This window comes from Poecilia mexicana, unplaced genomic scaffold (assembly GCF_051168715.1).
Source record: "Poecilia mexicana isolate PSO_F unplaced genomic scaffold, ASM5116871v1 scaffold_12, whole genome shotgun sequence".
Taxonomy (NCBI): Eukaryota; Metazoa; Chordata; class Actinopteri; order Cyprinodontiformes; family Poeciliidae; genus Poecilia; species Poecilia mexicana.
Window position 1 is genome coordinate 15,578,224 of NW_028263381.1, and position 125,000 is coordinate 15,703,223.

At 38.9% G+C, this 125,000-nt stretch overlaps 1 protein-coding gene across 4 annotated transcripts; it reads right to left on the reverse strand.

Annotated features, from left to right (window-relative positions):
* Window positions 1-642: 642 nt before the first annotated feature.
* Window positions 643-87,634, reverse strand: strbp (spermatid perinuclear RNA binding protein). 4 transcript variants are annotated; one of them, XM_088011002.1, is made up of 19 exons: window positions 87,538-87,634; window positions 62,846-62,946; window positions 43,466-43,638; window positions 33,540-33,805; window positions 32,195-32,366; window positions 30,135-30,411; window positions 16,948-17,057; window positions 16,161-16,256; window positions 14,759-14,870; window positions 13,274-13,371; window positions 11,742-11,847; window positions 9,885-9,968; window positions 9,185-9,393; window positions 7,327-7,479; window positions 6,909-7,043; window positions 6,235-6,375; window positions 5,512-5,641; window positions 3,546-3,599; window positions 643-1,149 (listed from the first exon to the last, which is right to left on the reverse strand). In XM_088011002.1, exons 3-19 carry the CDS (start codon window positions 43,466-43,468, stop codon window positions 1,073-1,075), a joined length of 2,223 nt encoding a protein of 740 aa, XP_087867128.1. In that variant the 5' UTR covers window positions 43,469-43,638; window positions 62,846-62,946; window positions 87,538-87,634; the 3' UTR covers window positions 643-1,072. The 4 variants fall into 4 exon arrangements, with proteins under 4 accessions (XP_087867128.1, XP_014849371.2, XP_087867130.1 ...); XM_014993885.2 differs by lacking the exon at window positions 87,538-87,634 and adding an exon at window positions 85,215-85,381; XM_088011004.1 differs by lacking the exon at window positions 87,538-87,634 and adding an exon at window positions 85,215-85,380 and having other exon boundaries at window positions 32,195-32,363.
* Window positions 87,635-125,000: the final 37,366 nt, after the last annotated feature.

Sequence of the window (125,000 nt, forward strand, 5' to 3'; positions counted from 1 at the left end):
CTTCTTGTTGAAGATGACTTGATATCAGTCCAGTGATAAACATTTACAGAAAGGAGACACCAATAATCAGAAACAAATCAGAAAATTGACTGTGAAGCGTGGCTCCTTTTCCTGCATTTGGTTTGTGATTAAGTTCAGATGTCTTCATGTCGAAAATGCAAAAAAAATATCTAAGCAGAATAAACATATTTCTGATTCTGTGCAGAAAATTCAACATAAACAGTGTAAATAACTTTAAAAAAACAACACAAAACAGCAAAAAAAGTATTTTTTTTTTCGTTCCATCAAGTAAAAGCTTGCAGATGAGGGCAAGACAGAAGATCTCCCAAGAGCACTGCGAATTCATCAACTGTCTTCTGTCCTTTTTCTCCCAAAATTTATGAGCTGCAGGTCGAAAGGATGTATTGAGCAGAGCTGATTTACATGAAAAGACTGACATTGCATCTGAGTAAAAGAAGAATGGGATTCATAGGTGCTTATTCAAATGCTTGAGGTGCAAAACTTGCAAAATAAAAAATAAATAAAATTCGTGAATCCTCTCTTATTCCGAAGTAAAACTGCTGTAAGGAACATGAATCAAATGCGTTGAGCCTCCATCAGCTGAAAACCTCCAGATCAGATACAGAACAGGAACTGTTCAGCTTAATTTAAGCTTAACTTTTATTACATTTTCAGCATCTTAGATACATTCTTATACAGCTCACATTCTTACTTCCTTTATACACAGAAAATGTGACTTAATGTGTTGTGAAAGGATGCCCTCTCCTTAACAAAGAATTAACAAAATAATAAAAAGCTCATACAGGCATTTACATATAATTTAGACTCAAAGACTGAGGTAACAATTCACAGTACAAATCCTTCAAGTTTTTTTTGTTTTTAACATTTAAGAACCTGCAGATTTTAAGTTTAAAAAGTTTTTTTTAAACAGTAAGAAAACAAAAAAAAAATCTCTTATACAAATCTTCAGCTCATTTTTATCCAGATCCCATAATACAAAAAGCCAAACAGACTGAGTTTCCCTTCTAAAAAAAAAAAAAGCTTGCTGTATTTGGTATGTGTGTCTCCTGTACTAAAAGAAGTGGTAGTGAGGGACGGGGTAGGCGGGCACTTTCATGACAGGCAACAGAAGCATTCTCTTGGGCAAACCTAGAGGGGAGACATGAGAAGAGCATAGCTCTGCATGAGTGCTGGGCAACAAAAATAAAATAAAAAAATAAAAAAACCAAGAGTGTCTATGCTCACTGTAGCACACACTATGCTGTGAGTATGTTCAACAAACACCTGGCAGCTCACAGGCAGTCCTCCCAGATGGAAGGGGTGTTAGGGTGTGAAAGCAGGCAGGAATGTTTGTGCACGAGGTGACAGAGCTCATTAGTGGTTAAATGAGCCAGGAACGAGGAAGAAGAAGAGGGGGGATAAGTGGAAGAAAAAGAACACAGCTGACTTCTAGATGTACGTGAAAAAATATTATTTTACAGCTTCTATTGTTGAGATCTGAAACATGGTGACTTACAAAAAAAAATCACAAAGAGAGATGTAAACAATTTTTAAAAAAAAGACAGCCTTGTTTAATGTAGTGCAGAGTTTTGATTCCTGTTCCCCCACTTGTTGCTGTGTTCTGTCACACAGCTGTGTTTAGAAGTAAGGGTTGACAATATTAAACTCCAAAAGGATATTTAATGTTCAATTGCTATGAAACTGAGCTAGTTCTGGTATTTCTTCAAGACAAAAATCTTCCGAGGAAAAAATAAATATTTCACAGAGTGTTTTCATTTCATCAGTCCAATCCTAGTTTAGATAGATTTCAGTTCTTTATTGAGATCATTTACCAGTTAAAACAGAGGCTGGGCTTAAAATCCTGCACTGTGGGGGGAAGCTATAGGAATACGGTTTGAAGTGGTATTGTTAGCCCTGGCTATTTGCAAGACAAACCCACGTCTACAGATCTCAACAACATTGTAATGAGCAAACAAAACACTTTGTAAAAAGTAAGAAAAATGGCAGAAAAAGATAAAAAAAGAGCGAAAGACTAATGTGAAGGAGAGCTGAAGAGTTTGCACTGTCATGTAGTGAAAACCAGCACTAATGGGAGACACTTCACATTCTGTGTTCAGAGTTAGTTTGATCTAAAATCTCCAAAGCTGCAAAGCAAAGGCTAAAATCAGTGAAAACAAAAGAAGAGTTTTCATTCTAATTTCTGATAAAAAAAAATCTTTGTGACTAACGCTCATTATTAACTTCTTAATTTATGTCTGTAAGGGTTTTTGTTGGTCGATTTCTTTATGTAGTAAAAAAAATAATAAAGAGGAGTATAAAACAAAAACATAAACACACCAACCAGTAATGTGAAAAAACCCCGCATTATACCCAAATAGAAACATTTCATCACACACTTCTTTCTGTTTATAGTAGTAGCTCCCAAACACATAAACTTTATTTGTTTACATGATTTTACACCTTATAACGGCTTCCTGGAGCTTTACAGTCTGTGTCCATGAAATGCACACAGACTTCAGAGAAGATGATCCAATACTATATTTGTATTTATTCCCCTGTTTATTATCTTTGCATTTAATTTTTTGGTTGTTGACAAAAGCAAAAACACTGAACAGCATTTAGGCAGCACGTGCCACACGAGTACGCCAATAAATACAGACTCAGCTGTCGCAATAACCCGCACAAACTGCAAATTCCAGGGAATTGATACACTTGCCACACGAGCCCTCGCTCCACCTAGTACAAACACAAAAACAACTGAGCACTGCTTCATGTTCAGGGCTGCTGGATTTCTCAAGAGCGTGTACTAAATGCCTGCCGGAGGCCTCGGTCCGGCTCCTCTGAGCACACAGAGCCCTTTGACACGCCCGGCTGTGAACGCTATACGAGTGTATACGACCTGAACAAGGCCGAGTCTGTTGAGGTAAATACGACCGTGTGAATCAAGGGCACAGATGGAGAGAACTAATGACGGTGAAGGTCAATGTGGAATAAAAAAACAAACAAAAAAAAAACACACTAGTCTCTAAATGTTTGAATTTGTAAAGATCCAAGTGCCCAGCAGTGAGGAAAAGAAAAGAGACAGCGGCTAACTTCCTGTGATCTGCTAATCTTAGTAAGAAAGAGGAGGATAGTGCAGACTGTGGATCCAGTTATTGTGTTAGATGTGGCAGGTGTGCAAAACTGCTGTCTGCCATTTTCTGTTTCCATTAAAGAAACATGTGAGTGCAAAGGAGAGTAGATAAAGTTTTAGACAATAGAAACGTGGAGCGGGAGAGCCATTAACAGCACAAACGGGTCCATGGCAAGAAAAGCCAAGAAGTTGAGCTCTGCATGTCAGTGAAGGGGAAGCTTAAAAACCCACATCGATTTACAGTAGAACTACATTTGAGAAATGGAAATAATCTGACGCAACAAGAGTTGAAGTGTTGGCAGATGCAGCATCCAGCGCTGCTCTCATTACTCTACCCAGATGTGGTTAGGCAGGGATGGAGGTTACACATGGGGGAAGAGAGAGGAGAAAAGAGGCAAGATGAAGCACGTACCATATGCAGGAGCAGCTGCTGCAGCCGGGCTGTAGCCGTACGGTGTGCCGAAGCCTGTTGAGGAGAGGTTACAGGGTCTAATTCAATCCTGTGCTGGTTTGAGTCCAAGCTAAGCCTCCTACCAAGCTCAGTTATGAACTTCACAGACGTGGCCAAAAGTTGTAGGACTGGCAGATGTTTTTTTTACAAAGTTCACTGCTGCAGAGTTAGATTTGTTTGTTTCAACGGTATGCTCAACTCTAATTAACTTTTAGAGGCTTTCATTGAAAAATACATTGATGTATTTTTAAGGTAGCTACTTCAATGTATTTACCTTATAAATACTTTATTATACCTGAAAGAAATTAATTGTGGTGAAACTACAAGGTGACATGAATACAAGAAAAAAAGAAAAAGTAAGAATATGCCATGCAGTTCAGCTTGTTCAAGTCATAACAGTTAAAACCACCAATGTCATCCATGACATCTAGATAGGGCAACAATTTACTACTTTAAAAAGAAAAATCAAAGTGAGTTGTATGATTTAGTAAAACAGAAGCTGGAAGAATAGATTGTTTAAAATGATTGCTTGTGCAGGGGACAGGACTGTAACGTCTCCCTGAGGGTTCATAGTCTCCAAACAGGATACGGGACGAGTCCTCAGTATCTATGTTTTTTTTTAATTTTTTATAGCTATGACCTTCCTTTTCCTAGACTTCTGCAACTCACCTTGGCATCCTGTGCATCAGCTTCGACCCTACATGTCGGATTGAGATCCCTGACCAACTTCACGATCACTTTAGCTCAGACATTCATTCATCACTAAATTGCCCCTGGAAATTTCAGGTCTTTATAAATTTCAGATTTTTTGGGGCAACGTAATATGTGAAGAGCAGCAGCCCCACATTTGAATGGTACCAGGATGCTTCACTGTCTGCATGACACCGGGTTCTACAGATTGCCCAAAACCCTGACGGGGGGCTTCCTTAGAGAAAATAATTACCCCAGGCCTCGACGCTGCAATACAGCAGAATGCAAGTTTCAGTGAGCATTCAGAAACTATTGCACTTCCCTGCTGCCTTTCTGAGCAAGCTCTGCCCTGGTGGAAACCTGATCGTTAAAGGTCCTGGCACTTCCTGGAGTTTTGTTGGGCTCAGCCAGTGATCTCATGATGATTCAATAAATAACTGGTTGGGATGCGTCTTAATAGCAACAATGTGCTTTGCTCTGATATTCCTGAAATGAACCATAGAAGAATGTCACTTTTAACATCAATTCTGTCCTTCTAATTAAGTCAGCTATTTAGTCCTCAATACACACTTCATCAGCATGACACTAGAAGGTAATTTTGCAGTGAGTTAAGACATAAACTGTTTTTCATCTGACATATAAACCTAAAAAAAATTGGAGCAGTGAGGTTAGCTGAGAGAAACCAAGATTTTTCAGTCTCAAATATTTTGGCCATTTCTGCACCCGAGTGAATTTTGTTAAGTCTTAATAAACAACATAAACATGACAAACAATACAAGATCATGAAGAGGTTCAGAGGCAGGATAAAAACAGAAAAATAACTGATTATAACCAAATAAATGGGCAGGAAAATGTCACGTAGCTACTCAACATGGTGATTATCCCCCTGCTTCAGATTACAGAGGGAAATGAGGAAATGCCTGTGATTTTTCTATTATAACTAATGGAATCAAGGTTCGCTTTGTTCTGTGTGTGTGTTTTTTTTTAGAGAGGAATAAGTAAGCAGCCTGAAAGCCAGAGCAAATATAAAAAAAAAAGTAAAAAAAAAACTAAAACTAACTCCCATATCTAAACAAACTTGTGCACCAAATGTAAGAAACAATATGAGATCAAATAGTAAAAAAAAAAAAGTAAATTATTATTCAGTGACAACTAACTGAGGCAGAAAACATCCAGAAACTACAAAGCAACATCCTGAACCTGCTTGCGTCGCCGTTTTCTCCCGTTCCTCTCTTACCCGGTGTGACGTATCCAGGTGCAGCTGCACTGACGAAGGCTCCTCTTGCCAGCGCCGCTCTTCCTCTTCCTCTTGCTACCTGCGCTGCTACTGCCGAGGCCGCTGCCGCCGCTGCCAGCGCTCCTTTAGTCTAAACGTCAACATGCACGAGTGTGAGCGTGACACCAGATTCACCTTGTTAAAACCTCGTGCTTCTGTTCACATTGAAAAACGTTGAAACCCCTTGAACTTTTTCACAGTTGCCTCATTATACGCTGTCTATATTACTTTATTATGACTTTATATGATATATCAACATAATGCAGTGAATAATTTTGGAGTGGAAAAAATGGACACAGAGATCACAAAAATCTTTAACAAATAAAACACGATTCAACATGTTTTATTGTGTTTGTCCATCATATGAAACCCCAAGGAAATACCTTGAAGTTTGTGGTTTTGTTCCGAAAGGGCACTTTATGAAATAAAGCAGCGCACAAGTTTAAAGAGATGTGAAAACAAGGCAGTTATTGATTGGCTCAACTTGTGAAAACACATCAAACCGTTTTATCGATTCCAGCTGGCTGAACAGCATGGACAAATTGTCTCGTCTTGTTTACATCTCGCCATTTCTGACTTTCAAAGCTCACGCAGAAAGAATGGCCTGGCTGTTTTGTTGTTGTTGTTTCAGATTGAACAGGCTGCCCTCAGTGTCTGCCATGCGGCGAATGCGTGTCTCATTACCGGAGGCAGGATCTTTTTCTTCTTGTTTGCAGCTGCGTTGGGACCAGAGAAGAGTTTTTCCAGGGCTGCCAGAGCAGCGCTGGCCTTTGCTACTTTTTTGTTGGGGCCAGCCCCACGAAACTTCTGCCCGTCGACCTCCACCTAACGTAGAAAAACACACAGACACACACACACACACACACACACACCGAGAGGATCCTCAGAATCTCAGGTGAAGAGATGTTTAACGATTACTTTCCACATAAAAGAAGCACGTGGATTCTAGTTTTTGAGAGCGTCTTACTCTGTTGAAATCATTCGGGGTTTTTTTGTTTTTTTGTTAAATCCATTAAAAATGGCTAAATAAAAGTGACTAAACTGTGCGTGTGTTTACTCGTCACCAGTGACTCAGCCGGTGAGATTCGCTGAGCGGACAGCTTGTTTCGTGATGCCCCGCTGTCAAGTAGACCTGCTAATCAATCAGCAGAGCGATGGAGCAGCCAGGCATGTTGGAAAACAACCCGCCCCACAGAGAACGGGCCCGCCTCAGGAACCACACCGACTGATTGGGTGTGCCGGCTGATCAGGCTGCGTCTGATTGTGTGTTTCTGCCCTTTTTGCGAGTCTTCCTTCCCCGTGGGAGCACATGCATGACAAAAGCACTCCCGCGGATGTTTTCGTCCGCGCGTTCTCACCTCCATGACAAAGCGTTTGTCGTGGCTGCCTCCGCTCTCGGAGATCAGCTCGTATTTGAGGCCTCGTCGCTTCTCGTTCAGCTCCATCACCGGATTCTTCCCACTCGCCGTTAGGATGGGACCCTGAGTTCGCACCTTGGTGGTGAAGAGAATGAATTGACGTGAGCTGACTTTACGGCTTCGTTCGAAAACACCGCTAACGGTAAACCTGGGAGATGGAGTGTACCGTGCGAAGGAAGTCGCTAAGAAGAGAGCGGAGCACGACAGAGAAGGTCTAACAACAGTACAGAAACCTCAATGTTGTTTTTTTGATTTTTCTGCATTTGCAACGCTGTATTTCAGTCAATGTTTTTAACTTTTTAATCTTAGAAAAAATTGGATTTGAACTGGGTGGGCAGACCATTTTCAAACTCCTCACCTCCAGCGTGTTGGAACCGTCTGAGGAGTGTGTTGGGTTATTGCTAGAGTGTGAGGATGTCTCACTCTTCCCCTCGCTGTCAGACTTCTCATCCGAGCTCATGGGGTCCAGATCCGAGTCGAAACCTGTCGGGTAGCCCATCGCCTGGAGAACCTTAGGTGGGGAAGAAAACAAAAATGAAGACAATGAAAAAATAAAAATGAAAATCTGTAGCAAATTTATTTTATCAAACGCAGAAAGGAAATAAGATTTGCATAATGCCAATTTTATCCTTGCAACAGAGGGAAAAACACTCCAGTGTAGCAGCAGATTACAATAAAAACAATGCAAAAGCTGCATGGAGTCGTATAAGCTTCCTGCTTTTAGCGGCCAAAAGAAGAACCAAGTATAGAAGAGAGAGAAGATAGAAGAAGGAGAAAAGGAGTTTCTGTTTGCAGTTGGCGATTGTGTCACACCTGCTGGGCCAGTCACTTTTGTCTGGGTGGCAGTGACACGGAATAACAGATGAAAAAGACGAAGCCCCAAAAAGAAAAGCAGCGAGTGAGAAGGAGAATAGAAAAAAAGGTGAAAAGACGGAGAGAAAGAGCCTTATGGGAAGTGAGTGGATGGCGGATTATCCCAGCTCTGTGGACTGGAGAGCCTTTTTGTTCACAAGCACTTTAGGATTACGAGGATTTGCCCACAGCCATTATTTCTCACACAAACATTAACACTAACATCTTTGTTAATAAATAAAGGTGTTACAGCTGCTAATGCCATTTAATACACATTTGTATTCAATTGCCATAGGCCGATATGTACACGTTTCATATCATCCTAAATTTTCTACGTTTAAGAGTAAAGATTTTTCTCCTTCCCGATCAGCCTTCCTAAAAAATAATTACAGCTAAAAGTCATGGGAAAAGAAGAGGAAACTGGAGCATTAATAATGCATCACTGGCTTCGGAGTGAAAAGTGCATCGTAATAAACATACTGGAAATGAAACGATTTTGATCCGACGGTTAAAACTTCTAATCACATGTGATAATTAAACTGAAAATCAGACGCCATCTCTTTCTAAACAGCCTCAAAAATCAATCAGGCAGTCGTGGATTTTGACTTCTGTCTGAGAAAAGAGCTGGTGGACGGATTCAAACAAAACCAAGTATTGGGTATCTTGAGATTCCCAGATTGTGACAACTTGTAGTAAAAACACATGGTATCAGTATTATTTAAAAAGTTTAAAGAAATTTTACTAAAAATGGCTGCAAACTTGCTTCTGGGTGGGTTTAAACTAACCAATTAGGAATAAAAATCCAGAGGAAAGCCTCTGCTGGGTGGCAAGCGGTTCAGGTAAAATATTTTTTACCGAGTACAGAGTGAAAAAAGTGCTACTGCGACCCAAACGTAAAACATTCAGCCTTTAAAATGAACCCCTCTCCTGCACTTTTGAAGCAATCGACAAAACTATATGACTGTGTAAAGGATTCAATTAATCTCCATCAGTGAATTTCTGTCCAGTTCAGGACCGATCAGACAAAAATATGTTAGATTTTGAACAAACGCAGTAGAGATTTATTACAAACTGAAGTAGCCCTTTAATTTAACAGAAGCTAGTAATTACTTAGATAATAACTTCAGTGCCTTTAGCTATTAAAGCCACATCTTCTTTCAGTGGTGACATCACTCACAGCTGCTTATCATTTACTGGTGATGCAAACAAACAGAAAACTTGTTTTTTTTTTTTTTCACCCTCCTCGAGTGATCCAATCAACATCAGGCAATGATTATTTTACGTCTCCATCAGTGTGCATCTGTCAGACAGCTCAGCTGCCCGTTATCCTGGCCTCACATCGTTTCCTGCGTTTTCCACCTCACCTTGACAGCAACATGGAGCTTGGCCGTCTTCTTGGAGGAGCCGGACGCTTCGTAGACGGTTCCGTCCACATCCACGGACATGGTGAAGACCGGGGCGTGGACTGGCCCCGACTGGGACAGCAGGCGGTACTGCAGCCCGGGTCGGATCTGGTTCAAGCGCATCAGGGCGTTCATTGGCTGGTTGGAGTCTATGGCTTTACTGTCGAGGACTGCGGCAATTACAGACGGAAGAGTTCCACATTAAAAAGGAGATTTAATAGTGGTTTGTCAAGCTGCAGCAATTAGACCAACTTCAAATATTCAGATAATGTACTCATAAATCATATTCTTTAATGCATTTCACTCTAGCCGGCAGTTTGTATTATTATTACAGATGACTTCATTTCTCTACTCCTCATTAGATCACTGTATCCTCTCAGTGTTGCAAGAAAGAGTGAAGGATGGCTGGGAGTCGAGCTAAAATGTTAGCAATCAATACTATTGATTTGCCTCCAGGGAGGGGAGAGGAGAACAAAAAGGTGGAAGGAAATAAAGATGCTCCAAAGAGAAGTGAGACTTTTCTGTGAAGCAAAACGGTTCTTAATTTTAAAACATTTCATTGTGCATTAAAAATGTTTGTTAAACAGATCTGACCATTTCAAATATTCCTAAATATAATTGACTAAAAGAACTGATCATAGCACAGTGTTCAATGGCTCACCTTTTCTAAGGTTCCTCTTCATCTTCTTAATGAGGTCCTTGTCGTCCATCGTTCCATCTTCATATGGCCTCTTTAGCCCTAAACCTAAAAGGTGGAGAGGCAGCGCAAGCTAAAAATCGATCACAAACACTTATTTCGAGAATATACAGGTGCAAAGGCGTGACAGCGAGACAGGGAGGCAATGTCACAGAAAAAAATAAACAGCCAGCCAAGAACGAGAAGGATAAACTCACAGATAAGATAAACAGAACCGACAGGCGGCCCAGAAAACAGTCAAACAACGAGGAAGACATGCAACACAAGCCCTTCTGCCACTTGCACCTTAATCTGTAAATGCCTCGGCAATTTTCCATGTCAGCGACATGAGATATCAAAAGCCCCACAGTCGATTTTCCATTAGAATCGTTTTGGAAATGGGCCAGTTCAACATCTTCTCAGATTCCTGTGAGTTTTCCTCTCTGGTAAGAGCAGGAGCAGAAGACGCATTCCTGCACAGCTACTGCAATTCCAGCATACAAATATTTATAACGTCAAACTGTGAGTTATTACAAAACATTACCTTCAACAAAGTAGAAGGTAAATATGAAGTGAAAGGCAAACAGCACATTGCATTACCAATCATAGGAACATCTACCAGACTGAATTTTCGGCTCGTTCTCTTTTGCTGAATAACTCCGGCTCAGTCCAATTCCATGGCAAGAACATCCATGTTTGTCTTATTTAGAGACAACATATCACTTTGAGAGCTGATGACCTTACCATAAACAAATTGCTTTAAATTTAGTTTGTCTGCCGGTTGGGATATTTTCTCTGGTCATTTATCCGCTGCGTTTATGTGCCGTTAAGACGCATTTCATTCACCAACGGCGATTTGGTAGAATAACTTATTTTACCACGCTGAGTTAAACAGTCATAGTGCGCCGACAGCATGTTGGCTAATGCTAAAGCAGCAAGATGAATGCTGCTTTAGCATTCGTCTTGCTGCTAAAGCAAGACGATCTAAACTGGTTTAAAGAGTTTAGATCAGATCTAAACTGGTTTAAAGAGTTTAGATCAGATCTAAACTGGTTTAAAGAGTTTAGATCAGATCTAAACTGGTTTAAAGAGTTTAGATCAGATCTAAACTGGTTTAAAGAGTTTAGATCAGATCTAAAATGGTTTAAAGAGTTTAGATCAGATCTAAACTGGTTTAAAGAGTTTAGATCAGATCTAAACTCTTTAAACCATCAAGAGTTTAAAGGCCAACTGGTAAAGTGAAGGGGACTTAGTACAAATTCAGGCAATACTTTTTTTTATTTGGAAAGGAAATTGAAAAAAATATTTGTTCTTTTCTTTTCTTTAGACAAGGATGTGCTGATTTATTAATACACTAAAGCTTGTCGAACTGAATTAGCAAAAAAAAAAGAAAAAAAAGAAGAGATTTTAATACTTTTCCAAGATATTGAGAAGCAACTTCATCAGCTCAGGTCAGGAGAAGGTGGAGGTCACACAGCAGAAAGTTCAGCAGTTTTATGTTGCTTCATTTATCAGCTTTACTGATACTGTGCCAGTGGCTGTGCTTACAAACCCATCCAGTATGAGTAAAAGACTCGTGTCTAAGTTGAAAACATTTGACACAACACAGGTTGACCCAATATACTGGATCACAGTCCAGTAAGACGTCTAAATAATAAAAAAGTCAAACCAATAAACACTGAAGGATATACTAAGGAAGGGAGAGAGAGAAAAAAAATATCTACGTGATCTGGGAAAAACTTTAAAGACAGGATGTGTGGATGGAAGCCAGAGACACACAGGATGAGAGAAGGAGAAAAAGCAGAGCAGGGAGGTAGGCAGGCATGGGAGATGGGTACACACCTTCTTTATCAGACCAAGGATATTTCTGTGATGGTTTATGTGAGGGAAGAGGCTCCATCTCTAACACCTTGTAGATCTGTCCGAATGCCATGAGTCTGAGAGCATGCTGTCGAATGCAAAACACAGCAGACATAAGGGCTGGGTGGGAGGAGCTGTGAAAGTGGATCAGATCTAATTAAAACACATTTCACTGCAAAACATAGTTTAGGGTTCTTAAACTGCACAATTAGGTAAGCAATCGAGCGGTTTAGTGTGTGTGTGTGTCCTAGTTATTTGTTGTAAAATTTCTGCTCCAAGTGCTTCTTTCTGTCAGAAAATGATGTTTAAAACCCAAATCAAGGAAAATTATACCAAATATCTATCTATCAATCAATCAATCAATCAATCAATCAATCAATCAATCAATCAATCAATCAATCAATCAATCAATCAATCTTCTGTCCATTCCTTTAAACATCTACCCATCCCTCCTTCCTTGAAGCCCATTTCAGCCACTTTGTTCACAATACCTGCGTTTATAAAGATAAGATATTCGATTGCTGTAATTACAAAAACAAAGCCTCTTCCATTGATTTTTTTGGAGGTTATAAATGTTCCACTTTTTTAGTTAAAATATAAATAAAACTTTTTTTTTAAAAAATATGCAACTTTTCCATCGTTTTATTGCCTCTCTGGAGACCTGAGCCGAACTAGTTGGTTGAAAAAAAAAAAGAAAAAAAAAGAGAGATATGAATAATTTTGAGCTTTACTCCATTGTGTGCCAGGAAAACAGCTCTCTGTCATTTATTCTGCTTTTATTTAGACATCAAACACCATAAATATAAGAGTCGGAAATGACTCGGTCACTAAGTCGGCAGTTATGATTAACTATCCTTTTCGAAAATGATTGAAATTGGCAGACGTGGATTCCTGCAAATAATTATCCACCTTTTAACATATGTAGCAAAAGATGATCAAACTGCACGCAGCGGATCGGCTAAATTAAATCCATCAAGGAGGCAGGACGTGTCAGATATTCGTGGAGCCTGGTGTGGCTCATTGACAGAACAGCTCCCTTACTCCTATCTGCTCTTGTATCTGCCTCCACACAATTATCCCCATTGACATTCCAGCCTCGTTCTGGCTGCCTTCAAAGGAAATGGACGGCAGGATTCACTAAGCCATGCGGCTCAGAGGCTGCCCTGCTCAGTCGAGCGCGTGTGTGAAGAAAGCCGTGCCCCCACACACACACACACACACACACACACACACACACGCACACACAGCCACTGTCCTCGGGGTGTCGGAGATGGATTTATGGCTCGCAACGCCAACAGTTTCCCACACCAATCTTTAAAATGCAACACCACACAGGCCCAGTTAAATTTTGTGTGTGTGTGTGTGCATCCACAGCGTGGTCTTGGGGTGATACTGAGGTCTGCCTGTCTGGTAATTGTCGCGTTGCTTTCTTATTCCCAGAGTATAAGAACTTAGGGCCAGTATGGCTAAAGGATAACAACGCTGTCAGTAAGCTGTGGTTTGTTTGAGCGTACCTGCGCGCCGTAGGTGACGGCCTCGGCCTCCTGGTCTGTCATGTTGGCAAGAGTGTCTGTAGGCTCTTTCTCACATGGGTCGTGTAAGCCTGGACCACCTAAAGGAAAGGGAAGAAGATACACAGATCTAGATTAAAAAGAAACAATATTTTTAATCATTTGATAGCATACCACAAGCTGCTCTGATTATATCTGCTGCAGTTCTTTCTACTGCAAACTTTAACCAGGATTCATTCAAATTGTTCTACTTTTCAGAATCAGTTCTCCAGGTTTTTAGTCACTCTTTCACTTCTTTTTTCTGGAGATACGACAGTCCGGTTTGGAAGCGTGATAAAGAGCCATCACTGTTTTTCAGGGGATAAATTTAGATCCGTTAAAATCTGTAATGCTTCATTACAGATCAGTCGTGAACAGTAATACCTTAATTCACAAAATTAAAAAAAGGGAATTGCAATCTTTTTCTTGTTTTCTAAACTAAGTCCAGGTAGGAAATGGGGTGTCAGGTGTCTAGAGGCCATAAGAGTGATACTATTTCCTCATTTGATTTTTGAATGAGTTTTTGTTGATCTAGTTGGACAAACACTCTGGTTGTAATGTGAAAAATTGAATATAAATATTATCCCTCATTCTAAAAAGGCCTTCTATTTTTCTCAGCATCCTTTACAGAACCGAATGAATAAAGTCCAAGAACTCAAACCTTTTTTTCAGACTTATTGAGACTTGGTCAAAGAAAGTCAATTTTCTTACTTCCAGACTTTACCCCGTATAACATATCTGTCACCAAGAAAGAAGAAGATAAGATAGTAATGGATAAAAATAAAAAATATTTCAATTATGCTGCTATGGTGTTTGCAAGTACATCCCAGAAAAGCCTCTAAAAATCATTCAAGATGCACCAGAAAACATCAGAGATTGGATCAGAACCGAGCTTGGCTGATTCTTAATTAACAAGAAATGAAGGGAAAGAAAAGATGCTGCCAACCTGACAAACATGGGCAGAGCCAATAAAGAGCAAATAGTAAATTGCACATTTCTCTTTACTGACTGACAATAAAACATGTTACATTTTATTGTTTGATACTATGTATCCGTCTCACAGAATGAATCAGAAAACACAGCTGGAATCAGGTATAGTTCTCACAGCAGATGTTCTTACACCTTAATTTACCTTTCAAGGTCCATAAATTTTTGTCAAATTAAATAAAAACAAGCTTAGGTTTATGAAAGGCAACTCCTGCAAGGACAAATAACATCTTGAAAAGCTGTGCCTAATTAGAATGCTCTCCTCATGACAACCTTCTCAGACAGCTGTGCTCGGCAAGGTCGCTGGCAATGGTTCGACCTTTGCGGCTTTGAAATGAGCCAAAGTATCTGCTCTTCTATCCAAACTGAGGACATCCGTTTGCTCTGTTCAGCGGCAATGCCAGGTATTAGCAAGTGCAGAAGCAGGCTCATAGGTCGACTCTTCAAACTTTGGTTTCATACCTGGGAGCAGTATGCCTGACGCCAGACACTCCATGACTCGACGCAGCGCTTCTCCTGCTCCAAGGGGTCTGTTGCAAGTGGCGATGGCCTTCTCGCATATGAGCTCTAATGGCTGCAAGGAGGAATGGATGCAAATGAAAATATGTAAAAAAAAAAAAAAACAAACAAAACAGGAAGACGTCCAGGGTGAGCTAAATTAATCTTCTATAAAACATGCCAAAATGTTCCAGTTGATTTAGATTTTTTTTTTTTGCTCTGACTTTAGATATAAACAAGCTTAGTTCCCACCTCTCCTTTTGGATATGGTGTGTTCTGTTGCCCAATAAGAAAAAAAAGATTCCATATTTATTTAAAAACAGGGTTTTCTGGCACTAGTTGCCTTCATTTGCAGTAGATCAAACAGGGAAAAAAAGTAGAAACAGAAGGAGGAAAGACATGCAGCAAAATAAAGATATTAACTTGGGACTTTTTTCTCTGTTTGAACAAATTAAATTCAACATTAAGCAAATATTTTTCTAAATGTTTCTGTATGCAGTTATTTTTCTGGAAAATAAAAATACACTTTAATGTATCTTTTACCAGACTGAAAGTGAAACTTTTGATTTCTCAGCATCATTTAATTAAGTATCTAAGATTTCTATCATGTAGGGAAATTAAAGAGCTACTTGTTTTATCGAGGCTATAAGAATAAAGAAAAAATACAACTGGCAAATATACCATGCTAAAAAAAAAAAGCAAATTACAAAAGGTCCAGTTATGCTGAATAAATATGTAATAATTTTGAGTTCTTGACCTAAGTTATCATTGCAAACTGTAATGTAATTTACTCATGTTCTTGGCTTTCAAGCAACACTTTTACAATAACACTCCCAAAAATTTGTAATAATTTCAAGGCTAAAAAAATTTCCATCATAGTGTTTCATCTGCATTTTTTGATTTGCACATAAAAGATGAAAACTAAATACAATCTCATCCAGAAAGACAAAAACTTTGGGTTAATGGATTGACAATAAAGTCAAGGCACAGAAATTCTTCAAAAATGTCAGAGGAGGTTCAAAATGAATCATATCAATCTTTATCAATCTTTATCTTTCGGAAAAGTTGGACAAGTTTGACAAATAGCCAATAAAACACAATGTTCTCGAGTCTTAGTGAAAGATGGAACAATTAGATTAGTTTACTTTTTTTTAAGTAATTTTCTTTCTCAAATTAACTTAGGATAAAGTTATCCAACTAAAACTAAACTCCATTTTAGTTAAACCTGCGACTTATTGAAAATGCGGAGTACAAATAAATAGTGCTTCACATTTAGAAAGAAAATATTCCTCTGTTCAACAAAGCAGAACACCGTCTCCTCATTTCATGCAACTAACACTCGAAGATGAAGAGTAAAAAGACTCACCCATCCTTTGAGAGGTTCCCAAATGGGGTGTCTATTGCACATGTCTCTTAGTATCCTGAGAACGATAACGCAGGACTTAAGTCCGTTCACTCGAGCCTGAGAATTTGTAGGAAGAAGAGGGAAAAATGGAGGAAGGTATGACAGCGGGAAACAAAAATAAAAATAAAATCAGAGTGGGGGAAAAAGGGAACAAATTTTGCATAAGGGTAGAAATAATTTTGCAGACAAACATCTTTAGATACAAATAACTATAACTGTTTGTGCAATTCTGCATATACTCAGCTAAAAATCGCTCTCTTTTTATGATGGCTCGATCCATGTCATTATGCCAACGTTTTTGCTTTTAGTGTCAGTAAGGTGAGTTGGAGGACAGATGGGGAACGGTATGGGAGAAAAATATAAAAGGAAGCTCTGACATACTGTACAAACCAGGCAGGTTCACACAATAGCAAAAAAAAGAAAAAGAAAAAAAGAAACAAAAACAAGTATAAAGTATTGCTTTTGTAGCCTTACGATTTTTCTTTACAAACACCCTTTTTCGGCTAACGTGTGTCCGGAAGTATTTGACAACAAATACAAGACAAACAGACTTCAACTTAAATGTAAATCTTAATTTGTTATAACAAAGATTTAAATTTGTGCTAAAAAAAAAAAAAAGTGTAGATGCCTCCTTCTGTTAAACCGAGTGACAATAATAAGCACAGAAAAGTGAGCATGTCCTCCCTGGGTGAATCGTCAGGCTACAATAAGCATCGGGCACGAAGACAGGAAGTGAGTGGGTGCCGACCTGAAACCATTTGGCGTGTCGCAGCGCTGCCAGGGCCAACAGACATCTGTGTCTATCCAGCACCTCCCCCTCCTCCTCAGCCTCCACTGTGTGCGCAGCAGCGCCCAACACTGCCACGAAACAACAACAACCCGATATAGAGAACGTAAAACACACACACATCATGGCTGAGTGTGTGTGTTTGAAGGTTGCATGTGTGTGAATGTACCCAGACATGCTTGAAAGAGTGCATGAAAGTGCATACACACACACGTGCATGGACATTTTTTTTTCTTTTTGTACATACAGGGTGCCTTTCATGCCATAAAGTTGAACTCTCCTTGTAGAAAGTGCTCCTTCTCTGGACAGTTCTTGGATCTGTGTGAAAGATCTTCAAGGGATCAACTTGGGATTTTTGAAGTGGGGTTATAGTCAGTGAGTGTTTTACCTGTAGAGGTCAACTACAGGTAAAATATTTCAGTATAAATTCAGAAAGGATGATCCTGGAGGCCGAAAGTAACGGCTAGTCTGAGCAGGGCTGTTCTGGCCATTTATGTTGAAGTTTTGTAAATCAGAAGTTCTGTCAATTTAGTTTTTTCTTCAGGCAGTCACTTAAGTTAGTCGGAAACCAAAATCTGTAATTTTTGTGTTTAGAATTATGATTACTTTTAGATCCTCTAATTAATCTAATAGATTGAAAACACTCTGAGAGCCGTGGTGGAGATGTTTTTTGTTTGTCAAATGCCCGGTGTGACGAAGGGAGTTTTTTTTTTTTTACAATAACTTTTTGGTCGCTTTCTGAACCTGTAAATAATTTGGATGGAAACTTTTCTTTACATCCAAGTTGTAAGAAATGTTTACTTAATATTATGTCTATAATTTTGCTTGAAATAACATATTTTTCAAACATATTGGAAGTGCGTTTGAAATCAAAATATTCCCAGAAAAGGCTGCGTTTTCTGGGAATATTTTGGTTTTGGAGATTAGAAGGCAAAGGCCTTTTTCGAAAGTGACCAATTACCACCTAATAAAGGTACAAACACAAAAACGTAAAACTATGCACAAATGCTATTTTATTTTTTTATTGTTTTCTATTGTTACTTTTGTATTATTGGAGGAGAAGCCCATTATTATTTGAGGATCTACATCCTGATCCTGGTCTTGCTCAGAGTAGCTGTTAGCTTCTAGCTCACTAACCAGAACATACTTCATAAAGCTACGAAAGGTAAGGTGAGATAATTTAATACTTCAATTCTTTTCACAGAGAAAGATCCAGAACTATCCCGTTAAAGGGCATTTCTTTCAAATAATTTAGAGAACTGTTTTTTAATTTAGTTCTACCAAATGATGTGGATGTTTGAGCATGAAAATGTTCATTATTTTATGCTCGTAATGTTTATAATAAATCATTAAAAAGGAGCTCAATCATTGTCACAGAAAAAGAAGCAACTTTATGGGAGGGAGAGCTCCCTACAGACATACACCAAAACAAATACCCAAGGAGAGTTGATTTACCCTGTAGTGGGCGCTGTAGAGGCTTAGTCGCCTCATTGTTCCCAGCAAGGTTAATCAATGTCTCCTTTATGTATTTACAAGGAATTTTGATCCAGTCTGCATCAGGCAGGAGTCAAAATAAGAGCTTGTGACTGTTTTCATTGTTACATTACTTAAGGTGCACTTGATTTTGCAGATTTGGACATAAAAAATAAATATGGCCAAACAAAGACCCCTCCAGCCAAACAGAAAATCAAGCGCTCCTAAAGTAGAGCTGAAAAAAAAAAGAAAAAAAAAAAAGAGAAATTAATCTAAGGTTGTTTGAACTGATTTGAGACGAGCACAATACAGGAGGGATCAAGGCAGGGTTTGGTCAGAGCAGCGTGGCTGGTAGAAGACGAGCATTCTTCTGTACAGTAATACTTTTATATGGGTGCGTTTGATTCATGCTACCTTACACACCAGGCTGCTCGAGCTTCTACTGAATTTTTGCAAGATATGTGTGAAGGCAGGTTGAATCAAACGCAGCTGTGTATGAGTGATTGAAGTTACATGGATGGCTTATTGTGGAAGTAAAAAAAAAAAAAATCCTCATTGTGAGGGGTCTGTAAATATTTCCCCAGCTTTTAAAGAATTTTTTTTTCTCCTCACCAGACTTGAGCATTCAAACAGACCCAATGCAAAGCAGCATCTGAACATCTTTCTGACAGTTTCCTTGAAATGCAGTTTAGCTCTTGTTCTGTTTAAAGCAGACAGTGTGCATCTTGAGGTCTGTCAGATCGGTCCCAGTGTAACCTCGGTAATTCTGATCGATCAGCATAAATCAGTTCTGCGTTGTGTGAATAAGGGCCAGGAGACAGGATGAGATGAAACGTCGTTTATCTGTGCGAAACAGAATATGGACTGATCAGGAATCGGGTTCATCACAGCGGGTTCAGCACCTCGCGCCCATCTCTCATGAACTGGCCAACAGCCGTATTTAACACATTAATATTGGACAGAAACTACAAAGAAATAAAACAACATGTACCTGTGCGAAACAGAATATGGACTGATCAGGAATCGGGTTCATCACAGCGGGTTCAGCACCTTACGAGGGATAGCATTTCATGTTAGCAACAAGCTAACATAGCATTTTACTGGAGCGTTAAACTCAGTGAACCTACCTCGCGCCCATCTCTCATGAACTGGCAACGAGATGTTTGCGTTCACTATATTTAACCCTGCCAACCACCAGGAGGGGGTGCTGTTTCACCCTTTACACATGAACCCAAACTGGGAAGTAATGACAAGTGGAATTCTATACAATATTAACTATGTTACACTCCCTCCTGCTGAATTCCACTTGCCCCATTACAACAAGCAAAACAAAACAACAATAGAAAAAGCAAGAAAAATAAAAAATAATAATAAAAAAAAAAGTACAGTAACACCACAGGTACAAACACACAAAATGGAGTAAGACCACTATTCAAATGCACAGGAAACCAACACACAACCGCCGTTTCCAAAGTCGCTTGTGAGGTACAATCACATTAAATTCACAGTTACAAAGACCCAGTCACGTAGACTATCCCATGAGGATCAGTATGAGAAAAGGTTGGCCAGACCCCATCTACACACATAGGGAAAAAAAAATATGCCCATATACATATCCTGTTAAAATGTAACTGCAAACTCACCTCCCGAATAGCAAAACAAACATGAAATATCAATATTTTTACAAAACCTCAAGGTCAAAATTGAAACAAATAAAACTGTAGTTTTACAATTAAGAATTCAAACTAAAGCTGTTCTTTGGTGCATCATTTCAATAAGTCTCGTCACTGGTCTCAACAACCGCCCAGCTCTAGATCTACGGTCAGTCGCACCATCAACTACTGTCGCACTGCTAACAGCAGGTACGTCAGTGAGAATGTCAGTAGCAGGAGCTGGAAAGGTCTCAGGGCAAGCCATTAGGACTGCTGAGCAACCAGAGTCTGCTGAACTGCTGTCCATCAAAGCAGCTCCATCAGAGGGTTGTAACTGATCAAGGACTGGCTGGGCTAGAGGCAACACCCTGTCCTCTGATAGGACATTATTAGGTTCTGTGGCTCCCTCCAGCATGGTGCCCTCCACCTGCTCAGTATCTTCTGCATCTGTCTCACTGCCTGCTCCCAAAGGTAGGTCAGATACCCACACTCTTGTTCTAAACTCTGCTGAGTCAGAAACAACATCACTGATTGCTGACCTCCCAACACTTAGGTCAAGTGAACTTGAGGTTGGAGACAGAACAACCTCCTCCCTATCATCAGGGTCATCTGCAGGTAAAGGCAGAAAGTTTATTGGCATTATCAGATTGCGGTGGACCATTTTTACTTGGCCTGTAGTGGGATTCTGGATCCTAAAAGTGTGGTTTTCATCATTCTTTCCAACCACCACATACACCGTGCTGTCCCAGCGGTCAGCAAGCTTCCTTTTTCCACGTTCCCCTTTGTTTGCCAGCAGCACTCTGTCGTTCACTTCCACCGGTACGCCACGCACTCTCCGGTTGTATAGCTCAGTGTGACGCTGGAGCTGTGTAGTCGCTGTCGACTGGGCGACGGCCATAGCTTCTTTCAAGTCCTTTCGCAGGGATTCAACATAGCGATCATAGTCCACCACCTCTGAATCACTGAGCACCGAACCAAAGATGACGTCCACCGGAAGACGTGGCACCCTCCCAAACATGAGCAGGAATGGTGCATATCCTGTCGTCTCATGCACTGTACAATTGTAGGCAAATGTCAGAGATTTCAGGGCCTCCGGCCAACGATGTTTAGCTCTTGGTGGCAGTGCTCGAATCATGTTGCCTAGAGTCCGGTTCATTCTCTCACACGAGCCATTCCCCATAGGGTGATAAGGCGTAGTGTGGGACTTTTGCACGCCCGCCACATTCAGTAACTCTGCAATAAGCGAACTCTCAAAACTGGCCCCCTGATCGGAATGTAGTCGCTTGGGAAACCCATAGATGCAGAAGTAGTTGTTCCACAGCTGGTGTGCGACTGCTTTAGCTGACTGATTGGGACACAAGAAAGCATGTGCCATCTTTGTGAAGTGGTCAGTAGCTACTAGCACATCCAATGAACTGTTGGAAGAGTCCTCAGCAGTCCAGAAATCAATACTGACGAGTTCGAGAGGTTCAGAGGTCCTTATGTTTTTCAAAGGAGCTCTGGCTTCCGGCTCTGGTGACTTGCTGACAACACACCGTCTGCAGTGTTGTACATACTCAGTAACATCATGCACTAGGCCAATCCAATAAAACCTCTGCCTTGTCAGGTACAGAGTCCGCTGCTGACCCTGGTGACCAGTCTCATCGTGAACACCTTGTAACACCTTCTGGCGCAGTGAGCGGGGGACAACAAAAAGGTAAGACTTTTTCTTTGTGACAGGGTTTTTAGCTACCCGGTACAGAACTCCATCTCTCAACGCAAGCTTTTCCCAGCTTTTCAAAAGCTTGAGGACTTCTGACGACTCCTTGACACGTTCCCTCCTGGAAGGTCTCCGCTTTCTCTCTACAAAGAAGATCACTCTACTTAGAACTGTGTCAGTTCTCTGCATTTCCTGCAACACTTCAAGCGAGAGCACCTCAGAGTTGACCTGTGGTGGTGTTAGAACAGTCTGTGAGAACTGTGGCAGGAGAAGGGCATGTGGGCACACCACAGGATCACTTTCTCTGCATCCCTGGAGTACAGCAGCAACCTCCAGTGATGATACTGCTCCGGTCTCAACAACCGCCACACCCTGAGATATCTGTTGGTTGCACTCAGATACTTCAGGCGGGTTAGCTGACCAGCGAAACACCTCCTGGACCCCATTAGCACCAACTGCTGCAGCCTCTGCCAGTAGATCATCATAAGGTACTCTCGTCAAGCGGTGAGATGTACTAGACTTCACGAAGGGCTCTCTGCTAAGGGCGTCAGCCACTACGTTCTTCGATCCAGGGATGTACTTGATGTCGAACTGGAATGGCGCCAACTTAGCGATCCACCTTTGCTCACACGCGTCCAGCCGAGCCTTGGACAGGATGTAGGTTAGCGGATTATTGTCTGTCCACACGGTGAATTGGTGACCTCTCAACCAGTGATGGAACTTGTCACACACTGCCCATTTTAATGCGAAGAATTCCAGTCGGTGTGCAGGATACTTAGATTGGGCATAACTTAGCGATTTACTTGCAAAAGCAATCGGTCTGGCTGTTGAACCACCAGCAGGTACTTGTGACAGGACTGCACCAAGTCCGTCAGTAGAAGCATCCACAGACAGGAGGAAGGGCTCACTGAAGTTTGGGTGGGCCAGCACCACACAATCTAGCAAACCCTGCTTCAGCTGATGGAACGCCTGCCGACAATCTTCAGTCCAATCCTCAGCACGGAGCTGTTTGCGGATTTGGCGGCGTTTTCTCCCTCCTCCACGCGGACCTTTAGAGCATGAGATTAGCCGAAACAATGGTTTGGCCATAGCCGAACACCCCTCAATAAATTGCTGGTAGTAAACTACCATGCCAAGGAAGGAACGGATCCTTCTCTGTGAGGGAATATTCGTGCCAACCTCCATAAGGTCTGACTCAGTAATAGTGGTGATGGCAGTCACTTTATCAGGGTCAGACTGGATCCCATCTATGCTGATGACATGACCGAGGAACTTCACTGACCTCCTCAGAAAATGACATTTCTTTGGGGCGAGCTTGAGGTTATGGTTCTGGAGTCTCTGGAAGACCATGTGTAGACGCTCCAGCGCTAGGTCTTCTGTTGGAGCAAACACCAAGACATCATCCAGATAGCACAACAAGCTCATGAAGTTCTGGTCTCCGAAGATGTTTAGCATCATTCTCATGAATGTTGCTGGACTATTACACAGTCCCTGAGGCATCCGATTATACTCATACAATCCAAATGGCGATGAAAAGGCAGTGTATTTTCGGTCAGCCTCATGCACTTCGACATTGTAATAGCCAGAGGTCAAATCCATGGTTGAGAAAAAGGCATTGCCCCCCAAGGCTGCTAGAGCATCAGCTGGATGAGGAAGTGGGTGTGCATCCTTGACAGTGCGTGCATTGATCCATCGGAAATCATTACAGATCCGTAAGTCACCAGACTTCTTCCACACGATCACCAAGGGAGATGCAAACTCACTGCTAGACTTTCGTATGATGTCACGCTCCTCCATCTCATCCAATGCCTCTCTCAATTTTTCATACTGGGTTGGTGGTATACGCCTACATGGTAATCGGAATGGTTTCTCATCCATGATTCTGATGCGATGTAGAAAATCAGTGGCTTTACCACAATCCAGCTTGTCCCTTGAGAAGATCGACTGGTACTGAACAATGAGCTCACCCAGTTTAGCCTTATATTCAGGGGAGACGTCACATGACTCAATATCCACATCTGACAGTCCCAGTTCTCTTAGCCTTGCCTGAGGGGTGTCAACTGTGCATGGTGTCACAAGGTGAGGATGATCTGGCAAGGTGGAGTCCTCTGAGACGAGGCTGTGTTTTGTACTGTTGTCCAACGGCACTTGTATTTGTTGATGGATGCCGAGTTGGGAACCAGCAAACATCTCCACTGAATCACAAGTACACACATCAGCCAATTTAGCATTACGTCTCAAAGTAACCGGCTTGTCTGATGGATTAATGACCTTTAGTGGGAGCCACCCATCTGCTCTTAGAATTGACACTGACCTCCCCACCAAGACTGTTCTCGGTTTTGATCTTGCTGTTGTTGGCTCCACCACAACAGCACACCCAGCCAACAGATTATTCACTTGTGGCAACTTGCCCCAAATCAGATGCTCTGTCATGGGTTCAAGAGTAACAGCTCGCTTGATTTTGACAGTTCCAACTGCATCACAGATGTCTTCATCGGCAGCTTCCACCTTTGCCAACAAGCCTAGCAGTTTCTGCTGTGCATCACTACTGTCACCGAGTGCTGTGGGGTCCTGGTGATCCTGACTCATCTTAAACCTGTTAATAATGTATCTCAACAGGTTACTGCCAACAATCAGTTCTTCATTTTGGTTCTCAACAATCAATGTAGGGACAATCACTTTGCAGTCATAAAGACCCATCTCCAGATCGCACATGCCAGAAGGTAAGGTCCTGGACCCCCCACACCCAATCAACACAGTGGCTGTCGGCTCAAGGGCGGGGCTCCTTAAAACATCCCGATGTAACAGCTGAGGTATTACTTTAGAGCTCAGTGTGCACGCCATCGACCCGCTATCCAGCAAGGCTCTAACTGTAACCACTCCTCCCAGTGTCACATCTTCATAAAACAAGTTCTCATGCTGTTTGAGTCTCTGAATGTTTTGGAATATTGGTGTATATCCCATTTCTCTCACTTCACATGCACTTTGACATACAGACTCCATGTCATCTTCAACATTTGGAACAGGGGGATCACTTTTAGGCCCAACACTTGCCCCCACCACATGTAGGCCAGTCAGTTTTCCTGAGACTGCACCACCTGCTTATCGCTCCTAGGCTTCCTCACCACAGTCCCTGGACACTCTGCTCGGATGTGGTCAGGTGCAAAACAACCAAAGCACAAATGGTTGGATCTGCAGTGGTACTGAGTAGTGTGTCCACCATCGCTGCACACAGCACAAGGTACAGCAGGCTTTACTTTCGTCAGCTGGTTCTTCTGGGTGTGTACACTGAACCTACTTTGTAACTTATGCTGTTGTGGCTGCTGCTCCAGAACACGTTCGAGTAGAGCGATGACCCGGTCCAGTCGATCTGGCGAGCTCTCAGCTGACTTTCCAATAGGCGGTGCAACACCAGCAGCTGGAGGTAGTACTTCAGTACTGAGTGTCGCACTTTGCACAGAGGAGGTGACTTCCTGGTGCTGGGAAGACAGGAAACTTGACATACTGTGTTTGGTTAGCCGCTTGCGATTTCTGCTGTGTTCTACAAGCTTCTCGTGAATGTCAGCCACCGTCCAGTCTTTCAGCTGCCGACATTTGAATATGAGCGACAGTTCAGGATCAGGGCAGTTCTGGATAAACATGGCAGCTAGATCACAGGACAGAGAGTCAAAAGCCTTATTTTGTCTCTTTAAACAGTCCTCTGTCACATCCAAAGCTTTGTTGAGTCTCAGCCAATAGTCAAAGGGATGTTCGTCAGGGTGGGGCACAGTAGCATAAAAGTCCGCTAAGGGCAAACTAGAGGACCTGGTATCACTGAAGTGCTGCTTCAGTATCTCAAAAATGGGCTCAGGTCCTGCAGTCAGATTTAAAACTGGCTTACTGCGTATGCCAACTCTAACCACTTCATGTGCCCTCCCCATCAGCTTAGACATAACCTCATCAGCCTGTTCAGCCACAGGAATGCTTTTCTTTCTCATATAAGATAACATCATAACCTCCCACTCTTGGACTGAACATGTGTCATGATCCCCTTTAAAACTCACGGGTTCTTTCACTTCAGGGCGAACAATAACATTTAACATGGCAGAATCGTTAGTTGTAGCTCCAACCATCCCTGGACCCACTGTATTACTCAACCGGGTCTCAATGCAAGATGCAATACTTTCACCTATAGATACTCCAATTCTTGAAGCTATGTCACTCAAAAGCCTGTCATCAACATCACATTGTGGAGCATCAACAGTGTTGTTAACTCTTTCACCCAAATGAACAAAATTTGGTTTTGGTGTGGATGCTTCTGGGGTATTCAAAAACAAACCCCTACCTCTAGCAACTGAAGGCATAGGAGTAAACATTCCAAACCCCCTTCCCCTTCCAAAAGAATTGTTGCTATCCATAACTCGGTACTTACTGATCAAAAGCAAAAAAATAAAAATCTTGAGCACTTATAAATTAAACACAGGGGCCAAGTGCACTTTCAACAAATCAATTAGTAAACCCGAGTGAAAAAGCTGTAAAAACATTCAAACTAATTTCGTCTCAAAGTGCCCCTCCCTCACAGAGAGAGCAAAGAAAGAAAAGAAAGAAAGAAAAAAAAAAAACTCCGGTTATGACTACAGCGCAGCCACACATTAGCTCTGCACAACGACACAAAACGGGTAAAATAATATTTTTTTAAAAACTAAATGACCACCGCTACACTACCGAAGCGGCAAAGAGTCCACACGGAACGTTATCAGCACCGTGTCTGATAACCGAACCAATCCGCCGAGGCGCCGGGAAGTAGTCGCAGCCCGCGTTCCAGGAAGTAGACGCACCCACCCGCGCTGGCGTAGTTGAACGGGTCACGGCACCAATGTAACCTCGGTAATTCTGATCGATCAGCATAAATCAGTTCTGCGTTGTGTGAATAAGGGCCAGGAGACAGGATGAGATGAAACGTCGTTTATCTGTGCGAAACAGAATATGGACTGATCAGGAATCGGGTTCATCACAGCGGGTTCAGCACCTCGCGCCCATCTCTCATGAACTGGCCAACAGCCGTATTTAACACATTAATATTGGACAGAAACTACAAAGAAATAAAACAACATGTACCTGTGCGAAACAGAATATGGACTGATCAGGAATCGGGTTCATCACAGCGGGTTCAGCACCTTACGAGGGATAGCATTTCATGTTAGCAACAAGCTAACATAGCATTTTACTGGAGCGTTAAACTCAGTGAACCTACCTCGCGCCCATCTCTCATGAACTGGCAACGAGATGTTTGCGTTCACTATATTTAACCCTGCCAACCACCAGGAGGGGGTGCTGTTTCACCCTTTACACATGAACCCAAACTGGGAAGTAATGACAAGTGGAATTCTATACAATATTAACTATGTTACACCAGCTGCAACTGGGACTCTTCTGCCACTGCTAGTGGATCATTATAATCTTTCTGCTGAAGCTTGTCCTCCCACAATTCTTGCAAACTCTCTGTTGGCTGCTACCTCTTTTATCATTATCACCCACAGTGTTTCTGAAGCTCTCAGTCTCATTAAAAATCAAAAAAAAAAATCCTTCCCTTCCCTGTCGCGTCTCAGCTAATTCTCTGTCCCTCCTGCCTCTGTGGCCGTGCTGAGCAACTGATCACCAAGACTGCACGAAAACATGTAAGTGTGCACACAGGAGTTATTTTCAACCAAATATTAATGAACAACGCAGCTACAAAAGGTGCATGTCAATAAATTTGACTGCTGAAATGTTCATTTCCTCCAGTAATTCCATTCAAAAAAGTTGAACTGATATAAAAGCCTTTCCAAAAGTGTTCATTTCCGTTAATTGTGAGGCTTAAGTTTGACAATAAATGGAAAAGCCAATAAGACAAAGATTTTTAGAGCATAAATTTCAGCCCACTGTGAGCAGAAACTCTTGCTCGGGGATCTTTTTGCATGAATTGTTGCTTCAATGTGGCATGGCACCGAGGCGATCAGCCGGCGGCCTTTAGGTCGCCAGCATTGTTGGATCTGATGTCTGATCTTCCTCTTGACAACACTTCAGAGATTCTCTGTGGGGTTTGGATCAGGCTAACTTGCTGGCCAATAAAGCACAGTGATATCGTGGTCAATGAGCTAGGTATTGCTACTTCTAGAGGTGAGCAGGTGTTTAAGTCCTGCTGGAAAATTAAATCAGCATCTTCAATGGCTTGTCAGCAGACGAGAGCATGGATCGGCCTACAGTCTTCTGGCAGACGGATGTACGAGCTTGAGTAGACCAACAGCAGCAGATGACATGGCACTCACAATCATCACAGGCTGTGGAAACTTCGCACTGGACGTCGAGCAACAAGGATTCTCTGACTGATTTTCAAATAAAATGCAGAATGTATTTTCATCTAAAAATAAAAGACTAAACCTCAGCCGTGCTCTTTTTCTCCTTAGCCCATGTAAGACGCTTCTGATGATACCTCTGGTTTCTTCCACTTAATTTTCCCTCAGTATGCTTGGACACAGTTAGTTACTTCAGCAATGACCTCTTATGGCTTACTCTCTAGTTGAAGTCAGCAGGTGATGACGTAGTTGTATTATTATCTCATTTGTTTGGTTGAACGTAATGTGATTGTCTGAAAATCCGATTTTAGGGTTTATAACAGCTATAAGCTGTCATAATCAGAAGTAACAGTATCTCTGTGTAATGTATACATTTCACTTTTTGAAAACATTTTTACCACCTGAGATGTACCTTCATTACTTAAAATCTAAATCTAAAGTTAGGTAATAGAAGTGCATCAGCCTGATATATTAAATTAAGTATATATTGTTACATCTATACATCATGAAAACAGCATGAAAATAACATCTGCACTTGACAGTTATAGTTTCACTTGTGCTTAATGTGATCATCATCCCTGAATATGTGTCTTTTTTATATATATATATCTCGCACCATGAACACAACTTAATAATGGGGGGAAATATTAGGCCCAGTCATCTTAAAATATGCTCTTTATAAATCTAAGAGATTAGATCCAGTAAGACGGGCATGTTTATTTATCAGCTGAAAAATATGACCGTGTGTTTGCGTGTGTGTGTGTGTGTGTGTGTGTGTGTGTGTGTGTGTGTGTAGGGGGGGGGGGGGATGTGAGCCGTTCTCTCCGTCTCGTTGAGGCCTGGGAATGATGTACAACTAACCTTCGCGCCATCTCTCATCCCTCTGTGAGAGCCGAATGTCTCGTTGGACAGGAGCCACGCGATGGATGGGCGAGCTTGATGCCGCTGCTTCTCGGTTATTGATTTCACTGGCCTGCTGGCCTTGCTTTCCCCAGCTAACCAAGACTAATTATAACCAGCCTCTGCTTGCCATGAAAGCAGGTTGTTGGAGCACCAAACACGAGATGAGTCCTCAGCGAGATAGCACAGGCATGCCTTCTGAACTTCAATTCAACCTTAATTTGTTTTTAATATATATATATATATTTTTTTAAAGGTTGGAGTGTATCTCCCTCAGGACTCCGGTGCTGGTTTATTTCTTTCTCCACTCTTGAAGTTTTGCTTTAAAACTCAGTCAACAGCTACATTTTATCTGAACACCCTGCAGTACGGTCAGACTCGCTTGGAAAAGCAGGTCTAAGGTCAGCACACAAGACGACTGGGCCGACACTAAACTGACAGAGCGCTGGGGTCACGTTTTCACCAGGATACTCTTCACTTGACAGAAGACAGTTGGAGAGGTCTGAAACTAGACCTTGCAACATCTCAGTGTTTTCTGAAGTTGTGAGCAAATTAATATGATTAATATGCTGACATTTATTTTGCACACCTATTGACCTTGCAAAATAACAAGAAAGGAAGTGGTAGGCTTGTGTAAACAACTCCCAAAACACTTAGGGATGGGTTTTTTTTCATCTAAAGCGTGCTTGTCTTATTATAACAGCTTAGATTGGCAGTTTTATGTTTTCAACCATGCAATTTGTATCTGGTTTCTCACATTTTTTGTGTCAAGTTCTTGTGTGTGACACTATTGTTTAAATTAATCAAAACAATAATGATATATTTTTTTATCTTAATAAATTAATAACTTAAAACGTCTGTGTTCAGACTTAAGTAATCACTACAAAGATGTGTTTTCCAATAATGATTTTTACTCAACTCACTCCTGCCTGTTCCTGTCTTGTCTTGTGTCATCATCAGTTAATGAGTTCAAAACTCTTGTTTAAGAACAAAAACAATTAGGTTTCACAAGACGCACATTTAGCACAGAAAAAAAAAAATTGTGTGAGTACGGGAGGTCAACCTTAGAAAATAATAAAAACGAATACCTTCCCAATTCAGGGTTCGTACCTTCACCATCTTCCTGTTCCTGCTCCTCCTCTACAACCTCTGCCTCCGCTTCTGCCTGCTCCGCCACCTCTTCTCCGTCCTCCCCGTTCTCCGGCTCCTCTTCCTCCCCTTCGCCTTCCTCCTCTTCTTCCTCCTCCTCCTCGAGATCGTCATCTTCCCTCATGGCGGGTGAGGTGAGGGTGATCTTCAGCTTAAGCTTCGGATCCGCTGTAGTTTGTACCAGGATGGCCGCCTCAGGCAGAGAGCTTGAGACCTCGTACTTCTCCTCTGTCAGCTTCTGCCGTGGGTTAGTGGACAAAAACAAATGGTTGAGGGCCGAGGGCACGAGATGAATAAAAGCTGACGCAAAATGTATCCGAGTCAGCTGACTCGGATACAAAACCAAAAGTATAACAGGAAAGAAACTTGTCCAACTTTGTCACATTTGTAACCACAAACATCAGTGCTTTTCATTTGCCCACCATTGCCCAGACCAGCATAAAGTAGTGCATTATCTGGAAGCGTCTTTGACCTTGTAGAGGAAAAGCATCGACAATGAATGATGCCATCACCGCACCACGTTTCATAAATGTACAGTGAAATGCACTGTTAGTTTTCCTACATGCTTGTTTTGCTAAAAAGTTGTTTGGGCTCATGAGGCTGTTTGTTTATAGTTCCTGAAAAAAAAACTGCTAAGATTAAAACACAGCAGGTGGAGTCTGTTTACCAATTAGAGAACTTTGGAAAGAAACTGTACTAGATTTTATTCAGAGTCGGAAAAGTAAAAGGTATCACTTTCTTTTCACATACAGTTATGCAGTACTGCTACGTGTTGTTCTGTCAGATGTGGTGTCCAGCAGGTTTAGCCCTCGAGGATTAACGTTCTGCATGCTTCTTACAGATTTCAATGATCCAACTCAGCTGATCTGAACACTTGAATAAGGCCTGGTACTGAACCAGGAGAGTAGAGCCAGGAACAAATCCAAAACATAAAGGACTTGAGGGCCAACTTTCATACACTGCTGCTACATTACATAAAATCACAACAGACATTTGTGATTGTGATGTCACATGTTTGTAATACTTTAAATATCAGGTGCAAAATCACCAGAAACATCAGTGATACCAAAGGGATCAGTTAGGTTCTTGTTTACATTGTGGCGTTAAAGCAAACTTGCAGTTTTCATTGTAAATCTTTCTGTGCGTAAAACAAGTGTTTCTTTCTGAGTGCTACAGCCACTGTCAAAGTGAGCAATGACTCACAAGTGGCCATGTGGCTCTGAGGAGAAAATCAAAATCTCAGATATGAGACTTCTTGCTCGTTTCCACACACCCACAGGAGAGAAAAATGTGACTAGTCCCACTCTCAGGAGATAATAGTGAACCTAGCAGGCAGAGTTTATTGGCCCTGTTCAAAATGAAGAGTTTCCCCCATATGTCTTATAGACAAATGCTAATAAATGATATCACCTACTTGCAAACAGGAGCTAAGTTTAATCGGACAAGAATAATTAAGTTAAAGCACTGTTTGAATTGTGGATAATTTGTGAGTTTTTTCTATTCCATTTGTAAAAGAAGACATAAAGCATTTAAACAAAATAAAATAAGAGCTTTGCTGTGATTGTTTGTTGTGTCCCTGTGTGAGTTAATCCCTGGATAATTGTCAGGAGCTTCACTTCAGAGCCATGACTTGTTAATGAGGAAATGTGACACATGGACATGACACCTCTCAACTTCACACTTGACGATATTGCTGCGTCGTGCCTACTTATGCTCACACCAACACCCACAGAGCTTTTCTGCTCACAGCACAGCGAACGCTGGCAAACAGAGACAGAAAAGTACAAAAATAAATAAATAAATCTGGAACCCTGTTCAGCTTGCTTAAATTCTTCCAGTAAGAAATGCTTTACAAAAACCTTAATTGTCTTTTCTTCACATTCAAAAGGAGAATTAAATTCAATTCTAGTGTGTGCATGTCGAAGGAAAATTTTGGACCTGCTGCGGGAAAGAAAATACCAGTGACAGCAGTACTGGTATGCGTACTTGTGTGTATGAAAGGGTCAGAGTGCGTCTCTAACCTGAATCTGTGTGGGTAAATTGTGACAGACAGTGTCCAGCAGTGTCTGTGTGGGTTTGTCTCTGCACATCAGCACCAGTTCCAGGTCCATGTCGCCTTTGATCAGGAGTCCTTTGGCCACCAGACCGACCCTCATCACTCCACAGAGCATGCCACCACCGCCAGACTCTCTGCTTCACAAATAAACGTAAAAAAGGTCATCTACTGCAAGTCGGAACGCGACATAATCTTCAATTAGAGTAGCATAAATAGGAATTTCTTTAATAAAAATCAAAGCTTTGCCTCAGGTTGTAACTGTTCATTAGAGGTGTGCCGATCGATCGGCCACCGATCATAATCGGCCGATTTCCGTGAAAAAGTGTATTGCCGATCACGGTCTCGTGTTGCCGATCACACAAACCGATTACCTGCTTCTCATTTCACAGCCTGTCTGTGAAGCTGGTCTCCTCTTTACTTCACACTGCGCAAACGCGCAGCAACAAATCCTATAACGCACTGAGTGAATGGGGAAGTTTGCGTGTTGCGGCGGAAAATTGAAGCACGTCAAAATGCATCAACACAACAAATCTAATATGGCATAAAAACAATGTCATACTTGACGGAGTTCGGCTACATCGAGGCTCACTGCAGTAAAAAAGACATATGGAGGATCAGATAGCAGGTAAAGCAGCGCACAGCCCTCATGGGTGATCGGAATCGGCAGGAAAAAACCTGATCAGCACATCTCTACTGTTCATCATATAAAATAAATATTCTGCAGAAAGTTATTATTTTTTTGCTGTCTGACAATGAAAAACCGTACTCTTTGTAAACAGCTTTGTTCAAAAAACGTGTCGAACCTTGCTTGCTTGACATAATAATCAGCTTACAGGCAGCATAATTAAATTATTAAAATACTGCTTTGCAGTTAATATGACAAAATAAGATCAGACAGAGCAATTCAGCACTGTAATGAGAACTAGCGAACCATTTCTACAAAAAAAAAAAAAAAAAAAGATTCATGAAGATATTCAACCATGAAGACTCTGCCTGGCAAGACACTGAAAAGCTGTAGAGTTATCTCCCTCTGCTGAAACACAGAGACCAGGAGCACTTAAAGAAAGTTTCTTAAAACATGAATGTATGGGGGGCACTGATGATGTTGCAGGTGGCACATCAAAATCAAAAGTCATGAAAGAATATTAGTGATTTTGCAATAAGGGCATACCGTAACAGGGAGCATCTAGAGATGAAAATGTTAGTTAGCATCTTTTTTTTTTTTTTACATTACCGACATAAACAGTTTCTGTGGCTAAAAAATAATAACCATAAACCTTAGTTGTATAATAGGCGTATTTTCCGTTCACCTGTATCCCTCATTGGATTCCTCGGCTTCTTCCCTGGGCTCCTCACCAGGATCGTCCTCCTCTGTGCTGTCTGCTGGTTGGCTGTCGAAGTTGCTGTCGGGGGCATCGCCGCTGCTCTGATCCAGCCAATCGGCGACCTGCTTGAGCGCGCACTCGACGGTGGACACCAGCGTCTGAACGGCTTCCAGCTCCTGCGAGGAGGGGTAGATGGTGGAGTGCTTCGCCATGACATGGCGGTCATCGTTGCTGAAGGAACGGAAGGACCTCTGAAAATGAGGACAGACAACTTCCTTAGCCACTCAGAGAGGATGAAAAAATAGAAAGAAAACTACATTAAATGAAAACCTGCTTGAGGACACTTTTTTCTTTCATTATAAAGAAAACAGCTAAGTTGGGCTGCAACTAATTATTGTTTTATTAACAGATTATTCTACCGATGATTCTGATAGTTCAACCAGTTGAAAAAATTGAAACAACTTGAACTTTTTTTAATACAATATTATAAACACATTAAACAATGTGAATTAAATTATTTTGCTGCAATATAGCATTACCTTAGTGATTTTGAACCAAGTGAAGCTAAAGCTACACATCAGATGAGTTGACAGACAAAGATCTTTTCATCTTAAATGCAAAATGCAGATATGTTTTGTACAGTTTTGACTTAATTACTGCTCTGAAAATGTTGTTTTTTCAGAAATTCATCTTTGAGTTTGTTAACGATTAATCGATTACTAAATTAATTGGCGATTATTTCAATAATTGATTCACTGCGATTAATCCAACTGATCCGATTAATTGTTTCAGCCTTACGGCTAAGGATGAAAACTGCAGGAGCATTTCTTGTTGCTGACACAGCATACAGTGCAACTTTTTTTATGAATAGGAAGCCTGTGAGAGCTCACCAACCCAGAGACATAAGCACAAACAGCCATCAGAAATCAATCCTACCACGGTATTCATACCCTGTCCGCCCTTTCCTAATTCAATCAGACATTTTGGCCTTGGGAATTCATGTCAGCTCCTCAGTCTTTCTGATTTGCTCCTTCCTACTCTTCAGGAAGTATCTGAAAGGCGAGCACTGAAGGAGGACACCAGGTGCGAAACATCAAATGAGGGTTTCTCAGGGGAGAGTTAATGACAGAAAAAAGAGGGAGCTTGCCACGGGAGCAGAGGAGGAGGAGAGCGGATAACACCAGGAACGGGAAATGGGAACAGTACAGAGTCTTTATAAGACACATAGGAACAAAAGTGGTTGTGAAGTAGGAGGCACAAAGATGAAAGGGAAAGTAAAGAGATGAATAAAGTAGAGCAGCAGGTGCAACGGTGTATTTAGTTTTTTTTTGCATATTGCAGTAAATAGCATCCAGACAGAGCTCTGGATCTACATGTGGATTTACATAAAGACACCGTGGTGAACGTTGGCCTGTTTTCATCCCTTCTGCCTTCACATCTCAAAGCTTTACGCCATGGAGAAAATATCTTTAATAAAAACACTAGTGATGAGTCCACTGATCCACTGCCAGTGAGCCGATACATTAAAGACACAGTTATACCCTGACAGATTTCGATGTCAAATCTTTTTATATTAACCAAAAGGTTGATTTCTTACAGCAAATAAGACGAGCATCTCGTAAAAAACGATGTAGAACGAGACTCAATTTAAAAACAAAAAGTTTTCAGTCACATTTTATTGTAAATGAAATGTCAAATATTATTCAAACCTTCCTCAATACTTAACTAAAAAATCTTTATTGGCTTTAGAGCAAGCAAATTATTCCTATAGTTGCTGTGCAGCTTTATCCATGTTTTCACTGGCATTTGGAAGATTTATCTTTGGCTCCAAGTCCATAAGGGTGGATGACCTCTTCACCTTTATCCTTACAGAAAGAGACTGATCATTTGCAACTGGATAATAGTGACTATTAAATAATTGAATTAAAACCTATTTTGTTAAGGCTTGCAATTCCAGCACATTTCATGTGGAACATAAAAAACATTTGAGGCTACAAATGTGCTTCATTTAACCCGACAAAAGCAGATTTTTATATCTGCTCATACGAAAAAGACAACATTCAGTGGATACAAAACTACTCTGGTTTATTTATTCAATTAAAGGTGTAAAGTTATGGAACAAGTTACATGAAGATTTAAAACAAAGCAATAGTTTAACACAATTCAAAAGAAAGTACAAAGAGGTAATTTTCAATAGATACACATATGGGTGACAGAAAGCAATAAGGTGTGTATTGCAGATAACTTGGTGTAAGGGTTTAGAAAGACAAACCAGCATAAAATGGGAAAATGTATAGGTAAATATTAGTAACTGTTACTTCTGACTGCCACTTTGATTTTGATTTTTTTAATGACAGTAGGACTCTAAAGTTTCAAGTGTTTAGGGGGTAGGAGTTTATAAGTTCTCACTTCTTCCTACCCCATTTTGAGCATGATATGTTAACTGAAACAAAAAAATCTGTATTTTCTCTTCTTTCTTATGCACTTCTTGTTACTGTGCACTATTTTATTTTTATATTTGTATCATGTTCGAATAAAATTTCATTTCATTTCATTTCATTTCATTGCCAGAATCAGTCTCGCAGGTGATCGTTCACAACTTTTATCTTTCACAATAGCATTTTAGTGCTTTCAGAAACTCGTACCGGTAAAATCAATATACATTTTCTGGTGAACTCAAATTTTATTCGTTTGGTTTTCGCTGAATACACAACAAAACATGTAAGGAGCTGCAAAATGTATAATCCATGAACCAATAAGTATTGTTCTTTCTGTTTTGATTCTCTTTGTCTTTGTTTTCAGAAATACGGCAGTCGTCTAAAATCCTAATTTTCAGAGAGATGAATTTTCTTTTTAAACAGTAGACAATGCCAAATATTCCTGCTAAGTGTGAGGTGCTCAGTTAAGTGTGAGGACGGCGCTCCTACCAAGCTGCAGAGTAGACCTGCTTATCTCAAAGCCCCACATTTCCCTTTATTCTCTCCAACACACACATGAACTCAAAGAGACCGACACATCAGCGCTCATAAGCAACACACACACACACACACACAAAGAGGAGAGATGACCTTTTCAAAGTGCTGGAGCCTGAGGGCTATTATCAATCTACTTAAAATCCAAGGACCACCTTTGTGTGCACACACACGCACGCACACGCACACACACACACACACACACACACACACACACGCACGCACACACACACACACACACACACTCAACAGTGAATTCTCAAAGATGAACAAAAAGCCTTCTTTATAAATCCTAAAACTAAAGCGTCACCCTGAGATCTACATTCCTAAATGGCGGCAGCTCCTCTGGACTTAATAATCATGTCTACATACCCACAACATGAGAAAATGCGCACACAGAAAAACCACACACACACATACGCAGGCACACTCCACACCGATCCTAATTGAAACGGTGACACTCTCTTTCACTGAAGTGACTGAGATAAAGCCATTAGCAGCGTGGAGAACAAGCGCTGCACAATAACTGCAGCCTCACCGCCTGTGTGGTTCGGGACGTAGAGTGTTGTTGGAAACATTTGAGGGAGTTCGAACAAAGGATCACTTCAGATTCTTCGAAACTATGCAGCCAATAACAGGAGAGACATGAGGTGAATTAAGATAGCATTAAGATATGCCGATGTTAAAATATACGACATGGTTTTAAGTAGTGTCCTGCTTAATCATCTTTGGTGGGGCAACTTTTTTTTAAAATGAAAAAATAAGTAAAGAAATATCAAAACGCTTCTCATGCAATGACGCGTACATGAACTTGATTTTACAATGACATTTCTCAGGAGTAACGCATCAATCTGAGGGCTCATCCAACATTTTCTTCCCACACTGGGTTTATCTTGTACTTGTGTGTCTTCTCAAAGCTGTGTTTAACAGAGCGGTCGTAGCAGATTTTATGAGCTGTGGCTAATGGGAGCTTCTGCAACCATAAACCAAGCTGAGAGGAGGGAGGGTGCCAGCAAATCTATGTATGTAAAGCTGCGTTCCTTGACTGCGGAGGGGGCCGTTGTTGGCCAGCTGTTGTGATGACCACGTAAATCAACACCGTTAAGTGGGACTCGCTGACAAGAATCGACCCTGCGAGCCAGCGTGTGTAGAGATAACACTGCTGACATGAGGACGAGGGAGCGTAGATGTGATGGGCCTTGAAACAGAGACTCGGAGGTTATTCTAGGCACTCGTGGTTATGTTGTTTCTCGGCTGACAGTCTCTGAAAGACAGAAGTTACCTGTGCAGCATATCCTCTTACAAGCGGGTGAATGAAAGGAAACAAATCAGGCATGAAAGATAAATCAGAGGTTATGATCCAGTCTGCCTGTGACATCCTCAAGAGTTGGAATGAAATTGCATTCAATTGAGCACATTAACCTGAAGCTGAACAGAGGACGTAACAATTGACTTCAGGTACAGCCATAGTTAACCGAGCAGTGTTTATGATGGTCTTTGAGCCAGTTTGACTGAACAAGCTTGGATGCAGCAATGCTGTTGCACACAAAAAAACAACTAAGAAGTCAGAATTTACAATTTATGACTTCCTGGCTTTATTCTTTCTTCACCAACCACAGTTGCACCACTTTAAAAATAATTTTCTTCTACACGCAGCCTCGTTCGAACCCTCACAGAACCCCAAATGGTCATTTTTGGCTAAATTGTTGCATCTAAATGAGATGATTTAAAATAATTTAAATCATCTCATTTAAATGGGTGAGCATCATTTACTTTGTGGTAAACAATCCAAATTAAATGCACTAAAACTCAAATACTCGCATCCAAATCTGTGTTTTTGACGTGTTCTTGTTGTTAAATCATTATTTGAAAACTGCATATTATAATGTATTTGATGATAAGAAATGTCTAAGTGTTAAAAAAGCAGGAAAAAAACCCCCAGAAATCTATAAAGAGGGGAATTTTTTTTTTTTACACACACTGTACACCTTCACATGTCACTGGTGCTTTTAGACCACACACTTGCCAATTACACTCCATTTCATGCTCCACTGGAACCTACCAGCTGGCAGGACCGTGTTACATAACCACATTACACAGCATTTACAACTTACAGTGTGCACTAATGTGCAAACACTCTAATGCAAGACAGTACACAGAATATCACGGCAAAAATCTGACAAAGATTCAATACACGCAAACCATACAGGACCGTTACAGAGGGATATAGATATTTAAAAAAAACATGATATGATCAGTCACCGTCATCACTTCTGTCCATAAGCTCCACATCTGTCCTCAACGCCCTGCAGTAAAAGCACATCAGTTCAAGGTGCTGTGCTCAGTCACACATGCTGTCAGGAGCAGCTACTTCACAACTAAATGGGGCAGAATCCACAAATTTCCGTTCCTCTGCTGCCTGTCCCCTCCAAACTCCTCCTGTCTGTGCAGCCATCTGCTATAAATTACATGACCTAACGCCAAGGACAAAGCTTACTAGAGCAATATCAGCTGTGATAGAAAGTATAGTCCTAATTCAGGTGGTCGTGTGAGCTGCCCTGAACACCTGTAACTTTTTAATCAGAACCTATGAACATTTTTGTGCACATGTGCGTGTTTATGTTTAGGAAGTGGAGATGATAAAAGCCTCTTAAATGTGTTAAAAGCACAACAAGAAATAGAAGAAGATGAACGCAGAAAAGTGCCAAAACTGCAGAGGTAGATAAATAACTTTTATTATTTTTGGGAAGCTGAAGTAAAAAAAAAAAAAAAAAAAAAAAGGTTTGTTCAAAAGCTGACAGCACGAGCCTTCACAGTGAAAATAATATCCATAAAAACAGACATCACCACCTATAAATACCACGCAAAAAAACATTTCAGAAGTGCTGTTTGGGGAAGATGTCACACCTATTTAGAACAAAAGGCAACCATGCCATGTGAAAGAAAAAGAAACTTCAAAAAAAAAATCTCAAAATAGTCCTTGAGAGACGGAACAAGTAAGACAGAAGGGAAAAAAGCAACAACTCAGTGCCTTCTCTGCAATATCCAGCAGCCTCAGGGGGATTGCATTAAAAATTCATCCTGTGATTTATCTGCACTCTGCTTGGCAGGGTGGCCTCGCCACACTCCTCCATCCTGCTTTGTGCACTCTCACTAGCTGTCTCTCAAATTACCAGACATGCAGAACGTCACATACGCAATATAGCAGGGTACACATGCATCGAAATATATAAACGAAACCCCCCCACGCATGGATTGGTCAAAATATCAGAAATACCATTAGCACCAGGTCTATCACATGAACTGAAAGCATGGGGGGGAAATGAGCTACAGCAAAGCCACACACTGGAACAGTTATGCTGTGTGCCATCAGTATTCACAGACTGTATTGTTTAGACAAGAATGATGTTCATAGAAATTCTGCTAGAATAAGTCAAGCCCATAAACCAGCCTCCAAAACATCAACCCACTGCCTAATTTCTACTAAAAGACTCAGATGTTTGTGTGTGTGTGTGTGTGTGTGTGTGTGTGTGTAGGTGTGTGTGTGGGTGTGTGTGCTTCTGCACTTTGCTCCTGGTAATGCAGAACCATGGTTTATAGGCTCTATAACACTTTATGACCTAGTTGCTAAAAGAAGCATCATTTTTCCCAATCATGTACAGGACTGAGAGGTGAAATATGAATTTTATTTAAATACACAAACTTTTAAATGAAATATATATAGTTAACTTGCTGAGGAACATAAAATGGACATAAACAATAGCGACACAGAAAAACACAAATACACTACAGTGACAAATCTCATTTTATAAAAGTTAACTTAGGATTTATAGATCTAAACCCCCCCAAAGTGTAAAGATTTAAAACATTCCAGACTTACTTAAAGGCAAAATGTTATAAAACTAACAAAAGTTACTCTACTTCCTGAATTGAAGTAAACTGCTGAAAGCAGCGTACTAACAGTCAATGCTGGTCAATACTTATTTGGAGTGGGACAATAACAATAAAACAACACAATAAAAATACAACAATTCCATGGTTTAACACTGCGATGCATTACATGGTCTATTTGGCTTTAATACAGCAGAAAGGAAGCATTAGTTCAGCTTCTGTTAAAAGAACATAAAATATTTTTAGTTACATCACGGCTAACAACTAAACGCTATTATTTAAATTTTGTTTAGAGTTGCGGAATATATCAAATCAATCACATCTTCTGCTGTGATGAAATATTATATTTTGAGTGTTTTGCATGCAAATTCTGCACGTCCAAATTTAATTTTGGCAACCTGATGATGGAAAATTTCAACTGGTTTGAAACTGTTTTACTAACATTTAATTTATCTTTGGAAGAAACCAAGCATTTCAGACTTGAACTGGATATTAATTTAACATCATACTCGATAAGTCATTTCTAAACAATTCACAACAATTCATAACATGCCTGATGTGCTTTTACTCAGCTGCATTGAGACATGAGACTTTGGTTTAAAGAAATGTCTGGAGAAACTGGAGGTGGTTTACTAAACGGTTTCTCCTTAACTCAGTGCAGCAGTGAGTTGAGATCTGAAAAAGTTTGGGAACTGCAAACCAGAAGCCATTAGGCTTTCAAAGAGGGTGTATTGTAAATACAAAACTTAGAAATGAAACATTAATGGCTAATTCCGACTGTGATCCATTATTAGTACACTAAGCATTCATTTTATGTTTCTTTTTTTAAGGCTGGCTTTTTTTTTTTCTAAAACTGGTGCTGAATAGAAAAGCGAAATGGAAAGCAGAGAGACCATCTAATTTAGCTTGTTGTTTTCCCTTCCATTCAACACAAAAAAGAAAGTTGGAGGTGCTTTGGTGGCACAGGAACCAAACCTACAATCATCTGCTGAAAGGCAACTGGGCTAACAACTGCACCGATCTGCAGCCAATTGGTGTCTCACGTGAAATTCAAAATCCCATTTGGGACAATTCTCTAGAGTCTCACCCAGAAATTGAGGCTGACACCAATAATGTGACCACATGGTCAAACAATCAGACAGAAAGAACAGTGTACCACTTACAAACAAACTGTAGGCAGGTGTAGTTATTGAACTTGTACAGAAACATCAATGAAAACAGTTGTTTGCTGTGTTGTTTGGCTTGCATTTTGACGCCGCTGCCAAGGTCAGCAATTGCTGCATTGCCCTAAGTCAGGAGTAATCACAGTACTGAGTTTGCAGCGTGGGGCATACACTGGTCTCATTACCCTTGGTTATTTATGAGCTCAGCTATGTTTTCCCTTTGTGCAACGTCCAACCTCAGCACCACCAGTAACGTCTTGTTTTCTTTCCAAAGTGCATTTTTCTCCTCTCCTCCCCGTTTTTCTTCATTCCTCTGCCTCCCAAACAAACGACTCTTCCCACTTATTCACTTTTTGTACCAATTTCTCCTCCTCCCTTTTCTTGTTCTAGTTTTTAATAATTCATCTTCTGCTCACCCCTCCACCCCCCATGGGAGAGGAACTTCCACTGTCACAAGCCAAGACCATTAATCAATCCTCCGTCCCGCACACATTTTACCTCAACCTCTCTGCTCCTAACGCTCCTTCTCCACTCCTCCCCTCCACTTTTGCACATCCCCTTTTGCTTTCAACATTCCTTTTTACCGTTATTTTCATATTATTCTATCATTTATGTTTTATGGTCTTATTTGCTTCCTCTTGTCATTTTCTCTTCCCTCAGCTCTCTTTGATCCTCTGAGCCGTCCTCTCCACCCAGCGCCGAAGTTCCTTTGAACGGTATCTCTGTGCTTCTGCACCAGCCATCTTACACCTTTTCTAACATAATTAAAATTTCTGTTGTTACATTTCTTTGCTCTTTCTAAACCTGCAAAAATATGCAGACAAAAGAGCTACTATTAAACAATAATATTTATTCACTAAATGTCAGGAGCATATTAGCAAGACAGAGCACATTAATTAAATCTAGAAGTATTAATTATGCAGTGATACTAACATGAAAGAGAAAATCCAAAAGGTCACGAGAAAACGGCTTGGCTCTATGAAAAACAGACATACGTGAAGAATCTTCAGCACTACTTGCACCCCAATGCTAATGAGATATTATTTAATAAATGCATGACAAATGCATTTTTCAACTTGGAGAAAGTTAGACAACTTTCATATCAGCAGTCTTCTCCATAACTGTTCTTGGTAGATTTATTATTTTTTTGACACGTTCATGTAAATGATTTAAATGGAAAAGGCTTATTTTATATTTTTGATGAATCCTAGCTACATATTTCCCGGTAATGTTCCACAAAGTTGGAGCGTACAGCTAGAGGAATCTTTGACAAATCTACTTTGCGCAATTTCCTGGGTCCACTTTTGTACACTGGATTTAGGTCAGGGTGCCAGAGGCTGCTGTGGAAGAGTATTAGTTTTGTATTAGGTTAACCATTTCTGAGTTGGTTAGACAATATGTTTGAGCTCATTATGGTGCCAGAGATGCTACAATTGTTCCCCAATTAAAGGTTGAATCTCCTACATTTTTATTGTAATATCCTGCTACTACTGTTAAAAAACATTTATAAGAAGTGCTATTATTTTGAAGGATGCTGTAAATTGTTTCATTTTCTGCCTCTTTTTACCTTCGCCTCATCTATTTTGCTGCATTCCTTCATTTTCTAAATGCTCATAACTCATTCTCTTTTCTTATTGTAGAGCCTCTCAACATCTACTCTATTCTCACTGATGTATGAGCTCTCCTCCCCTATCTGCCCTGAACAAGCCTTTATCACACATCTATTTCTCAGCCAGGACTTACATTATCTGTTAGCGATGTGTATAACAACTTATCAGATCGAACTCGCGGCCTCCATTCGAGAGAAGTGATTTCTCCGCTGTGGATAATCCACACCCCCCCCACGCAGAAATCCCCAGCACCTACAAAACAATCAGTGCATTACCATGCCTGCAGGAGGAGTGGTCACTTGTTTCCTTCCTGCTGACGCCCACTTCTGGAGTTGGCGGGCGTGTGGTGGGGTGCAGAAGCAAGGTTACTAGTCAGGATGTTGATGGTGAGACGTTTCTGCTCCTCATGTGCTCGTCTCTCACTCTGGCCTCTCTAGAACGATGGTTTCTAAAGAATGAACAGCAGAAAGAGAGAATAAGAAAAGTCTGATCAGTACTACGACTACTTACTAAACACTACATAGCAAGGTTATTTAATGTACCACATATAAACAACAGAGTTATTCAAATTCCTTGAAGTTGTTCACATTTTAACACATTACAACCACAGACTGAATGGAAAAGGACACACGGTTTTCAAAAATGTTTTGCCAACAAAAGTCAAAAAATTGTGGATACTTTCTCAATGCTTTGTGGAAAACAACTTTAATTACAATTGCAACTAAGGGTGCTTTCACACTGCAGCCTGAAGTGACCCAATTCTGATTTTTTTTTTTAAGATAATGCGACCTGTATCCGATCTTTTCATGACAGTCTGAACAGCACAGGTCGGATTCTTTTCGAATGCGACCCATATCCGACATGTATTCGATTCAAATGCGACTCGCAAACACTGAGCACTTCTTCTTTTTATGGCGGTTGGCAGAACACTGAGAACGCTGACGCTATTGCGCCCTCTATTGTGCATGCGGGACACTTTCAGGTCTTTTGCCCGTTCAGACTGCAGAGCACATACAGGTCGCATATGTGTGGCAGTGTGAAAGGCCCGGCAAAAAAATCCGATTTGACAAAAAATCGGAATTGGGTCACTTCAGGCTGCAGTGTGAACGCAGCCTACATTTCACCAGGTTTGCATACCCAAATACTTTTTTTGCTTCTTCTTTTTTACAAAAAAGCTCAACCTCAGCCAGATTGGATAAATAGCTGGATTCATATCTGGACTTTGACTAGACTACAGCAAATATGAATGCACTCTAGTCTTATAACACAAGTGGTTTGGAGCATCTATAAGGTTTCTTTTAGGGTTGTCATGTATTTAGTGTCACTCTTCCAACTCTGACCAGCTTTTCCATTCTTGCCAAGAAGAATTATCCCCAAAGCATGATGCTGCCAACATCACGTTGCAGCCCTTAGCCTATTAAATGTTGTCCCAAAAGTTCAAATTTGTTATCACTTGATCTCCTGAATACACAGACATATCTTGACTAATAGGGTGACCTCTGAGGGCAACTGATTTCACAGTCTTTCACTTGGGGCCATCAGAGTAAAAGCAGGTTAAAAATAAATGCATGCAACACTTTATTTGAAAAAAACAAACAAACAAAAAATACCTTGTGTTAATCTAAATTCCAATAACCCACATTGAACTTTGTGGTTCATAATGTGAGAAAAATATGGACAAATTCAACATATAAACTTTTCCAAGGTGTGTAAAAGTACAATGGATACATGAAACAGAGCAGGAACTGACAGACTAACGGGTACGTTCACGAGCAGATAGATGTAGACACACATAGGGCAAATACATGCAAAGAGCCTCACAGGCCCTTATTCATAATTCATGGGTTGGCAACGTTCTGTTGGAGGGGGATGTTAAACAAACACGTGCTTATTTTCATTCACTGGCTTACACTCTTGAGTCCAACAAACCCTCCCTATAGGTCAATAATACAGCTGCAAAATGAACAGAAATGTAATTTATGATTCCTTTTCACATTTGTAGAAGGTATGTTGAAACTACTTTATGTTTGTGGTCACTGATTTTCTTTTTATGTCCAGTTAGGGCTACAAAAGAAACTATTAATGCACATCTATCACTTTTATATTGGAAATTCAACAAATGGCATTCACTGAGCCTAAATTTAAATTATATAAAAAAATATATATTGTTTTTGGAGCTGTTTGTTTATCAAGTTCAAAGAGTAGTATAGTATAAAGAATACAAAAAAAGCTATATAATGGTGAAAGCAGGAGAAAAATACTCTAACATTGCTTTCAAAGACCACAGAGTTGAACTCAACCTTCAATTTTTGTTCACAAAGAAATTATCTTTTCAATTTTTTTTGAGTTTCCTCATGAACAATTAATTACTAGGAAATATTTATTTCATTGATTGAAACATTCATATTAGGGCTGAAACGATTCCTCGAATGATTCGAGTACCTCGATTACTAAAATTCCTCGAGGAAAATTTACCTGCCTCGAAGCTTCGTTAATTTATGTTTTATTAGTTAGCGCACCGTGTTCCGGCCGGGACTTCATTTGCGTTGCGCGGAGCTCTCACTTCCGCCTCTGAGTTGTTGACAAAAGCTAAGTCTCAGCGGCATAAAGTCCAATCTTCAAGATTGGCCCGTGGGGATTTTATTGATTGATGATAATGCCCGACTTTTTATCGTTTTTGGGGAACCAATAAGCATCCTTAAAATGACTGGGGGAATGCCTGGAGTACGGCAGCATTTCTCCTCCGGGGCTGCTGGTTGAAAGCGAACGGCGGGAAGAGCGCTGAGGTGAGCGGATAGCCTGAACAGGGCGGGCGGGTGAGTAGCTGATGCTTACCGTGTAAATGTAGCTTTACCGACGAACCGCACAATAAATTTCATATCCCGGTCTGAAGAAACGGGTGGCGGAGCGCATCGTACATGGCTGGTAGATGAGTTTCTGAGTGTGACCAGTGAAGGTGTCGTAAATATCCCGTATTGCTTCCCCCCGTGTTCGTCCCCCGGTCTAACGGTTCGTCAGTCCGCTGGTCTATTTCCTCCCCTCCACCCCATCTTACGTTCGTTCATTCGCCCTCTCCTCCCACTCCAGGCGGCATTTCCCGTATTTTCAAACCCAAAGCGTGACAGGTTAGGTGGCAAGGTGAGTTTAATTAATCTATTAAACTCACTGAAGATGAATACATAAACTAAAAGCTGGATTGTAGACATTTTTTATAAGCATATTTGTGAGCCTGCCTCTTTGTTATTAAATTCAATATAATTTCAGATTTTTCTATAACTTTTCTTCTGGTTAACTTAGAAAGTGAGCTATTATTGTTACAGGTTAGTTTTCTAAACTACAAAAAAGAGGGATGCTCAAATATGGAAAATTGGACTGATATTGATATCTGATAGTAACACCGGTATTATGCCAGATTTACCAATATTTCATTTTATAATTTTTTTTTATCCGATTACTCGATTAATCGTAAGAATAATCGATAGATTACTCGATTACTAAAATATTCGTTTACAACAGCCCTAATTCATATAATTGTCTTTCCAACAAGAGCTCCACTTGGTGACACAAAAAGCCTGAGACGAAAGGAAAACTAAATTAAAATGGTGAAAAGCTCAGGCAAAGCAGAGGAGCAGACAGAACTGTAAACGATCACGGACCGCCGCGACCGGGACAGAAAGAACAGGAAAAGCAAGAGGAGCGCTAAACAATCAGACAAGTACAAAGTGGGGGACGGAGTGGAATCGGATAAGCAACAACACAGATATTGAGCTAACCCCTCAGGCAAACAGACTCGAGCAGAAGCTGCTCCTCATTTTCTCCCCAGCTCTCCGCCTTTAAGCTGCTGGCCTTGGGCCGGCCACAATGACAATTACCTCCTCAACACACCTGGCAGTGGCAGAGCCCGTGTCCCAGCACTCGCGTTGTGCCAGTTACCTCAGAGCCAGCGCTTATTGCTGGAGGCGGGTAAGCTCTCCTCCAACATGACTTGGCCACTTTAAGACTGCGTGCACATGATTATAGTGGCGAGCCCAGAAACACAAGTGCTCTGCCAAGAGGCAAAATAGCAGTGTGAAAGCTCCCCCCCCCATTTGATTTTCATTATCAGAACAATTCAGTGATAAACAGCAATTTCATCTCGCAGTCTGACTGCGTTTCTTCTCCTTTTTCTGAAATTAGAGCCATGTGTACGAGAAGGATAAATACCTCGCATTTTTGATTGCAAAAAAATAAAAAATAAAAAATATTACACAATGTGGGGACCAAATGTTTATTAAATCAAACCCTGAATGAAGCTCTCTCGTGGATAAACAGCATGTGGCCTACAGTCTGCAGATCATCTTCATCACCCCCTTGGGAAATTACCGAGACCGGCTTTTCAAATCCGTGGTTTCATGCTGGCTGTGCAAACTTTACATCCTGTTTGTTAAACACATCCTGTGGCGATTTCGTCTAACTCGGACTAAAGCTGATCAATAATTATATTGTTTCCACACAATGCCATAGTGCTCCCTTTTCCTATTCCGCTTTCGTTCCCACCGTGCTGGCTGGTCATTAAAGTGTGATTGTGAGCTATTCTCCTGAGAAGTGGAGGAGAAAAGAGAGGGGAAAAAAACCTGGCTGAAAACCTGCCTCATTAACACCAGAGATAGTTTGTGGGAATTGGCATGAACACACACATCCAGGCATGCACGGAGAAACCAAAACCACACATTAACTCCATGACATCCCCCGATTATCGCATCGATTTCCACAGCAGCGTCACGAATGAAGAAAACCGCACACCTGTGCTGTGTCCTTCCTTACCAGGTCGGGCATGAGAAAGGGAAAATTTTGAAAGGGGAAATAAAGGAAGTAAGAATGACAGAAAGAGCTGGAGAATTTGCTGAGGAAGCTGCGGGCAGCAATTTACACCTTTCTTATCTGATAACCATCAGACAAGACGAACAGCGGTGGAGACGGAGTGGCAGAAGACAGAAGAGGCAAAGATACTGTGCTAATTAGAGTTAGCAGAGCTCAGGTTCATGATGTATTCCCTTTTAAAGTTATGGTTTATGCCAAGTAATGCAACCAAAGGATGTTTTTTTTTGTAAACAGAAAATCTGGCTTCTTCTTTAAGTTGTTGTCATCTTCAATGCACACAGTGAGGTTATAAATGTAGGTCCATAATGTTACTGCATATATTCCTCTTTTTATTTTTGTTACTGTTGCCATTTATTCTTTTTCTTAAGTAATTTTGGGTGTTCTTCAGTGAAACAGATCTACAGAAAGGGTTAACGTTGCAGAGACATGAGTACATAAATAATGATGAAGGTGAAGGGAAGTCTGTATGTTTTTATTTTTCATTTGTAAATTTCTCTCATGCATATATTTGTAAGAACTTTACATGTTATGAGGCTTCAAAACAAGGAAGAAACTCGATTTTTTCCACCTTTGCAGACTGGCTATTTTCTCAAGCTGCCACTTTTAAAACGGGAGATAACAGGGAATGAAAATGTTTTAAGCAAAGATTCTCTAGTTTATTATTATTTTTTATATATATCCTTCAATCTCTTGGAAATCTCACAGGTAAAGTAAAAGTACATTTCTTCAAGGAATACACACATGATTATGTGTACAGGTAATTATACAAATGGCAATAATTACTAATTGTGCCAAATGAAGAAGCTAAAAAACAGTTTAAAATGCCTAAACTCAAATGTTTTTTTTCCCTATTTTGACATTATGGTAAGACCTAGTTTAACTGCAGAGAAACCTGCTGCTCTCCCTGACACACACACATACACACACACATTGTAACACAGTGTCTGAGCCCAGTATGAATAATCACTTATTAATAATGACAGAATGGCTGCTTAAGGTTCATGTATATTGGAAAAATGGCTGACCTAACAATTTCTTGCACAATAGCAAGTCATAGGTTTTCTTTAAAATTTTGAGTGGTGGAAAATGCATGTTGTTTATTTTAAATAGAATAGAGTTGAAGCTGTAAATGTAAAATGACTCTTTAGGGTTTAATTTACATTCTGTAACAGAAATCAGACCAAATAAAGTATCTAATTTGGTGCAAATTTAGTTGTTCAATTCTCTAATATACCTTAAAAAGCAAAATATGCATTTCCCAATGATTTTGTTTCATTTAATTGATAAGCTGGGAAACTGTCCAGGGTGTATTTTGACCCCTGAAGATTGGCACCGGTCCCCTGCAGCCCTGCATGTACAGGCTGGTATAAACAATGCATGGATTGATGAAATGTTGAGTATCTCTAACTGAGACATCACTGGTTTTGATCAAATACATTTTTATTTGAGATTGTTTTACCTTCTAAGTGAATAAATGCATCGGCCTCTGTAAATGAACCGGGCAGCATATTAAGATATTTTATTGCTTTCACGTGTTTTTGCCTTCCAGGGTTATCTGTGAAAACATCCGTAAAACGTCTGCGGCAATTAAAAATACCACACAGACACCAGAACACACAAATCTCTTCATTCTAGTTAGCGAGCTCAAATCAGCAGAATGGATGCAGAATCACGTCTCAGATGCCTCTGTTGTGACGAAGCGTGGCCTGCTTTAACAGGTGCTGGCCAACAGACGTCTGTTTGCTCAGTCCATCGGCGGAGAGAAGCCGAGACAAATGAAGAGGAAAGTGGTCAAAAGACAGACAGCCGCTTACAGGAAGACAACATAGTGAGAGCAGGGGAGGCAAAACCCAACATGATCAAGACTCATTAGGGACAGCTGGAGAGAACCTCCTGCATTTTAAAATGCAGACAAACCATGGGAGTTTCCACTGCTGTTCTCGATTGTTTAAAAATCGATCTGCTAATTTTAGACGATAACGGAGAAGATTCTGCACAAACTCTTTGATTTATTTTCCTTCTATGTCAGTTTCCAATCCTGTTTCCCATCCGTCGATCAAATCAAAAATAAATAGCTTTTTAAGTGCCTTACTTCTAGAGTTTATTCATATTTCTATGCCAGGAGAAACCTGCCGATATTCATAGTCATGAAGGTAAACGATGGTAGAGTTTTTCCACAGATGTGCCAGGAGTGAAAAAGTAAATATAATGTCACGTTTTGACTAAGCTATGCTAAAAATTCAAAGTTTTACTTTAGAATGCACAGCTTTTCTTCTTGTTCAACCAAAAGTTCAGCATCCAAATGTCCGAACTGATAAGTAGTACCACAACGAGTAATTTAAGCCTTAGGCTAAAGGGAGATTCCCTTCGCATAATGACTTATTTCCTTTCTAGAGCAAACACGATTTCTTGTCTGATAAAAACGTCCATTATCTCTAAATAAAGTATATCATTATACTTCCTTCCTTTACTGATAAGAAAAGACCAGAAGAAAAAGCTTGGTGTGAAACAACATCGTAGAAATGTAGCTGAACCTTTACGCAGATTTGACCTTTATAAATCGAATTTACACACAAGAACAGCAAAAACCTCACAGGTGTTTGCACTCATACTTTTGTCACATGTACTGTGCATAACAGACATGATATTTAGGGAGCAACTCGCTGTGGATATTATCTGCATTATGTCTCATTAATGCAGGACTATGCAGCAGGCTCGGCGTGGCCTGGAATGATATCAGGACAAAGGATATACGGGATATCACTGGCATGTCCTGCGCTCACAGCAAAGACATTTCCTGTCATTTCTAAGCTTAATTTCACTGGAAAACAGAGGAAGCATGCATTCACTAAGTGGAATTTACACCAATTTGTAGCATCTTTCACCGCTACCATCTCCCCACAATTAAATATTAAACGCAATAACCGAGTAGGCCAACTGCCAAGTGCAGCATTCAATCACCGCCAGGAATTAGAGTAATAAAATACAACACAACAATTTCCAGTAATGTTTCTCAAAGCGCTGCTGAAGTTTCATTCCAACAGGTTTAGTAAAAATTACTTGACGATGTGAACAACATTTATGCTCTTGCAGAATTGATTTTAAAGATCTGCTTGCACATTTAATTGGAGCGAAGTGATATGTTAGTGTGAGGGTGGCACTTTCCTTCCACCCTCACTTATTTGTCCATTCAACATATATCATAAAAATAACCAAGTTTGCTTATTTCTTGGTATTTTATGCTGAAAAATGTGGCAAGGCTTTAATGCAATATGCAAACAAAAAATATTCATATTAGACCACAAGTGACTAACTCTATTGTATTTATTTTATTGTTTTGCTCATGTTAGCTTGATGGATGAAACTTGGACAAAACTGAGTGTTTTATCAGGAGTCAAATGGTCAAACTGGTTTAGTAAAGGACAATAAATTATTTCTTCCAAATACATTTTACTGCTGGCTCAGACTCATCAGTCTAGCTGTGTTTCTCATCCACATGAATCCTCTAGGATTCTGAGATACTTTAACTCCTCTAACTCTACTTTTGTATTTAATCAACAGAGAACGTATTCCTCGACTGGTGCTTCTGGTTGCTCACATTGAGCTAGGTTCTGCTACAGGTTTCTTGCTGTTATAAAACATGTTTTGCTTCCCACTGTCACCACATGCATGCGCAGCATGAGACATTGCTACAAAGTTAACGACTTGATGCAATCAACTTCTAACAGTCTGCAACTGTTCATTCATGAGCATCAACCCAAGTATTAGAGGGAATGTATGAACATATATCCCACAAATGTGTAAATTTCCAAATCCAAACTCAATTCTGCTCGTCATAATATCACTGCAGTTATTTGTGTTCACACTGGAAGTAGAACAATATGTATTCCTTTCATGCATATGATCAGTGTGTGTAAGCATTTGACTGGAACTGGATGTTTCTTTGGTTTTTAAGCTTGATTTTACTGAGACTGTATATTGTACATTGACCAGATCCAGGCGCAGGCCAGGAGAGGTCAGAGAACAGAGTATTGATGAGAAGGCAGAGAAAACGCTGATGTTGCTTCTGGGAGGGAAAATAGATAACACTTACAGGGCAGTGTAACACCCCATGATCAATTATTTAAATGGACAGAGCTCTATCTATCTATCTATCTATCTATCTATCTATCTATCTATCTGGCAGTATTTAGTCCTCCATCCACATCATATTACTCATTTCAGCAGTGTGAGTACTGTCCTGCGTCAGTGTGGGGAATAAATAGACTATCACTATGCCAGAGCTGAAGCATGCTACAACTGTGTGTGCACTGGTAGGATCCTGCTGTGCTGATTTCAGCAGGAACAGATGGTCCTGTCAGGGCTGTGCAGCAGCTCTACAACATATAGTGCATACATTGTGTGTGTGTTCACAGTGAAGACCGTCTCCTTTGTTCTTCAGCAAACATATATTCCCACAGTGATTCTTGAGAGTAGGGACAAAATGGGTTTTAATTTTCCCATATTTTTTTTAATTATTTCTCAACCTTATGTATGCAAATATGACAAATAATGTTTTGGAAATTTAAAGATGCTAAGGTGCAGGCTCCCAGTTGCAACATTTTTAAAAAAAATTAAATTTCTAATCGACCTGACCTAAAACTTTGTCATCACCATCTGACAAAAATAAAAATAAAAATATTTTTAAAATATCCTATTAGTGATATTTTTACTCATTTTACAGACACATGCTTCTCAAAAAACAAAAAAATATATATTTAAAACAAAAAAACAACAAAAAGTCCATCTGACGGAGTTGACACAGAACTGAAGGTGGTGACAAACTAGTGAGTAAAATTAAAAACTTGATACATGTGAAGTAATGCAATTCATGTAAAATACATTAAAATGAATTAATTGCACATTTAAGTGAGATTTGACAGGAATTTCACTGAAAGAATCACAAAAACTCTGATGGAGTTGAAAAAAGCCAAACTACCTCAATTTATATGATGTTATTCTGAAGGAGGCCATATTGTAGCTCATCAGGTCCATGAAATCTTTACATTATACCAAAATTAAGCTTTTATTTCACAAAATTTCATCAAAGTTTTGTAAATTGTCAGTTATGGAGTTGACACATCATGGTTGTGACAAGCAGCTTAGGAATAAAACAGAAGAAAAAACTAAAGAATAACATAAGCTAACCAGAGCTAACTAGCCCTCCTAGCAAAGGAAGAGAAAGGAAGATGTCACAGGGTCCTCAGAAATTCTGGTGTCCCCCAATAATGCCTGTTTTTTAAATTTTTTTATATTCTTTTCATGTCTGACGGTGTTGACAAAAACTAGGGACAAATTTCAACGGAGTTGGGAAATATCTAAAAATTATTTTTAATCCAATTTATCGATACTTTTATAATTATTTATATGACTACTTATACTTAATTGTCATAATATATAATTTTAGTATTTCTTTAATTGTTTTGAACTATTATGATGTGTTGAGTTCTGCTCCTGCACAAGGGATTTTACAGGCATCATCCACCGACTACAATGTTTAAAATAAAAAACATATTCAGCAAATACCTGGAAAATATACATTGTTGTGCTCACATGACCCAGGTTAGTTTAGTCAGATATTTGGAAAAATTATATTTTGTGTATATTTTATTCAAATTTTGTACTTTATCCGTTTTGTTCCTATTCTCAAGAATCACTGTCCCACACACTTCCACTTTCCACCAGTTGTAAGGACCGTGCTGCATTCACGCAGAGACATGCCAGCAGTGGCTGCTGCGGTGTAAGTGACATCTTAGTGGTCTTTGGCCTACTTGTCTCCTCCGATGACGCTTGGCAGCCTAATCCTCCTTGAAAGGCTCTGCCCTGCTCAACTCCTGTTTGCAAACACAAAAAAGCTGTCACACCCCAACCCATTCGTTGTTGGTGCGCTTGTACACGCATGTCTATGCAGGCTGCACTTCATTTCTGCGTGCACAATTAAATTGGTAATCAGTAAATGGTGCTGGAAAAAGTAACGTCTGTTAATTTGAAAATAAGTGGAAAATCAAAAACATCAGCTAAGCTGGATATGAGCTTCAAAGATTGCGTGAGGTCAATAGCCAAAATATATCAGGAAAACGGGATTATTCAAGCCAAATTCAGGTCAAAGGTTGATCTCAATAATGACATGTTAGCTGTGTGCTATTTGTTGGGTACATGTTATGACAGCTAGGGTTGTCCAGATGTGGTCCAATTCCCTAATGGGCTCCAGTGCACAAAGGCAGATCAGTGAGCACACATGCAGAAAGCTGTTTAATGACTTGGTGGTGTGTGTGATCCCGCCCCAGCCTCCCTGATTTAATTAAGAAAACCAGCGACATGGCAGGTGGTGGAATTTAAAGATCGACAAGATTTAAAAAAATATATATAGTTCAAAAACTGACCATCATTTATGTGTGGATGGAAACAATGTCTGTATGCATCTTTCAAGTCAAAATCTCCCTTTTCAGACTCAAATATCCAACCTGTTCTTTCCTTTTTAGCAAATAAAATACAAAAAGCAAATAGCAAATATTTCTACAATAAACCAGTTTTAAACAAATTACCCTGCAAAAACCACACTCTGTATGTAGGATGGATAAATAGAACTGACTGATGGCCGACCAGCTGCTTCAGATAATATTATGAAATCAGGATATTCAAATATTTTTGCACAGTGAATATTCTTTACTGATGCTTATTTACATGTGTAAAATACTTCAAGAATATCACCAAAAGTAGAATTCCTGTACAGTTGTTATAAAAAGACAACATTACAGAAAAAAAAATTCCAAAACAAGATTTCAATAAGAGTTTAAAGGAAGCCAATTTAAAATAGCGAATATGTGATCATAGATGAGTCATAAGGACTGCATGACATCCTTATGACTGCTGGAATAACAGCGGCCGAGAGAAAGACCAGAGTTTCTGGGTGATTTCTTTGCTTCAGTAAACAATATGCTGGATTAGTGACTTTTAGCAGCTTTCAACTTGCGTAGAATCAGGTCCTGCATTTGAATATTTTCTATTTTTTTCCTCATTGCCTCGCTCTTTCTGCTATTATTAATAAAATATCATGGATTATGCTCCATGTGCACGTATGGTGTGGCCAACTGGTTGGAGCAGACCTTTCATCAGTCTGTCTTCTTGGCGATCATTCCTGGAACCTGCAATGGATGCTGTGGTTGTTTTGCAGCTTCTGGTCGGTTTTATATTTGTACTTGAAAATCACGTCTAGCTGTTCCCACCTGCCCCTAGTTCTCTTGTTGAACCACTTCAATTTAAGATATCATTTTTTTGTTGCCGAATTATTGGGACACCTCTGCAGTGTTCTAAACATGTTGCTCAGGGTTATTTCTGCACTTCTACTTAAAAATAAATCCCTCTGAAGAAAAAACTGGAGTTAAAAACACTGATGAATATCAAACTTCTTGTGGATTGCCCGCAGTCAACTGAGTGGAGTTTAGCTAACACATCTCTAAGTTGTATGCATAAAATGTGGAATTTGGTTTGCTGAATAAGCTGAGCTGCATTTTAACGGAAAGTACCTCAGCAAAGTGAAAATCAGAGACATTTTTTTTTTTTTAAATAAAGTTTCAACCATGTTTTAAAATGCATGTTTCAGGTATGGCTTTTCTGAAATTTCCATGAAACTGCTGACAAGTCACGACTCTCTTTTTACTGGCGAAAAACCAACAGAAAATTAAAAAAAGAAAAATCTCAGAGGAGCTTCTGGATCTCTAAGATGAGAAAATAAATCTCGACAGCTATCAATTTCAAGAAATATGCATATTGTGAAAACAAACCAACTTTTTTTGCACCTGTTTAAGCTGAAACCGTGTGTTGCAAACATCTGAAATGTACCTCCACAAGTAAAAGCATAAAGAACTATCTGCTCTTTCCTCTGTAAAAAGATCAAATAAAAATGTTTATACAGAAAACTCAGGCTGATCGTGTTCTTAAAGCGTAAGCTGCTCCACATCGAGTTCCTTAACATCCTGCGATTTAACCTGGCGTGGTTTAACGTTAGCTGATCTGAGCTTCCATTCATTTCAGGTCAGTTTGAGCAATGTGCTCCATTATGGCGGTGTCATTACATCCTTCCTTCCTGTCTCTCTCTGGCTTAGTGGAGAAGACGGAAGACATGAGAGAAAAAGGAAGGAAAAAGGGGGAGGAGAGAAAAACGATGGAATTTAATGTGGACAGAGGAGGCGTTAGGGAGTTTAAAAACAAGATGGGAATATTGTCAGCATGAACCGAAAAACATGAGAGTGAAAACTGTAAACCCAACAGATATGGTAATACATTTGTTAAGAATGTTGAAGCATAAGGGCAAAAAAAAAATAAAAAATAGGACCATGTGTAAAACACACAGAGGAAACGGAGTAAATTCGACGAAAGGAGAAAATACTCCACAGCAGAAGCTGAAGCAGTTTAAGGAAGAAACAAACGGCAAGATTCAAAACAAATGAAGGAAGATAAGGAAACAGGAAGAGAAAAGGGAAGCTGGGGGGGTGATGGGCTTGCAGCAGTTTTGGAATTATTAAAGCAAATTTTAATGAGCCACAGGAAAATGAACACCAATTAAAATTGCTAAATGATAAATTATCAAAGTTATATACACATACAACTTTAATTTTCCTTAATCCATTAAAATCCAAATGTTGCCCAAAGGCCTCTTAAATAAATCTGATGGTTAATTTCTCATAATAAGCTTTTATTTTATTTTTTTCCCTTTGGAAAGTAAAGGTTATCTACAAGAATAAAGTAGCAATTTAATCCACATTTGTTTTATTATGAATTTAAAAATTAAAGTAAATCAGGACTGGCAACAATAAAAATGTGTTTTATTGCAACAGCTGTTAAATAATATTGAATTGCTTAGAAATAAGCAGACCTCTGTTGGAGGAAAATGGGAAAATAGTTATCAGACCTCTGGGGAAAAAATCAATGGCCACCCAGGACACATCACCTGGACTTCATCATTTCTCACCGTAATGGTAAAATCACTCTGCAAACCTTCTATTCAAATCGATTGGAAATGTTGTATGACTGGGTCACTCCATTCTTGGCTGTCATAGGTACATCAGTTACAGAGATGTAACCATTAAGTTCAGAATAAATACTTTGGATTTATTTTTTATTTACTTTTTTTTTTCAGTTTGCATCTTGTCAACATACAAATATTTAATCCAGAGTTTTCTTTTAGAAATGTATGTTGCGGGAAATGAGCAGCTTTTCACATGAGGTGCTCTAAAGAAGAAGGTGGAATTTTAATTTCTGTTTTGTTTTTTCAAGAACATTTCAATATAGCCAAATTTAATCAAATCATGTTCCAGGACAGCCTTTTTATATGTTGTATATTGTAGGAAATGTCATGCAATTTTCTGCTAAGCCAGGATGTTCATGAACAGTTTCTGACCTGACCGTCACACCTTCGACACATTATGGTATGCAGAGAGACACCGCTGCTATAAAATGTTCACAAGTGTCACACAAATGTCAAAGCGTTGAACAAATAACGTTCCTTAATCTGCGGCTGTGCCGATTATCTTTCTGCATTTACGGAGTTTCATTTCCCACATTGTGGCAAAAGCTTGGACTGGTGTGTACGGCATCTTCAAACAGCAAACACTCCTGGAAAGTTTTCTTCATACATTTTTACAAATTTAACACAAAAAGCCTAAAATCCAACCAACATTTGCCACTTGAATCAAAAATAGATATTTTGATGAGCTTGAAAACATCTCATTTCAAATGGTGGAAGAGTAAAATGCATATGAATGTTTTAAAGGCTTCAGTCATGTGGAGGGTCATGCTAAGCAAACTAAATGAGCACCATAAATCCCTCGCATGAAAGGTAACACTGCTTTAAAACTTCATTTGAGCTACAAGTGACACATCTGCTAAGCAGCTGACAGCAGCGTCACCAGTTCAGTGTTTCATTCTATATTTATGCAAGCCATTAAAATCAAAATAGCAACAAATAAATGCTATAGATTACATTTTATGTTTTGCAACAGTAAAATAATAGCATATGAAAGCAATTATGCCATGTCAGAGTTAAAAACAGTGACACCACAGTACCTTTACTAAACGTTATCATACCATGTCAACTATAAAGTGGCCCATTCCCAGACAGCTCTTCTCACACATATGGAAACATCAGCAATATAAACACAAACAACAACAACAACAAAAAAATGACATGTGAGTTAAAAACTTCATATTTTCTGCATGGAGGGAAGCACCAGATTGTAACAATGCCTGACAGAAAGGATGGAAAGTGAGTGTGAAAAAGATTTGTCCTCAACTTTTTCCTTTGGGAATGGTCACCATGGTTACCGGATCCTTTTTCAGCTGAATGTGGGACAAACATAAGGAAGCAAGAGAGAAAAAGAGAGAGGGATAAAAACAGAGATAAAGAGATGTGATGGAGCCTATGAGATAGTGTAATAAAATGTTGAAGTGTGTTAATGTGTGTAAAAAAAAAGACCTGATATGGCTAACACAGCTAATTAAAAACTCTGAATAAGAGAGGGCTCAGCGTACACGCATAAGGAAAAAAAAAAAAGCGGCATTTAGGATGCGACTACAAAAGCGCATCTGCCATATATAGCACTGCAGAGAAGATACCCGATCCCAGGCTGAAAACACATAAGGTGGTAGGATAAACCAAACGCACACTCTAATGGAAACAGAGGCCAACAGGGAACAAACAGCGTCAAGAGACTATCATGGCTCATCTTACAACCAGACAATCAGACTCCATCTATATTTCAAAAGCCACGGAAAACTGTCACAATGGGCTTTCTAGATCCAAGATTAGTGGAGGGCACCGCTAATGAAGAGCGGGACACACCGGGATCACATTTCCATGCTGGTATCCCGACTGCAGTCGATCACGCAGAAGGCAATTTGTACAAACTCAATGACAAGCCTTGGGCAAGAGTAACTGAACTTGTGTGTTAAACCCAATATGTCTTAATTATTTGGGTGAATAAACTCATATTTTTTAATTGATCAGGTTTTATCTTGCGTAGAGGAGACCTGACGCCAAGAACCTGCGAAGATTCACTTTAAGTCACTTTACCTCCCTTTCAGCTATCTGCTTGTCCAAACAGTGTGTGTGCAGAACCTGTGCTAAACGTTGGAGACAACGATCTCAGTTTTTCTCTGCTGCAGCTTCGTCAATATTTGCATTATTGTGTGCAAAATGGCACAGGATGAATTATTCATTGAGAACAAAGGAAAATACTTGTAAGGGCTGGTTCTGCTTGACAGAACTGCCACGGCTTTAACGACAGACATGCATAAGTATGGGTATATTCAGCATGTTGAGTGAGTGTCACCGAGCGAGGCGTTTAAGAAAGAAGAGAGAGTGATGTGCTCGGCTGCGTGCGCTCACCAGCAAAGTCACTGCTTCCTCAAGGACACTGCGGCTGAAGGGGCAAGAAAGAGTAAAGGAATGACACATGGGAAGAAAAGAAGGAAGATGGAGACAGGGAGATAAACAAACACGAGGTGAAAGAGCGCCAAGCAAGATGCAAGAAGCAGAGAAAACTGGAAGCATATGTGATGATGGTAGAGGCAACAGATGATGGAAATGTGAGGAAAGACGGAGGGATGAGAAAATAGGAGAACGGGAGATGCCGGAACAATTCATCTCCACAGAGAGTGTTTGTGCGTGAAATGGTTTTTTTTGCAAGTCGGTTCCTGTAATTTAAAAAGTCAAACCTTTACCCTGACAATGAGGCCAGAATGTAAGGTATGTGAAATAACCGGAAAATACTGTTTGGCTTTTTCAAACCAGTTTCAAGTTTAAACACAAAACTTTACTGGGATGAAGAGGTGGCCAAATTAAAGTCCACAGGGATGACAAATAGAAGTATATATAATTATTTTTTTATGTATAAGAGGGTGCCAATGACATGGCAATGAAATAATAATAAAAAAGGAATAATAGGTGGTCATCTTGCAGAGGATAGGGATGAGATAGTGCTATTTATAAGTAATGGTAGTTTGGCAACAAAATTTGAAGTGTTTTTTATATTTAAGTTCCATGTTTCGTACATGTGCTAAATAATAATAATCCTCATCAGAATATTTATAGGAACAACAACCCATACTACAATATTCATAGAGGTCAAGCCCAATATAAATATATTATTGTTCTTTTTTTGGCCTATAACAGCCGCTTAGGTGTTTTTAGGTGGTGACAGGAAACAAATGGGGGTAATCAAGCAACAGCGATCTAGCAATACACCCAATGCACCCGACCCTTGTGTTATTTCTATCACCCTATCTTTATCAAATGATAAAATATGACATATGATGGATCAAATCCCAGCAGCTCTCTAGTATTTAAGCCTGATAAATTATTCCCAGATTTATTGCTGAACCTGCAAATGACACCAAAACAAACGTAACTGAGCAAATTAACACAATCAAAACATCCAAAAATCTCCTCCCACACGAAGCGAAAGCAGCCGAGGCTGAGTGAAGAGCTCTGTGGAGAAGAGCAGTGGAGCATATTGTTAGGCTCACCAGCGATGCACTAAAACCGCCACACACACACACATACGCACACACACACATACGCACACATGCAGACACCAAACACTGATAGTGGAGAAGGCCACGGGGGTGAGCTGCATAAAAACTACTTTACATACATAAGCAGGCAGTTTACCAAAGCAGTGAGTGAACTCTTTAACCGCGAGAAGCACAAGCGCCGGCCAACTGTGATCAAAAATCTGTGCAAATTAATAAAGCACATTTAGCGAAAGACCTATAAAACTGACAAGACCACATATGAGCGAGGAAGGGTTTGTTTTGGTCTGTGAGATGTAAAGCAGATGACCAGAGTGAAGCAGGAAGCAAGAAGCATGCGGCAACTGATGTTAAATACTGTAAATATAAACCACAGTTGATTATGTACTCCTGAAAGGCCACCTCAGTGCTACGCCAAAGTGTGTAATTGACCTGGATCGCTACAGGATAAGATGTCGGTGTCGTATTTTGCCTCACCGCTGCGTGAAAACGGCACATTGCAGTGCAACCTCAGCGGGGAAACAAAACAGTGTTAGACTGTTTAACAGGATTATAAAGACTAGTGTTTGCCAGTAGATTACAAACATGAGCAAAATGCAACCATTCAGACTGAATAAAGTCATTGATCCGGCTTGTAGAGCTTTAAGAGCCCTAACATTTTCTCACAACCACTGAGTTTTATGCATTTAATTTGAATTGTGGGTGACAGACCAACACCAGGTAGAGCATGACTCGACAGTCAGGTGTTAAAATAGCTGGATAATTGAAAATGTGAAGTGTGGAGTGTATTTTTACTCTGTCCCTTTCTTACCCCCTTAATTTGATACCATTAAATACAATCCAGTGCAAGGAGTCACCTAATTAAAAAAAATGCAGTGCAGTTGTGTGGTCAACTGTAGGCAATAAAAGCTGCATGGAGCTGCAAATATATACAGCTCAAGTGGAAAAATGCTGACAGGGCAGCCATTCAGCCTTTATGGAGGAGGAGTGGCAAGAATGTTAAAAGAAAGCCATAAGAAGTTTTCCCAAAAGTAATTTACAAGACACAGCAAACAGTAAGAAGAAGGCAATCTGGCCAAACAAGACTGAAATTAAACTTTTTGATCTACATGCAGAACATAGTGGTGGCAGTATTTTGTTTAACAGGGACGGGGAGAGTAGTCAAAGTTACAGGTGTCAAACTCCAGTCCCAGAGGGCCAGCATCCTGCAACTTTTAGACATGCTTCTCTGTCAACCCACTTTAATTACATAATTAGGCCAATAGCAGAACTTCTTACAACCTGAGTGCATGAGGAGATGATTACATTTTGTGATATTCGGTTGTGTTGGACTTGGGCCCCATGAAAACGTTGCAGGACACCTGCCCTCGAGGACTGCAGTTTAACTCCCCCAGGTTAGGCGTTTGGAGCAAAATACAGTGCGAACCTGGAGGAAATGTGGCAGCACTACAATGGAGAAAAGCACTTATGCTTTACCCAGTCAAAGTCCAGACCTCTATCCAAATAAGAATCTACAGCAAGAAAACTGCTGTTCACAAGCACTCTTAATCCGGTCTGACTGAGCTTGAGTTATCCCTTTACTTCCACTTCACAATTATTTAATGTATTTAAGCTTCGATGGCAAACTCCATTCATCATTTAGGGAATATACAGATCGATAGCTTCTGATCTCAAGTGCAACCTTACCTTAATACACTTTGGACATACACTAACAAAAGGATTCACGAGAAATTGTGAAACCTGTTCTTATATTAAAACAGATAAAAATATGTCAGAGATTTCCCATAGTTTATTAGAAATGGCCAATCGTCAGCCGCCAAGTTGCTCAAAAAACCAAAAAAAACCAAAACAAAAATAAATGCTTCCTTGTTTTGCAATGTCATTTAAAAGAAAAGTGGCCCAGTTGAACACGATAAACATGTCGAACCACAGATGAAAGTGATAATCTTTGCTCTTACAACACAAACCCAGACTGCTGACTGAACCCACAAGATAAATGAAGCCACTTGCATGAACGCAAGCGAAACCGCCATGTCGTCGTCTCAGCTTGGATGGGGACCAACCTGCTTATAGGCATTCTTCTGTTTTCCAGCTAATTGAGCACCACCATAAATGATTACTCACTACACCGGAGCATTTGCAAATCTTCGTGGCAACTACAAATGTAAAATACAGCTTGCATAAAAAGAAAGACAAGAAGGGGTTCTAGCATGCATTTAACTCACCTTCCTATTACTTTTTAATCGGGTCACTTGTTGTGTCTATCAAGCCCGTCAGTCAGAGTGGAGTCACTATGTGAAGACGGGCAGGGTTACCTCGTGTGATCCTGAAAACACACATGTTCAAATCCTCATTAATGTCTATTTAAATACACAACAACTATAACTTAATTTAGATCAATAAAAAATGAGAAAACTCAAGATGCAAGGAATTTACATGAGTTTCGGTGTGTGAGGGGGTCAACAGTGACGCAAATGATCACAGACAGTCAGATTAACACATAAAACCTGCAAAAGGTACTTTAGCAACTGCATATTTAAACAGCATGATGGATCATCTTACTTTCTCTTTTTCCATCCAACTTCAGAACAAAAGGTAGAACAAAACTACTGATATCATTGAAACAGAGTTTGGTGGAAAGCATTAATGGAGAAGAATTTAAGGAGCTATGGCAGAATAGGAACTGGAGTAAACGTGTTTTTTTTAATCAATAATCCCAATTTTTTTTACTGTTTAGATGAATCTCTGCCTCTAAAGAGGAAATCAGCCCCTTAAATTAAACCCACAACTGAAAAACAAATTAAATTAAATTAAATTTTAAATCTATGATGAACAAAAGCTGTCTTTGTGCCAGTTGATTGGAAGTCCTCAGCAACAGGTAGGGGTGGGGCACCGATGCAATACAGTATGAACTAGCACATCTCGCACTTGTCCAAGGCATTTAGCAATTTTGTGAACGTTGCTAAGAAGGAAAAAAAAATACAATGAATGTCTTTATTCCTCCAAGACGTCCTTGACCTTGGGAAAAGTTGCTTATTGGGTTTTCCACCTTCTAATGTTTGCATAATGTAGTGCTGACCTCTTCTAAACAAACCTATGCGAGGCACAAAAAAAAAAAATGCTTACTTTAATTGGTGATGAATTAATCAGGTATTCATCTCAGCTGCATTACCATCACATGTAGTATCCACAACTGTTCACCTTCTGGTAAAGCCATTCAAATTTAATTTAGAAACGCATAAGTTGGCAATAGCGTTGGTACCTGGAGTCATTTTTTAACATATTGGTATTGGCCCAAATTTTTATATTTGTACATCCCAAATCTAAGTTTGAGTTAGTTATTCTTCATAACAACTAATACCCTAACCCTTATCTTTTTTCTACAAAGGTATTTACTGCAAGATAAAAATAAAAAAAAACTCCAAACTTTTACTATATTTTGAAGCTTGAACATGTTCACTAATTGATTTCAGGACACTGTTAGTTTGAAATGTCCAATCTTGATTGTTACCAAGCATCTCCACCATTTTCTACAACTCTGGTTTATTTTGCCGGTCGATTTTTTGTAATTCAAGCCCACATTACACCTCAAATACTCAGTTAATACAAAATCATCTTGTAGAGAGGAAGGCTTTTCATGAAGTGTAGTACTGACTGTCTGTCTTTATAAATTATTAGAACCAGTGAACACTGCTAGACAACTGGAAACATTAGGCTAACCAATTTGATTGCTGCAGCACAGGCTTTAATAACTCAGATAATAAAAACATAGAATAATCAATGCCTCACAACCTCTTTAAAACCATGTGCCACGTCATGTCTGCCTTCACCTGACAGAGATGAACCTGACAAACCAGATACAACGAACTAGAAGATGGCACACCTTACTGCAAATCTGAGAACAATCTCCCAGCCAGAAAAAAATAAATAAAAAAAATCAAACCAATGCAAACTATTTACTCTGAGATGTTTGCAAAAACCGTCACACCTCGGATAAAAGGGTATTACTCAGACGGGTGTTGGTTGGTGAAGTGGATGTGGCAGGCATACAAGATAAACTGGTTTCATGTCTGTTGAAGTGTTCACATGTGCACACATGCAAACATTGAAAGAACCACGGAGAAACTGTTCAAAACTTATTTACTGCTTTAACTTTAAATACAACTTTCTTTAACAGAGAATGAGGCAAGAGTTTAACAAATGTAGGGGGGGGGAAATTATCCACTAAAATTTTCCACAAATGAAATAAAGGTTTCACAAATTGCATGCTTTGCTTCAAAGAAACAGTAAGTGGTGGGATTCAATGCAGGTTTAACTTCTCTAATTACTGCAGTTTTCAAAAAGGATCTGGCTTAAAGAGATCCAAAATTCAAGGATTTCAAAAATAAGTTTCGAAGCTATTATGAGCTTTTCAAAATCCCAGACTGTGTTTTAATAACTGTTTGGTAAAGAATGATAGAGTTCAGGTTTAATCAGTCTAACCATTTCTTTTAAGTTGTAGCTAGTTTAGCTAGTGGCTATGTTTCGCACGATAAATGGCAAAATTTGAGTGGCGAAAGATATTCAATCAAAACATTTATTTTAATCAATTGAATAAATATTTCCCCTTTTGTCTGCCAGTTTCAGCACCTAATTTATAGTAACTTACAGACATTTCTCTCCAGAAACTGTCCCTGAAAATGATTTGCTCAGAAGTTTCTTCAACTTGAATACATTTGCATAATTCTCACCTTGCTTTGCACACCTCAAACACACAATGAGATAATCCCAACACCTCTTTGTTTCTAGCAAATAAACCAGAACATTTTAAATAAATAATGTGGCTCTTTTCTTCTCCCTGATATATTATAGTTTTATTATGTTTTGTTTTGAAAACAGAAAAAGTATTACACCATACAGGTTTTACCGTTTTGACAGCATGAGAGCACCTCAGGAAGCGTCAAAGAAAACGCATATTCTAGTATTTCCAGATGATTCTCAATGGCAGACAGAGCCTCTGAAATGAAGAATATAACGTCTTGTTTGTAATTTACCAATCGCTTGCCTCGCTTCTGGAAACCATTAAAGATAACGAGAAGATTCTGGGCGTCACACTGAGACGCAACGGTGAAATGAAGCATAAAGACAGACATTGTTTTATGCTCCAGCAGGTGGTAGAGAAACACAACTCTGTAAATAAAACACAGCCAATAAGATATTTAGCTTGTTAGTCACAGGTTGCCAGTGCCAGTAATTGCCATATGAGCAGAGAGGAACGCTCCTAAAAAAAGACACAACGTGAAATGATAGAGCGAACGCTGTGCGGTCAAAAAGTAGCCACACCCCTTGAACTTTTTCCACATCACAACCACAAACTTCTAAATATTTTATTGGGATTTTATGTCATTGATCAATATAAAACAGCAATGATTGTGGCAGTGATGGCCTTCCTTACATATAGCAAGACGTAAGAAATGTAGAAGGCGGTGCAAGCAACTACCTTCAGATATTATCTAATTAGTAAACAGTGTGTGTGAAAATGTTTAAGATGCTCTTACATTCTACATTTTCTAACTGCTTTCATTAAAAAAAACAACAAAAAAAACAAGTGATCCATTTAATTTACTTCTATGTTTTTCAGATAACAAACCTAAAATAAAAAGTATTCCTCAATCCTTTCTGCTTCACGTAATCCTAATCCTAATATCTGATGCTTTTCATGTCATTTAAATTCACTGCAAAACACAGAAAACAATTTCCTAAATTGACTGCACATTTTAGAGAGAGCAGAAAAGCCTTTTTATTTGTTGCGGATCCTTGTCCTTAATTCTACAACTCGTAAAACAAGTTGGTCCAAAATAATGGAGCCGAGTCGAGATAAAGTAGCACGCAGAAAAAAAACGAAAGCTCAATGAGCAGGTGAATGTTTTGCATTAATTTTTTAACAAGCAACACATCTGAGTTGTGTCAGTTGTGGGTTTAACAGTAAAACACATTTAAGACTTGAGATAAAATTAGAACAACAGTAACTGATAAGAAAGCAGAGATAAAGAAAGCCGAACAGACGGTGCCAGGAAGGTTCTTCACCCAACCTGTTCTGCATTGTTGCGGAGCAGGAAGCTTTTTTCTTCCTCTTTCCTTTTAGTAGGTACAACAGTTTCAGCTCACGCAGACAAAAATGCAGAGATCACAATTGTTAGTCTTGAATTAATAAACTAAGAATAACAGCAACAGACCTCATTGACTCACAAACCCAGTAGCCTCATAAATCACTGTACCCACAGAAAAACAGTTATACTGACTTTAGATCAATAGGTATAAAATGCAGTGAAGTTAAGGGGAAAAAATGTGTAGCCTGTGACATAAAGTTAAACGGTAATAGAGGTATGATAAGATCTAGTCAAAACTACATCCCCTCTAAGGACTGAAAGGAACATTACAACCAGTTATGCGATTCCGCGAGGCTATTATCTGGTCTATTTGATGTCACCTCCACTGTGCAGCCGCTTTGTATCTCCCCTGTGAGTGTTTCTTCTCATTCAATTAGCCACAAAAGTGTTTGCAACCAATGGTTGGGATTCAGTCTTTTTTTTCCAGGGCTCAGCCGCCACAGCGAGCTTCTGCGCTGAATGAGTCTGACAATGAGCTCAAACAGAACGTAAAGAAATCAGTAAGGGGGGAGGACATTTAAGGAAAACTGTTGTCTTTGCCTTTTTCTCACCCACACAAACCGACGTGAATGGACACGAACGCCACAATGACAAAGAATAACACTTGCTCTGGGCTTCGTACAGCAGCTTTTAACAGTAGATCTTAACAACTCAGTCTTACCCAATCACTTCCCCTCTTTCTGGGTTGTCATAGTTACAGACTGCCTTCTTGTCTGCACTTTGGGAATGGTGAGACTTTACCACTGTGTCGGGGTGTGTGCGTATGAGTTGGTGCGCTGTATGATGAACCCACCAGAAAAGGGTCTTAACACTTCCCATCAGGCTTACAGATCACTCTCCAAGTGCAGGTCTCAGACGGAAAGGTGTGAGAGCAAAGAGGTGAGCTGAGCGGAGGGCTCGGTGAAAATGAGTGTTGCGTTATGACACGTGTGATCAGATTAACTTCTTAAAACAAGTCATGACAAGCCGTCTCCTATTTAAATATACAACTACTCTTCTCAGCTGTGTATGTGCATCACAATAAATCTAAATATTCAAAATGTATTTCATTTCAGTTGAAAAAGTGAAACTCGTAATATACAGATTCATAAAACATAGAGTGACATTTTAAGTGTATCCAAACATCTGAATGCTACCAGACTAATGATTTGAAAAAAATGCGATATAGAAACGTAGTGGCATAGCCTCAGCATTTACCCAGTCAAACGACTAAGAAAAAGAATTGCTAATGAGACCGACTACTCACAGAGAGCTGCATCTAAGCACACCAACGTAAAGCCAAATGGATAAAAAAAATGTAGTGGAAAAACATGAAGACACAGAAGTAAAAAAAGAGGATTATGAAGCAAGCATTCAATGCATATAGCAAATCAGTGGGCTGGCATGTCTGGATTTAAAATGCATTTCCTTAAATATAATACTAAAATAACGAGAGATAATTTATAGAATTTAATTTATTAAGCCATTATCACCAAAATTAAAAGAAAGAAGCCATTACCATTGAATTATATTACGTTGTGTGTAATGAATTTGTATAAAATCATGAGAGAAAGCTTTCTCTTCTCACCACTTGAAGTCCACAAATAGTGTTTTTTCCTGGAAGGCATTATTTTTTGTGTCAAAGGTTGATCTTAAATTAGGATTAAAGAAGACAAGCGCACATGACTCCATAATTCCTTGCATGGGTGCTCTCACTTTTTCCTTTAAAATATTCTACATTCATGAAGTGACTAGCAGATTACCATTCAACCCTGAATCACTAAAAATGAATTAAATGGAAAGATTTTGGACAGTTGGAAGTACATCTAAAATTGGACCCACATAAGAAATACAGTAATAGCCATAAAACACAATGAAAATAACAAAGAACTTCTTAGATGCAATAACTGGCAGGTTTTAATAGTTCAAATGCATCATAAACATTAACATGTTTTGCTAATTGAATTGACTTAAGCCTGTTGCAATAAGCAATAAATCAATACCATAAAAAATTAAAGCCAGCTTGATAATTTCCACTTGAATGATTGATTGTTTTTCTTGAGTCTTTCTACAAAGGATTGGATAAGAAAACATCTTCAGTTGGTGCTCTGGCCCCAACTAAACCTTTTTGAAGGCAACTATGTTTGCAAGACTTCAGTATCCATTCTATTGGTTATTTCAGTTGTTTTGTTTATTTATTGTGGATATTTAAAAGGTTCCAGGTACAGTTTTAAATGTTATATGAAATTAAAGTTTACAGGTCTTTCACATGGTGCACTTGCATCACCATCATATTACTTGAAAATGGTCTCAAAGCAACATTACCATTTATCACATTAACCTCTGGGACAATTTATTGTCCAGCAAAATTTGTAATTGTAGCAGCTGACATAGACTTTGATGCCCCCAACATCACAGCAGAGACTGTGACGCTGCGGCTCACACAGAGTGAAAAGAACATTATGATAATGGAAATAAAGCCACTATCATCGATGACATATTCAATAATAACGCTGCATCTGGATGTTTTCCTACTATATTGCAGCCCGGTTATAATAAACACAGAACAGCACGAAGCTGCCATGAGTTCAAGGCTACAGCGAGAAAATAATAGTGTGGGTAAATATGAGTGAGAGAATCCCAGAGAGGAAGAGAGAGAGAGAGACTGTACTCGGCCTCACCGGCTCCTGCAGACCTGCAGGTCAGCAAAGTCAGGATGCAGCTGAATGTGCCCTTGGTGCAAGAGAGTCTTCAAAAGTGTGAACTACACCAGATGGCACCTTGCAGATGTGTGTCGCTGTGTGTGTTTGACATTCAGCTGATGACAGAAATGATACAAACGCTTGAAATTCAACATGACACTAAAACTTCCACCATCTGGACAAGAGTTGGGGAAAAAAAACAAACATAAAACACAATCTTCCCTTATTTTGTTAATTCACTTTTATTCCTAACATAACTATGTGTTTCTTTCGAGCTCTTTGTAGCGCTGCCATCCGTCATCATTAGGGAGCAGATAGATGACCTGTCTGTCCCTGCGCTCTCTGGAGAGGAGGACAAGAGAGGTAAAGCACACTGTGAACTGTGAAGGGTTTTTTTTTAGGGCATAACAGAATCCATAAAGAAAATGAAAAGAAGTAGCTTAGGGTTATAGCAAGAAAATCTCTTTTTCAAACCCTACATTTAAAGCTAATTTGATTTAAACTTTAAATTATGCCTGATTTCATTCTTAAAGGGTGATTTCTGTCAATATTCATTTTAGTCAAACCCCAAATCTCCCTGTAATGTTTACTTCAATTCCATGCTATAAGGCAAGCTTTTACAGTAAATCAGCCACTGACTGAACCTCTGACAGAACTGCTCCATGTCTGAATTGTTGGCCTGTGGGTAGTAGCGCCTCATAAAAACCATTTCATGTTCGCTGTAGCATCATAATGACCGCACACAAGATTCCCTAACATGAACTGTGCAACAAGTGACACTGAATCATCTCAAAGTGAAGTTAAACAAACCTCCAATATCCTAATTCTCTGACTGTAAAGCTAGTTATAAATGAAGCACACCCGGTTTTCAAAATAAAAGCACATTTCGTTATCTAGCTCTTTTCATGAACTCAAATTTCATCCTAATTTACCCATTACATCAATCTTCACTTTACTTTGTCACTTGCAAAATGCTGTGGAAATATTTATGGATTTCCTAAATGGTTCCATAAGATTTGTGCAAATCTAAACCAAAGAAAGGAGAACAAAAGCTTCTTCATCATAAGAAAATGAGCCACATAGAGCAAAGGGGAGGACAACTTGAACATTAGGAACAGGCGTTAACTACATAATTGAAAGCTGTTCATTGAAATAAAAGCACGTGCCATTTTATCCATTCAAAAAAATTCTGTAACCTACTTCTAGCATCTTCTTTTAAACTTATACACATATTTATGTCTTCTGGGGGACATGTCATAACTCGTTTGTTTTTTTTAAATAAGTCACAAGCAGTGGTGTTTTTTATATGTTGGATGTTTTGAGGGGGGGGGAAAGATGTTAAATATTCATTTTTAACCTGCCACAGACTTGACTTAAACTTTGGATGAAGGATTTTGAACTTGACTTAAAATTATTCTGCTTTTCTTTTTTTTTTTTTCCCCCCCCAGACAATATTTATTCAAGATTCTCCTCAAATTCCTGTTTCAGTGTTAAACAATCCAGGCTGATTTCTGCATCAAACTCAGCTGGTAGCTGATTGATCTTTAAATTCCTGAAGGAGGAGGCAAAAATCAAACAAAAAGAGGCTAAATATAGAAATGAGAAACATAAGCAAAAGGATGCTAAAACACAAAGGGATGGCAATCACGAGGATGAAGGAGGAGTGGAATGAAGCATACGGATGTTGGGAGGACGATCAGAGGACAAACTATTGTCTCCTGGTAATGTGTAAAAATAACTCTGCTGCTGCTTTCTTGCTGTGTTGCGTAGTGGAGGAGCTATCTAGGTCAGAAAATTCCCACTGAAAGGGAGGCGAGAAGGAGAGGTATCGCATTGATTCAGCCTTCTGTATCAGTCTGAGACAGAAGTCAGTGCCTCCTCACTTAAAGCTGTTCGGGATGAGGGTTGTCTCTTTCATGCTTCCATTTCACACATTTGCATAACAATTGAATCTAACCATTCATTCTACTAATAAGCTGTTCTTTCTCTATCACCAACAATTTTGCCCTCCTCCATTTACATCCTCCTGTGTTGTTTAACGCTCTCTACTTTTACCCTGGATGCTATAAAATCGCAAACTCCAAAACAACCACTGCAGTTAAAAAAAAAAAAAAAAAAAAGCACAAAACTCGGTGTGTGAACTTAAATAACTTTTTCAATAATGTGAAAGTTAAAGTGACACATTCAACTTGAATTTGATGATACACTCATGGGAATACTTTGAACTTAGAAAATATTGTCTGAATTTATCAGACTTCTAATGTGATTACAAATGTCCCGGTCAATACTTATCCAAGTCCAAAAATCAATGCTATGTACATCCTAGAAGGTCCAATGATTTTAAAGAGCCGAAAATAAAACCATATGTCGTCATTGCATAGTTTTCACTCTTATGTTGTTTCCGTTCTACTTTAGTCATGACGTTCCGGATATTGCAGAATCTGTTTTTGTCAACAGGGTTTTTTTTTTTTTTTCTTTTCTCTACATCGAAGCCTTTTATTTCTAAATACACATCCAGCTTGACACATAGAGCCACAGTGTTAAATAAACACCATGTTCATGTCTTGCTATTGCTGACAATGTTCTAATAGTAAGCAAGTTACTGCAGTGCTAGGATAAGCATTTCAATCTGTTTTCATATGACTTGTTGAGAATTGGGCTTGTAGCATTTCAGTGCCGTTTCAGTTAATTATGTGGACGTAAAACACAAAAAAGTTCTGTTTTTTTTGAAGTTCCTGCTTCAAAAAACGTTGCCTTTTGCTTTAAGTGGGACGGCCTAAGATTTTAATGGCAAGCATTTCAACTGCTGCCCTTTTATTATTAAGCTAATACAAATTAGATAATAAAACCTCTTCATAATTTTAATTTTAATTATTCCCATATATAATATGTCTGTATGCGTGGAAATACACCAAAACAACTTTGGCTGCATCGCTTTCAGGCGTCGTTCTCTTTGGGCTACTTGGATGTAGATTTACCAAACATAAGAATGATAACATCTAAAGTCCTTTAAAAATATTTAATTACATTAGGGAATTCTTTTGAAGGATTACAGATTATTTGCTTACATAACAGCACTAAAAACACTGTTTTTAGTTGCTTTACAAAACATTTAAAAGTTGAGATTTACTTCAAATCAAAATACACTTTTAAGCTTTCTTTTTCATACTTTCTAAAGTGGAAAACAATTAAAAAAATACTGCATGGTGTGCTGTGTGATTCAGATATTTCACTCCGGCCCAAGCAACATCTGAAGGTAGAAGAGTAACTCATGAACCAAACTGTGCGTGTTGTTCAGCACTTCAGAGGTTTAATTAAATCTTCAGAGATGAAGAATGCAATAGGCATTTTAGTGAATTAATCAGACTATTACACATTGATAAGAGAAAAACGTGTGTACGGGAGATACCTAAAACTAGAATGATAAAAGTTTCTTTTTGTTGTTGCAAAAGTAACAATGCCAAAAAAAAAAAAAAAAAGGCAGATGGAAAAATCTACTTTTGGGGAATCTTGCTTATATAATTGATGCATTAGGCTTGACAAAGCTAAATTTATTTAAAATGAGTTCAGCGCTTAATGGATTAACCTGCTGTGCCTGTCCGAAATGGGCAGGGCTGATCTCAGCTGGCGGCAACAGAAATAGCGTGAGCTGACCGCAGCATTAAGTGGGATGCAGCAGCAGCACACCTCTAAGATTCTTTACACTTTAGCCACCTGCTGGATTAGAGGTTGGAAAAGAAAAAAAATACAAGATCAACAAGCACATTTATATGAGTTAAGAAAGATGTTGGTACATCTACTTTTAAGAGAGACAGAAAATAATCCAAACTGAGACATAATGTTGTAATGGTGCATTACGGCCTTTTGAAACAGGCCACCGAGACAAAGTTTGATCAATTCAAATTAATACATAATACAACACTGTCCAAATCGTGCTGTGGTTTTCAGCTGGAGAAACATTACACTGCAGTGTTGTAACAGTAGATGTTTGACAGCAAGATAAAAAGTGGGAGCAAACTATAGCTACTAGCTTCATTTTTGCAAACGTGAGCAAAATAAGGAAGTGTTACTTGCTTAATATTTTACAGAATGTAACTATATTATAACTTCATTTTATGCAATGGGCTAATTTTAAGCTATTTTCCATTTTAAGATTATGAGCAAAAGAAAGATCTGCAACAATTGACCAAGTAGCTGACATACATTTCTGAACAAAACAAAACTGGGCATTGTTCAAAACCAAGGAGCTGCAAAGTTGAAAGTCCAAAAGTATGAAGCAATAAAGTTAGTTTATGGCTGACTATGCAGTAGTAAATCTAAAATTTTATTCTCTAGAGAAACTTTGACCTTGGAGAAAAATCTTTCATTGAATAACGAATGTATAGTTTGCAACGTTCAGATCTACACGTTACACAGGCACATTTATGAGAGTGATGTCTCACACGAGGCAGAATTAGATGGTTTGAAAGCTGTTCAGGTTGAGATAGCAGCTCTGAGTGGTGATATGACTGTACAGTTTACAAAAAACTGCTTTACCCCGGGAGTAGAGCCGATAGGAACCTGACTACCTAACACTGACTGACAGAAGCAGAGATGTTTATTTGTTGAACAGAGAAAACCTGTTGAATACAGATTCACCAACAGCAAACAGATCCAACACACACAAAAAAATTAACAAATTAAAACAAAATGTATTTAAGCAATGATTTTGGTGTAATGATTTAATTTTTTCTTGTATTCAATTTCTCTTTAAGGTTTCCTGTAAAAAAAAAAAAAAAGTATGAATTATCCTGTGGGAGCAAGTGCCAAAAGCAATGCAACAACTGATGACGACTCCGGTTAGACATGAAAGATCAATATTAAAATGTATCATTGGGTTACAGGAACTACCCACAGCTGGAAAACATTCGAGTTCCCCGACTGTATTTTTCAGACAGAGATCAGGGATTAAAGCAGGAAGCATATTAATAAAACCCATGGTAATAACCCAGCTGCCGTCTACATCTTCCGTGATCAATAAATGACCTTGTGTGAATTGGGATCCCTTCCAGATAAAACCTTTGTCATAAAACATGATTCGTTTTTTCCTGTTTGTTGTGAGCCGAGAATTAATTTCCTGTTCTTTCCTCCTCGTTTCTGTGATATAAAACGCTGCAAGAATGTTAATACCGAATGCGTCATTCAAAAGTTATGCTGCTGAAATTGTGCACAAATACTTTTTAGACCTCGGTGATATTCAGGCCAGTGGACAGATTTATTCAATATATTTAAATAACCTAGAGATGTGCTTTTAGTGTAATATATAGTCATATTCAATAAATAGAATGTGAATGTCAAGGAGGAGCAAAGCTGAATGAGTTAAAAGTCTTCAGCTGTTGTACAATTACCACTAGTGGTTCTGGGCTGCCTTCAGTGGCAGAAAAAGATTTTGGCTACCAACTCTGAGCTGACTGCTATGTAGAGCAGATATGCAGAAAGCGCAAAAAGAAAAATGGATTGTGACCACTACCGAGTCTTGCTTCAACCAGAACTCACTCAAAGAAGTAGTGTAGGTGGTGAACATTTCAAAAACTTTCAGTATAAAATGATGCAGACAAAAAAGTGAACCAAGAAAAAGGGTGGTGGCTTTTTGTTTATCTCTGAAGTCAGAAAGTGGATCTGAGAGTGAGACCAAACCCAACGTAACCTAGTTCATATTGAAACTTACCACTGACCTAAATTGAACCACACTGCTGATTTTAAGGATTGCTTTTATTAAACCAACTGCTGCTATCAGCCCTACATAAAGTCTACTTGTCCAACATCAGATAAGGAACAAAAACTGGTTTGCGCAGAAACTTATTAGTAACTAAAACAGATATTTGTAGCCATACAGTGAGCAAACACCCAACAATCCACAAAATTAGTACATTGTTCTACTTTTTGAAAGATCAGTCCCAGGCTTCTGAGAAAGAGGAAACAGCAACTAGGCAGAAATACAACAGTTTACGGAAACTTACGAGCAGCTCATAAAGCTGCAGCTGACCAGCCACAGCAGAGTCTGATTTAAGAGGATGGGGGGCCTCTGAAGCACAGTCACTTTTGGGGCCCTCGGCAGACAAGTTTCAACTATGTGTAAAACAATATATACTACAGGTTGTTAAGAACACATAATCTTCATGGTTTCTAGAGTTTTTCCAAAAATGATCTTTGAAAAAGAAAGGTGTGGGGACAGTTTCGCATATTTAGAAATTCAAATTATTTGAAATGCATCAAAAACAACAACAACAACAACAAAACAAAAAACTGTTTGAAGAGGTCTTCTGATTTGGTCTTCTTCTTTCTGGCATAATTAGGCATAGGTACCTTTATCCATTTAAATGGTTGCAAAAAGTTAGAAAATGTTGTTTTAAAATACTGTCAAACCAAATCAACGGTATGTAGTCATTTTAATGGATATAAAAGACAAAGAACCAGAGGTTTCTCCAGTTGTATGAAACAGAGTAACAGTGTCCTGAGCTGTCTCTGTAGTTACGCTGCTATGCAACTAAATTGAAATTACATCTTTGTAAAGTACCTTGAGATGACATTTGTTGTGAATTGGCACTATATAAATAATCTGAATTGAAATTGATTGTTCTCCCATCCCCACATGCTGCTGCAGATTGCTGATCACCTGGCTGCTATCGTTTTTGTTTCAGGTATCGTCCTTTACATAATCAGGCCATTCTTTAGTTTTAGATTCCTTGTGCTTTTGTTTTTACCTTAGTATTTCAATACAGTCTTCAGTTGTGTATATTCTCTGTATTTCTGTTTTGTTTTGAAAACACGTCTTTTGCTTAGGTTTGAGTTTTATCCCTGTTTGCTTAATGTTTTCCTGGTTGCTTATGGTCTTCTCCCTAATTAGTGTTATGGATTCCTCCAAGACTTTAGTTTTTGAATCCCCTTTTATGTAAAATTATTTTTACCTGCCTTTCCCCTGCTTTTGGGTTCTATTCCTTCACATGTGACAAAAATCGCTTAATACTGTGAACCGGGTATTTTCCCCTTAGGTTATAGAACCAAGAAAGTCTCATGCCTGGCTCTATTTTGGAGATTTTACATAAAAATTTAATGGAATAAGATGCCTCACAGTAATATGAGCTTGCAATATGCTGAAGTCGAAAAACATAATTTCATTAAAAGCAGAAAACTCCTACTTTTGGGCCCTCGAAACATTTCCCCGCAGTTACTGCCAATTGTTTAAAGCCTGGGTCAGTGTCACCAGCAGTGGTCATGAGACTGATATTTTACAAGCTAAACAATAACCATGCAAATACTTGTATGCAGTATAAACAGGACTTTGTGGTACTAGTTGTCTTTCAATTAGAGCGGAAACATGGAGAGATAGAAAGGTGGCCAGTGGATCCCCTACTGCTACGCCATATGCCTCCCCAGTGATCAGTATATTTAAAAACAGCCGTGTAATGGAGCTCAGCCTCGACAATCAGTTTTGTTAAAAGTGTTAGAAATTCATTAAATCCATTTTATTTAGGCAGAAGTCACCTTGGTCCATAATCATCAGCATCAAATAAGTTCTAGACAGCTTTGCAGCTCGTTATGCGTAAACTACTTTATATTAAATGCGTTTGTAACACTAAACAAAAACATTTAAAAAGTCTCTTGGGAACCTATTTGTTTTCATCACTTTTGAGCTAAAGAACGGTTTGCATTTTCGACTCGGTAAGGCTTTGCTTTTTGTTCCACGTAGCGACTGGAAAACAGAAGGAGAGGGAGTCTTTTACTGTCAGCCTGTTTTACCAACATCATGACAGGATGACTCTGGATTGCTGCGGGGAAGATGGCAAACCGTTCAGCCTTCTTAAAAAGCTGGGTCTCCAACCTTGGAGTGCCTTTGTGAAGGAGGATGCTGACCTGAAACCCACCCTCTCTCCGTGTGCAAGCCATTGTAGGTAGACCAAGTGTAAGCAAGTCAGTATGTTCTCCTGACAGTGTCACAGAGGCTCGTGTTTGTTTGCAGAAAAACTCGCCTAAGTGGTAACATAGCATCATGTTCCAGGTGCCTTATTTAGAAGAGTTGTTACCAAACTGATTATAAACTAAGTTTCTGATATGAGAGGCAGTTATACATTGGTATCCAGGAAGGAGAACGATTCTTTGATCCAGAGGTTAATGTGTTTCAGTGTGAAATGTGTATCGAAAGCATAAGGTTTTAAAAAAGATACCAACTGAGACTAATAAGAACGGATCACTATCCACACTGCAACAAGTCCTGTGTCAACTGCGCTCAGCACAGAAGAAATGATCGCTTCAAAAGCAACAGTAAAAGACGGATTAGAGTTCTAACATGCATTTCAATACATTTTTTGAGGACGTCTTGTAGTTTAATTAAGCAAGAATTTTGATATTTGGCCGGAAAGACTGTTGTTGCATTTGATTTTTGTCATTTTTCATATATATACTTGAAAGAAAATACCCAGGTGCAATGCTATTTGACAAACTTTTGGCTTTCATTTGCAAAGTAGTCAATCAAACAAGGCTGTACTCTGTTTGATTAAAAATAAGGACGGCTTTAGATGTCGGTGTATGCAGATGTATTAAGTATACACTGTGTCTATTAATCTATATTTAGGTATATTTAGTGTTTGAAATACTAAAACAGATAGCTATAAGTGGTCTTAGCGAGAGTCTCAAGTATTTGTGGAGATGAGCTATTCACGAATAGTTGTGGTTCCTAACCCCTTCAAGTACAGGGGTTCACTGTAATGTACTTTTATCTAGGTTGCACACATTAAGAAACGTTCATGTAGAAAAAGACACACAGAAATTCACCAATGATGTAGCATTTAATCTGTTTAGTTAGCCTCTAGCACTGTTACATACCTGTTTTTAATATCACAATGCAAAAAAACCCCCAACATCTATACTCATCTCAGAAGCCTCTAGTAATTAAAAGCTGGATTTTCACACCTTACATCTTAGATGGACAGGAGATGCAGTGAGACAGCTCATTAATAAAAAGTAAGAACAACGTATAGATTCTCGCTGACAATAGTCCTCCTCCTCTCCAGATTTCCAGCTACACACACATGCACACAGGCGGCCGACAGAAAGGTAGCTGCGCATGCACTAGTCACACAGACTGATGATGAGTGTGCTGGAGTGAGAAGATGAAAAGATCTCAGAGGAAATATGGTGGCGTTTCACAGCGAGTGCTGTCGTCTGCTCTCCAGCACGTATGAGTGTGTCAGAAAGAGTTCGCTGCTCTGCTGCGTCCTCTGCTATTCATACATGTTCTCCCAGCAAGCTCCCCATATACGCCTGAAACCAGCTCGATAGACACGAAGGAGACATCACATTCTCAGATCTATATGTTACAGTAATATCTGTGCATCCATAAAGTCGCAAAGTGACCACACACAGCAGATTGTGCACCAGATAAACTTTGCAGGCTCTGCATGCGTCTGTGAATAAATAGGAAGTATGAGCAATGAGTCATTTTACTACATTAACAAAAAGCAGGTGTGATCTTACATGTATGAAGCTTTAATCTTGATTCTGGTGTGTCATTCAGCTTGCCAGAATCCCATAAATCCCCCTTTTATTAGATAAACACCCACATCAGAACTCTCACCAACATCTCCCCGATAATCTCCATAACCAATTATAGGGTGATCCGCCTCTGCTTGAAATGAAAGCAACGCTTAATCTGCTAACCCCAGTCAGTGGGTCATTATGGGGGAAAATACAGCTTCCAGCCACACGAGCTGGCTAAAACCACAAAAAGATTAGCTTATTTATTAGTAGCAACAGCTCACGTTGCCACAATATTGATTTATTGTGCCAACAGTAAACACTATAAAGATGCTAGCAAAACCCAAACGCTAAAAGTAGAGTTGTGACTGATATTACCATTTTTTTTAAATATTACATTCATAGAGCAGCAATATATCAAGTGTATTTAATTGAAACGATTGTGAGCTGCTTAGCAGTAAAATCAAACTATTTAATTTAACAAGTTTTGTCAAAGTAACTTATTCAATAATCATTCTTTTTAATAATACTTCTCCCTCTCCTTTTCATTTATTAAATACACCAAAACTAAGAACCTACACCATGATCAGTCTGTAAAAGCCTCAGGATGAATTTAGATGGACTTTTTTTTTTTTTTAATAGAAATCAGACAAGAGCTATGCTTTTTCTGGTAGTTTCAAAAACCTCTTTCGAAAGAAACAGCAGCACATTCTGGCTTAGATATTTTGTGTACTGCAGTTCTTCCAAAATGAACAGAGAAAATCAGAATTAGATGACTATCTATATTTATGAGGGGAAACATAAATTGGTCAGGAAAGGTGTAATTAGTACAGATAAGATTTTAGCAGTATTTCTTCTGTGACTAAAGGTACTAGCACTAAACTGGCAACTATCCCTTCTTGCTCCCAACATGGTCTACCTGGTTTAAATTAATAGCTTGATCTTCCTGGAACTGTGAATGAGGGTAAGCTACAGTTTCCCTGATCTAAGCTCTTTTTGATACAGTAAGCAGACAGTAAGCAGAGCTGCATGGGACATGAGATGAGGAGGGGAAAGGGGAGAGTTACTTTGTGCATGTGAATGCGAGAATGCCTGGAGATGAGCGTGTGCATGTTGGAGAGAGAGGGAGAAGGAGAGGAAACAAAATGGAAATAAACAACAGCTTGGATCTGTGTGGAAACGGGCTACTGTCATATGGTCTGTTGGGATTTGGCCAGGAGAGCATATGACAGTGTTGGGTAGAACGCTGGGGAACATTGTCATTATGATGCAACATCAAATAAGAATTACGTTTACTTCTTAAACAGTCAGTAGTTTGGAGAGGGCTACTTGATGAGCTATAGTCTGACAATCTACAGTACTCCTCCCAATGTTACATCACATGCCATCTTGAAAAGCAGTGATAATGCAAGTTAACCAGCCACTAAAGATGTAAGAGATCATTTTACCATGAGTACTTCAACAGCAATTACAAATACTGACAACATGTAATATATGATGCATAAAAATGTTATCTGTGCAGTATACATTTAAGTCTTTTCTCAATAAGTGCTTCTATACTGAAGAGTGTTCTTGTTATCGTTGTCTGAATTTTGGGACATAGAAATGGTATTAACCATTTGATTACCAGTCAATTTCTAAGTAAATCTAAAAAAAAAACAAAAAAAACATGCATGTTAAAATTCAACCAGACTAATTTGTCCTCTTTTCATTTTAATTCCTTCAGGAAAACAATCATAGACTTATGAATAAAAACTAGGTTAAGAATTAGCAATGTAACAAACAACTAGCCTAACACAGGCTCTGATCAGGGATTTGTTGGTCAAATAATATGGACCCCAACCGGTTTGTAGCTCACTATTTGTAGATTCATTTATTCAGGAATTTTTCTCTAGAATGTAGCTTACAGTTATTTTGTATAAAATTCGCCTATTGATATTTTTTTGTAGAGAAGATATGAAGTATTTAAAAGAAAATGTTGCCTGGCTGCTTGACGAGCCATTGGCAGAATGTACTTTGATGCACTTTTTAAGTTTAATAAAAATCAGGTAAAACTTGGAGATTTTTGATTTGATGTATAGTTTTTTTTTTCTTTTTGGTTTAAAAACAATTACCTAAGAGTCTGTAGCACATGACTTTTTTTTTCTCTTTTATTTACCTTACCATCCTCCTTAGATAAGAGAAACAGAAAAATCAGTACCAGACATTTTTCTTTTGGATTGCTGTATTCATATTGATAAAAAATAGTCACAAAACTATTGATAAAAAATATCTGTGAGACGATACAATCTCCATTGAGGATAAATACATTTTGTTCTGATTTGTTTTTCACAAACTGTTTTGAAAAATTAGACAAAGCATTTTCTCCCATAAATGAAGTATGAACTAATAATTTTTCACAAGGTCAATTAAGCCTCCGGTTGCAAATCAAACTGCTGATAATAACCCTCATAAAATATCTAGATCATTTACAAAGCTAGCTAATCAGTCAATAGGAGAACTTGTAACACTGCCCTAATACATTTTAAGGATGTGGACCTTTAGCATGCACACGTAGCTAGCCATTCACCTTTTAATGCAGCAGATTCTCCAGATCATCTAGATACCACAAACCTGGCAAACCAGTTCTTTCATAGTTTGTTTCAGGTTCAGTCTTCATGCTAAATATCTGAGCCTTACAAGGCCATCTCTCCTGTCCCAGTCTTTCTGTCCAAACTGTCTCACTTTATTTCTCTCCCTGCCTTGGATCTCGTGTCTCTGTCACTCCGACCTCTTCCTGGATTCCACACAGAGGTGAAAGGAAACAGGAATGGCTTTAGAGGCAGTTGGCAGTACAATCTCCATTTCTTCTCCTTTTGTTGCCCTCACACTCAACACACACACACACACTCACGCATGCACACACAGTCAATATTCCTGTTTTGGTGGCTTTGTTCCTTTGCCAGTTGCGAAGATGTTTCCTCAAACATGATGAAAGCCATTCCTGTTCCTGCAGATGACATGCAGGGGAGAGTGGGTGTTTGCATGTGTATTTGCATGTGTGCAAGATCAACAACAGAGATAGATATGGTCAGCAGGATGGATCTGAATCAGCAGAGTGCAGATGGGTCCTTTATTACAGTGTAAGGAGGAGGAACATTCAAAACAGTGGCACTCTCTGTTGCCTGCTGCCCCTTTGCACAGTCACTCCTTCAGCACAGCACCAGTGGGACTCCCAACTCCCTGTTGTGCTTATAGAAACCTTGGCAGCCAGCATCCATGTCCCCCAATAAGAAAAGCTTTTGCTAAAGCTTTAGCCAATTGGATTAGAGCTACATTTCCCTAGCTGACATAATTCCAAATGTGCTGCTGTAAGCTCAAATCTGAGACATGGTGGGAAAGACTCATGTTTCACCGATAGACACCAGAACTCACATGCTGCTGGGCAGTGCAAGAAGAAAGAGACATCCTGCGCCTGTTACTGAGACTCTAAACAATTTGAGTAGGGAACATAATATAAACATCAGCAGAAGCCCAGACAAAAAGCAGACATTGGAGGGTTTACATAAAGAAAGACCTGAACCAAGCAAATGGGAAAACGACAAGACCAAACATGCAAAAAAATAAAATGTAAAAAAAAAAAAAAAAAAATATATATATATATATATATATATATATATATATATATATATATATATATATATATATATATTATATTCAGGTTATTCGCACAATATCATTACAATATCTTGATCTGTATAACCTTTTGATTTTGTTGGTTCTTATCCGTGCTCATGTTAGCCTAAAACAAACAGGATGGTGTTTCTACGTGATAAGATGATATTAGGGCAAAATTTGTACTCTGTCGTATCCGGGTAATCCATCCAGGGTCCATAATGGCTTTGTTTGTCCTTAATCTGGGTGCAGGCACAAGTAAGTTCCATTAGTGGAAATTAAACCCATGTCTAAATCCACTGAGGCGAGCAGTGCAAACTCTTGCCTGAATCACCTGATTTATACCAGGAATATCAAACACCAAAGGCTCAGCATTTAACATGTAAAAGCCTGGAAAACAGCCTGTAATAAACACAGGGTCAGCAGGATGGATCTGGATCAGCGTGGGATTTGTTAAAAGCAGCAGTTCCTGTAACACGCTGGTAAAGATGTGTACAAAAAAAAGACACTTAAAAAATGAATCCTTTGTTGCAGTACTTTGGAAGAAGAAACTATTGCAAAAAAAAAAAAAGGAAGGCTTTTATAGTTCTTTACTAGCCATGCTAATGTATGTGGAAGGTGCTTAACATATCCAACGTGACACTAGTATCATCATCATCATTATCATCATAACACTAATTTAAAACAAACAAAATTACTGAAAAGGTGGTACTTTTATAAAAAATAATTTTTGAAACAGTTTATGGAAAAATAAACTACGTAAATTTAAAAGAAAGTGTTTTTTCAAAAAATGTCACACACAGGCACCCGAACTTAGGAAAAATAATAATCCAGGAAGACAGACAAAACATTACTTTCATAAAATGAGGAAGAATCAATGCAGGAAACTATCTCTAAAAAGATCCCGGAGTTTGGATTCAAGATGCACCAAGGCTTTGGCTGGCCATTACAAATATCTATTTATTTTTCTTATAGGTCTCATCTATAAACTACATTTTTTTTTTTTTTTTAGAATAGATGAAATTTAAAAAAATGTGTTGTGCATTATTTGATAAAGACCTGAGAATTGCAAAAAATATCTCCACATATATACTTCAAAGAATTGGTTCCTGATCTTTATGTTATCTTTATCATATTTAAGAAAAGATGACTGATTCATTTACGGACTGAAAACTGAAGAGTCTTAGTTTTGATGCTTTAAATGAAAGGCATAGAAATGAAAATCTATTTATATTTGACTTGCCCCTAGTTAAAAAAGGTATAAAAAAAGAAAAGAAATAAAAGAAGAATTTGTCCAACTTCTATCCTTGACAGATGGTGCATCTTCAGTCTAGATCTTTCACACCAAGGTAAAGTCTGAATATGAACAGCATCACTCCATGTCTTCCTCTCTCAAAACGCACTGACAAACTCCACTGTATGCAATACAAGAGAAGCATTATATGGCTGCAACAAGCAACACCCTAACACCCCGTTTCTACTCCATAAATCAGCTCTATCCGGGCAAGGGAAGCAGGAGCTGGACTTATTCAACAAAGACACCCCACATTACTATCCCAACTAGGGCAGGTATGTCTGCGTGTGCGTATGTGTGTGTGTGTTTGTTGGGTCATCTCAAGCACATGGAACTGGGTGGAGCAAACAAAAATAACCCAAAGGCAACAGGGCCATTAGTCAGGCTGGGAGATCACCAGGGACCAGGACCTGGTAAACCAGCACAGACTGCTGGAGCACAGCAGATAGCAGCTCCATTAATTAGCCAGTGAATCAGAACAGCAGCAAACTGTTGCCAGCCACATACTGTAAACATCAAGCAGGAAAGATCTCATTACACTAAAGCTGGGAGGTTAACTAGTGGATAGGCTCAATTGTTGGAGGAATAAGAGGAAACTACAATTACATCTCAGGTGTAAGTATGCAAACAAGCTGGTTCAGCGAGAAGGAGCGGGTGCAGCTCAGCGTTTCATCATTTCATTTCTTCTTTTCAGGCACGCTAAAAAAAACTCTGCGGGTATACTGCTGCTGCAGCTGCAGCGTGGGGAAATGGTTTAACCTCAGAGCCTCAGGAAATTACTTTTAGTTCCCTAAAGCGACGTCCTGACGAGATTAAAAAACAGAACAAAGGTGACTGATAACTTTTTTTTGTGTGTGTGCCACCTCAGCTGGCAGGTGTTTGAAACATCTCAATAGAATATAGAGGCGAACAAAGAGCCGAGATATCTCGCAGTAGGGGTACAGTGCGGAAGTGGCCAAACACCTGCAACCGATATTTATGTTATTACTTTAATCACACACACACAAAAAACATGCAAACAGTTACAGAAAATGCTGTTACAATATGAACATTGGGGAAACTTCATATTTTCACTTATAGTTCCCCTTTTTACACTGCCACAGAGAAGCGAAAGAAAATACAATAAAATAAAAACACATAAATAATTCTTCACGGTTTTCCATACATTTAATAGACATAAGCCGGTAATGAACTAAATTGCACATTTCCAGCACTTACAGCTATGTTTTCTCTCCGAGCGAGAAGCGCGTGCAGACAGAAAATTAGAGGAAAAACGTCCAGAACGAAAACAACAGTAACTTACTGAGCTGGCAGATAGTTGTTGGGAGTCCAACACAGAACAAATCCAACAGAGTAATGAAAGGGGGAGAAAAAGCTTAGCCCGACAAATAACAGGGCAGTCCAGTCCCAACGAGGACAAGTCCGACACTAACAGCGCCTTGACAACCGGAGCAGCGAAAGCGAGTTCGGGGAATATGGCAAGACAAGTCATTATATAATTCTCACCCGCTCTAAGAAAGGCTACATCCCTCATTTATACCACGAGGGGGCGTCACTAGAGGTTCTACACCAAATTTTCCAGAGGAGCCAAGGCGAGGCCGGTGTTTTTTGGGGGGATTTTATCGGCCAAAGATGTAAGTAAGCCACTTGTGGCTCTGGAGCTGCAGGTGGTAGCCCTGATCTAGCAGATCCAAACTGGGATCGCAATACAGCTGAAGTTAAAAGTGCTACCTCTTACTTTATAATTTATTATTGAAGTAAGACTTAAAAAATGAAAAATTAAATTAATACAAGAGACCAATTAGTTGTGGTTTCTTAGTATTATTTCTTCATAGAGGGGGCATTAAAAGTCTTAAAATTTCACATTTTAAAGTTCTTTGTTTTTTGTTTTCTTCTTTTTTTAAGCTTTAGTGGACTACTAAACAGTAAATAGTCAGGAGATAAGGAGGAAAGAGAACATGCTGCATCAAAGCATCAAAAATGACCGAAAATTAGAAACAAATCTTAGTTCCACTGATTCAGAGGCAGCTGTGCATCCAGAGGACAGGCAAAGCACATTTATTTAGCACCATTCATACACAGGCCAATTCAAAAATATTTTTCCGAAAAAGCAAAGGAACAAAGGAAAGTTTTTCCAACTCTGCTTAATCCTGATCAGGATAGTGGTTGGAGGTGAAGCCAATCTCATTGGGTGACAAGCAACACACTGACCACTCTATAACTGCCAACACAAAACATTGGACAAAGAAAATGAGAACCACTGTAGAGAAATAGATATGTAAAATACAGGCTTTTCCATACTTCCATTAAGAAAAAGGTTCAGAAAACATGTTTTGCCGTTTCTCGATACTATTCCAGAAAATTGTTCTGAATCTACTTGGGATGTGTTCATTGTTTTTTTTTTTTATTGTTACTATTAACGAAAACAAAATGTTTGCCATCATAGCGTATGCAGAAGAACAGTGACTGAAAATGTTGATGTCAAAAAGTTGAATTTGTGACAGGACCGTTGCTTCATTAAATTCTACAACCGCCTGCCATACCACCGCTTTGCCGATCTCTCCTGTCTTGCAGGAAACAACAGAAAGCAAAAGAGAGGGAGAATTTCCCTTGAGATGAATGGTGAGATTGCGCAGGCGCGAACGAGGTCGACTCATTCCGGTGGAGACGGGCTGAAAATGGCAAGTGCAAAAAAAGTGCTGCATTTACTTAATGGGGAAAGGATCAAAGATGGATAACAAGGTGGCATGGCGCGATGACATCTTATTTCTGAACGTTTTAAAATGTCGGATTATAGACCACAAGAGAACAAGATACCGAGTCATTTATATGAGCTAAATATGAGATCAATTTCACAACAGTAATTTTAAATCAAATTAAAATCAATCATTTAACTGAACTTGCAGGGTGATCAAATGTTTTGTTGTCAAATACAGAAACTGCAGTGACATAAAATTTAGAGCCTGTCCTGAGTGGCAATTAGTCAATTATTGATGCTAATGGGACCTCTTTGTAAGAGCAATACAATTAATCACAAACTGAGCAAATCATGATTACAAAGCAAAAAGCGTCCCCTCTTTATCAAGCAGAATCATTACGCTCTCCCAGACAGTGTTATAAATAATTCAGCAATAAAAGCTTGCCTCTGCTTGCCTGCCTGGCTGCATGCAGCATAAAATAATCCCCTCCGGTGCTCGGCATCGATCTAAAGAGGGCGTCACCAATTAGAACAAACCTCGGGACCAAATTAAGTTCAGGCAACATTCCTGCTGTCGAAAATGCCTGCGACGGGTCAGCCTAGATCAGCCAGGGATTAGGAGGCTTCTGTCAACTATCAATAGCCATGTGCCTGCAAAGACACAAGAGGGAGGGAGGCAGTGCATGGTGTGGAGCAGGAAGGGGGGGCAGTTTCAGTGCAGATCCAGCAGCCAGCCGATGATGCTGTTTGTCCTGTCCGCGGATCGGAGGAGAGAATCACCCATCTATACACGCGGCAACAAATTTAATCCTGCACTGGACATATCCTGTCCCAGATCCCGCCGAACGAGCGGCTCTTTATAATACAGCTTCAGAGGACAAAGTGTAAAACCCAGGGGAGAGATGGAGAGAGGAAGAAAGCAATTTACCTGCGCACTGCTGCTCCCGATCAGCCTGCTGATATCACTTCCCACTCCGTGTTGCTTCCAGGGATGCCGCTCACTCCGAGCTGCTGCTTCTCCGCTCAATTTAGACGACGGGATTTGTTCACGTGGCCGCGCTCGCTGCTTGTAATTGGCGGAGCGGCGCGAGCTGTAGGTGACTGCCCCGCACCTGTGCGCTACGGCGATGCGGGGATGGGATGGCCGCTCGGCGAGTGAATCTTCCAAACTTCCTGGATAAAACGGGTCGTCCCTTGTTCAGCTAAATACCAATTGCAACACTGAACATTTGAGTTTTTCCCTCATGCATAAATCTCCAAAGACATTCCAGTTTGAAAAAATAAATGAATAAAAAAAAATTATTATGTAATTTAATAGAAGCTGAAAAATAGACTAAGATCAGTGGAGGGTTTTGATATGGGTTATATGGGCAACTGTTCAGGGTGGCAATAAAAGGGGGGCACACAAGCACGATAGATAGATAGATAGATAGATAGATAGATAGATAGATAGATAGATAGATAGATAGATAGATAGATAGATAGATAGATAGATAGATAGATAGATTTTTAATTTTTAACATAACTCTTTTGTTACTGTACCCCCTCCGCCATGCTGTCCTGGGCAGAAAGTCCATATGAAAAAAAAATCCCCTACTTGCCTGTTTGGTTTGTTGGTAGTCCAACAAGCTATTATAAACATAAAAGTAAAACATGATCATAATAATGATATTAGCTAAGTGTAGGCTACATCTGTTCCACATCTGTTAGTAGCATGACTGACAGATTATCCCTGCCCTCTTTGAATGTTATTTCAATAGAGTGCTGCCATTATCAGATTTACAAACCCAGGCATTAACCTCATAACTTACAGTCTACATCAACATGCAACATCAACACAGACATGAGGGGAAAGAATCTACTTACACATATGGGTAATGTATTGCAGCATTCCTGCACATTACCAGCCTGGAGCAGCCCAGCGAATACAGACCATACCTCATCTCCAGTTTAGCATGCACACTCCAATATACCATGTGCACACAGTTTTTCATTTACCTACAGAGGCTACGGCATAGAGCAGTCAATGGTGCAGGAGTATTTTTAGATTTCATGTGGGTTGCAGATGCTGCTGTACTCAACTAGCTCACAACGATCAGAAAGCCATAAAACCTTTTTTTTTTTTCCTGGAACATTTAATGCTATTTAATTCCCTTTCAGAATTCCTCATCGATGTTTGTCCTTAAGTGTTGAGCTAATTTTTTTATTTAAAAAAAATGTTTGTTGTGTATCAAACACTTTTCTGACTAAATCAAATATAAAACATAACTCTGTAGTGCCCTTAAAAATTTGCTCTACTTCAGTTCAATTTTACTAGCCTTTACTACTGGTAACGACCAGAAATTAGTTAAATGCAAACTGACTGACAACATGAAGCAGATTAAAAGATAACAAAAAACATCACATCATGTTTATTTAAAGGTATTCAAGAACAGATGGGACACATTATTTATTTGTTACATCTGTCCTAAGGAGATTCAAAAGCTATTTCTAAGGTTATAGTTAAAATTATTATTCACACATGGAGAAAACATGGAGCTGCGGTGAATCTTACCAGGAGTTTCAAATTATTTGAGAGTTTCAAGGCCAAAACAACTGCTGATCAAAGAGTAAGCATATTCCCAATTTCACAATTTTTAAGAAATATCTTAATGATCCCCTTCCAGGAAATTTTTATTCCTGAGGAGTCAAGAGTGGTAGCTTTTGGAAGGACTGCATCCTATTAATCTAATGTAAAACTGACCATGAAAAAGGTCAACATGGAGGTGGCAGTGTGATTCCTGGCCGTTTCAGAACAACTCGTTGTAATAGATGTGGCTAAATTAAAACAGTCACACAGAGAAGAGTGCAGCAAAAGCAAACACCTGAGAGCAAATTGTCACCAAGGGTGGTCAAAGTTTTTAGGTTTAGAAGTTAATTATTTTTTCCACCCTATAGGCTCAGTGGGTTTGGATAGCTTTTGTCTGTAAGTAAATAAAATCACGACTTGAAAACTGCATTTTGTATTTACTGAGGCTATCCTAGATTGTTTTTATTGAGATGAAATATTTAAGTAGAACAAAAAAAAAAAGAAAAAAAAAAGAGATATTCAGTGTGGGGAGCAAGGATTTTTTTTTTTTTGTATGTATTTTTATTTTAAATCCTTGTTTTTAATTGGCCCTTGCAGATTAGACGCTGAAATGGCCTCCTGGCTATTGGCATTGAGGCTCTGTGTTTTTCCCCTAACACAGTTTTGGCCTGAATTAAAAGCACATTGGGTTTTTTTAGGGTACCATTTGGATTGAATGTAAGAAACCTGGCAGAAAACCTACAGAAAATATTTCTGCTAGCATACATATAAATCTCAAACACGTTTACAAAATTGAAGCCACAGAACTCAAACGTATGCTGCATTTTACATCACAAACTGGTCGCTTCTTCACAAGGTTTCTTTTTATCCTGACTGAAGGATAACCCTTGTTTTTTTTTTTTTTTTTTGGCTACTGGAGCCTGGGGGGTGGGGGGGTTACTGTTTTTGAGAACAAAAGCTAAAGAGCAGAGAACAGACCAACGTTCCCTCCTTCTGTTTCCCTCTATTCTAACCTTTATCCATCATCTCTTCATCCCCCCACCATGCACCAACACAAACGCCTGCCATCTGACACCCCCCTCCAAGGAGTTGTTCAAGAGCCGCTTTCTAAAAAAAACACACACACGCACACACACATATGAGCTGCTGATCTTAGTGAGGATCATGTCTCATGCTCTCCCCTCTAAAGTGGGGAACCAGGCCAAATGGCACAGAGAAACAGACGGGAGGGCAGACGAACAGACACTATTTCCCATCGCTAATCAGGCCGTCGTGCACATCAAAACAGAATGCAGGATGATGGAGAGGGACTTCCTGTTGGTGGACGGTGCAGCAGAGGACGCAACGTGAGGGCATCAACCGTTGGTCACTTGGTACGACGCCACCTGGCTGTGCCACCGCAACCAGGACCCTGGGATTTGTGTGTGCGTGTGGAGCCTCGCTGGGTCGGTCCGAGCTCGGACGGGCAGCAGATGGCGGAGCCAGTGTGGGTCGAACATACGAGCAAGGTGGACTCGCACACATGGATGCACACCGACTGCTCTGCCTGTGGTTACACAGTCAGAGCTGCCAGGAAGAGTTCAACAAATGCTAATCTGACAATCACACTCGACCAAGCGTTTGTAACTCTGAATAAACGTAGAGATTTATTCATATTACTTTTGATTTTATGTGATAGACTGACATATATTAGTGTCCGTGTAGCAAAAAGAAAATACTTTTTTTTTTTTATTACAAATACCCGTCTTCAGCCCCCCCCCCCACCCTCCGAATAAATACTTCATAGAATCGCCTTTTGCTGCAGTTACAACTGAACGACTTTTAAAGTGTGACTCTGGCAGCTGTTGACTTATGCAGTGAAATTCTCACCCATTTTCAATTTGCAAAACAGATCAGGTTCAATTAGACATAATGCTTAGTGTCTGGAAGGACCAATTTTTTAAATCTTGAGACTGATTCCCAATTAGATTTATTTCTGTGATTCTACAGCTGGTGGCAAATGGTACATGAAATTTATTATGTCTTTTTTTTTCTTTCCAAAAATAATTTTCTTCCTGCCACCTTTGCATCATGGCACAACTAGTAGTCTATAGTCATCTCACTGACAGCTGTGGATCATATTTATGCAATAGGTGACTTCTGAAAGCAATTTGTTGCACAGGATTGTATTTAAAGTTGTCAGAGTAAAGGGGGTTGTGTACATTTTTCAGATTTCCATTTGTAAAAAAAAACAGAAAAAAACTGTGTGCTTTTTTCCTTCCTGTTTTACAATCATTCAATATGATCTATCATAAAATAATAATAACAATTATAGATATTAAAGTTTGCAGCAAAATACAAAAATGTTTGGAAGGATGTGAACAAGTTTGCGAGGCACTCTGCATCCAGAAACTCACTCACACAGCGCTGACTACTTAAAATTAAATAAATCTAAATGTAGTAGTTAATGTTCAACATGATCTCAATATAAACAAACAACTGAGCAAGCCAACCCATTCCTTTATGGACTCAAACTGACTGATGCAGAGGCACATGTGTTGTTGTAGCACTGTGGCTGAGCAGCTGTCTCTGGAGTGGAGGACATCTCTTTTGTTGGAGAGTGATGGATGGGCTTCTGCAGTGGACTATAGATTAGGAGAGAAATGTACCCAGCCCACACTGTGCACCTTTATTACTACGGTCGACGGAAAAATCATGTTTTGGAGGAGCTCTGTGAACAACAATACGTTTTTCCTGTGGTCTTTTTTTTTTCCGTTGCGTGGAAGGTGAGGACAAAAGCTGTCAAATTAGTATCATGCCAAATGAGCAGATGATGACACGACACCTCCACAATACTGGTATTGTGTAAAGAAGATTGATTTCCTCTGAGATCATAAATGTGTTTACTTTAGGAAAGGCTGCTTGTTGTTAAGCCTCGGATAAGAGACTGAGAAGTTGCTGCGCACATAAACACGTCCATCTACCCACAGTGTAAATGTGATGGATTTGTGAGGATCTTGAGATGGACTTTGGTTTAAAAACCAATTTTAAACCATGGTGGTAATATCCACTAATCTGTGCGCAGGTTGTTTCAGTGTTTCTTCCCTTCTTGTCTCCAGCAGATGTGGGTTTCTCACCTGCGACTCGTTAATGCTCATCAAGAGGAGCTGAAAGACAGTTGACTCCCTAGGACAATCACCAGATCATTTTGCTCAGTGTCAATCTATTTGTCTTCTTTGCTTCCTGTAGTTCTGACTCTCGCCTCTATTGTCACCTATGACAAACTGGATTCATCGTTGATGACGGCGGTCTGGACTCCAGTTTTTTGTATCCTGATCCCTAGGGTCATTATGGAGATCACTTACTTCCTGGAAACTGCTCATTAGCCCCTCCTCCAGTGTTAGTAACCAGTTAATGCCTGGTTCGGTTCTAACCAAGTTGGGTGTGTCTCCATTGGCAGCGTGTTCCTCACATCCTCATGTAGGCAGCAAATTGGGCGGGTAATGGGCGGGCAGAAGCTGTGGTTGATTTTCTACCTGTACCCATGGGCGGCACCAAAATGTATTTAAAAAGTAGATTTGGGGTGGTTTGTGGTGTAGATGTAGCCCCATATTCAGAGGCTGTTAGTTCTCAACACAGCAGTTTGGGGTTCAATTCCCTACTAACATTTTTTTTCATGTCTTCCTCCCTTGTCTTGCTACTCATTTCTTGTCTGATCCTCTGCAAATAAAGGACACCAGTGCCAGAAAAACTGACATTCTACTAAATATTTATATAAACTCTTGTAATAATTTCAACAGTTGTTTATTCTTTTTTTTTTTTTTTTTTTTTGCTTTATGGTAAATTGGTAAACATTAAACATTTTTCTTTTTGCTTTAGTATTCCACCGTGTACATTTCTTTAAAAGAGCTTTTAAACTAACTCATTGACCTCTGATTTGATTTATTTGCAAATCAACGTTGTCACATTGTCACGTTGTTGATTTGCTTGTAAGATGACATTGTCACGAGCAGATGAAACAATAGACTGTCAATACTTTCAGCTGCAATGTCAATAATTAAAATAAATACTGTGAATAAGTGTCAGACAACATTAAGTGTGAAATACTACACTACGCTATTGTAGTATTGCTTTTTTTTGTTTTAAAAGCAATGGGATCATATTTAAATGTTCGCGTTAATAACATGACACAATGAGATTTTACTCAAGGTTATCATACTGTGAGATTCTCATGCTGTGCCCATTCCTAGTTATGATGTAGAAAACATTTTCATTCATCTGAAAAAGCCCAAGTGCAAGATGTAAAAAAAATATTCTTCTTAGGTCAACCATAAAATGATACAGCATCCACAGAAGGAGTGTGGAAGTGCACTAGGTGTGACTATCTGTTATCAGTGACAGGTGACGGTAAAGTGAAACCAACCTGTTTTGGACTCCCCAAAGCCTTCAGCTATTAAATAACAAAAGAGACATGAGCTTGGCTTGTCGTGTCTTAATGACTTCAGACTGAAGTGCATTACCTTCTTGATGACTTTCTCAAATTGTACCCTTTTGTAACATGTTAGATGTTACATTCCCCACAACAACATGCTACCCTACCTTGTTATTTTTGAAATGTGTTTCCTAATGTAGCAATGTGATTCCCACTCCTCTTGAGACGACAAATCCGCTTAAGGTAAATATTTAAAGAGGTTTCTGCAGGATGAGTAATACCTGAATGACAAGGACACAAAGAGCACGGTGCTTTGTGCAGCTCGATGCTGTCAGCCTTGTTCTGAGTTTCCGTCTAACTCCTGTGACAGAATGACATGAATACCCATCAAAAATGTTGATATGCTCTTTGTTTTCCATTATCCTCCTAGATCAAAACACACAGAGAAAAACACAACAGTAAAAATCCCCATTCTGCAAACCTAATAGAGAAGGTAATACTTCTAGGGAAAAATTCACTTCCATTAGAAAACACACACTATTTTGCAATCATGTAGCATGTCTTTATCATTAGGTTGTTAAAAAAAAAAAACTATGAAAGGTCAGAAATTATGAAAGGACACAAAGAAAATCTGCTTTTATATGCATACCTATAGACACTCAAACACAGAGGCTGCAGAGATTTCAGAGGTCAAACTGTACAGCCGCAAAGAGAGCAGACTATTGTCTTGATGATGCAAAAGTGTGAAACCAGCCATTCCTGCTGTAATGACTGGTGTACCAGGCTTTTATTAACCAGCCCGAAGTGTCAGAGGCCTAATCTCCATCCTCAGGCCCTCATCACTAAACCAGATTGACTTTACAGATGTCACAGCTGCAGCGTCTGATTGTGGGTTCATGAGAGCTTAGATGGTATAAAAAGAAGGAGCGGGACAGCGCACGCTGTTTTGAAGCTTCATCAGTGTCAGAAAAGGAAAGGTGATTTCATACCCTCTGAAGCTTTTATGCTCCATAGAAGCAGTACACTTTGTAAAGCCTAAATTAATGGAAAACATTTAAAATTTAAAAAGCTTTGTTTGGTTTGTCTTACTTTCTAAGAAAATAGTAAAAAAAAAAAAAAAATAGCTCTGAGGAAACTAAAACTTTAGCTAACCACTCTACGTATCCACAGGTTTATCAAGACAGTGTGCAAATGTGTGAACTCATACAGAGGATGGAGTAAACATGTTCTTAATGACTTGACAGCAGTAAAGTCCTGAGGCCTGACGGCGTTATCTGGAACACACTTCAAAGTCTGAGACTCTGAGTGTGGAGAATCCAGAGTGGATACGGTGTGTCTCTGAGAGATGTTTTGGGCTGTCCATCAAATGTACAATGACTTTACCTCTCAAAATCAGCTATGGGTTTGACACGGTAAGAGGGGAGACAGAGAGTGGGACAGGCGGAGAGGTGGAACACCAAACATTCGTTCTGATCACAGTATTGATTTCCATCTTGTCATTTTCAGCTCTGGCATATGGACAAATATCCAGACTGTTTCGCTTATAGCCCATCTCTTCAATCCAGTGATAGCAACCACCTGCTTATTCCCTCCTTCTTCCCCCCACATCATCACTCTCCTTTCATCTTCTCCCATGTTTGCATTAATACATGTGATTCCTCTCCCTCCAGCCCTTGGGATTTTCTCCCATGTAAAGCTCCTGTATGTTCACCTATTACTTCAAAGCTGGAAAAGATAGATGTAGCTGGTAGATTAGTAAACAGACAGATGGATAAGGCTTCATCTTGTCCTGTGTATAATAAAATTGTATTCCAAGCCACATATCTTGTATTATTTAATCTCTTATTACAGTTGATTCTCAGTTTACAATCAGATTTGGCATGATGCTTGATAAATTGTTGAAATGTGTATTTTAGAGTTGAGTATTGAGAGCAATGTCCTCTGGGATTCACTAAGTTCTCTATAACTGGCTTGACTTCATCAGACTTGCGCTTCCTCTCCTCCTGCCCCCTGTTCTGTTAAAAGTCATTACATTTCTCTGTCTGCCCTCAACTCTCTCTGCTAAAAACATTAGCATAAAGATTTTGCTCACCCAGCTCCCTAATGATTATGATTCAGCCTCTGAATTCTCATTGCAGCATGCATAGTTGGGGGGCTAATCCACTTTTATTGCGTCGCAGGCCTTTTATTTAAGAAACAATTTAACATTGGATTTAAAGGTGTTAACTGGAGTTCAGTTTTAGAGAGGCAGCTGTCTCATTATTTTTAGACAATAATAAGGACAGACAAACACATATATCTTTGTGATTACGAGCATAATCCATGAATCACAGGGCCTGTAGTGGTATACACACACGCACAAGTGTTTTTAAAGTTAAGATTTTTGTGTATTGCTTTGAGTTATATCTCATGTCTCATAACAGCCAGTGAAAGTGGAAATAAATCAAATAGACTAAGGAGGAAACAGATCATAAAGCAACAACAAATCAAGATATTTTTCTCATCAGCTTTTAAGAACATAAAAAAATAATCTTTGTAAGCTCATAAATAGAATAAAACTGTAGAAATAATGTATACCTTTCAGAGGAATATTTCCTTGATAAGTCAACCTTGCGACACTTCTCAAACTGCTTCAAACTGTCAGTTGACAACTTTGCTTGTCAGCTTGTATTTCATTAATAGTCAAGCTGTGAAAAATGAATGTTTTCAGAACAGTTTTCAGGAAAGTTGAAAAGCGAACCTGTGACATTTGAGCTGGTGAATTATTCCTAAATATAAAGCTCGACATGCGGTGCTATAGTCACACCTAAAACGGCTCAAAGATAGAAGCCAGCAGCTGCTTCAACTGATTAAATTAAATGTGAGTGTATAATGTGTCTTTTGCAAACATGTGAAAAATGGATGTTTTTCCATATAAATTTCATTCCTTATTTCTACGTTATGTGTGAGATGCAACATTACATCATTGTAAGAGTTTGTTAGGGGTTCACTTGCTGACCAATTAGAGTGCTCAAAGGTCCACTGTCTGATGAAACATTGCAGGTTAACTGCTGCAGTACTCAAAGTTAATAAGCCACGAGGGTGTCGTTAATAGAGGAGGAAGATGATGAAAAATTGTCATTGATCTGAAAGCAAAGTTAAATTTACTTTTACTCTGAACTCAAATGACTTTTTTTTCATTAATTCTTTCTCCTCAGCATTTTTAGTTCTATGATGTCTGTAAGAATTTAACTGTGGCTGTTCCTTTCAAAACTCCAAGAGAGCTCAACTCAACCCGTCCGTCCGTCTGTCCGGTCCTCTAGACTTGTTTGTGAAGCTGAAAAAGATGCAGTAAACAGTGTGTTTTGCTAGTGTAAGTACTTTATCCTGTTAACAATATCTATATTACCAACTAGCCTGGATTTGGAGCCACACATAAAAATTAAAGTGAAATGTTCCCTTTATTTTTTTGAGCAGTAGATATTAAAGTAAGCCTTTTATTTAAGAAAAAATTGAAAATTGTTTGTTGTGCCTTAATTTATTTTGTGATAATGTGATTTATTTGTATTCCTTTTTTAATTTCATCTTTTAAAATCCCATATTTTGCACATAATATTATATTTTTGGTCCGACTGATTTTTAAATCATAAATCCAATGTTCTCACTCGGTAGTTGAGTAGCCTTTTTTACCAACTCCTCCTTTTTTTCCCCACTCATACTTAAATCACTTCTTAGAAAGAAACTTTTATTTTTGTTTGAGTAAACATTTTGAAGCAGTGCTGATCTTACAATGCTTCGATACTCTACTCACCACTGATCCTGACAAATGAGGGTTACTTTACAATCAAGGCAATGAAACATCATTAAACTAGGAAAATTAGGAATTACAAAAATTTCTAAATAAAGTGAAGTGCAAGGTTGCTCAGTTGGTAGAACACCATGTGCAGAGGCTTTAGTCCTTGACATGGTTGTTTTGGGTTTGATTGCCAGTCCCAGGCCGTTTTGTTGAATGTCTCTCCATCTTACTTCCTGTCCACTTAATGTTCAATAAAGGCCACTAGTTCCAAAAAGTCTTTAAAAAAGAGCGATTCTGTGGCCATACAGGGCTTACATGATTAATTTGCCTTCAAGATAGATGGTCTGTGAGGAAAAGTGTTTTTTTTTGTGTGTGTGTGTGTGTGAGTGTGAGGGCATCTGCTCTTTGATCTGCAGTCTGAAGCTACATTCACACCTGCTAGGTTTTTCTTTCAGACTCTCAGAAGTCTGTCGCTGCCACATTTCATATTCCTTTCCTGCTCTCGTACATTTTAGCCTTTCTTCCTCTTCATCTGTTTACTTTTTTTTTTGTTATTCATTGTTCACATAAATTTATTTCTGCTGTCTGTGTGTGATTTTTGGGCACAGATGTCTTTCCCACAGAGATGTGATTCATTCTTCTTTTCAAATCCCTCAAGGTTTTTGATCTCTCCTTCTCATTATGTCTCCCTTTTCCTCAGTCCAATGCTCTTCAGACTCTGTCTCTTTTCCAAATGATATGCTCCTTTTTTCTATTATAAAATAGTGTTGCTTTTGTCATGGCAATTTTTTTGTTGCATATCCTTTTTATTAAACATGATATAAAAGCCCCAAGAAAACATCTTGGATCTGTTTAGTTAAAAAACGAAACTGTAACAATTGATGGCATCTTGACTTCTTAAAGAAGGGTCATATTTTGGAAAACTCAAACCATTCTTTGTATCTTCAAATGAAGGATCAAAAGGATGATTTAAGTTTGGAAGGAGGGATAAAAGTAAGAAATTGGATTTAACTGTGGGACATAAGAGTTTAAGTCAGCAACAGCTTTTACAATTTAGGCATAACTTTGGTGGAATGAGTTGTGAATATTAATAAGTACTTATATGAAGAAGGCGATGACAGACAATTGAAAAAGATTTTGATAAAATTATAACATGTCAACCCACATAAAAATGGATTTGTAGTGCAGTAAAACTATATTTCCCCCTTTACATTCCATTTCTGCTCCTTAGTCATATTTTAACTAAACACTTTTTAGTGAATATATGGGTGTATGTGGTAAAAATTAGTGTATATTTATGGTGTAAAATAAGGATTGAAAAGATCATCAGTTTTACAATAAGATACATTTCTGAAGGTAGAACTGGCGACACCAGATGTTAGTCTACACATGCAAATAATTCAATTCCAGTTATTTGTAATAAAATTGAATGACAGAAAAAAAATGCAAAAAGGCACAGTCTGGACACCAGCTGATATCTATCAGGCAAATTAATATCAACGGTGTAAATCCTAACTGATAGCTTGTAGAAAGGAGCTTGTCACATAATATCTCATGATGTGCAAAACCACTGAGCTCTTTCAAGACCTTAGCAAACATTACTGTTGCACACGTACTGATGGTGTTGACTGCAGATTCATTTACGAACTACTGAAGGTCCCAGTGAACAGTGGAGCCATAATTCATAATAATTCATTTTAATACTAAAATGTAAAAGATGAAGAATTTCTTATATCAACTCTTTGTGCAACAGTAAAACCCACAATGACAGATATCAAGGACAAGCATTTTTTAAATATATCTGGTTCAAAATGTTTGTACTTTTTCTTTAGCAAGGGCTTGACACTAGATTCATAATATATACTGCTCAAAAAAATAAAGGGAACATTTCACTTTAATTTTGTGTGTGGCTCCAAATCCAGGCCTCCATTGGTTAATAAATTTGATTTCCATTGATGATTTTTGTGTGATTTTGTTGTCAGCACATTCAACTTTGTACAGATCAAAGTATTCAATGAGAATATTTCATTCATTCAGATCTAGGATGTGTTATATATATATATATATATATATATATATATATATATATATATATATATATATATATATATATATATATATATATATATATATATATATATATATATATATATATATATATATATATATATATATATATATATATATATATATATATATATATATATATATATATATATATATATATATATATATATATATATAGAGCTGACTGTATAGCTCAGTGGGTAAGACACCAGTCTACCACCTGGGAGACCGGGGTTCGAATCCAGGTTGGGGCAAGTTACAACAGTGCAATTGAGCTATGCAGTGTGGGTCCCTAGGCAAGACCCTTGGAGCTATATAGCCTACCTCATACAATGAGAGACACTGATAAGCATGACATGCCGGCTCAGACGTCGCCCGGCCAAACAAGGTCTGCGTCAGGTGCTGGGGAACCAGAGCACCTTGATGAAAAATGGGCTACTGGAACAAGACGGAAATGGGCGAGAGACGAAAACATGGATCTGTTGGAATGCTACTACTCAAGTAACCCTAGTCAGAGGGGTTACATGCAAAGACTGAGGGTGGAATGGTTACTTCGACACCCACAGTCTACAATGACTGCCAAACAACTAGTAGCTCAGTGCTCCAACATCCGCAAACGGTAACTGCTATCACAACTTGAGATTGACGAGGTACAACACAAATGCTACGGCATAAGGGAGGAGCCCAAAGGTAAGGGGGGAGTTAACTACTCCCCACCCCGAGACTGGGTATGCAGCCCCAGTAATGAACGAACTATCAAAGCTGAACGAGACAGCAACTGACCTGAGAGAGAGAATCGTGGCCCGAATGAACACCAGGCAACCCCGACGCCAATTACAACGGCTGAGTGAAGTACCATCAGAAAGTCTCATTGAAGATGTGAATGCAGCATTGAGAACAATCCCTACCAACACCATAACAGAAACCAATGAGCTGATATACAACTCAGCATCAGTGATCCTTGAAATGCTCGGCTATAAGAGCAACCATGAGACCCAATATCCATCATGGAAAAGACGGTTAGAGGCTAAGATCAAGATAACAAGGAGGGAAGTGAGCCAGCTGTCAGAGCTCCTAAGGGGTGCAATGAAAAGATCAGTACCCAAGAAGTACAGCCAGATGCCCATACCTGAAGCACTCGAAACTGCCAAACAAAGGCTCCAATCCTTGGCCAGCCGCCTAAAGAGATACACAAGAGAGAATGAAGCCAGGAGGATCAACCGGCTCTTCTCCACCCAACCAGCTAAAGTGTACTCTCAATGGCAGGGTACTAACAACAGAGCAGACCCACCAAGGCTGGAGACTGAACAATACTGGAAAGGCATATGGGAAAGGGAGGCGTCCCACAACAGCAAGGCACAGTGGCTAACCTCTCTACGAGAGGACCACAGCAACCTCCCTGAACAAGCCCCGGTAACCATCACTGTGGCAGATGTCCAAGAAAGAGTCTCGGGTATGAAAAACTGGACAGCACCAGGGCCTGACATGATCCATGCCTACTGGCTAAAGAAACTCACTGCCCTCCATGAGCGACTGGCAGCTCAACTGAACCAGGTTAACTGAAGGGCGTACAATCCTGATCCAGAAGGACCCCTCAAAGGGTTCAGTCCCATCCAACTATCGGCCAATAACCTGTCTCTCTACAACATGGAAGCTCATGTCAGGCATCATAGCGGCTAAGATAAGCGGACACATGGATAAATACATGAGCACGGCACAGAAGGGCATCGGCATAAATAGTAGAGGAGCCAAACACCAACTCCTTGTAGACCACACAGTCGCCACACACCTGGATCATTGAATGCTTAGAGATGTACAACATCAATAGGACTCTAAGAGCCTTCATTGCAAACTCGATGGGGCTGTGGAAAACCACCCTTGAAGCCAACTGCAAACCACTTGCACAAGTGTCCATCAAATGTGGCATATACCAAGGAGATGCTCTGTCCCCACTGCTGTTCTGCATAGGCCTGAACCCCCTCAGCCAAATCATCAACAAGACTGGCTACGGATACCGACTTAAGAATGGGGCCACAATCAGTCACCTCCTCTACATGGATGACATCAAGCTGTACGCCAAGAGCGAGCGAGACATCGACTCACTGATCCACACCACCAGGATCTACAGCACTGACATTGGGATGTCATTCGGACTAGAGAAGTGTGGCCGGATGGTTACAAAGAGAGGGAAGGTCGTCCGCACAGAAGGGGTCTCACTCCCAGAGGGAACGATAGCAGACATAGAGCACAGCTACAAGTACCTGGGAATACCACAAGCAAATGGCAACCTCGATGAGGTCACAAGGAAAGGAGCCACAGCCAAATACCTCCAACGAATAAGGCAAGTCCTGAGAAGCCAGCTCAATGGCAAGAACAAGATCCGTGCAATAAACAGCTATGCCTTACCAGTAATCAGATACCCTGCCGGAATAATTAGCTGGCCAATGGAAGAGATGAAGGCCACGGATGTTAAGACTCGGAAGCTACTAACCATGCATGGAGGGTTCCACCCCAAATCCAGCACCCTGAGACTGTACACGAGCCGTAAGGAAGGAGGCAGAGGACTAGTGAGTGTGAGAGCCACTGTCCAGGATGAAACATCCAAGATCCATAAATACATCAAGGACAAAGCCTCAACGGACGATGTGCTCAGCGAATGTCTCAGGCAATGGGGAACAGAGGACGAGGTGCTGGAGGAACCATCATGGGAAAACAAGCCCCTGCATGGGATGTACCACCGACAAATAACTGAAGTGGCTGATATCAGGAAATCCTACCAATGGCTGGAGAAAGCTGGACTCAAGGACAGCACGGAGGCCCTCATCCTGGCCGCCCAGGAACAGGCCCTAAACACCAGAGCAATAGAAGCTCAGATCTACCACACCAGACAAGACCCAAGGTGTAGGTTGTGCAAGGAGGCCTCTGAGACAGTCCAGCACATAACAGCAGGGTGCAAGATGCTGGCAGGGAAAGCGTACATGGAACGACATAACCAAGTGGCGGGCATAGTGTACAGGAACATCTGTGCAGAATATGGACTGGAAGCCCCGAGGCCAAAATGGGGGACACCCCCAAAGGTGGTGGAGAATGACCGAGCTAAGATCCTGTGGGACTTCCAGATCCAGACAGACAAGATGGTAATGGCGAACCAACCGGACATTGTGGTGGTGGATAAAGAACAGAGGAAAGCCGTTGTGGTGGATGTAGCAATACCAAGTGACCACAACATCAGGAAAAAGGAGCATGAGAAACTGGAGAAATACCAGGGCCTCAGAGAGGAACTGGAGAAGGCCTGGAAGGTGAAGACCACAGTGGTGCCTGTGGTCATCGGGGCCCTCGGGGCAGTCACCCCCAAACTGGAGCAGTGGCTCAAACAGATCCCAGGAACAACATCAGACATCTCAGTCCAGAAATGTGCAGTTCTAGGCACAGCCAAGATACTGCGCAGAACCCTCAAGCTCCCAGGCCTCTGGTAGAGGACCCGAGCTCAGAGGATGAAAGAGACCACCCACGGAGGGTGAGAGGGGAATTTTATTTTTTATATATATATATATATATATATATATATATATATATATATATATATATATATATATATATATATATATATATGTATATATATATATATATATATATATAAAAATAAAAAAAATTCCCTTCTCACCCTCTGCGGGTGGTCTCTCTCTGTCTCTCTTTTTCATCCTCTGAGCTCGGGTCCTCTACCAGAGGCCTGGGAGCTTGAGGGTTCTGCGCAGTATCTTGGCTGTGCCTAGAACTGCACATTTCTGGACTGAGATGTCTGATGTTGTTCCTGGGATCTGTTTGAGCCACTGCTCCAGTTTGGGGGTGACTGCCCCGAGGGCCCCGATGACCACAGGCACCACTGTGGTCTTCACCTTCCAGGCCTTCTCCAGTTCCTCTCTGAGGCCCTGGTATTTCTCCAGTTTCTCGTGCTCCTTTTTCCTGATGTTGTGGTCACTTGGTATTGCTACATCCACCACAACGGCTTTCCTCTGTTCTTTATCCACCACCACAATGTCCGGTTGGTTCGCCATTACCATCTTGTCTGTCTGGATCTGGAAGTCCCACAGGATCTTAGCTCGGTCATTCTCCACCACCTTTGGGGGTGTTCCCCACTTTGACCTCGGGGCTTCCAGTCCATATTCGGCACAGATGTTCCTGTACACTATGCCCGCCACTTGGTTATGTCGTTCCATGTACGCTTTCCCTGCCAGCATCTTGCACCCTGCTGTTAAGTGCTGGACTGTATATATATATATATATATATATATATATATATATATATATATATATATATATATAAAAAATCCAACTGAAATGTAGAAGATGTTACATATCGCTGTTTTACAGCTTCTGCTTGGAGCCACAAGTAAATTCTTGCTCATTATATGCAAGTAATCAGTGATTGTTTGTATTGATCTATAGCCTGAAGGAATGGGGTAGCACAGGGGACAGCCTGCATCATAGACTGAAATCAATGCTTTCACACTAATTGGGTTGGGATCCACTGGTAGGGAGAGCTTTCCATAGAGAGATTTGTCAGGGATGAGGTCATTCATTCAGGAAGAAACCAAAACATATTTTGCAAATATAAGAGTACAGAAACTATACATTTAATCTGAAACGGCCTTTCAATTTTTTTGCACAAATAGATTCACTATGTATATGGAGAGAGTTAACAAAAAACTTGGTGGTATAAAGAGTTGCTATGGAATTATTTACTCATTACCAATTACTGGGAAGCAGCCTGAGGCGCATTGTAAATTATATACCATTACCACTGTGAAATTGGCTCACCTTAAAATTAGTGAGCTATTTAACTTTATTAACAGAATGCAGAACTTTTTCTGGAGAATGCACTGCAATACACAGTACTAGAGATTATGTATTCTATACATAGTGTTTCAAAAGGAATGCACTTTAAGATATATTGAATTTTTTTTAAAAATTCACTGAAGAACAAAAAATATTTACTATGACCGAACTAGCACAAACACTAAAATCTGCATCAACTCCTGGAAAACACAACAGTCTCTTTATTTTCAGTATTGGAAGCTTCAGTTAAAAAAATAAAAATAAATAAAACAGAAAATGAAATATGCATGGGAACATTTAATGACTAAGAGGAATATACACTGTTATATTTGAAGTAAACTATTGATTCAAACGGCATTATTTCAAATTTAACACAATATGAAACAGTTGTTGAAGGAGTCTGGACCAGTATTGCAGTAATAGGGAAACAAGAATGTACTGTCTGTGAATTTGTTTATCAGTGGTTGTGCAAAAACAAGAGAATTGCTAGTTTTAGCATTGTTGGTTTGACCAGAAATGGCAGAATGTAGGACTTCACTTAAAACTAATTTTCAAAAAAATGAATGTCTTAAATCAGCGATGGTAGATCCTATTAGCAAGTGTTATCCTTCCTAGGGGTTTTTTGGGAGAACACTTTTAATTTCAATGAATCAGTGATTGATGGCTGCTACAGAATTTGAATGAAGAGATGATTAAACCATCTGAATCAGAGGTTTTGTATCAGGAGTGCACATCTAAATCACGCAAGACACGACCCTAAGAAAAATTACTCACCTCTGTCCCTTGATAATCTGAGAAAAAAAATCTGAGCTCCTTTTCCCTGAGGTTTTACTCCTGTCTGCATGAATACATTGCTCCTGGTCGGAAACGACCAATCAGAGCCAGGAGGACAGTCTTAGCACTGTCAATCATGCGCGTGTGTGTGCTGTTCAATGTTCTAACAGTGGAAAATCAAAGCATCGTGCAGGAAAACTGTGACAGATTTTACCAATATTGAAAATCAATGCTACATACTGCAGTGTTTATGTCTAAAATCGTCTTTTATTGTCTTAGAGATTATAAGATTGGTAGCCTTAATATAGGACAATGTTGAAATATTTCACTTTTTGTTTTCAAACAGCAAAGCAAAATAACCTGTTGCCTACTTTGATGGGGTTTTTTTTTCCAGCCTTAATAAGCTGTGTTGCAAAACAATATTGTCAGAAATAGTTTAGTCATTGGGTGCTGCTATTACTTTAAATAGGTCAAAGTTTGAACCAGAGAAGTTTATTTTGTTCTGTTGGAAAGGCACTGTTCTAGTGTTCTTCATACATAAATAAAATCAAGGTACCCACTGTTTCAATTCCAATAAGGTCTTACTTTCCTATTGCTGCTATTTTTAGACGCCTGCATCAGAGCTATTTTATATTATTATCTTTGTTCTTAGAGTCCCAGCAGACCAGAAAACTGCAGAAGTATTTTACCAAAAATCAATGTAAAACAACTTATTCTGGGCCCTTGCAATTATCTTAAACTTGCAGCCAGTTGGGCCCCAGATTTATGGTTTTGCACATAACACTGATGTTAAATCACTTTATGGCTGAGACCCAGATCATATTTCTGAATTACTGTCTCCCCACCAACCACTTCATTGCTTTACATTGGAAAAAAACACTCTGCAGCTTTTGCATCCAGGAACAGCATGCGGAATTACACCAAAGCAGTGTCTCTGTGGTTATCTTTGTGCAGCTGCTGTCCTACTGAATATGCAAAATAATAGCTCACTCCATTTATTATTATGAATGCCACATTATGTCACAAGCATTTCTCTTGTTTATGTATGGTTTCATTGCTCTATTTGGGTTTTCTGTATTGCATGAAAACAACAAAACGCCCAGGTGTTTCTCAAACAGCGACAAACTTGAGAGAAAAGGGTAAAGGCAGCTGGTGAGGTGGCTGGTATAAATCTTCTTATAAATGATGATCCTTCTGGAAATGTCAGAGGATCCTCACTCACACATATTTGTTCTCCTTGCAGACTCCTTCAGACACAAGTCAATCCCCAAACACTCACCCTAACCTTTACCATGATAACTACATGCTCTTGATTTCTACATAAGGCCTAAAAACAAGACTCAGTCTTCGTAAGAGCGATCCGTTTCAGCTATTTGGGGCAAACCATTTTATTCATACAAGCATTTCATTTAATTGTGCTTTAGAATGACAAATGTGGCGACTTGGAGAATCCCGTTTTCTCTGTGAGTTCAGTCACAGCTGCGATCCAATATTGAAGTGCATAAAGTTACATTGTTGGCCAATGTTTTGCAGCTAACAAGTGTCATCGTGAAGCACTTGACAAAACAATCGAAACAATTTGTTCCAGTTGTTTGGAATCAAACCAGTTTATTCTATTCCAATCTAACAAAAGAATCGTTCAGATGAAGTTGGATATAGTCAAACTTAATCCAAATTATTATTCCATCAGATCTCATTGCTGTACTCATACCAGGTTGTAAAAATCTACCTATTCAAGACAGCTCAAATTATTTTATTGAGTCACTGAGTTTTCAGCAATCCCTGATTGTGAGAGAACATGTGGTGAAAGATGAAAATAACTACTTCGTTTGGCTGAAGGGACAATCTGCTGTGACTGCATGGCTGAAAGTCGAGAGGGACATCACAGTAAGAGTGTATGTCCAGGAAAGTGACAAAGCCAAACACACAGGCGTTGAGCCAGAGGTACTTTCTTTAAGAAAGAAAAAGAGAGAAAGCAAAACAACACCAAAACAAAAAAGTTCTGCCATTTGTTTCATTTAAGAAAGACTCATAAAATGTTGCTCAAGAGACACAATTAAATACAGAATATGTGAGCTATAGGATAACTTTCTAATACAAAAAGTCGGAAAGAGTAAATACAGATAATGGCAGCAATGACTTGGTTAAAGGCTCCACCCAGCAAAGGCAAAAAAGTGCAAGGCTGAGTACTTGCTAAAGATGTATTCATTACGATGTAAATGCCATTTTAAATGCTGATATATGAATAAAAAGGTTTATTATTTGTTTATCTGTTTACTAAATCCCTGGTCAATAATAATCAACATTAGTCTGTCAGTAAAATACATTGTATGTTAATTTACAATTTTAGGAAAGAATGAGGTTTAGAAGTGACCTTGAGTGTTGTTATGTTTGTCTCTACACAGTTAAGTCCTTTTTTTTTTTACACGTCTTATTTTATCATTTCCTTTGAAGGACAAGAATACCCTAAAATAATTAGGTTTGATGTGTTTTCCTTAAATTCCATTCCTCAGATTATATGTAATAAATACATGTCAGCATGTAAGGACATTGTGATTATGATAAGTTTTTAAACTTTAGCATTTGCTAAGTCCACAGATGCTAATCATTTTATGCGGATGTTAGCATCAAGTTAGTAGACAATGTTTTGTACCATTTCTTTAAAATGGTTATATCTTTCTCCGTTAGTCTACTATTTACCAGTGTTGTGTATAAGAGGAGGCAAGTCTTTCAGTGAATTACTATTTATCCTCCTAATTGTACAGAAATGTTCAGGGAGGGCAGAATAATCTCTATTGGTGATTGCATCTCTGTATCTAATTAAGCAACTATTCTTCTGAGGGTTACATTACTACTGGTGACATTTATCATTAATTACTCTTTAAGTACTATTGTTATCATAATGACATAGTTATCATGCTAACGCTTGCAATCTGTAGACAAGGAGAAAAATCTGTTATCTTGGGATCACTCCAGGAAAACTTTTAAAAGCATTTCACTGATTGAAGTCTGCTTAGAAAAGTAATTTTCTGTCAAGATAGCAAAAATAATAACCTATTGTCTTTAGAAAAGAAGCATGAGCACGTAAAAAAAAGAAGCCCTAAACGCTTGTTTTAGTCATCAGTATGTCAAAAAGTTTTGTTACATATATGCTATATTTTTTCCCAATATGAAAAAATATGGGTTTATGCAAGAAAGTGTGGTTGCATCACGTTGAAATGATTTATTTACAATCAAAACTTTGGACTTAGCTTGACAGAATCATATTAAAGCAGTTTTTTCATAGCTGGTACAGCCATATAACATTTAATTTCAGTTTTATATTTGTAGTCTAGATGGAAAATGTTTCTTCTCCTTATTTGTCATACTGCTTTCATTGTTTTTTGTTGCAGGCTGGCCTATCAGTCAGTGAAGACTCACTGGGATTTCTCTTGTAAGACTTTCGTGTCGCAGTGCAATAAACAGTAATAGATATAAAGGAGCGGGTTAGGAAGGAGCGGGTGCGCTATTACTCAATATTATAGACTGCGGGTTGTTTTGGCTGTTGGATAACACTTACTAATATTCCTCAAGAGAGTGAAAAGGAGTTGAGAAGATTGCAAAACTATGAGATGCAAGTTGCAATGAGAAAAAAGAAAGTGGGAGTATATTCCCTCACGAAGATCTGAACTGCAGTCTTAGGTGGCAAATAGAGATGTTACATGAAAAAGGAGCCATAGCTTTCACTTTATGCTGCAGCTTAGGAAAAAAAAAATTTATATATGAAAACTCAAGGATTTGCATGGAAATAATTCAAATCACAAATCCTGTCTGAAGATTTTGTTGTTGATGTTTGTTGCTGTGAGGCAATACGAGAATATAACGTCACCGTCAGTCTAATTTTAGGTGCATGTCTATAAAACTAGAGGTTAGGATAAGATGGCAGGTAAAAAAAAAACAAAACAAAAAAACAAAACAACATTCGGAAACGAAACTGTACTGCTGGAAAAAAATATGGGTTTACGAGAACAAAGGGAGCAGTGAAGGAAAAAGGAAGTGTTGAGGGGAAGGGGAAACGGATGAAAGCAGAAGAAATGAAGGATCCACAAACACCTGAGGCCCTTCTTTCTCTTCTTTCTTCTAGAGGTCTGCCCACAGAGCCGCAGAATGGCAGTACAATTTTACTGCAGTCCACAACCATCAGTGATGATTATATATATTTGCCTGCCTGGGTCAAATGTTGAAAAAAAATATACTTTTTAAAAATTACAATGCAGGTAAAAACATAAAACACAATTTAATTAACCACTTTAGTGTCTACTTCAAAAACACGCAGGTAAGATTAATGGGAGACACTAAATTGAAAACAGAAAATGAATTGATGGCAAACGAATGTAACTTTCATTTTAACACAACGTTATATTATCTGACTGTACAGAGCACAAATAAAACTATGCTTCAAATACAAGTGGGATAAAGTGGTAAATTAGTTTTAAAGTCTCAAAATGAGCACACCTTACTTTCCAACACTGGCATTTTTGGTTGGTTTTAGTTTTGCTAGGTGACTCAATCAAACTGGACACGACAGTACAACGCTATTTTAAAAGTTTCTTTTTTGAATCCAATCCTTGTGGAAAAAATGTTACATTCACCAATCCATTTAAAATTTTTATGAAAAGACTTGCTTGAAATCAAGTGTTACATAAGTCTTTTTACTCAAGTGAATTATTCAGATACTTCTTCCAGCATGCTTTCTCATCATTAGGTTTATTCCAAAGCCCTGAAATTGGTTTTTAAAATATTCACATTTTCCAAGTGAAAATCCAACAAGCAACTGTTTGGGGCGCACACTTGTTTCAGTGGATTGGCAGCTAGTACATCATTAGAGCAAAAATATCATAATATCATAGAAAATGATTCATTTTCTTGTATTGTCAGTTTTTCTCTCTCTCTCTCGCTCAAGAAAGAAAAGATTAAAGGTCAGGTAATAGTGCACAGAAAACTGTGTTTTTCTCTCAGGCTCTGTGTCCAACCACTGTGACTGTTTTACTGCACATTCAAGCAATGAAGAAAAGTTTACAATAATCTTTGTTATATTGGTCAAGAGTTAAATATTCAACTGTGTAATGTACATATATGTAGTTCCAGACAAATATTTACAATAACACTGAACCTCTTTTTTCTCACTGTCAAATACTGACCTTGTTTGCTCTTAAACCACTTTGTGCACAATTTGCTTGTATGTTATGTCCATTTGGAAGACCCATTTTTATATATTTAATATAAGGTTGATGTCTTAAGATGTCACTTTAATATTTTCATGTAATGGTCTTCACTTATGATGTCATCTTTTCTGTGAAATGCACCAGTCTCAATCTGATGTGGCATTAGTTATATTTGATTCTATGATCTGCCACTTGAACACACAATATATTCAGCACTTGTGTCGAACATATAAATGGATGCAATTGGGTTAAATACTTTCAATGTGAATTGTTTTTTAGAACAATTAGACAAAGTATATCAATGAAGAATTTATTAGTCATTATCTACACCTACTAACGAACTGAAGTGGCTAGAAAAACCTCTATTTGAACCTGTAGCTCAAGAAATAGTGAACATAACTCCGTAACAACACTAAGGACAAGGAAAAGGACAAACGTAATGTAACTGTATACCTCTAGGATTTTGTTGTGGCTGAGATTCTTTGCTACATCAGCACACAGGATTGTTTTCCCCTCTACTATTCTGTAGCTGTTCATCACAAATTGTTGACAGCCAGAAGGCAGTTTTTCCAGGTAAGCTACTATTAAATAAATACTGATCAATATTGTGACTGTTATGAATATGAAATAAACGATAAACACCAAACTTAGAGGTCAAAACGTTAACTTCAGTCGTTTCGGATGATGACCGGCGTTGAAGCTGTAAGCTGCTCTTAAGGAGTCGAAAAGCAAAAACAACCCTGTCAGCTTCTTTCTCTCTGAAGTCTTTGTGGGATTTCCAGGAGGGAATGTCACTGAATCTGGATCAAAGAACCACTGCAGCACTATGATCCTTTTTTAAATTGCTTTAGAATAAACTATGACTTCCTGTGAGTCATTACCAGCTAGCAGTCAGAAGGGAATGTATTAGAGAGTATACGTTATTGGAATTTGCTTTTAAGCTTAATGGACCTAAATAATTAAAGATATATGAAATTAAAATGACTTGAATGGGTTTACGTGCTCCTTTAATTTCAAATTTTTTAAACTGCACTTCATATTAGTTCCTATCCACTAAGTCAGTGATGTACAGTGAAGTTCATGACTGGCAAGGCACTGAGTCCTCTGGAGTCAGATGATTAAATATAACTCAAGACAGAAGCTTGTATTTCAATTAGAAGCTTAATTAAAAGATCGAGTTTGTTTTATTTATGCTTTATTCAATCCCATACAGCAACATGATACCATGGGAAAAAATGCATACCAAATTGACTATTTAAAAGTTAAATGCTTTTTAATTTGGCTGATGTACAACATGCCTATCTTTATCCACAAATATCTCTGTCGTCCTGTTGTAAAAATCGCCTCTCTCTGCTCCAGTCTGTTTGTTTTTAATAAGATTTTAACTTTACCAAAATTTTAACCATGTTACCACTTGCCTGTGCCAAGAAAACATCTTCATTTTTATTCGTCAAACCTTCAGACTTTTAACTGAAAACATACATTTTTACATTGTTTTAGAATGTGCAAAGTGTGTTGATACTTCAACAGTAAAGCATTACGACCAGTCTAGTTCCTACGGTTTGCTGAGTATGGGGAATAACATCTCTGGATGGTTTTTGCATCCACAGATGAAGAGACAATGGACCAGTATAAATTTAACACAGCATTTTAGAAAAAAATAAAAAATACTACCAGTCAGGTGTGATGATCCGTGGCAGCTTTGCTGCATGAGCGAAATAACACAAAGGATCTTACCATGAATTTTACTCTTCATCTTGAAGGAGAGTCATCTTAAGTACAGGTGAACTTGTACTGTAAAGCAGGACAATGTTTGAAGTCCGCTTCTGAAGGGCTGAAAAAATAAAATATAATAAAATGAAGTAAAATCAATAAAAAAAAAAATTTAATACCACATAACAATGGTGCTAAAAAATAGACACTATTCCATAAAAGACTTAATGGGATTCAACCTGAACTTGAAGCAAAAAAGTGAGTTTTCAGGCAGGATTTAAAAGACTGTAGGGACTCTGCAGTATAAATATCAAGTCACCATGTTGCTCCAGAGTCTTGGGACTGCCACTGCAAATGCCTGATCCCCTCCATTCTTCAATTTTGACCTGGACTGCACTAAAAGCACCAGATGCATCTGGAGACATATTTTTAAGTCAAGCACTGCGTTACCTATTGTATATTGTGTTTAGCAACAGAATAACTTTTGATTTCTCCAGACTCAGAGTAAGAAAAGACTATTTTTCCTCTTAGCAGACACATTTACAATGTGCAATCATTCCTTTCAAAACAGGCTGAAGCTTTAATTACATGGTAATTTATGCCAATGCTTAAATTAATGATGATGTTCTGAACTGATTCAGAATCTTTGAGTCTTAATATTTCTCTACCATGACATATTTCATGTATAAATGTGATATTTTGTTGCGTTGAAGTTTTGTTCCCCTCATTCTGTTTGTTAAAAGTCTCCCATTTTAATAACTGCTAACCTAGAGCTGTCTTCCACTACGACACACGTGCCGATTTGATGGGCTCTTGCTGACGTGACATTGAACTCCAGAAGAAGGACACTTTTTCTTGCTGACAAGCTGGAGTCCTGTAGAGCTCAAACAAGGATGTGCCGTGTTGGGCCTGCCTGATTAGCTGCTGTTGCACTATCGTTTGATGAAACTGTTTTTTTATTTATTTATACTTTGTTCCTGCCATCCTGGGGGAAAAAAAATGATGTGCTTTTCATTCCTGTTCCTATTCGTATCAGCCCAAGCACTGCCTGCACCCACAGTACCTGTGGTTAAAGAGTTATACAACTGTGACTATTCTTCTGTGAAATGATCCCCCAGGGCTGACGAAAACGACATGGTGCCAATATTTACCAGACTCAAGAGATGGTGCAGAACATACTGGAACAAGCTGCCGGCGTTCCTCTCCTGGACGAGAGAGTTTCAAGTCTTCTGCTTTTGATAATAATTCATTGTTCAATGAAAAAAAGAGAGAACAGTTTACGTAAGATTAATAGTTAGCTTGCTTCATTAATTGAGAAATGAAAGTGATTGGCTACACCACAATATTCACATTACGGACATAATCGCTCTTTGAGCCATTACCTCTGAGTAAAAGAGAAAAGACAACTTTTTATATGCTGTACAATAGATTTTCCAATACTCATAAATTCCCATATAAAACCGAGCAGTAAAGGTTTATGCTGTTGTGACAAAGGATGAACTAAGAGAAAAGGAACTGCAGGATGTCTAAAACTCTCTTCTGTCAACAGGCTGCTAAAAAGCGCCAACTTGAACTGGTGGAAATTCCAGTAATTTACTCAAGATGTTTGAGACTTTAATAACATCCACAAATAAGCAGACACGAACATTTTCCTAATGAGGAGCTTCAAAATTCAAATTAGTATGCAAATATGAACAGCAGACTACTTATTAAGCAAACAGAAATGACCTGTGTGTCTCAGACAATCATGCGACATCCATTCCCAATTTTGTCTCAATGACATTTTGTGCAAAGTTTCTTTACATTTATATACGTCAAGACGACATAATTTGTTTTTAAAATCAAAAGCTTCAAAAAATTAAGTATTTCTTAAAGGCCAACTAAAGAGAAATTAAAAAACAATCACAACAGGATCTTATTGTGATTCTTAACTAGGTTATTTTTAATCTGCACCAAACAGAGAGTCTGTATATCTGTCAGTATACTCGACCCTATCTAAACTGCTTCCTCTTATTGGATTTCAACCATAAATAATTGATGGCTTTGCACCTCCCCCATCTGCCTCAGCCGCTCTCTTGTTGTCACCCCCCTCTCCGTCAGCGTTGGAGAAGGACACTCAAGGTGGAACAATGTGATTTCACGTGCATTTTTTATGTATGCAAGTGTGTTTGTGTGTTGGTGTGTGTGTGTGGGCATAAACCGTGACCCAGAGTGCTGCGTTCAAAGTGCAGCGAGCATCCAGGTCTCTGCCAGAAAACTGATGGAGAAGAATAAAAAAAGCAGAGAGAAAGTCAAGAAAACAAAATGCACTGTGAAGCGCAATGAAACAGGGAGCAGAGAACAAAAAAATGATGCTGCAGCTCCATATTAAAGCAAGTAAATTATTTATCATTTGCAAAAAAAAGTGGGTGCAGAAAAACTGGCCTCTTGTGCACTTTTACAGAAATATGCAGGTTTCTTGGCTTTTTATTTTCTTTCAAATTCGAGACTTCACACTAACAAGATTCCGACTGTAGATTTGGTCACATCATCGAATATGCAGATAGAAAAACATTAACAGGGAATTATGCAAATGTGCATTGCCGCCTTCTGACACATTTCATGAATTTCAAAACGGGGACAGAGCACATAATTTAACTCAACCAGCGATGCCTCATGGCATGATTACTGTTCATCTGACATTAGAAAAAAAACAAAAAAAAAAATTCAAAGTTGCAAAGACGCACCAGAAGGTGAAAGAAAGCAATAAACTGAATCTTGTCAATATTAGCAGAGAGAAGTCAGAGAGAAGAAGGAGTAAATAAAAGTTCTTGTATATTCTTTTTTGATATCTTCACTATGCAATGAGTCAAGAACTGTGGCCCAGTTTCCTGGTTCGACATATTTCAAGCTAAAAAAAAATAAAGAACACCTATTCTAATGGCAACAAAAATGTACAAAGAACTATATCAATCGTGAAATTATCATATCAGTAGTTACAGTGACAACATAAAAAAATATTAGCTTCCTTACATGTTTCTTGCTTTTGTCTCTTCAAAATGTTTGAAACATATATCAGACAACAATAGATACAGTGAGTTCAATACACAACTTTCAGATGAGGATTATGTCCGATTGTGAAGAAGTATTTTTGGGCAGGTGAGTTCAATTTTATAAGCCACACCCTGGCCTGATTAGTACCAGGCCAGGTATGTAGATTCAAGAAACTACCTAAAAGAACAAAAATGAAGTCGGCTTAAAGTGCACACAAAGCAACACATCATGACTACATCTAAAAAAAAAAAAAAAAATTCAAAAGCAGATTTAAAACTTAATAACATCAGTCAGTTGGAAAAGGGTTAGAGAGCCAGTTCTTAGTCTTTGTGATTCCTGCTACAGAGAGCCAGAACTCATGGAACCTGCAAACCAAAATGAAAAAGCACATGAGCGGTCAGAAGAGAACATTAAGACACATCTAGAACGCACCAGGGATTCCTTGCATTTGTGAAGTGTTCATGATTCATCAAATAATGTTGGCCGAAGCTATTGATTACCAAAAACAACACAAAGGTGTGTCTCGTGTCTCCCAAAAACACCTTTTGGCATGCACCTAAACTTTGGGAAGATGTTGTGTGGACTGACAGGCAAACAAGTTGCACCAAAGAAATAATTAACATATGTTTAAAAAAACAAAACACACTCACATAAAAGACTAAATGGAAGAAAAAATTATTTATTATTTCAAAAAGGTGACAACACCTTTTTGAAATAATAAATTGCTTTTTGTTACTTCTGACCCTGACAGTAACAAAAAAACAAGTGTCATGGAATTGACAAGACACCACCTGTCAATCTAATCATTCTGGGGGCTTTGTCAGCAACTGACCAATCAGAGGTCGCAATTTGAAGAACACGCCCCCTGTCTGGACGAAATGAACGCTATTAACATTACCGGGGTTTGTCATTATTAACGTGCTGCCATGGATTTTGAGGAAAAGAATAGGAAATACGACCCCCCCCCCCCCCGCCCCAAATCTTGGAAAAGTCTAGAATGGTCCTCCCCAAAGAAATCATGAAAAAAAACTTGTATTTGAACAATATGAATATAAAAAACGCAATAGAAACAAAGAACGAAGTAAATCTGCCGTTCATCTAAGACAAAAATAAGAATTATTTTTAGGTCCCCCCCCAATATTGTTAGATCAATGGTTCAGTCCAAAGTGTAGGAGGAGCAACAGTTGCGCTGCTGAACGACACAGACTCCGTTAAGCTAAGTGAGGAGCTAGCTGTTAGCTGTGGCTCTGCAGCACTAACAAAAACCCCTCCAGTAAGTAAATACCTAAAGCAAAAGATACGTAACATGTTTTATTGACTTTCACTGCTCAATAGGAAGAAACACATTGACAATAAATAGTTCGTTATTTCATTACTTTTGGCTGAATGATGATAAACTGCCACCTTATGCCTTGGAAATCAAAACTAGCTAAACTGCTACATTGCGTTCATAGACTTAGCTCCTTTTTCTGTCGAAGGTAGCCAATATTTCAATTATATTTAGCTCTCTAACTCTTTAATAAGAAAAGTTTGAAACTGGAGGGAGCAGCTGAGCATTAACACTACCCGACAGCTCTGTATGGGAGCCGAAAGCAGAGGGGCTACTGCAGCTGACAGTAAAACAAAATAAAGTATGCCTTTATTTCTTACCATCTTCAACATAGACCCTTTAAAACCACAAAATAAAATCTGAATATTTTTCTAGAAAACTCTGGTGCTGAGCCTTAAGTTTAAATTATGATACTTCCCAAATATTCAATTCCTACGTATTTATAGGTTTTAACATGAAAAAAAAAGAGAAAAGTTTAAAGCAGCTTAAGTTAACACATGACTTGTATGTACTGAGAACTACTGTAATAAATCAACATTTTTGGGGAATTTTATTAAGTGGAGTTACTTATTAAAACTTGTTTTTATTTAGAGCCTTAAGTTTTTGTGAAGGTGTAGAAGAGATTAGATCAGTGACTCTGAACCAAACTCATATCTAAGCAACATTTGTATCTTAGTTTGACTTCTATGGGTCTCAATAGGTTGTTTACTGAGAAAAACACTTGTTATTCATTAGCTACTTACTAGTCATTTTTGATGGTGCAGCTTGAACAAAAAAATTAAACCACATTTTACTATAATGTCACAATGACTACAATGATAGTCAGAGAGAATTAGTCAATACACAGATCATTAGTGTTATTAAACTAATTATGTAAAACACCCATTGACAATTTCAAGTAAAATATCATGGAATGAAAATCATTTACTGCTACTATGCATTTGAACATGTGTGCAGACCATACACCTGCAATTGTTTGCAAACGAATTGGAAGAAAAATGAAGCCTCCTCTAATGAATCAGAAAAGCATAGACATTGAAAACTTAACATTACCATAGCAGCCTCAAACAAGCTTGCTGTGGCTATGAGAGAAAAGGTGTTGACGATCTTTAGCGGCTCTCAGAGAGTGGGAGTGTTATCCACCTGTAGCTGCTGCGCATCTGCTGGGATCCATGCACCACAAAAACCTTTATGGCATAATTTACATCACTGTTAACTTTTATCACATTTTTTTTTTCCAATGCCTGAATATCTTATCCATGCCTGAACTTCTCTTACTGCCTACATTATTAACATGGCGGAGGGAGAAGGAATCTGAGCAAGACACTGAAGTTTCTTATTGACTTGCTACAAATCTGGTCTCCTCTGATTGGCTCAAATCTTACAGGGCTTAGCCAGTCACTGCCCCATTAAACAAACAAAAAAGAAAAAGTCTACCTGGTACTGCCAACCTAAACGCATATGTTGAATGAAACCACAAATGGAGTGTAGAGTTATGGGAGTTTGCCTAGTTCCTTGTTATACCTTCAATCTGTGCAAATAAGTGATCAATATTTTATGATACAGCAGGAAGCGACCTTGACAGGCTTTCTTGTGCAGGTCAAGCTGTAAATTGTGGCCTTGTTATTGTCTCCCTGACTTTATCTTGTTCTCAGTGTTCAGTTCTGATTAGCTCTAATCATACTTGCAAAGACAATAAAAACTCACTGCCTTCTTGTTGCTCTTCATCCTTATTTCTCCTCTTCTCCAGAGTAATTCAGTGAGTGTAGATGCATGCAGGGGAACAGATATGCTTTATCCTATCAAAAGCTTAATAATGGAGAGCTTGAGGTCTTTTTTTGGATTCTGTAAACAGCTTTGTCTGAGAAAGTATTAAATTATTGGCATGAAATCATGCATCATTAATATGAGTGGTACTGTATCATCTCCGTTTCTGTTAAATTTAGCCATTTTCTCCTGTAATAATCCCAGTTTAATTCCGTTCAAAAGTTTGTCTTTGATCCCAATTAGAAATTAAATAAGCACATAAAGATACTTAGTGCTTAATACCGACTTTGATATTTTTCAAAAGGAAAAATAAATAAAAACATGGTATGTATTAGAATTAATTTGATCAATCTAGTTGAATATTAAGGAGTCTTCTATTCAAATGATCAATTGTTCTTTACTTTCATATAAAACTGTAATTTAAATTAGACGATGACAGGAATGGCTGAAGCTAATCTTCGTTAATCGTTACGACTAACAAGCTCCTAATATCTCATCCCTTTCAGAGTTAGAGGTCATCTCAAACAACAATTTTGATAGTCTTGAAGGTTGTTTTTTTATGCTCTTCAGTTACAGGAGAAGCTGTTAATCTGTGACACCGCATGATAAAAAAAAAGTTTAAATCATATTTATTGTTTGATATAGTATTTTAGTAAACATCGATTGGTAAATGAACTATTTGGTTTGTGAACTTATAGAATATGAAGAGAAGAAGAAGGAGCTTAACGCGGGTGCAGTCAGATGTCAAAGAACTGCAACTTCACAAAGCCAAGAAGATCAGGAAAGTGAAACCCTCCATGCTGCTCAAGTGCCAGTAAGAGCTTAATCCCCAGCTGCTCTGGTAAACTTGGTCAGGAGCCAAGACGAAAAAAATACAGAACTGAAATGTTTTAATGTAAAGTCAATTTAACATGTAACCAACAAAAGTAAATAAGGTGTTTCAACATTTCTGACCTTGCCTTTTAGTCAGTTCAGAACCTTATGGATTTGTGCCATGATAAAGTTTTACCACGACTTCCTTTTAAAAAAAAAAATGTTTATCTTATGTGTTCATGTATCACAGAGAACCTTTAATTCATGTACTTTGGGATATCCTGACAGTGTAAGATAAAAGCTCTTTCGACTAAAAGTGTTAAAAGCTGTAACACCTTGGGACAGCGTTGCTGCATGCGTGGCGCCTGGTACAGATGGATCCTCTTAATCTTGCCGGACTGCCAGACTGATTAAGGAGTTAGAGACACAGGACACACTCATACACACACACACAAACACACACACACACAGAGACTGGAATGACCTCTTGACTTCTCTGTTGAAGCTAACAGCAGTAAACTAACAGCAGATTGTTGGGTAATTAAGCATATCAGATGTGTCAATGCTTGCTCTCTTTTCATTTAGATGACAGTGGCTTACATTGCCATTGTCACTCAATAAGAACGTCTTTAAGCCACAGTTACTGCTGCAGCGGATGGAGGGAGATTTTGGTAAAGGATTGGAAAAACATTTAGCATGAACCACAATTGTGTGAATTCTGGTCTTTATGTTTGAAATTTTTTTTTTTTCCAAAATGTATGTGTTGCAGTAATCTATAGCTATATATCCCTTGTTTCTCCTTGGCTTCATGCAAAATATTCAAAAATAGTAAGTGTGCTTCAAGCCTGCATCTTTCAATGGTTTAATACACTTTAATATATAAAAACGTATTTGTACGAAATAAAACCAGACATGGAGTCAAAGTAATTCTTTTTGATAAATCAAACAGTGAACATTATTTTTTTATTCAATATGAAGAGCTAAACTTGTAAGTGGCTAAATAATTGATCAGATATTACCTATTTATAATGTTGATCCATTTCCAGTTTCAAAGCTCCATAGGATTTTATTATTTCATTTCCATTTACTTAATAATTTAGCAATAGTAAACAAAAAATAAAGCACAGATCTGCAGTAAATTTTATAAAGAAAATTCACACTGGATCTACTATATGTTTCAGATCTTATTTAATGCATATGGCCAATGCAGGGCATCATAACTCCGTACAGTTGGTGTCAATTGTTCTGAAACAGTAGAATGATTTTTCTATTGTCTTTGGCGCCCCCTGCAGTATAGAAAACGTAATTACATACTCAGACCAATCTTCATTGATTTTTCATACTTGGCTGCTCACGTCAAGTAAAAATGTTTTAGAGTTTAAACCTTCAATTTGATGTGTCACATTATTTAGTGACTACAGTATTCATGGTTTTTCTTTTTTTTGGGGTGGGGGGGTATAATTAATCCATTCTGATAAAAAGCTTTCTTGTTCTTTGGACTGAAAAGAATTTGATCTATAAAAATACAAAAAAATAAAACATTCTTAGAGATCAACCCGATTAAGGGTCTTTTAAAACAGAGCAAAGGATACAAAGGTTTTGTGTGTAATGAGGAAGATGTGTGTGTGTGTGTGTGTGTGTGTGTCTGTGTGAGACACTTTAACTTCACCTTGATGACAAACAAGGACTCAATAATTCAGCTCCTACATCCTATTGTGTTGGCACAAATAGAGGCCGCATGAATACAACGATGGCTCCATCTGAAACACTCTGTAGTCATGACCTTTGACTTTATATCAGCTGAGTGCATTTCGCATTCAGTCTCACAAAGTAAAGGCTTCAGTATGTGTAGTTCAAATAACGTCACCACTTTTGATTAAACTTTTCCATAAAAGCATATATATTGTTAAAAAGAACTCTCTTTTGCACTGTTAGACAAAGACAGACTTGATTGTCATTCAACTTTAAAATTGACATTGACTGAAATTTTGTTGCAAGGCTCCAATAATGACAAGTTAAATAATTAAATATATAAATAAATAATAAAATGCATCAATGTAAATGTCCAATAAAAAGATTAATGGGAGTTTAATTGCGTGAGGGAGGAGGCTTTTGTGGAATTAGGTTTTTTTCTGCATTTGAGGCTGCTGAACCTTTTGCCAGAGGACAGCAGGGATACAAACTATCTGTATGCTTTTGTATTTTTATTGCTAGGGGAAAAATAGTTTTCCTTGATGAAAAGAGACAATTCTTTTCCAACAGCAACAAATTAATATGCAAGAATATCTGCTTGTACATTATTGTGACAGTGGTTGTGGCTGATTATCCTAAAGAGGGAAGACAGCGGCAAACTCCAATCATTTTCTAATAAAGACAGTCCTCTGGAAATAATCATATCACATCACATCCGATCATTTTACAAATGAAACACCCGCCGCTTTAAACAGGACATAGAGAATACATTGTTGAAGTCAGTTTGGATTATATTTGTAATTCATTAAAGGTGATGTTTCGGAAGCTATGCAGCAGCTAACTTTTAAAAAATGTAATTACTGAAAGTTTGGATGGAATAGCAGAAGAAATGATTACAGTTTTCAGCCTAGACTGAATAATCCCAGAAAATGTTTATATGAACAGAGCATCTCTGGATCCTGACATGTATTTAGATATCACAGAGACTAAGAGAATCCTCACTAAACATCATAATGCATCAATAATGATCTAGAAAGCAACTTGTTTAAGCCTGGTGATGGAATGCTTTTCCTCAGTGGGGGGGACAAGGAAGGTGGTCAGTGACAAATCAATGAAGATACAAGAAATCCTGGAAGGAAAACTGTTATAGGCTGCAAAAGACTTAAGACTAAGACATTCACCCTCCAGCAGGACAATGAACTTAAACATACTGCTATAGCAACAAAAGAAAGGTTTAGATCAGAATAGGTTTGAGTTAAAATGCCCCCCCCTTAAAATTTCCAGCGCTAAATCCAAATGAAAATCTGTGGCAAGGTATAAAAATGTTTCTAAATTCTGTCGCGGAGAAACTATCGGAAACATACTAAGTGAACCACTGTGCTGTGAAAATAAATTTAAAGGACAAGATATAGCACAAAATTGCAGAGCCCTAAGTGCTTTTGATATTGTTTTAATAAGGCTTCAGTGTGTAACTCTGTAGTGTGTATTAGTGTGATTTTGTGCCGGTGTGACTGATTTTTGTCATCGTATGGGGAAACAGAGACCTGAATTATTGAAGGCTTGTTTTTCATCAAGGTCAAATTAAAGTATCACACACAGGCTCAGGTGCACATGGACACACACACGCACACGCACACACACACACACACCTACACACACACACACACACACACACACACACACACACAGACATCACACAGACATCAAACCTGACAAATTACTTCTGTGAAAAACAAGGGAGGGACACAAAGGAAAAATGAAACATGTTACTCCTTTAGGGTCTGTGTGTGTGTGTGTGAGCGTGTCACTATAACCAATTTCTCTCTTACCTTCACCTCCAGCCACTGGAGAGCTGGGGTCAGTTGTCACATGCTCTTGTTTCCGTTTGAAGTTTCGGTTTAGCTACACACACTCGAGAAAAAGATTTCGACATCAAACATATGAGATCCTGAGATCTTTTTTTTTTTTTTGGAATAACAGCAAAAAAGATCTGCAGACGTGTGTTTGTCGACCCTGATTATTGTCTTCCTTGTGTTTCAGGAAAAAGCAAATTGATGGTGCCTTCATTCTGTTGGCTTAATGGGATGTTTGTGAAAGGCAAGTCTGGCTTTGTGAAAAAGTTCTGTCTTCATTTTATAAATATATAGTTTGCTTGCTTTTAATAATAATCTCTGTTGTGGCCTTTGTTTTGTTATGACATTTGTTTTTCATTAATCAATCTGGGCCACCACATTAATGAGTATACAGAAAGTTACCCTTTACCCTTTTATATTAGGGTCATTTTCATTTTAAGTTATGTTTGGTATATACAGCATTTTCATAACAACTGAAGGCAACATAGTTACTTGATTGTGTTATAAAATGGCACTATATGTCTGGAAAATACTCAGTACAGCCCCTCTGAGTTATATTTCATCTACTTTTTGACTGCCTGTGACAGAGTTGATGTTGCTCTCCATTATGTAAACACTCTTGTAAAGTTTGTCTGATTCGCTCCACAACCCTTTCCTGATTAGACAAGACTTGAATTTTAAAACACTTTAAGTTTTTGAGATTGACCGAAGCTGCTTCGCAGTTTTTTATTTTCTAATATCCTTCTTTGGAAGTGTACTTTGACACAAACGCCTCTCAAGCCCTTTTTTTTTTTGCTACTGTGCTGCATTTCTGTTCAGAATAACTAACCCCAGTTACCGGCTGTTTTTCTTTTTATGGATTACTTCAGCACCATAATTTTGGACATGAAAATATTTAACTATTTCATGAAGCAGAAGTTGACATTTAATTTTGCTGACAAAGTAACAGTTGGTTACAGTTGCACCTATATCACATACAAGATGATGTCTAAAAGAAAGTGCTGCTGCTGCAAGTTTCAATTTCCCATGCTATTTTTAGCTAAAATAAACTGTTTAGGTGTTTCTGATCTGTTGCATGATGCATATCGCACTGATCTACATCTTCACAGTTCAAACTCCTACAACACTGCTGTGGTTCAGTGCTGACAGGAAGGAGAAGGGCATTTTTGCTAAAGCCTCGCGCAGATGGTAAACAGGAAGTGAAAGAATATTAGTCAGGCTGAAGGCTACATATAGAAATACACATTTAATCGGTTAGCATAACCTATGTATATGAAACAGCAGACATGTTTTAGTTAGATTTTATGAGAACATTTCTAAATTTATTATACAAACTTACAAAACATGCAAACATATGTGCATTACAAATTGAATAGTGAACATGTTGCACCTCACGTTTCTTCCTTTGTGGTGTCTCTACACACAAAGTGAATATTCGCACCTCAACAATGACTCATGTCCAAAAATATCTAACTCTACGGCTTGTTTAACAATTTGATAACTGAGATTATCAAAACTCACATTTTTTATTGCTTCAATATTAGTTGATCATACTTTTCTTAGCACTGACCCCCAAAACATGGTGGATGCTGCTAATTTACTGTAGATGTTTTTATATTTACATTTCTTCTTCGGTATTTTGGTTGATCTTTTTTATTTTCCAACTGCACACTACTCATCTATTTCTTTTACAATAACTGTAAAAAGAAATAGATGAAAATGCAAAGAAAATAACAGACACCTTCAAAAATCCTGACGAAAGGTTTGGTAAGTTGCAAATGTTGGTCTTGATTTGATTTGTGTGTATCTGGGATTAATACCCGTGTGGTCTACTTATCTATGTTGGTGTTTAGCTGCAAAACTGAAAATGAGATTAATCCACCACTGCAATATTTATCTCACACTGAAAGACACAACATTTGGGTAGCATGCAGGTACTAGAGTGATAACCAGGTGACACATATTTACTATCAATACACGATGTGAACGGTGCCTAAATTCACATTTTCTCCTTCCAGAAACTTTTGCTGACAATTGTGTAATTTAAATTATTAGAAGAAATGCATGAACTGTATGCATTGAGGCAGGATGCTTTGTCAGTCTGTGCCTATGAGGAGCTATTGAGTGTTTAACTTCTGCTGTAGCTTCCCTGTGAATAGCACCACTCCTATGCTGAACCTGAACGCGACGCATAGAAAATCTGTAAAATAAATATGAACCTTCCAGGTGTTGTGGTAATTGTTACACATTAAAGAGTTTAGATTTTTTTTGGAGTGAGGTTCTGTGTGGTTGTAATCAGTTTAACCTGTTTTTGGTGCAATAGCAGACTACACAGTGTGAGCTAATCTGGAAAATGAAAACAACTGACAGGCTCAAACAATGTCACTTCACATGGAAGCATAGATATTTTCCTGAAAAAAAATAAATGATAATTTTAAAGAATCTCGCTGGAAAAATAATCTAAAATAACTCTTTATGGTTTACAAAAAAATTAGGCATTAGTTTTGCCAAATTTTCTGAAGAAGAAATGCAAGAAATGATGCTGATAGTGATT

Bases quoted from the DNA above. Each gene is read 5' to 3' on its own strand.
- strbp (XM_088011002.1), bottom strand. The intron at 32,367-33,539 runs GTGAACGGAAAA...TTATTTGTGAAG, and splicing joins GAATCCAATGAGGGATACAG to CAGAGAGTCTGGCGGTGGTG. The intron at 5,642-6,234 runs GTAATGAGACAC...GTTGACGTTTAG, and splicing joins AGAAAAAGATCCTGCCTCCG to ACTAAAGGAGCGCTGGCAGC.